The 144,179-nt window shown below is 44.3% G+C and overlaps 2 protein-coding genes and 1 pseudogene across 3 annotated transcripts; 1 reads left to right on the forward strand and 2 right to left on the reverse strand.

Moving 5' to 3' along the window:
* Positions 1-8,999: 8,999 nt before the first annotated feature.
* On the reverse strand, positions 9,000-50,109 carry zbtb21 (zinc finger and BTB domain containing 21). Of its 2 annotated transcripts, XM_078233017.1 has the most exons (3): positions 49,978-50,109; positions 22,784-22,886; positions 9,000-13,131 (listed from the first exon to the last, which is right to left on the reverse strand). In XM_078233017.1, exon 3 carries the CDS (start codon positions 13,117-13,119, stop codon positions 9,886-9,888), a length of 3,234 nt encoding a protein of 1,077 aa, XP_078089143.1. In that variant the 5' UTR covers positions 13,120-13,131; positions 22,784-22,886; positions 49,978-50,109; the 3' UTR covers positions 9,000-9,885. The 2 variants fall into 2 exon arrangements, with proteins under 2 accessions (XP_078089143.1, XP_078089142.1); XM_078233016.1 differs by lacking the exon at positions 22,784-22,886 and having other exon boundaries at positions 49,978-50,103.
* Positions 50,110-54,940: 4,831 nt separating this feature from the next.
* LOC144506204 (uncharacterized) lies at positions 54,941-111,455 on the forward strand. The gene is made up of 13 exons (XM_078232066.1): positions 54,941-55,234; positions 68,554-68,763; positions 74,298-74,410; positions 77,174-77,375; positions 89,169-89,438; positions 91,246-91,361; positions 94,237-94,465; positions 98,747-99,012; positions 102,641-102,762; positions 105,161-105,439; positions 106,986-107,136; positions 108,744-108,843; positions 110,190-111,455. The coding sequence occupies exons 1-13, from the start codon at positions 55,093-55,095 to the stop codon at positions 110,375-110,377; spliced, it is 2,388 nt and encodes a 795-aa protein (XP_078088192.1). The 5' UTR covers positions 54,941-55,092; the 3' UTR covers positions 110,378-111,455.
* On the reverse strand, positions 93,777-93,896 carry LOC144506676 (5S ribosomal RNA; annotated as a pseudogene).
* Positions 111,456-144,179: the final 32,724 nt, after the last annotated feature.

A 144,179-nucleotide genomic window follows, 5' to 3' on the forward strand; every position in this document is an offset into this window, starting at 1 on the left:
TCATATTAATTGGAGTTTAGAAGAGTGAGAGGGGATCTCACAGAAACTTTAAAAATTCTCACAAGATTAGACAGGATAGATTAAGAATGTTCCCGATAGTGGGGGAGTCCAGAATTATGCTTTGAGACATCCTGAGGTTGTGAAAGGCGCTACATCGATCCTGAGACATTGAAAATTTGGGTGTGTATAAGACATATAGATCTCTGGCATTTAAAATAAGCATTGGAAAATTTATGTGCAATGCATAACTAATGTTCTGCTATGGTGTAATGTTCTACAAGATCTTATTCAAATAAAACCTATTTTACACAAATTAATCCCAGTGTAAAAAGGTCAAGGTACAGGGTAAGGCCAGAGTTTTAACCCTACAGTCTAGAAAGTTATGGCTGCTTTATACAATGTATTATACTGTATAAATAGTATAAACCCAGACGATTATGGAATAATTTAAGCATAGTTAGAATTTCTTTATATGGAAATATTTGGAGCCATCAGCCACATGATCTTGTATAGTCAAAAACATCAGGGTTGATTGAAGGACCTAAACTTTAGTTTGGGAGTTGGACTATCACATGGATGAACTTTCTTGTCTTTGAATGTTATGTTCTCAATACATGATGTGCTTCTCTTGCCCCCAGAAAATGATTTCTGCCTCATTAAGACCACAGAAGGAAAAAATATCTTTCATTTCTGGAATAAAATGCGAGCATCAAGCACTCTCAAGTAACACAAACAAATGCATAGCAAAGCTTCAACTAAAAACTAAGTCTTAACACCACCATCAGAAATGCAGCAACATGAACTTCCGACACCAATTATTCATTTACTTCTCTGAGTGAAACATTTTTTGCTGATTTGTGAGCAATTTGTATCAATAACCTGCATTCGTTAAAATTTAGATAGCTCACCTTATGTGGAAACGTTTCTAGTAGACTAGCTCACCCAGTTTCTGTCCTTTTACTTTACACTAACAATATTGGTACTTCATTCCAAGAGTCCTTATCTTAAATCTTCTTTGCAAATAATTCTACATTCAATTGTGCATCTCTTCCCACTCATTTCCTTTTCCATGTTCCGGTTATTCACAAGAGACAGGCTACTAAAATAGTAGCTCTGATGAAGGGTCATCCTGGCTCTATTCTCTCTCCACAGAAGCTGTCAGGCCTGCTGAGATTTTCCAGCATTTTCTGTTTTTGTTTCAGATTCCAGCATCCGCAGTGTTTTGCCTTTGCACAAAACTAGTTGTTTAAACCAAATGCCATCAAACCTGTAGACCCATGTTTTCAGTTATTTTTCCATGACAAGATAAATACAAATGAGGCAATCCCATTTGAAGCAGTTTTTAATTCATCAATCCGGCAATCCTAACACTCTGCACTGTAACATCCCATTGTGTCTTAAAATGATTCCAGGGGTTACCTCCATTACTCTCTCTCTGGAAGCTCATTTCCTGCATTGATCAGTCTTTGATGTGGAAAGAAAAAAATCTAGTGACAGTCCTAAAGTCCCCACTAACTGGTTTCAACTTGCCTCTCCTAGTTCTACTTTCAGTTAACCTTTTAAATATATGCTTAGCTATTTTGCATGCCTCCATAAAATCATTGAAAAGCCTCCTTTCCAGGATGATCACTCTTTGCCCTCAATCCCAAGTATTTCTTCATAACTATGGCCCCGTCACTGGGGAGTAGACTTACGGCTCTTCTCTGCATTCTCTCCTGCACTTGAATGTCTCTCTATTACTTCTTGATAACCAGGTTCTATTCAGTATTCCAAGTGTGGTCTGATTGGAACACTACAGAGTTTGATCACTACCTCAAAAATAAGCAAAATATTACAGATACTGGAATGAGAGACAAGAACAGAGGATGCTGGAAAAAGTGAGGTTTGCCAGCGCTTATGGACTCAATATATTAACTCTGTTTCTCTCTTGATAGATGCTGGAAGACCTGTTAAATTTTTCCAGTATCCTTTGTTCTTGATCGTTCCCTCCTTTGACTTGTATTTTACTGCTATGTGGTTTTACATTCTATTTTCACTAGATGTTGCTCTAAACTAATTATTTATTTGATGGCAAATGGAGCAGGTGGCTAGCTAAGGATTATTGGGCACAAGGCACAAACACCGGAGGCTGCCAGGTTGCGATATCACTGCATAAGTGACATTTTATTTCACAAGTACATTGTCATCATTTGCATTCATTTAACTTACTCTTTCCGGTAAGTGATCACCTCTCTGAAATACTATTAACAATGCCATAAAATCAGATTTTGTCAAGCCCACATTTTCTGTTATTTGAAACTGTTCAGCTAAAATAAGCCTCAATTGCCTAGATCACAGCAGCCTCCTGATGATCAACAAAGTAATTAAGTTAGCAAAATTGGTTAATGTAACATACGCAGCAGAGGTTTCCGACATTGTCATGGCAAACTATTTTCAGACCATCTGTGAAAATAGTGGTCAACCTCATGATTTGGACTTAATAACTTCATTTTCCTTCCCTTCGCCTGTTGCATGTTTTCCCTCTCTCCTTCTTTCCTAAAGGTAGTCATTAATTCTGATTCACAGCCAACACAAATTCTTCAGTACCCTTAACCCGAGTGGCTACCTTTTCCACAAATCTAGAGTCAGCAACCTGTTCCATCACAGAAAAAAACCAGTCATCCATCATCGACACTAGCCAATTTCCAACACTGATCACTGGATTGTAACCAGGGGTAGCAGCTATGTCAGACTTACCCTGTCTTAGCCTGAGAATATTGAAGACAACCAGAACACTTCAACCAACTCTTCCAGATAAAACTCAGCTAAGTCAGAAGAAATCAGACCTGATCTCCTCGGCATCGTATCACATGGTGCATTTAAAACAGAGCCACAAGCAGAACCACAAGTCAATTTTTCTTTGGACTGATTGGCAATATTGCAAATAAAGTTTCAAATGTGTTTGTCATTCTGACCAAATAAAAGCTAGATGGCATCATGATCTTTGTTTGGAATCACGAGCTTTCGGAGCGCTTCTCCTTTCTCAGGTGAGAGGAAGGAGCAGCGGTCCGAAAGCTCGTGATTCTAAATAAACCTGTTGGACCTTAACCTGGTGTTGCGAGACTTCTTACTGTATCCACCCCAGTCCAACGTCGGCATCTCCACATCATGATCTTTACCAAACCTAATTGCATACACACTAACATCTGAAAAAATATATACATTTTCAACCGCGCTTTGTTGATACAATTTTCCTTTCTTTAAAAACCTCCTGGGTTGCAAATTGGCTAATGCAACATTGATCGTTGATATAGAAAGCCAACTTGGTATTTATCAGGCATAATGTTATACAGGCAGCAGTGTTAAGCTGAGTGACATAAAAGCATCCAATGAATTTTTAAAGTTATCATGTCATGAGGTATCATGATATTACTTAAATAAAGAAAAGTACAGCACAGGCTCTTTATCCCTCCAAGGCTGTGCCGATCATGATGGCCTAACTAAACTAAAAAAAAACCTTCTGCTCTTACTCGGTCTGTACCCCTCTATTCCCTCCCTATTCATTGTACCTATCCAGATGCCACTTAATTGTTGCTAACGTGCCTGCTTCCACCACCTCCTCTGGCAGCGTATTCCAGACACCCGCCACTCTGCGTGAAAAACTTCCCCTGCACATCTCTCTTAAACTTTTTCCCTCTCACCTTGAACCTTTGCCCCCTTGTAATTGACACTTCCATCCTTGGAAAAAGTCAGCATAAAGCACGAACAAAAGTTGGGATGGTAAAGAACGTCTGCCACTAGCATAACTAAACTCTTATTTCCTTTTTACACCACATGGCAAATATGTCTGAGATGGAACATCATTAACACACATTTTTTTCAACTTGAGTCTTGATTAGAGTAAGAAAACTATGCATTCTGGAACTAGAATATTAAAATAAAAAAAGCATGAAGTCTTGCAAAATCAGTCCTCCCCACAGTTCTGACAAAAGTTAAAGGGTGACCGCGAACATCATAACAAATACGATGACCAGCTACCCATGATATTCAAGGGTTGAGGGAAAGCAGGGACTTCAAAATAACTTGGCCAGAAAATTTATATGACATATGATAAGGTGAAGCTGGATGAATGTCAATACAACAAGTTATATTAGTGTTGAGGTTTACCTCTGTTTGTCAGTTATAGGAATATTACTTCTGAACTGTTTGGCAGTCCTAATCTTTACTCTTGCTCAATATCAAACACGTACTGCAACGAAAATAATAAATCATCTTCCACCAATTTTTTCTCATTAGCTGATTAGATAAGAAAGTTATCGGTCTGTGTCAAAGATTTGGATGATTTGAAAATGTAAACTGTAAAGCCAGAAATTTCAACACGACCACCGTATGCTGAATCACTTGTGATTGCAATCTCGGGCTGGGGAAGTTTGAACCTACAGGTCACACCAAATTTTCAGGAATTATTTCTGTCACTGTTCAAGATTGAGGTTTGTGTGTATTTTCTATTTGGTGAAAGTTCTGCTTTTCTATATTAGGTGAATACTGTGTGGTAATATTGAAGGTCAGCTGGCAGGAGACCTTCAGACAAACCAAACAAACCATCAGGTCAAGCTCTTAATGTTTCATCATTAGCATGGGTAAGGAAAAGCACTTGCGCAATCTTTTCATTGTACCATAAACTGTAAAGAGACATTTCAACGAATTGTGGTTCTCTTACCAGATCAAAAGAAAAGATGATTTGATCAGAAGATTATTAAAGTGGGAGAGAAACACAAAGTGCTGGAAAAACTCAGCAGGTCCGGCAGCATCTGTGAATAGAGCTAATATTTTGAATTGAATGACTCTTCTTTTTAAGTTCTGAATAAGCCATTCGACTCAAAACTGTTAACTGTTCCTCTCTCCGCAGACCTGCTGGGTTTTTCCAGCACTTTGTTTTCATTTCAGATTTTCAGCGTCCGCAGTATTTTGCTTTCATTTTAATGAATAAACTGGGCAACTCTTTAAAAATAATTAACAGCGTGCACGTCAAATGATAAAACAAGTCAGTAGTTCGGCTCTTGATTAAAAACATGGTAAAATAAGTACAGTGAAAGATGATCTGGTCTGGTTGGATTATAAGGGTTATATTGGGCATTTTACAGACAAAAAATAAACCTTTCCTTTCAAGTTTCCTTCCTTCTCTCCTGAAAACAGTCAATTTGTCAACCTTCATGCATGACCTTGGATAGGCTGTACGGGGTGGGTGGAAGGAGGGAGGAAAGAGAAGACAAGAGAAAATACAGCCAAGCCCAATGTTGTCCTCAAATATTCAGACAAGTGCAGATTTCAGCAAGGGGCACAGAATAGTGATAGACAGTGGAAAAGCAGAGGCCACTTGCTATCTGGTCTAAGATCAGCATAGTCGAGGGCGTCAAGCCTTGATTTCTTGGCCTGTATGATTCAGAACCACACAAATGTTTGAATATTGCTTGCTGGTTAGTTAAAAACTGGAGTAGAGATGTCAATAACTTTAAAAGGTCACAGCTGACAGCAGAACCCACTCCACCCTTAACCATCCCCTCTCAGTGTCACCATAAAAGGTGCAATTCACGGACCTTCTTCAATGGAAGATTCAAAATTATCTTCAGTTATGGGGATAGATTGTAGAAGTTGGGACTGTCCTCCTGGGAGGAAAGGAGGCTAAGAGGAGATTTGATAGAGATGTTCAAAACCATGAGGGGGATGGAGAGAGTAGATAGGGAGAAACTGTTCATAAAAGGATCAATAACAACAGGACACAGATTTACAATTATTTGCAAAAGAAGCAAATATGATGTTAGGAAAACATTTTCACACAATGAGTGGTTCGGGTTTGGTGTGAACTGCCTGGAAGTGTGGCGGAGACAGGTTCAATCGAGGCGTTCACAAGGGCATTAGATGATTACTTGAATAGAAACAATATACATGGGGAAGGGGAAAGGGCAGTGGAATGGCACTAAGCTATAATGCTTGTTTGGAGAGCCGGTGCATACACAATGGGTCAAATGCCCCCCTCCCGCGCTATAACAATTCTGTGACTAAAGTATGCAGATTTTACTTAAATAAACAAATATGGAAAATAAACAGATTAATCAATATTGGAGAGATTAAGATTTTGAGATGAAATCCCGCAGCAGGATAAAGAATAGTTCTGCTGAAAGGTCTCAGCTGAAATAAATCTTTTTTTTCTAAATGGTGATTAAACTGCATTATTTTCTGTTTTTACTTTCAGAATTCCAGCATTTATGTATTTTGCCTCTTTTTAATTTGAGTCTTCTAATCTGCTCCAGGAGTTCATATCTGGTTCATCAATTCCCTCTGTACACATAACAGATACAAAACAGTAGCAAGAGCAAGAACTTAATACATAAAAATGAAACAGTAATAAAGTTACACTGTTTACTACTGGCAAAATTTGGCAACGTTAATGATTTTAAGTGGAAGTGAAATCAACACTACAGTGCAAACATAGTGATCAGTTTCAGCCATAGCACTTATGTTAAACATGCCTTTCTGCAATTTATATCATGATCATGCTATTTCCTTCCCCTCTCAATTCAGGGAATTATCTGTGACTTGCCCAGATAAAACCCATGTACTGCTGCATCAATCTTCTCTGATGCTTTGAAAACAAACATTACATTATTCAATGAATGTACGGGACCAACTCTTTGGCAACATGGTTGCTTTTGAATATAGGTTGTCCTTACGCCTCAAGAGTACCAGTACTCTCCTACTATACCCAGGCCTAGTCATCAAGTAGTGAAAGATTAACCAATGGTAAAGGGAAGGTAGTGCTGAAGGTTAGCAAAAACATAGTAAACCAGTTAATCATTAAAGCACCCATGTTTATAACCAGTTAAAGGATCATAGCCAGGCTTCTTTTAGCAGGTTGATACAGATACTTTCTTCAGCTGAATCTCACAGAAAATCTCTTAATATATAGATTTGAACAATAGCATTAATTACGAAAAGAACCTTTTAAATTAAAGGACGATGGCTAGGTCTTTGTCAAGCTGATGGGGATTTTGTCCAGTAGTCAAAGAACCCGCGGGGAACATCCGTCGGTTCCGTGGGAGAGGCCCAACAGAATCGAAACAGAAACAGAAAATGCAGAGAATAGAGCCAATGGTTCAAGTCTGGATGACCCTTTGTCAGAACCCCAGCCCATCCTGACTTGAAACGTTGGCCCTATTCTCTCTCCACAGATGCCGTCAGACCTGCTGAGATTTTCCAGCATCTTCTGTTTTTGTTTTCAGATTCCAGCATCCGCAGTATTTTGCCTTTACCCAACGGAATCAAGCACCCTTCAGGCACTTAGGCAGCCACCGTCAGGCCTTCCAGTCACTTGAAGGCCCCGGGCGGTGGCTGTCCCAACTGCAGAAAGTTCCCAGCCAGAGACCGGTGGTTTCGTCACTGCAGCCAGCACCACCATTGGGAGTGGTGGCAGCTGGCGGTACTGCACCCACCAGAGGTCCAGGACCATTGTGGGACTCCAGGCCAAAGATGAGTAAGAGCGGAGGGTCACGTGACAGCATCTCCCACGATTAAGTGGGCCCAGCTTCCACGTTTCCCGCCATGGCAGACTACAGTAAATCCAGCCCAATATGTGCTTACAGGATTCTCTCCTATACTTAAACATATACTGTTAAAATTACAAGGAATAACATAGAGAGTTCCACTTGATAAGGTTTTGCTGCAATAAAAGTGACAAATCAAACTAGAAATACAATTTTTAAGACTGTTCTGCTGTAAACAATTGAATTTAATGTTCAGAGTACTATGCAGTATTAAAGTCAGGAAATCAAGAATTAAGTTGAGAAACTCCAATGTAGCAAACTGTATTATCTTTTTAAAATTATAACATTTTATAAAGGAAATGTCTAGTTATAACAAACTGAACTGCTTGAACTTCTCTCGTAACAAAATTAAATAGAATTATGCATTGATAATGGTAACATGATAGTTTATGATAGTCCTGTCAGTGTTGTTGGAAGTCTTATTTATCCTCAATTTGGGAGAGTAAGAAAGACTCACTCTGAAGCATTTTATGCCAATCACACTGGGTGCAGACTGGGGGGGGAAGAGAAGAAAAGAAATGGTATGATTTTACCTATCTGGACATACCAGTATAATGATGATACAGCACCATCCCTTCAGCGGAATACTGTCAAAATGATTCATATTTGAATGTGAAACACAGGCTTTCCAGATGTCTTTGTATTAGTTCCATTATAAACAAGTTAATTACATGTAGCATACTCTTCGAACTGGGGTGGAGGGTGTTGAGATGACAAATTTGAGCCACTGGCAGATTCGAAGGAAACTAAACTGCTAGAACCTGGCACAAATATAAAGGCCACTAAATGGCTCACCCTCCTGCACTGCACGTTCCTCCTTCCTGAGTGCAATCTACAGAAACCAAGTTAGTGTAACACTCCATTTTCTTCGTCACTACGTTTCATCATTACCTTAATTTATAATACAAAATACTTATTTACTACAAATTGGCCTCAACAGTAACGTTTGGCTCATGATTCTGAAGGACATATGCTCTTTTCCCTGACGTCACTTGTGTCATTCCTACCAAATCAGCTTTTCACTCATTTTCAATTCACTGTACTTTAGTTGTAAAAAATATCCACTATCAGCTATTAAGCAAAACATTCAAAGAGGAAACATTTCAACATTGTCTGTCACGTGAAGGTGAACTTGGAAGTGTGTGGGAATGGTTGTACTTTCCTGCGCCTGTTCTACTGTCCTCCAGTCTAGTTCAAGTTACCATCTTTCGACACAGCCCAGTGCTGGTGAAGCAGGACCAATGCGATTTTGTCTCTTTTCTCTTTAGTTTTAGCTCACCCCATTTAGAGATTCCCATTAGTCGTCTGCTACCTTTGGCTGCTCAAAGTGCAGGATTTCTAGAGTGTCATTGTGTGTATCCAACACAACAATGGAAGTACTTTTTTTTCTCCAATAGGTACTGTATATATATTTTTTTTAAATCACAGGGTGACTGTGCACAGGGGCAAACAGGTGAAAGAGGATAAGCTCTAACCCTCTGTTTGTAGGTTGAAAATCATCTTTTGGAGTCATCTTGGTTAAATTGCCTCTGCTTGCAGTAGATTGCCATCCATTGTGCTAACTGAGGAGGTGTGATTGACAATCAAGCTCCAGTTTTGTCTCCAATCTGTTGACTGGTTGAGAGCCACTTGCAGCAAATCCCAATAATCCCATGAGCTATTTACTGGTAATGCCCATGCTAACTGATGCTTGAGCTACTGGATACACTTTGGGCCTTAACTAGTGCAGAAATCACATTCAGAATCATAACTTTTCTGTGCTGAAACAAAACCCTAATCGAAATGGCCACACTCTTCATTCCCACTGAAACCAGTCAGTCTGCCAACACGGCTGAACCGGTGAATGTTAACCGAATTGCTGTTAACAGAACACAATTGCTTTGATGATATTACTGAAGCCCCACATATATTACTCAATGTTAAAAACACATGATAAAGGATCCATCTCAATGCACGAGTTGGTTCAACGGTATTAATCCAGTTCCACTTGAAACAATGATTGTGTAACACTGGCAAAGTCCTATTATATAAAAAATATGCTTCCACGTAGCACCCAAGTAATAAGTATGGTGATTTTTTTTTTAAATTCTAGGTTTTACTTTGATTCATCAGTAATACCAATTCCATATATTACTTTTCACCTTTCTTATCCAACTCTGTATTTTCCTAGACCTTCGGTGAATGGATTGTTCATTATATTGCCAAATACACAGTTCGTGCCCATGGTGCACCCTCTGTTTCCAAGTTATCTGTAGATTAATCTAGTGGAATCCCAAATGAATCACATGAAACTGAAATCTTAATTTCAGTTGTGGGTCTGTTCATGGCTCCACAGACTGAATGCAGTCTTGAAAGTCCTATGGCAAAATTTGCACATGAATGGCCTTTCGAAGGTGGCTGCTGCCAGAGGAGGGGCATGGGAAAAAAGTGTATCTGCTACCTGCGGGCTACCCAACTTGTCCGAATGATTTGTGGGCTGTTCAGGCTCAGGAGACTGCTCATTGGGTGACGCAGGGAGTGGTGGTGCAGGGGGAGCAGGTGGACAAGAGGAAGGGCTCCTCACAGGTTTAGAAAATTCAAGGCGGTCTGCGGACTGAGAGATATGGGACTGAAAGTGGCTCCAGAGACGGAAATTGGTACGGAAGGCTTTATGGCAAACGTGGCAAATGAATGGCTTAACAGCGCAGAGCAATTCCTGATGGCGCTCCAGCTGCTTGTGTATTGTGAAGATCTTGCCACATTTTTCACATGGCCAAAGACCACGTTCTCCTTTGCACGTAAGGTCCTCTGGTTCCCCACTGCAACTATTGGATTCGGATGCCACGTCTTCCAGATGGATGGGATTTGTAGAGACTACATCAGGTAGATGGTTATCATTAGTGCTTATATTTCTGCGACTAGAGACGCTGAGGTCTTCAGGAATGCAAGAGCTGTCTTCAGAGTCAACATACATTGGTTCTGAAGAATCACTATAGGCGTCTTCCTCTTTTGACGTACTCGGGCTGGCTATAGAGTCCTCTGCTATTTCAGTTTGAACCTCCTTGGGCAAGACACCATTGTGACATATTGGATCCAAATTGGGTGGTTCCACCGGGGCCATTGTGTTTTCATTGTGAACTTCAATCTGATGACGCCATATGCTGAAAGAAGACTTAAATGTGCGTTTACATTCTAGACAAGTTAGCTTCTTGTATTCACACTGACTTTCGTGCTCCTGCTTCAGTTCTCTGGAACAGAACCTCAGGCTGCAGTAGCAGCACACTGTAACATTCCGACAGATCCTCTCATGCTTTGCCTTCTCTGCCAATGAAGACAACTTGGTGTTACAATGTTCACATTGATGTTCAATACTATCTTCACTCACATTTTCAGTAACACCTTGTTCTTTCGGTTTGAAAGCCTTGTTATAGAGCTTGCAAACAAAGGGCTTCTCACCTGGGTGGGTTTTCATGTGCTGCCTGTAACGTGAGAGGAAACGAAACAGCTTCCCACATGTAGTGCAAATGTACACTCCTTTGGTTGCAGATTTCAAATTCTTTTTAAATCCTTGTTCTGAGCGCAGACCTGGGTAACTATGTGAGACTTGCCTGCGCCGCAACTTGTGAAATAGTGCCTTCTTGATCTCCCTTTCGCGCATCATATCGTTAAGTTTCTTTTGGAATTTTTCTTCTGGAACTGGACTGGAGCTGGTAGCTGCTGATGGGTTGATAACCACTCCATGTTGAGTCTGACAGTGTGTCCAAACTTTGAAATTGGTGAGAAATCTCTTATGACAGATATCACAGGCGTACGGCTTATCTGGATTATGATACATGTCGACATGCCGGAAAAGACCTGCCGTAGACCGAAATATCTTGAAGCAGGTCCTGCACTTGAACTGCTTGCCAGTTATTGTTGATTCAGACTCAGAATATTCATCCTTGTTCTCGTCAGTCTTCGACAGATCAAGGTTCGTATCATCTGCTGTAGGGCTTGAACTTTCCTCAAAGTTTTGTGGTATGTTGGGAGAATGCGGGAAGGTTTCGGACTTCTCATAGGAAAACTTTGCATTTTCAGTCTGGAACCTCCTCTTCACTGGCAGCATTGACGTTCTTCTGTTCCTCTCTGCATTTTTTACGGCGAACTCCTTACTAGTGGATGGTGACGTCTCTCCCACAGTAACTCTAATTATATCAGAAGTATCTGAGACAGGGCTGGAGGGTTCTGTTTTTATTTTAACAGCTGTTGGTAGTGAGATGGCATCAGCGTCAGCAGCCTGAGGTACATTAAGTTGTCTTGGTCGACAAGGTTGATCAACCTGTGGTTTTTCCTTTAGAAGCTGCTGCTTCATCGAGTCTGTGATGGAGGGTTTTTTGGATGATACATCATACGTCAACTCCAGTGGTTCTCGTTTACATATCTGTGAGCTGTAGTTTATTTTTAGATCAAGAGAGGAGGAGTAGGTAGGAACTTGGCTGTCCATGGACAATGACCTACGAAGGAGACTTTTCACCAATGGCCCACTGCTGACAACACTCTGGCTGTTGAGTGGCAATCTTGCAGACTGAACTGTGGGCCCTACTTTGGCATAATATAGCAAATTACTCTCTTCCATTTTGCCAACATTTACCGAGAGCCCAGATTTCTGTTGGGAATATGAAAGTCCTGTGGTTCCATGAAATGAAAACGCGGGTGAAAGTTGCGGCCGAGACAAAGACTTTCCATTCACCAAGAGGTCAGTCAGGCTTTGCCTCGTATCAGAAACATTGTCAGTAAAACTTGTGGTGCCATCTACACTCATGGAATTTCTTCGATCACACCAAAACCTCATTCTGTTTTGATTGTCCAGAGATTTGAAGGTTGCACGGAATTTAGTGTCACCTAAAGCCCCGTGTAGATCTTTTAACACAGGCTGTCCTTTATCATCCAAGAGATGAGTTGCATCAGCATCTCTGGATGGAGCATTAGAAGTTGCCCTTAGCACGTTCATCAAAGATGAGGACTTGAAACTGTGACTTGGATCTTCCTCTGATGGTGCCTTTTTCTGACTTGATTCCCCTCCCTTTGTTTCAGAATCAACGTTACTTTTATCGAGGTCATTGCGACTCTGACAAACAATCACGCTGCGTGGCTGGGAACTACTTACATCTTCACCAACTTTGGTGAGTTTTTTAATAGGGGCACAGGAAATCTGAGGTGTCTGTGATGGAATGCTGGTCAGGAAAGAGATACCAAGGTTGCCACCAAGATCATGGATGGCCGCGAGACACTTCTTCTCTGTGAAGAGGGATGCAGAGTAGATGTAATTCAGAATATTCTCAAAGATAGCTGCTTCACAGAGATCCAACTGGAAGACCGACTGGCCTTCATTCTCCTTCTTGGTAAACAAAGCCCGGAAGTAGTCACTGCTAGCAGCCAGAACGTTCTTATGAGCCCGAAATTTATGGTCACCAACAATTAGGAGTACGTCACACAGTTGGCCTTTCAGACGATCCTCATTGAGTGCGCTCAGGAGAGAGATGGCATGTGCTGGATTGATGTAGTGAAGTAATCCTTCCATGATCTGCTCTACCTGCAAGACAGCAGCAGAATAATGAATGTTAAACTTGGTAGAATTAACAGAAAACAAAGAGCATGAAAGCATCATGATAATGACATCTGAATTGAATAGACATTTGTAGATTCACATTCCAAGAGTGCTAGGAGGGTTCTCAACATTTTCTATCAGACTCTAGTGCAAGGCTCATAAGTAAGGATGTGAACATCTTAGTTACCCTCTTTTAAATGGTAATGGAATGACTGAACGAAACCAAGAAAATAATAATTTGAAAATGTTCTTAAAGTGACACAATTTATTGTTTAAATGTTTAAACCAGATATGTATACCAATCCACCTGCTCCAAAGCCAACACAAATTTATGTCAGTATTAAGTAAGAATTAGAATGTCAAGACATCGTAAGGAGCTCTCTCATTTTGTGCACCACCAACAGTGAATAATATTTGTTCATTCATTTAAGGGATGTGGGCACCACTGGCTATGCCAGCCAGCATTTACTGCCCATCTCCAATTTGTCTCGAGAAAGTGATAGCCTTCTTGAACCACTGTAGTCCACATAGTGTAGATACACCGACAGTGCTATTATTAGGGAAGCAGTTCCAGAACTGAGACCCAGTGACAATGAAGGAACGGCAATATATATCCAAGTCAGGAAGTGTGTGTCCTGGATGGTGTCAACCTTCTTGAGTTTTCTTGAAGCTGCACTCATCCAGGCAAGTGTAGGGTATTCCATCACATTCGTGACCTGGGAGTCAACTGGCGAGTTACTCGCTGCAAGATTCCTAGCCTTTGATCTGCTACTGTAGCCACAGTATTTATATGGCCGGTCCAGTTCAGTTTCTGGTCAATGGTAACCTCCAGGATGTTGATGATTAGGGATTCAGTGATAGTAATGCCATTGAATGTCAAGGGTAATGGTTAGATTCTTTTTTGTTAGAGATGGTCATTGCCTGGCACAAATGTTACCTGACATTTATCAGCCCAAACCTGGATAGTGCCCAGGTCTTGCTGCACATGGACATGGACTGCTTCAGTATCTGAGGCGTCGCAAGTAGCGCTGAACATGGTGCAGTCATCAAACACCTCCACTTATGACCTTACGGAAGTAAGGTCATTGATGAAGCAGCTGAAGATGGTTGAGCCTAAGACACTACTCTGAGGAACTCCTGCAGAGATGTCCTGGAGCTGAGATAATTGATCTCCAACTACCACAACCACCTTCCTTTGTGCCAGGTATGGCTCCCGACTAGCAGAGAGCTTCCAGCACCCACCCTCCCCCTCTTCCCATTGACTCCAGTTTTGCTATGGCTCCATGATGCCATTCTTGGTTAAATGTAGCCTTAATGTTAAGTGTGGTCACTCTCACCTCGGAGGTTCAGCTCTTTTGTCCATTTTTGAAATAAGGCTAAAATTCTGGTCACGAGCTGAGTGGCCCTAGCAGAACCCAAACGGAGCATCAGTGAGCAGGTTATTCTGAGTAAGTACCGCTTGATAGCGTTGTTGATGACCCCCTTCCATCACTTTACCGATGGTAAATGATGATTCCTTGTGTACAGGATATACCTGGGCAATTTTCCACATTGTCATGGAGATGCCAGTGTTGCAGCTGTACTGAAACAGCTTGGCAAGGGGCGTGGGAAGTTCTGGAGCACAAGTCTTCAGTACTATTGTCGGATTATTTGTTAGAGCCCAGAGCCTTTGTAGTTCCAGTGTCTTCAGCTGTTTCTTGATATTACGTGGAGTGAATTGAATTGGCTGAAGACTTGCATGTGTGATGCTGGAGACTGCTGGTGGAGGCAGAGACAGATCAGCCACTCGGCACTTCTTGCTGAAGATTGTTGCAAATGCTTCAGTTTTATCTTTTGCACTGATGTGCTGGGTGCCTCCATCATTGGGAATGGGGATATTTGTGGAGCCTCCTCCTTGAGTGTGTTGTTTAATTGTCCACCACCATTCATGACTGGATGTGGCAGAACTGCAGAGTTTTGATCCAACCCATTAGTTGTGGAATTGTTTGGTTCTGTCTACCGCTTGTTGCTTATGTGTTTGGCACACAAGTAGTCCTGTGTTGTAGCTTCACCAGGTTGACACCTCATTTTTAGGTATGCCTGATGCTGCTCCTGGCATGCCCTCCTGCATTCTTCCTTGAACCAGGGTTAATCCCCTCTGTTGTAAAGTTAGTGTTTGTAAATTTATTAAAAAATTGTAAAATGCTAAGAGTTGTAAAATTTTATGCTTGTGTTAAAAAAATTGTGTTTTTAAAAGAGATGCAGGTGCAAAATGCAAGTACACAGAGAACATAGAGTGAAACAATTTTTCAGAGGCAAAACAGCAGGGTTGCCTTGGTAACAGACTTCAGGCATTTGAATCAGAACATGTTTTTGAATTTTAACCAATCAATTTAAAATAGGCATTTGAATAGCAGCAGCCTATCAGATTTGAATTTGATATTTTGATAACTTGTAAATCAGTCCTATTGTGGGGACTTTTGGATGTCATTCGGGGTATAAAAGCCACAGTTCCCAGCTCCAGAGAACCAGACAGCCAGCCTCTGCCACAGTTCACAGCTTGAGAGAGAGACACACAGACAGTAACTGTCATCTGCCAGCCTAACAGCCACATTTATGTCTTAAAAGAAAGTCTCATCTCAATCGCAAAAGTACCAACAGAAGATAAAGAAGACAGAAGATAAAGGAAACAGAAGATTCTGGAAAATAACACCTGGTTGCATTTTGAGTGCGACTAAAAATTCTATTTTTTTTGTCAGTAAGTGGGAATTGTATTTATCTAAACAGCATTCCATTAGAATAGTGTTTTATTTAGTTTTTTAAAATAATTTAGTAAACCTGTTCACTGTTAGCTAGACGAATAAAGTGTTACTTATTGCCTTTACAGAGAGAGGGTCTCAGGTAGTTATTTTGATTTAACAACCAAAAGTTGCTGAAGTGCAGATATTATCCCTTCTCTCACACACTTTACCAGATTATGAAGGAAGGTCCTTCTCTTGGAGTGGTTGAGTGTTAGCCCTCAGAGAGGAGATCAACCTTCCCCTTTGTAACACCTGGCCAGGTGGTAATGGGAGAGTGGAGGATATGCCAGATTACAGATTGTGGTCGAGTATAATTCTGATGCTGCCAATGGCCCACAAATCCTCAGAGCTACCTGGTCTCGAGTTGTTTGAAATCTATCCACTGAGCACGGTAGAACCACACAATCCGATGGAGTATGAAGATGGGATTTTGTCTCCACAAGGAAGGGGAATGGTGATGATGGTGTCTGGGATATTAGCTGCAATGTATGATTCCACAAGTATGACTATGAGGTGTTGGGCCAAGTTCCAGATAAATGAGATTAGGTAGTTCTTACATGTTAGTGCAGACTCGATCGGCTGAAGGGCCTCTTCAGCACTGCACGATTCTGTAATGCCATACTGTTGTTTGACCAATCTTTTGGTCCATGCCCCCAGATGTTAGCAAAGACGACTTTGCAGGGTTGACAGAGCCTTTGTCATTTCTGGTGCCTAGGTTGACACCTTATTGACTTGCCTTTAGTGGTTTAATACAATGGAGTGGCTTACTAGGTCACTTTAGAGGGCACTCAGTCACATTTCTGTGCTGGAGTCACATGCAAGGACGGCAGATTTCCTTCTCTAAAAGTAAGGAATGAACCAGATGGGTTTTCACGACAATCAACAATTGGACTTTTAATTCCCCCTGGCACTGGACAGGCAATATATGCAGGATTCATGATCCGTCTTACAAAGGATGCTATCAATCTCTCTAATGAGGAAAAGGGCAGTAGGGAGATGAGCTAGCCGACCACTGCACCGTGGTACAAAAGCCATTCAAGAGTGGGGAGCAAAAAGACAAGCGACAGTTGTAGGGGATTCTATAATTAGGGGGATTGATAGCATCCTTTGTAAGCCAGATCATGAGTCCTGCTTATGTTGCCTGCCCGGTGCCAGGGTGAGGGGTGTCTCTGACCGGATTGAAAGGATATTGGAGTGGGAGGATCTAGTTGTTGTGGTCCACACTGGGACAAACAACATTGGTAAGACTAGGAACTTCTTCACCCAAAGGGTTGTGAATCTGTGGAATTCCTTGCCCAGTGAAACAGTTGAGGCTACCTTGTTGAATGTTTTTAAGTCAAAGTAGATAGATTTTTGAACAGTAAAGGAACTAAGCCTCATGGCTAGCCGGCAGGTAAGTGGAGCTGAGTCCACGAAAAGATCAGCCATGATCTTATTGAATGGGGGAGCAGGTTCGAGGGGCCAGATGGCCTACTCCTGCTCCTAGTTATTATGTTCTTATTTTCACTGAATTCAAATTTCACCATTATTTGAATTGAGGACCCCAGAGCATCATCCTGGGTCTCTGGATTACGAGTTCTGTGACAATACAACTACGTCACTCCTTCCCAAGATATAAATATCTTGGAATTATTATAAAACTACAATCTGAGCAAGGGGTTTGAAGGGCAGGCAGCATTATTTATAGCCCAAAAGCCGACACCATTAGCAAGAACTATTGCAAGTGTAAGGTAAATTTCACAAATCACAACAGGTACCAGTCACATATGGTTTAATAAATGTGACAGCTGACTGTAAGCTTAGAAACAAAAAGCAAGAACAAAAAAGGACCACACAGACTAGACTATCTGGCTTGTTTAACTATTTAGATTCACTTTCATGAATTGCTCACACTTTGTTTCCCTTTGTCTTGGAGCTAAGTCCGTATTAGGTCCAGTTGGTGAAACAAAAACTTTAATTTCAATCAATTCTGCATACTGTATAATGGGCTGATTCATTTATTGAATAGATTACCATCTAAGTGCAAAGCATCCACTCTGTGAATTACTTTGACTCACTGTTACCTTATCTTAAAAATCAAATTCCCTAGTCATCCTTCTGCATCCATTCTACGGATTCCATTCACGAGTAAAAACACATTACCCGTTCTTCTTTGGGCAATTCTTTACTTTTTTGCAGCCTGGGATTTGGATGATGAGCATAACCACTTGAGCTGCGGTTGTTTGGTTGTGGGATAATCTAAAACCCTAAATGGATTACGGTCATATAAATTATCCATTAATTAGCTGCACCAACATTGATATTCTTTGGTAAGCAGCCAAAGATAATTTCCTGGTAGACTTTTAACGCTAATTGTTCAGTCAACAATATTACACATCAACAATGTCGAGTGGACTGACAGATGGCATTGGCATGGGCTGCTGCTGAATCCACGCTGTAGATCTGCCTTGTCCTACCAACAATATATGGCATTTTTAGTGTAATGACACATCCAAGGACGCTTCACAGGAGCATTATAAACAAAGTATTACACCGAGCCACATAAGGAAATTTTAGGTCAGATGACCAAAAATTTGGTCGAAGAGGTAGGTTTAAGAAGTGTCTTAAAGGGGGGAAAGTAAAGTAGAGAAATGTCAGGAGGGAATTCCAGAGCTTGGGGCCTGGCCAACTGGATGTATGAGCATCACAAAGAGCAAAGTGATAATGATGAGCTAACATGTTTTTAGTGATGTTGGTTCAGCGATAAATATTGGCCAGGACACCAGGGATATCACCCATAGCTCCTTTTCAAAATAGTGCCATGAGATGTTTCACATCCACTTAGAGTAGAAAAGATATCAGTTTTAACATCTCTCCTGAAAGATTGCTGTTTTAAAATTCTAGTCTTTACTGTGACTTTACTAGGCAGTCTAATACTGATGGTTTGGTGGCAGTTTTCAGACCACCTGCGGGGAATAACTCAGAATGATAGGCACTGTTGGGCTTCGTTCCCCCTTTACTGGTGGCAATCTTGTCGACCTTACTTACCGTGGCTGTCTCTCTGCAAGACACTGGTTACTGCAAAGGTTACAGCTCAAAACAACATCCAATAGTAACTCTGAAGACTTGTGCTCCAGCATTTGCTGCACCCCTAGCCAAGCTGTTCCAGTACAGCTACAACATTGACATCGACCCAACAATGCGAAGAATTGCCCAAGTATGTCCTGTACACAAAAGGGCAGGGGAAATTTGATCCAGCCAATCGATCTACTCTCCATCATCAGTAAAGTAAGTGCTCCCTAGCAACATTTACACAGTAATAACCTTTTCAATGATGCTCAGTCTGGGTTCTGTTAGGGCCACTTGGTACCCACCCTTATTACAGCCTTGGCCCAATATGGACAAGAGCTCCATTTCAGAGGTGAGGTGAGGTGAGATGACGAGTTTAGTTTATTTATTAGTATCACAAGTAGGCTTACATTAACATTGCAATGAAGTTACTGTGAAAATCCCCTAGTCGCCACACTCCGGCGCCTGTTCGGGTACATGGAGGGAGAATTTTAGCACGGCCAATGCACTGAACCAGCACGTCTTTTGGACTGTGGGAGGAAACCGGAGCATCCGGAAGAAACCAGGTTTGACCAGGTGTGGCATCAAGGTGCCCTAGCAAAACTGGAGTCAGAGGGAATCAGACTGGAGTCAAATCTAGCACCAATGAAGAAAGTGGTGATTGCTGGAGGCCAGTCATCCCAGTTCCAGTCTCATGCTCCAGCAGAGTTCAATCTAATTTTTATATTTTAAAACTGACCACAAAAAGCAGCAAAATATGGCAGCCCAATGATCTCCTGACTTCTTTTGTGGCTTGAAACCACTCCTATGTCTCATGACAGAACAAAGGAAACGTCCCAGACTGATGCTGTCCAAATGCTCTTTCCTGAAACTACTTCAAAAGTAAATTATCAATCGGGTGGGTTATTCAAACACAAAGACACTGGCTGTCTCAGATTGCAAAGGTGTCAAATGACAACACATGACATGTTGTCAAAATGACAACCTTTGTTTTGAAAAAGAACTTTGAACTTGTGGAAGTCACACAATGAGGAAGCCATGTCGATGGCCTGCTATAAATCAGCAGAAGCTGCTTGCCTCCTGGCACAAACTGTTTCAGTTCAGCTGCAACTCTGGTATCTCCAACAAGACAGAGAAATTAAACATTCTCCCTTGATATCAATGGCATTACCTTCGCTGAATCCCTCCAAATCACCATCCTCAGGAGTTATCATTGATCAGTCATATAAATATTTCGTCCACAAGAGCAGGCCAGAGGCAGGGAATTATGCAGCGAGTAGCTCACTTCCTTGTCTCCCCAAATTCTGTCCGCCATCTACAAGGCTCAAGTTGGGTTCACGTCCATTTGCCTAGATGAATGCTGTTCCAACAACACTCAAAAAGCTTGACACCATCCAGGACAAAGTAACCGCTTGATTGGCATCCCATCCACCACAATCAACATTCATTCCCTCCACCACCAATAAATGCACAGCGGCAGCAGTGTGTACCTCTTATTCTTATAAACTCTAGTAGATACAAACCTAATCTCTCCAACCTTTCCTCATAAGACAACCTGTCCATTCCTGGTATATTAGTCCCACTTCACGAGCTTTTATTTTTCACAATAATCTTTGATGTGACACCTTATCAAAGGCCTTCCAGAAATCTAAGTACAGTACATCTACCGGTTCCCCTTTATCCACAGTACAAGTGATTCCTTCAAAGAACTCCAATAAATTGGTTAAACATGATTTCTCTTTCACAAAACCATGTTGACTCTGCCTGATCGCCTTGAATTTTTCCAAGTACACTGCTATAACATCTTTAATAATGGCTTCTAACATTCTCCCTATGACAGATTTGGAACTATATCACTGTTCCTGGATCAAAATTGTGGAACTTCCTCCCTAACAGCATTGTGGGTGCACCTACACCAAGTCCTACAGTAGATAAAGAAGGTGGCTCACCCCCACTACCTTCACAGGGGCAATTAGAGATGGGCAATAAATGCTGGCCTGGCTGGCAACACTCACTCTGAAAGAATTTTAAAAAAATACTCAAATGGTTTCTTCGTTGTAATCTATCCCCTTGATCATATAATCGTTTTGTGATCATTCCATGACATGGTGTCACTTTCAATATAACCATCAAAAGGCATCATTCAGAAACAAGAATTAGAAATAGTTTCCAACTCACTAAATGTAGACAGATCTCAAAATAGAATGAACTATATTATTCTGTGCTTTTAGTGCTATATTTACCATCGTTATTTTAGTTCCAAACTACTTCCTTTTAATCATTTCAGTTTCAATATTGCTGTTTCCTCTTTTTCAGTTTCATTATTTTTATTTCTGTAAAAATGTATTTTTACTTTTTCTTTGGCGTGCTTCAACAATTCACAAACTTTGTTTGATCAATATTGTACATGGAAGTTCAGACGTGGCCTCACTAATGCCCTGTACAACTGAGGCATAATCTCCCTACTTTTGGAACAAATTCCTCTCACAAGAAATGATAACAGCTTTCCTAATTAATTGTACTCTTCCTGATCCCTTCCTGTGTAGCTGAGGCACCTGTGATGCAACAAACCTGGCTTTTGCTACAGTCCTCCGAGGAACCATCTCAATCCAAAATGGAAAAGCAGTTTGTGAGTGAGATAGCCTCTGGGGATTCCTGCACTATCTGCCTGCTTCTCTTAGATAATGTGGCGGTCACCCATCCTCTCTGCTTGTGTACTTCTTAACTGCGTGCTTCAACAATTCACAAACTTTGTTTGATCATCATCCATCGATTATAGACGCGTAAATCACTTCTGGTTCTTGCTCCCTCTTTCACTGTTTCAAATCTTTGTCTTTTATGTTCCTTATGTAAGCCACAGGAACATTTAAAAAAAAGAGTTGGATTAAACCACATGTGACCACCTATCTAAACATGTTATCCACATAATCCTCAGCCATGCAGATGCACCACAGTGACTCTAGCCACAGCTCGGGTTCCGCAGCCCAGAGCTCAAGTTTCTGCAGCTGATGATACTTCCTGCACAGCTAGTCATCGAGGACAGCTTGTGCCTGCACAACTTCCTACATCCTCTCAAGAGAGTCCAGAAAGTCCTATATTACCAACCAATTAACTATGGAACTCCTTTGAAGTTGCTTTTGGATTTGTCTGTAAATGCCCAGATCTCTCTCTCCACTCTTTTTGAACTCCCTGCTCCTCATGTGCCCCTTTTGTATTCCAGGTCCCATTTGTGCATTATATTTGGTCAATTCTTTATCCGAAGATTATGAGCCCCTAGTTTTGTCTCTGTCTGGAGTAACAGCCTCAAAACATCTACCCCGTCAAGCCTTCTGAGAATTTTTTATGATTTAATGAGAGCGCCTTTCACTCTTCCAAACTATAGAGAACTTGGACCTATTCTACACAATCACTCCTCAGAATGCTAACCATCTCACCCTAGAAACTCTACCCCTATGACACTAACTCAAGCAGGGATCTCTATCCTACCATGGAGGAGGGGGACTGGACAAAATTGGAGAAGTTAAATATATAACTTAAAGGATTATAAACATAAAGGATTCTAAAACCAGACAGCACATTGGAGATGCCTGCGCTCTTCATGCCAAGTTGCCGAGTGGATTGTTGGTACAATTTAACATATAAAGACTTATATGAAGGTGTGACTTATGCAACAGGTTTAATGATAGCAGGCAATGACATTTTCCCAGAAAGAAACAAATCACACAAATTATTCAGTGTTTTTTTTTGAAAAAAAGAAAGACTTGCTGTCAGCTTAAATTGCTTACACTGCTTTGAAAAAGTATTCATACTTAGGATGTGGGCATTGCTGACCAGGCAAGCATCCATTGCCCATTTCTATTTGTCCTGATTGTCCTGCAGGGTTTTTTTCATTCAAACCTGTCCTGTGATATTCTAAATTCCACAAAAAGAAAAATAATGTATTGATCAGTGGCAAAGACATGTTGAATGTTTACAATGACTCAAATGCTCTGGCCCTCAGGAAGGAAGCCAAAACCTCCCGAGATAAACTGGAACTGATTTAAATGGATATGGGTTTGGACAGAGGAGGTAAATAAATTAGTAAATGAACAAAGAAGTCAAATTCATAACACAACTTACATCTGAATCTCTCTCCTTCCATACATTGTCACATATTTACTAACAGATTCCCTGTGATATTGTTCACAGCAAGTTAGAATTAGTTGGCGGTAATTTAGACAAATAGGGTTTTAATGGCAGAGGCAGCTGGAGATGAGTGGCAATCTTTTCTTTAAATTCTTACATAGGATGTGGGTATTGGGTGGTAAGACTACCATTTATTACCCATTCCTACTTGCCCTTGAGAAGGTAGTGGTGAGCCACTTTCTTGGACCTGCCGAAGTCCTTGTGGTGTTAGAAAGGGAATTGCAGGATTTTGACCCAACGGCAGTGAAGAAACGGCGATATAGTTCCAAGACAGGATAGTGTGTGGCTTGGAGGGGAACTTGCAGGTGGTGGGGGTTCCCATGCACCTGCTGCTCTTGTCCTTCTTTGTGGTAGGGGTTGTGGGTTTGGAAGGTACTGTCATAGGAATCTTGGAGAGTTGTTGCCATGCATCATATAGATGGTACACGTTGCTGCCACCATGTGATGGTGGTGGAGAGAGTGAGGTTTTAAAATGGTGGATAGAGTGCTGATCAACTGGGCTGTTTTGTCCTGGATGAAATTTACAAAAGACAATTCACAGGCAAATATTGCTATGAAGTGAGTAGGTGATTGATTTCATTTTAAATTTTATTTTGGACATTGGATTTCAGTTATTCTAATCTTCCTTTAGTATTATTACAATTTATACTGTAGGTTGTTGTTTTCCTCCTTGTGCTGGTAATGATTGTTTATTAACCTACAAAATAAACAGCATATATTTATATCGTTCATTTAACATAATAAAACATCTCAAGATGCTTCACAAGAGCATTATAAACCTAAATATAACACTGAGCACAAAAGGAGATATTCGTGCTGGTTAGGTACAATGGCCATGCTAAATTCTCCTTCAGTGCTGGAGTTTGGCGACTGGGGGATTTTCACAGTAACTTCATTGCAGTGTTAATGTAAGCCTACTTGTGACACTAATAAATAAACTTCAATTTAAAGTAGTGTAGATGGAAGAGTAAAATCTATCAATATATTTTTATAGTTAAATGCGTAAAACTAAGGGAGATGGATTTCTATACATGACAGCATTTGCCATTTATTGGCCCATCCTGCTAGCCTATTCATGTCCTACTTTAGTCATTCACGGTCTTTGCCAGAATTTGCCATATGCCAATTTTATTCCCTCAATTCTGAGAGCAGATAATTTACCGATAATTGTAAAATAAGAACAGCTCCTACCCCAATCACCAAAGCTTTTTAGTTCAATAAATTTATTTTCATCCTTAAACCTTTTCTGCTCTCCAAATATCCCTCAATCTACGTGACCACAGTTAACTTAGTTTCAAGAGCTCCTGGCCCAGAGGGTTAGGTTGATGGGCCATGCTCAATTGCCCCTTAGTGTCAGGGAGATTAGCTGGGTAAATATGTGGGGTCACGGGGGTAGGTCTGGGGATTGTTGTTGTGTGAGTTTGATGGGCCGAATGCCCTCTTTCTGCACTGTGGGGATTCTATGAAAACTTCCAATTAACACTGTTCAGACAGAAACTACTCACTTTCCTGCATACATTAAAAAGACTCCACACGGCAGCACAAGAATCCTCGGGAAGCAGTGTAGAGAATCAGCACAAAAGCCATACCCTTCCAAGGCGCTAGCTGCCACAATCTACTAAGTGGTTAAATACCTCTAAGCTTCTGACTGTCTTAGTGACTGAGTGTATGAGCAAATGGGTGAGTGTATAGGTGCACAAATCAATAGGTGGATGAGATTAAGTGGGTCAGGTGGCTTCTGGGAGGGTGATAGGTGGGTGAGGGATTGTCGGGGATGGGGGTAGAGGGGCAAGTCAGTCTGAAAGCTGGGGATGGGGGGTGGGGTGAGTTGTATAGTTATTCAAGAATTAGACTAGGATTTTTCTGTCTGACATTTTCTAAGTAACCATTCAGGTTCTCAACAGAGAATCGGTTTCAGAGGGTCCCTGGGATCAGGTGAATTGTTCATCGAAAGTTCAAACTTCCTGGGCAATTGCCACCATGATTCAGAGATCAGATGATCTGGGCCACTATCTTTTCCTTTATGACAGTAACTTATTAAACGCTTTTGGAAAATCTGCGTGAACCACTTCCACATTTCTTTTATATATTTCTACAAAGAGCTCTTTGAGGTTGGTCAAGCATGACTTTCCTTTTAAAAATCCACTTTGATTGGTCCCAATTGGTTCATGTTTTTTTCCATATGCTTAATACTGTAATTTCATTTTGAAATATAGCTTCGAGTAGTTTGCCAACTGAAGTATTAATAACTGGCCTATAATTTCCCGATTTAGCCCTGTCTTCCTTTTCGAAGAAAAGAATCATGTTTGCAATATATAGCCAAAGGTCACAAATCTACGTAATTGCATACTCAAGAATCTGAAAATTCAGCACAGAATCCGACCAGTGTTAATTCCACATTTAAGTAATCCGCTAACACTGCTTTTGTGCACTTTCCCAATATTTCTTTCTCTTTGAATATTTATATAATCCCTTTTTAAATTTCCTGAATTAATTTTCTTAATAATCCACATTTGATTTTGCATTTCTTGTGACATGGTTACCTTTTCGCTTTTACGATTAATTCTAAAGTCATGTCAATTCACCACTAATTGAAATAATTTCTCTGCAAAATGCCCACTGGATTTCTCCCTAACCTATTTAATGAAAATGTGTTTGTTCTCAGTCTAAGATATCAGCCTTGGTCTCTGTGCCAGCCTGAAGGTTGTAGGCTCAAGCCGCAGCCTGGAGACATGAGCCCATAATCTAGGCTGACATGTTAGCGCATTATTGAGGGAATGCTTAACTGTCTTTTGGTTGAGGCATTTACAGCAAGGCCCCATTTTCTCTTTCAGGTAGGCATACAACACGACAATCCTCAAACAACCCCTTACACGTTCAAGAGGGAGCTGGATGTGGCCCTTGCGGCTAAAGGGATAAAGGGGTATGGAAAGAAAGCGGGGGTGGGAAACTGAAAGTTCATGATCAGACATGATCATATTGAATGGTGGTGCAGGCTTGAAGGGCTGAATGGCCTACTCCTGCACCTATTTTCTATGCTTCTATGACAAGACAGGAATCGAAGGAAATCAGAGGGGGGGTGGGGTTTGCTACATGCCCAGCCTATTAGTCATCCCACAACCAAGATTTGAACAGAGTATCTGATCATTTATTTCATGGTTGTTTGTGGAACATTGCCGTATACAAATTGGCTCTCAGATTTTTACAAAAGTAGCTACCTTGCAAAAAAAGAACTTCATCACTGGTAATTCACTTTGCTAAGTCCTGAAGTTGTAAAAGGCACTACAGAAATGCAAATTTTGTCCTTCTTCTTTATGCGTACATAAGTTAGAAATCAGCATGTGTGCATCAACAACGTTAGGAGTTATGGCCAGAACTCCGTGTCTGCGTGGGTTTCCTCCGGGTGCTCCGGTTTCCTCCCACAGTGTGAAAGACGTGCTGGTTACGTGCATTGACCCGGACAGGCGCCGGACTGTGGCGACTAGGGGATTTTCACAGTAACTTCATTGCAGTGTCAATGTAAGCCTTACTTGTGACTAATAAATAAACTTTACTTTACTCCGGTCTCTTACACCCCAACACTGGCGACAGCGAGAATGGAGAAATTGGTGCTTAGTCAAAACTCCATTCACTGCAGCGAGATCGGAGAGTCCTAGCCACGGATGGGGTAGGAGAATTCCAGCCTATGACACAACCATTCCAGCTATGGCACTACAATATACCTTCCGATAACCCCTCTTCTTAGGCAGTCTCTCAGGATAGAGAATGACTTGTTTGCACTCCAAATTGGTGAGTTCTGAAATGCTTCTCAGCATTTCAGAACCCACCAAATTGGAGTGCAAACAAGCATCAGAATTCCAATGCACAATCTGTAGACTCTGCCACATGCGGGGCAGTTGGTGCTTCCAAATAACACTAGAGTTATAATCATTCTTATTATCTATTCTCCCAAATCACACCACCTTTACTGTAATCTGCGCACTTAGCTATTAACAATACAAATTGTAAATACAATGTTGGGCATCGAGCCCAAAGCAATAACTTAATTTCCGGATTCTGCTGACAGTCAGGACAATCCCAATTAATTTGGGTCTTATAAATCATTATCAATTTAGAATAGATTCTCCAACAAAGTTATTGCACACTGTTGCGATGAATGAAAAGCAACCTGTTAGAATAATACTGTGTTTGTTTAAATATTAAAACAAGCTAAAAATGCCTGAAATACCTAAAGTGAAATAAAAGACAAGTGTAATATGTTAATTTGGAGACTACAGTCACTTGCCGCAGAAAAAAACCCTTTTGAAATGAATTCAGGGCAATGATTGATAAGGCTGCCCATCACATATTGCAATAAAACAACTTGAACCGAGAAAGCAACTTTTGCACAGTTTTCCTAAAATAAATCTCACCCAGCCAACAGACAAAAACAAATGTTGCCAAGGAAACCAACAGAGATTAAAGGCTAGCCAGAGGCACTGGTGTTTTAGTTATGAAGACTTTTGAGTTATGAATTTGAGATAAGGTGTTCCTGTTCCACAAAATACAAACATCTCTTCCTGGTAAATTGACTGTAAGAGGACTCACATACAGGAGCTGGCTACTTCTGGTGTTAATAGCATAGTTGAGCTAGATCTTGGTGAGTTGTTTACTTGCTGAAAGTAACATAATTGAGCATTCTGATGTTAGATATCTGTGAAGTATTGATTTGCTAGCTGAGAAACAGAGCAACTGTATGTTTTATTATTTTCTTTTCTCGTAGCCTGTTAAATCCGTAACCAGAGGCATAATAAACTAACCCCGTTAAGCATAACAATATCTTGACTGAGTTGATTGCAGGTCAAAGAATTATAAATAGATCCTCAGTCAATAATTTCCCATCCTCTCCCCAATCATATGCTTCCTCCATCACATCAATCCCACTGTGTCCACACCAGTAACTTCCCAATACAGATTCCCTGTCCGAGTAAAAATATTAAGTCCAAGTCTAGGTTTTTGGAAGCCTTTGTGTTCAAGATTTAATGAAGGCGTTAAAATATTTAACTGATGTTACAAACAGGAGGGCATTTAACTTAAACTGCTCTGATTTCTCTCACACCTGTCTGCAAACAGTAAAGTTTTTAGATTTTGATTTACCCCTTTATAAGCGGTGGTGTATTTCTCAGTATGATTTAATTTCAATTAATAAACTCCAGCAAACTTGAGATCGGGTGAATTCAGAGGGCTAGTTTATTTGCACACACTCAAAACCAATGAGGGGGTGTCGCTGCAAACAGCCCTGTGCATTCATAAAATAAACAAGGCATGGAGAAAGAAAGATTTACAAGGCAAAGACCAAAGGGCAAATAATTATTGTTTCACCCAAACCCAGAATCAGAAGGTCAATGGTGAATTCCTTCAGAGGTCAGCAGACTGAACTAATGCTGAATAATTTGTTTTTCCAGTGGAGTTGACTTCCATGAGGAGATAGGCACACAGAAATGAATTAGGCTTTCAGGCGATGGTATAGAAGTTCAGAAGTCCTGGTAGAAACAGTAGGGGCAAGCATTCAAACCTAGGCAGAGCCCTTGTTCTGTGCTGCTGCTTGGTAGATGAAAGATGACAGACTGATTTGCAATACAGCAAGACAGTTCAACTGGTTCTCCCAGCTAGGGGGGTCATGTCACATGACTTTCACCACTCCATTTTGGCAGTGATAAAGGGTGCATATTCCTTTGTCTGGGTTCCGGAGATTGTTTATGTTCCAAACATCAAGCCTAAGAATTTGAAAGGAAGGCTGCAGGGTCCTTTGTCCCAGTAAATGACTCATCTCTGATTGGCCAGGCTTGGCTTATGAAATGAAGACAGTCTTTGGACAATTCCCTTCGAATTTGGTCTCTGCAAGGGTCATTAGCATCTCCTCAGAGATAATAAGGAGTATGATGCTGTGATACTGCTCTTATTGTTCTCGGGTTGCAGCCAGACATAGCTTCAGTCATTTTGAAAGGTCACTGTCCAGTTATAAAATTTTTGAAAGTAGCTACAAAGATAAACACACACACATTTTATAAAATTAGATAATATGAGGTCTTAAGCCCATTACACCAATTAATGTAATCATTAGGTTATTACTGTGTAAGTGTTGCTTGATACCGCTGTTTATGTCACCTTCCATCATTTTACTGATGATCAAGCGTAGACTGATGGGGTGGGTGGTAATTGGCTGGGTTGGATTTGTGTACAGGACGTGTACACAAGAAACATAATTGCTGGCATGATGGTATCAGCTGATCTCACATCACAGACTAAATTATTAACAATGTGGAATGTGAACATATCCCAGGCCAGCAAACATTTCCCTTTGCATAGTCCTCCTGGTCTCAAATTCTACATTTCTTTGATCCATTTCCAGCACCCACTTCATCCATCCACCTTTTCCCGCCAACATGGGCATCAATAGCTTTTTGAAATTTCTGTTTGGGAAGAGTTTTGCACTTGAATGTCATCATCAGGGTTAATTTTGCACCACCCACCATTCAAGATGGAACCACTGTGAATGGCACCTTCTCGTGGCCAGTTGTCTTTACAAGGATGATTTTTATCACCAATCTTGGAAATGGTCATTTGCTTGCAAGTTGAAGATCATTGGTGTTTCATCCATATTTCCATTGCAGGTCAGCTTTATCAGCAAATTCGGGCAGAAGGCGCTGTAAAAGTTTTGTTTTCTGGCGGAGTACTGAATCATGTCTTCTCATGTCTTCCGCAGTCCAAATATGTGGTTAGGTGGATTGGCCATGCTAAATTGCCCCTTAATGTCCCATTAGCCATGGGAAATGTGTGGGGTTACAGGGATAGGACAGGGGAGAGGGCTTAGGTAAGATACTCTGTTAGAAAGTCAGTGCAAACTCAATGGGCTGAATGGCCTCCTCTGCACTGTAGGGATTCTATTATCCCATGAATCCTGTGCATCACCACTTGGCACTGGCCTTGAATTCTGGAATACTGCTCCTCCTGTCCCCCAGTACCCATCCCTAGAGCCCTTGTTCACAGCGAAGGGGAGGTTTGGCAAAAGAGAAAGAGAGAGTCAGAGGCTGTGAGCTGGGGCAGCACGGTGGCACAGTGGTTAGCACTGCTGCCTCACAGCGCCAGGCATCTGGTTCGATTCCTGGCCTGGGTCACTGTCTGTGTGGAGTCTGCATGTTCTCCCTGTGTCTCCGTGGGTTTCCTCCCACAGTCCAAAAGACATGCTGGTTAGGCACATTGACCATGTTAAATTCTTCCTCAAGCCGAACAGGTGCCAAAATGTGGCAACCAGGGGATTTTCACAGTCACTTCACTGCAGTGTTAATGTAAGCCTACTTGTGACACTAATAAATAAACTTAAACGGGAGGGTCAACAGTAGGAGGGAAAGCCAGGGAGAAGGAGAGACAGCGAACCAGATAGTCACAATGAGGAGGGGGAGGGTGCAGGATGTGTGGTGAATGAGAGTTTAGAGAAGCAGGAAAGACACTGAGCAAGATTGGCAGTGAGCGTGAGGTGAGTAGGAACTTAGTGTATTTTTTTTAGACTGTAATATAAAAAAATTTGAGGTTGTATAATTTACCCATATCGGAATTTAACAATATAAAGTATTTCAACTTACAGGGTATAATATTTTAGTGTGAAATTCTGCTTTGTTTAAAGTTGGAGGAAAATGTAACTGGATTGATTCGTAAGTTTGCGGACGACACAAAGGTTGGTGGATTTGCGGATAGTGATGAGGACCATCAGAGGATACAGCAGGATATAGATCAGTTGGAGACTTGGGCGGAGAGATGGCAGATGGAGTTTAATCCGGACAAATGTGAGGTAATGCATTTTGGAAGGTCTAATACAGATAGGAAATATACAGTAAATGGCAGAACCCTTAGGAGTATTGATAGGCAGAGGGATCTGGGTCTACAGGTACACTGGTCACTGAAAGTGGCAATGCAGGTGGAGAAGGTAGTCAAGAAGGCATACGGCATGCTTGCCTTCATCGGCCGGGGTATTGAATTTAAAAATTGGCAAGTCATGTTGACGCTTTATAGAACCTTAGGTACAGAATGCACTTGGAATATAGTGTTCAATTCTGGTCACCACACTACCAGAAGGATGTGGAGGCTTTGGAGAGGGTACAGAAAAGATTTACCAGGATGTTGCCTGGTATGGAGGGCATTAGCTATGAGGAGAGGTTGGAGAAACTTGGTTTGTTCTCATTGGAGCGACGGAGGTTGAGGGGAGACCTGATAGACGTCTACAAGATTATGAAAGGCATGGACAGAGTGGATAGTCAGAAGCTTTTTCCCAGGGTGGAAGAGTCAATTACTAGGGGGCATAGGTTTAAGGTGCGCGGGGCAAGTTTTAAAAGAAATGTACGAGGCAGATTTTTTTTACACAAAGTGGTGAGTGCCTGGAACTCATTGCCAGGGGAGGTAGTGGAAGCGGATACGGTAGTGACTTTTAAGGGGTGTCTTGACAAGTACATTAATGAGATGGGAATAGAGGGATATGGTCCCCGGAAGCGTAGGGGGTTTTAGTTAAGTCAGGTAGCATGGTCGGTGCAGGCTTGGAGGGCCGAAGGGCCTGTTCCTGTGCTATAATTTTCTTTGTTTCACTTAAAGCTGCACTTTTCAGGAATGCAACTATAACTTTAAATGAAGGCATACTGTACCTGCACGCCAACTGTGTGATTCATCTACAAGGGCATCCAGATCCCACTGCACCACAACATTCTGCAGTCTCTCGCCATTTAAATAATATTCTGCTTTTCTATTCTTTCCACCAAATTGAACAACATCAAATTTTTCCACATTATGCTCCAGCTGCTGAGTATTTGCCCACCCATTCATTCCTTCTGTATCCTTTTACAGACTCTGTGTATTCCTCCCAACTTGCTTTTCTACCTATCTTTATAACATCAGCAAATTTGGCGACAGTACACTCAGTTGCTTCAGTCAAGGCATTAGTACAGAGTAAATAGTTGAGGATCCAGCACTAATTTTAGTGGCACTGCCACTAGTTAGTGTTGCCAACCTGAAAGTGACCCATTTATGTTGACTCTCTGTTTGCTGTTAGTCAATCCTCCATCCATACTAATATATCACCCTCCAATCCTCTAGCCAAACTAATTTATCTCCCCCCAACATCATAAGCTCTTGTCTTTTATGTGGCAACTTGTTAAATGCTTTTTGGAAATCCAAATGCATACATCAAATGATTCCCCTTCATCTACCCTGCTTGGTACATTCTCTTTACAGATCAAAGTATTTCAAAAACTATAATATTTCCAAGCTTCCCCAATGGACGACAGATAATTCATAGAACAGAAACACTCAAATTTGTTTTCCCCAATTTGTGATAAATTAATTGATCTGATACAGAATGCAATCATTCTGAAGTGCCTGAGAATGAAGAATAGCCAGCCAGTGTCTCAGCAACTGATCAGTGGTTGACTATCCTGCTGGCGATCCCCATCTGGACTGCATATGAATAATGGCATATGAGTAAGATTTTGGAGTGCTACTAGCCTGCAGGACCAAACCTCATCACTAGTCAGCACCTTCGGGAGAGAGCGGAAGAGAAAAAAATATTTGTCTAACACCTCATTGTACCTTATGGAAACGTCTCAAAACGCTTGCAATGAAATCCATTGCCTATATAACAATTCACACATAATTTACTGCTTACAAAAAGCCTTGGAATATCCAATTGGGAAGTGAAATGGTGCCATGCAAATGCTTTATGTAGGCAAATGTGAAAACCACAGCAAAGTCTCACAAACAATGAGATGAATGACCAGTCAATCAGGTTATGTTTTTAGCCCTGTTAAGAGAGGAAGAATGCTGGCCCAAGAAAGAAAAATAAATTGTTGCAATGCTCTGATATCAAAACTATCTCCCAGTCTATAAACAAGGTAACTGAGCAACCAGGTGTGCTGATTCAACATGGACTGTCCTCATAATGTTGGATTAAAACAAAAGAACACCTCTTGTAGATCACAGGTAAATTTATGTAGACCACCTAGTTTCAGAACTTAAAATTCAACCAATCGATATCAACAGCGACAGAAGTGAACAGCTTTTTAAAAAAAGAATAGCTGCTTATCTCTTCCACACCACGTAAAAACAATTACAAGAAAATCTCACTGAATTAGGTCAGATAGAATACTGCACTTTTTTTCAGCTATACAAGTTTTTAAGACGAACCTTGGATGTGGGGCACTCAGAACACCCAGGAAAAGGGATATTGTTTCTTCAGACATGCAGCTGCACCGTGACAAAGCGTACATTCATCAGCTGAGCCACACTGTAACATCAACTCCTCAGTAACTATTTCCGTTGATGAGTCACATAAGTGTGATTTATTACAAATGGCAGCAATCCAAAAGACTTTTTACTTTTTCCAGCAGTCTTAAAATGCCACCGAAGGCTGTAAGTTTCTAAAGCAACAACTTTAAACAGCGATGACAAATCTACATAAAAGTACCTGTTTGTCCTGACATAAAAGAATCATAAGATGTTTTTAACTGAAGGAGAACAGTGGAATGCTTTTCTCAACCCTCATAACCCATGAGTCACCGTTGGCTACATGGAATAAACTTAGCATTTCACCACTTCCCTACTGAAGGCGGGACAGCTCAGGATAAGAAAAATAGCTGCTGTTTAAAAAAATATACATTATATGGAACAAAAAAATTGCTAAAGGAAGCAAACCATGCATGTGACAGCATTGTCGGAGGTGGAGTCTGACAGAGGATGCAAAATAAATCTTAACAGAACCTGGACAGAAGCCCTTAATGTTGCTTTGAAAGAAAAGACGGAAACTGAACTCAGCCCTAAGGAATATTCTCTTTTCTCTACCCTCCATCCACATCAAATATGGTGACACATAATGGAACCAAAATGCTCAAGTCATTGGGATGAACCAAAAACTGGATCTAGAACAGGCAGTCTGTTTCTGACTAATATGTCTGCGACATTACTAATTGAAAAATACTTCAAAGTTTACAGTGCTCAGCACGCAAAAGAAATTAGTCGGAAAGAACATTAGATACATGGGCTAGATAGATACCTACTCTGCCAATTGTGGCTGTTAGGATTCACTCCATTTGCACAGAGGTTCAGGGGTGTCCTGGCACCCCAGTAAATGTCCAATGCCTTTTGCCAACAAAGGGGATGGAAATAATTTTATAAAACATACAGGTCAATCAGAATAACAGCACAAGAAACAGGACCATCAGTAAGTTGCTCAGACCTTCATGCCACAACACCATTCAAGAAGATGATGGATGAAGGTGTACCTTCCAGCCCAATCACTATAACTCTTGATTCCTTTAGTATTCAAAAATCTATCAACTACTGTCGTGAATATACTCAATCACTGAGCATTCACAACTCTCCCTTCGGCTAGAGGATTCCAAAGATTCACAACCCTTTGAGTGAGGAACTTTTACCTCATCGCAGTCCCAAGCGGCCAACCCATTATGTGAAACAATGACCTCTAGTTTTAGACTCATCAATGAGGTGAAACATTCTCCAAGCATCTATCCTAAAAAGCCCCTTAAAGACCATAGAATCCCTACAGTGCAGAAAGAGGCCAACCAGCCCTTCGAGTCAAAGCCCTCCCCTCCATCCTACCCCCGTAACCCCACACATTTACCATGGCTAATTCCCCCAACTTTAACATTTTTAGACACTAAGGGGCAACTTAGCATGGCCAATCCAACTAATCTGCAAATTTTTGGACTGAGAGAGGAAACTGGAATACCTGGAGGAAACCCACACAGACACAAGGAGAACATGCTAATTCCACACAATTCCAAGGCCAGAATTGAACCAGTGTCCCTGGTGCTGAGGCAGCAGTGTTAATCACTCAAATGTATATGTTTCAATGAAATCGCCTTTAATTCTAAATGACAAGTAATATTTGTGCCGCACATGTGCCAGGCAATGACCATCTCCAACAAGAGAGAATCGATCGCCCCTTGACGGTCAATGGCATTACCATCATTGACTCCCCTACAATCAACATCCTGGGGTTTACCATTGACCAAAAATGGAACTGGACCAGCCATATAAATACTGTGACTACAAGTGTAGGTCAGAAGCTAGGAATCATGTGGCGTGTAACTCACCTCTTGACTCCCCAAATCTGTCCTCCGCAAGTCAGGTGTGTGATGGAATACTCTCTCCTTACCTGGATTAGTGGAGCTCCAACAACACTCAAGAAACTTGACACCATCCAGGACAAAGCATCCCACTTGTTTGGCACCCCATCCACAAACATTCACTCCCTCCACCATTGAAGCACAGTGGCAGCAGTGTGTACCATCTACGAGATGCAGTGCAGCAATTCTCCTTAGACAGCAGTTTCCAAACCTATGACTACTACCATCTAGAAGGACAAGGGCAGCAGATAACTGGGAATAGCACCAATTGGACATTCCCCTCTAAGCCATTTACCATCCTGACTTGGAAATATATGCCGTTCCTTCACTGTTGCTGGGTCAAAACCCTGGAGTTCCATCCCTAACAGCACTGTGAGTGTACCTACATCACATGGATTGCATCAGTTCGAAAAGACAGCTTGCCACTACCTTCTCAAGAACAATTAGGGATGGGCAATAAATGCTTGCCTAGTCAGCGATGCCCATATCCCATGAATGAATTACACAATCTTGAGCGATTAGAGAGTTATGATGTAATGTTCATTGTCTTGAAAAGTTAACACTGTTTTTCTCTCTCCAAAGATGCTGCTTGGTCTACTAAGTATTCCAGCAATTTCTGTTTTTATGTTAGGGAAATAGGCCTAGTTCTATTATCTCTCCTTACAGGACAACCCTCTCATCCCAGGAATCAGTCCAGTGAAATATCATTGCAGTACCCCTACCTAAGGCAAGTAAATCCCTCTTCAGGTAAGGGGACCAAAAACTGTATAAAAGTACTCCACGTGTGGTCTCACCCAGACTCTATATAATTGCAGTAAGACATCTTTACTCTTGTACTCCAATTGCTTTGTAATAAAGGCTAACATACCATTTTCTATCCAAATTGATTACTGTACTTACAAGTTAACTTTGTGATTCAAATACAAGGAAACCCAGGTTCCTCTGAATCCCACATTTTCCCTGTCTCTCACCATTTTTGAAGATGTTCTGCCTTTCTATTTGGCCTTACTAAAGTGGCTAACTTCACAGTTCTTCGCATTATATTTCATCTGCCACTTTAGTACCTACTCCCCTTTGCAGCCTCTTTGTATCCTCCTCATAATTTACCCTCCTACCTAATGTTATATCATCAGCTAACTTAGATACATTACACTCAGTGCCCTAATCTAAATCATTGATTTAACTTGTAAATAGCTGAGGCCCAAGCACTGATAATTGTGATACCCCACAAGTTACTCCTATCAACTGGAAATGGCTGGTTTATTCCTACCTACTGTGTTTTCTGTCTGTTAACTAATCCTCAATTAATGCCAATATAATAACCTCAATATCTTTGTGAGATCGCCTTGATTTGCACCTTATTCAACGCTTACTGAAAATCCAAGTACACTCTGGTTCACCTTTATCGACCCTGTGAGCTACAACCTCAAAACCTAACATATGTCAAATACAACTTCCTTTTCAAAATTCAGTATTTCTATGGCTAGTCCAGTTCAGTTTCCGACCAATGGTAAGCCCCAGGATGTTGATAGTGAAGGATACAGCAGCGGTAATTCCACTGATTATCAAGGGGCGATGATTAGATTATCTCTTGTTGGAGATGGTCATTGCCTGGCATTTGTGTAGTGCGAATATTACTTGCCACTTGTCAGCCCCCACCTGGATGTTGTCCAGGTCTTTCTGCATTTGGACACGGACTGCTTCAGTATTTGAGGAGTCATGAATGGAGCTGAACGTGGTGTGCATCAGTGAACATCCCCACTTCTGACCTTATGATAGAAGGAAGGTCATTGATGAAGCAGCTGACGATGGTTGGCCCTAGGACACTACCCTGAGGAGCTCCTGCAGTGATGCCCTGAGATGACTGGCGTCCAATTAACTAAGGGGTACAGCTGCTCCCTATCATCCCTGTCCATGCCCCTCATAATCTTGTACACCTCGATCAGGTCACCCCTCATTCTTCTCTGCTCCAACAAAAACAACCCAAGTCAATCCATCCTCTCTTTATAGTGTTCCATCCCAGGCAACATCTTGGTGAACCTCCTCTGCAACCCCTCCAATGCAATCACATCTTTCCTATAATATGGCGACCAGAACTGCACACAGTACTCCAGTCATGGCCTCTCCAAAGTTTTATACAATTCCAACATGACCTCCCTGTTTTTGTAATGTGTGCCTCGATTGATAAAGGATGATCTATGGACAAACATGGCACGGTCCCTTTGTTCCTCAGAACTTCCTAGTATCATGCCATTGATTGAATACTTCCTTGTCAAATTACTTGTTCCAAACTATCACCTCACATCTTTCAGAGTTAAATTCCATCCGCCACTTATCTGCCCATTTGACCATCCCGTCTATATCCTCCTGCAGCCCAAGACACTCAACCTCACCGTTAACGACCTGACCAATCTTTGTGCCATCTGCAAACTTACAAACCCTACTCCCACATAGTCATCAAAATTGTTTGTATAAATGATGGATAATAGGGGACCCAGCACAGATCCCTGTGGTACACCACCGGACACTGGCTTCCAGTCACTAAGTAAGAAGTTTAACAACACCAGGTTAAAGTCCAACAGGTTTATTTGGTAGCAAATGCCACTCGGAGCGCTGCCCCTTCGTCAGGTGGAGTGGAGATCTGCTCACAAACAGGGCATATAGAGACACAAACTCAATTTACAGAATAATGATTGGAATGCAGTCTTTACAGATAATCAAGTCTTAAAGGTACAAACAATGTGAGTGGAGAGCGTTCAGCACAGGTTAAAGAGGTGTGTATTGTCTCCAGACAGGACAGCCAGTGAGATTCTGCAAGTCCAGGCAAACTGTGGGGGTTACAGATAGTGTGACATGAACCCAAGATCCCGGTTGAGACCGTCCTCATGTGTGCGGAACTTGGCTATCAGTTTCTGCTCAGCGACTCTGCGCTGTCGTGTGTCGTGAAGGCCGCCTTGGAGAACGCTTACGCGAATGCCCGTGACCGCTGAAGTGTTCTCCAACAGGAAGAGAACACTCTTGCCTGGTGATTGTTGAGCAGTGTTCATTCATCCATTGTCGTAGTGTCTGCATGGTTTCCCCAATGTACCATGCCTCGGGACACCCTTTCCTGCCCCAATATACCATGCCTCATTATTCTGTAAATTGAGTTTGTGTCTCTATATGCCCTGTTTGTGAGCAGATCTCCACTCCACCTGACGAAGGGGCAGCGCTCCGAAAGCTAGTGGCATTTGCTACCAAATAAACCTGTTGGACTTTAACCTGGTGTTGTTAAACTTGTTACTGTGTTTACCCCAGTCCAATGCCGGCATCTCCACATCATTCCAGTCACTAAAGCAGCCTTCTGTCATCACCCTGTCTCCTACAACTAAGCCAATCTTGAATGCATCTCCACAAATTACCTTGTATTCCATATGTATTTGCCTTCTTTATAAGTCTCCCATGTGGGACCTTGTCAAAAGCTTTGCTGAAATCCATAAAGACTACATCATCTGCACTACGCTCATCTACAATGATCATCTCCTCTCTTTATGTATTTACACCAAAATCCAATGCATAAATTTGCACCTGCACTTGCTTTTTAATAACCTCCTGAAGAATTTAATTTATGAACCGATGGGAATGGTCCTTTGCAAAGCTATAAAAATAGCACAACTGCAGTTTACACAAAAGGCAAGTTTGGAGAGTGTCTGACACTTTAATGTGTCAAAAACATTTTAAAAATAAAGGCATGCAGTTTTTGTTCCTGACTTAGAACAGAAGTTTACAAGAACCGAGCAATCTGTTAACTTCTCTCACTAAACAGCAATGAGAGTGGAGTGACAGCTTTGGCTTTTGTACTCAAGCCCTGGAGTGAGACTTGAACCCGGAATCTTGAGATGCAGAGGCAAGAGTGCTATCAAATGAGCCCTGGCTGAGGTTAGTGATGGTTTTGGAGAGAAGGGGGCAACAAATATCCCACGCATCCATCAACTAAATGGACCTTACAATGTTGTGAGGAACAGGAGGCCTGAGGATTGCGAGCATTATTGAAACCAACTGATTTCCTGCTATGCCTTGTGTTTTTAGACAATGACAGATGCTGAATGACCTGCTGTCTTTCCACCATTCTGTCTTTATTTCGGAATTCCAGCAATTTCAGTTTTTAACTAGACAGTCAACTACATTGGTAGACAATACGGGTTGACCGATTGGTAATCGTCAACCTCGCTCAAATGGGGAAATCGAAGGAAGTGCCATTCTGGTAGAGGTTGCCCTTCTGAGGGTCGGGCTGAGGCGTATTGTTGAGGCAGAGTAGAGGGAGCTTTACAGTTGCACTGCTTCATGTCGATATCAAAATGTTAAATTGTAAAATTGGGTGTTGAGGCCTGAAGCGAAACATAATGCCTCCTCCAAGGAGTTCACCCCTTGTATTTTTAGTTTTGATTGGGCCCTGATATTTGCTGCAGCATTTTGTGAACTTAATCCACTTTGTACCATGATGCTTATATTTGTGTATTCATCAAAGAATGAGATGTTAGCAAAGTGTTTCAAAGCAGTCTAGATAATAACATGCTTGTAAATATTTAAATGGTGCTAATATGGAATGGTCCAAACTTTAATGAAATCTTCCACTAGTGTAGTACAGTGACTGTTTGAACCTATTAATCTTCACTCAATTTCATTGTTTCCTTATGGATATTTGTTTGAGTTTGATTCTAATGTGCTGCACTGTCCATTTCTATAACTGGTTTCCTACAATATGACATACAAGCTTTTCAAAGTCATCAACACGACTTTTGTTTTGTTTGGGGTACACAAATCAACTCAAACGTAAGAAGACAATAAATAAGACCGGGAGTAGGCCACATGCTCTCTCATGCTTGATCTACCATTCTATACAATCATCTGCATCAACTCCACTTTGCCATCCAACTCCCCTTATCCTTTGATTCCTGGTTTGTAGTTCCCAGTTTGCTCGTTCCCTTCTTTCTTAAATAGAAATGTTACATTTTCTAACTTCCAATCTGCTGGAGCCTTTCTAGAATCTAGGAAATTTTGAAAAATCATGACTGGTGGATCCACTAACTTTAACCTACCTCTTTGAGAGCCCTAAGCCATCGGATCATGCCAATGCCAATATGAGTGTCCAGGGGATTTGTTGGAATTTAGTTTCTTAAATTTTTCTAATAAAGTAACTAATATCAGCAGAGAAAAATTAAGTTATTCTCTCTTATTAGCCTCTTGATTACCCTCTATTTTTGATGTGTCATTGTATTCTACCATGAAGAGAGACACATTATTTGTTGAACACTTGCCATTTTCTCATTCCCCACGATAGATGGTGTTTCTGCCTCAAGGGCCCATTTCTTTAGCACTCTCCTTTTTATATACTTGTAAATGTTTGTACAACCCAATTCTATATTCTTGGCTATTTTACTCTCAATCTCTTTTTTATCCTTTTTATTAACTTTTTGGACATCCTTTGCTGCCAACAGTTGGTGACAGTGATGATGGCGAGCCAGGGGAATGGGGGGGGGGGGGGGGGGTGGCATGGAGAAAAACAGCCAAAGGCAAGGGCAGGCCAACAGGTTTGCTTGCAAGATTGTTTTCATGAGGGATGAAATGGGATTGAAGAGGCTGTTTTTAAAAATATATATTTTTTAACTAGCAGAGAACCACAAAACATGTAGTCAAACTAGTATATTGATTGCAACAATACTTCTTTAAATCTGGGTTTTAGAATCGTAGAATCCTACAGCGCAGAAGGAGGCCATTCGGCCCATCAAGTCTGCATCAACACAATCCCACCTAGGCCCCACCCCAATAACCCCATGCATTCACCCTAGCTAGTCCCCCTGACACTAAAGGGGCAATTTAGCATAGCCAATTCACCTAACCCACACATCTTTGGACTGTGGGAGGAAACCGGAACACTTGGAGGAAACCCACGCAGACATGGGGAGAACGTGGAGAAATGTTTTCTCTTTCAGCGGTCAGCAGTGATTCTTATAGACCAAGATTGTGATAACAGTCTGTGTCCTCCAGAGTTTCTGCACAGTCTAACTCCAATGGGCATACCGCTGCACAAACTTAGACTTAAGGAAATAGCAATTAGAATATTGCTGTAAAATATTGCTACAGCAACTGAATCAAAATTATTCTGAAAAAATCAACAATATTCGGAGGAGGCAATGACCTGGTGGTATTGTCATTGGACTAGTAATCTAGAGACCCTGGTCCCCAGAGGTTCAAATCCTGCCAATGGCATATTGTGGAATCTGAATTTGAATCCAATAAAAAAATTTAGAATTAAAAATCTAATGATAATCAACAATTGTTTCATGGCTGTCATAAAACAAAACATTTGGTTGACTGATGCCCTTTAGGGAAGGAATCTGTCCTTACCGGGCCGACATGTAACCCCAGACCCACAGCAATGTGGTTGACTCTTAACAACCTTCTGAAATGGCCCCTCAGTTCAAGGGCAATTAGGGATAAATACTGGCCCAGCCAGTGATGCCCACATCTCATGAATAATAATAAAATCAAGCAACCCACATTCTAAGAGAAAGTCAATTTGCCCTCTCTCAATGTTAACGGAGCCTTTAAAAAAATTCTAGGATCCGGATCCACATAGTCACCAAGAACTAATCAGTTCTTCCTTCTATCTGTGTACCAAGTTTCATTTGAAAGCCGTCCGTTAGTTTTTGAGATATATTGTTTACAAACAGACTAACAAGGACAAAAACATTATCTCCATCTTGGCAGAGGTAATTAGACTTTTATATTCTATGATAAAACAAGTACAAGGCCTGAATCAGCTTTCTGTAGCTTTTCCCCAGAGTGATAAGTTTTGACGCTGCTAAAGTCTTCGATGAAAGAATAACTTTACTGTCTGTGCACAGTTTGCACGTTTTCCCCGTGTCTGCGTGGGTTTCCTCCCACAGTCCAAAGATGTGCGGGTTAGGTAAATTGGCCATGCTAAATTGCTCCTTAGTGTCAGGGGGACTAGCTAGGGTGAATGCATGGGGTTATGGGGGTGGGGCCTAGGTGGAATTGTGTTGATGCAGACTTGATGGGCCAAATGGCCTCCTTCTGCACTGTAGGATTCTACGATTCTAAAACCCAGATTTAAAGAAGTATTGTTGCAATCAATATACTAGTTTGACTACATGTTTTGTGGTTCTCTGCTAGTTAAAAAATATATATATTTAAAAACAAACTGGTTACAAGATTATTAATGTTTTCTCTTTCAGTGGAATCCATAGCTGGATTATGACTCCTCCACCCACCCCGCCATGAGCTGTGTTACTTTGTGTGTTGTCCCTTACCACTCAATAATTACTGCAATTGCAGTTAACTGAACATTTTTTTTTAAACACACAGGTCTGGTCTTTTACAGGCAAAAACTTAACCACATATTTTTCCCCCACAATCAAAATACAATGAAACAGGATTAATATAAGAACATAAGAAATAGGAGCAGGAGTAGGCCATTTAGCCCCTCAAGTCTGCTCCGCCATTTAATAAGATCATGGCTGATCTGATAGTGGGTTCAGTTCCACTTACCCGCCCGCTCCCCATAACCCTTAATTCCCTTAATGGTTAAAAATCTATCTATCTGTGACTTAAACACATTTAACGAGGTAGCTCTACTGCTTCATTGGGCAGAGAATTCCAAAGATTCACTACCCTCTGGGAGAAGAAGTTCCTCCTCAAATCTGTTCTAAATTGACTCCCCTGTATTTTGAGGCTATGCCCCCTAGTTCTTGTTTCCATTGTAAGTGGAAATAACCTCGCTGCTTCTATCCTGTCTAGCCCCTTCATTATCTTATATGTCTCTATAAGATCTCCCCTCAACCTTCTAAACTCCAATGAGTACAGGCCCAGTCTACTCAATCTCTCCTCATAAGCTAACCCCCTCATCTCCGGAATCAATCTGGTGAACCTTCTCTGTACCCCCTCCAAAGCTAATATATCCTTTCTTAAATAAGGGGACCAAAATTGTACACAGTACTCTAGGTGCGGCCTCACCAGTACCCTGTACAGTTGCAGCATGACCTCCCTGCTTTTATACTCCATCCCTCTCGCGATAAAGGCCAACATTCCATTTGCCTTCTTGATTACCTGCTGCACCTGCAAACTGAGTTTTTGTGATTCATGCACAAGGACCCCCAGGTCCCTCTGCACAGTGGCATGTTGTAATTTTTCACCGTTTAATATTTGGTGAGATTGTTAAATGGTCCTTTGCAAAACTCAGTGACTCATTTCACTCATTACTCCTCCTACAAAATAAAGGAAACAGTTCTTTGTCAGTTTAAATCAAGAACAGCCCATTAAGCCATTTTCTGGGACTGTCATTTGGGTTTTTGGCATCTTCTTCCTTCCCGATTCCAGCAGCAAAGCTCAAACCTGGTTGCCTCATGTTGCTCTTTACAAATAATGCTCTCATGATCCAACAGCTAAGGTCATATCATGTAACAAGCACGTATTCTCTTTTGATCGAGGCATCTGCAATGCTATCGCATTAACAGCTTATAGGATATTTACCAATGAAGTTCTTTTAAGTACGTCCAGACAATTAAAAAATGCCTCATTAGACTATACTTCAAACATGGATAAACATTTCTTACTGGCATGCAGTATCATTGAAATGAGTTTGTAATATAAACTCCCCTCCCCTTCAATAAGGCCTTTGACAAGGTCCCTCATGGCAGACTGGTGCAGAAGGTGAAGTCGCATGAGATCAGAGGTGAGCTGGCAAGATGGATACAGAACTGGCTCGGTCATAGAACGTAAGCGTTCTCCATTCACATTGTTTGTACTTTTAAGACTTGATTATCTGTAAAGACTGCATTCCAATCATTATTCTGTAAATTGAGTTTGTGTCTCTATATGCCCTGTTTGTGAGCATTTCTCCACTCCACCTGACGAAGGGGCAGCGCTCCGAAAGCTAGTGGCATTTGCTACCAAATAAACCTGTTGGACTTTAACCTGGTGTTGTTAAACTTCTTACTCGGTCATAGAAGACAGAGGATAGCAGTGGAAGGGTGCGTTTCTGAATGGAGGGCTGTGACAAGTGGCGTTCCTCAGGGATCAGTGCTGGGACCTTATAATATTATATATATATATATATAAATGATTTGGAGGAAAATGTAACTGGATTGATAGTAAGTTTGCGGACGACACAAAAGTTGGTGGAATTGCAGATAACGATGAGGACCATCAGAGGATACAGCAGGATATAGATCGGTTGAAGACTTGGATGGAGAGATGGCAGATGGGAGTTGAATCCGGACAAATGCGAGGTAATACATTTTGGAGGGTCTAATACAGATAGGAAATATACAGTAAATGGCAGAGCCCTTAAGAGCATTGATAGGCAGAGGGATCTGGGTGTACAGGTACACAGGTCACTGAAAGTGGCAACGCAGGTGGAGAAGGTAGTCAAGAAGGTATAATGCATGCTTGCCTTCATCGGCCAGGGCATTGAGTTTAAAAGTTGGCAAGTCATGTTAGAGCTTTATAGAATATTAGTTAGGCCGCACTTGGAATATAGTGTTCAATTCTGGTTGCCACATTACCAGCTTTGGACAAGGTAAAAAGATTTACCAGAATGTTGACTGGTATGGAGGGCATTAGCTATAAGGAGAGGTTGGAGAAACTTGGTTTGTTCTCACTGGAACGACGGAGGTTGAGGGACAACCTGATTGAAGTCTACAAGATTGAGGGGCATGGACAGAGTGGATAGTCAGAAGCTTTTTCCCAAGGTGGGAGAGTCGATTACTAGGGGGCATAGGTTTAAGGTGCAAGGGGCAAGATTTAAAGGGGATGTACGAGGCAAGGTTTCTTTACACAGAGGGTGGTGGGTGCCTGGAACTCGCTGCCGGGGGAGGTAGTGGAAGGAGATACGATAGTGACTTTTAAGGGGCATCTTGGCAAATACTTGAATAGGATGGGGATGGAGGGATATGGTCCCCAGAAGGTAGTTCAGTCAGGCAGCATGGTCGGTGCAGGCTTGGAGGGCCGAAGGGCCTGTTCCTGTGCTGTAATTTTCTTTGTTCAATGTCAAGGACCCTTTGTCACCATAACACCTTCATGTCTGTATTCATACAAGCAGCAACCAATACCATCACTCAAGAAGTGAAATAGCTGACAACTTGTTGTATAAGCCATTTTTAATAAAAGAACAAAACAAGAGGGACAGGATTTATGAACATTTAAAGAGGTTTAATATGCTCAAAAGTAGTCAGCACGGCTTTGTCAAAGGCAAATCTTGCCTCACGAGCCTGGTGGAGTTCTTTGAAAATGTGACCCTTGTCAGACCCCACCTGGAGCACTGTGCCCAGTTCTGGTCGCCTCATTACAGAAAGGATGTGGAAGCCATAGAAAAGGTGCAGAGGAGATTTACAAGGATGTTGCCCGGATTGGGTGGCATGCCTTATAAGGATAGGTTGAGGGAGCTCGGTCTTTTCTCCTTGGAGAGACGAAGGATGAGAGATGACCTGATAGAGGTTTACAAGATGTTGAGAGGTATAGATCGGGTGGATTCTCAGAGGCTTTTTCCCAGGGCTGAAATGGTTGCTACGAGAGGACACAGGTTTAAGGTGCTGGGGAGTAGGTACAGAGGAGATGTCAGGGGTAAGTTTTTCACTCAGAGGTGGTGGGTGTGGAATCGGCTGCCGTCAGTGGTGGTGGAGGCAAACTCGATAGGGTCTTTTAAGAGACTTCTGGATGAGTACATGGGACTTAATAGGATTGAGGGCTATAGGTAAGTCTATTTATAAGCCTAGGGAGGTAGGGACACGACCGGCGCAACCTGTGGGCCGAAGGGCCTGTTTGTGCTGTAGTTTTTCTATGTTCTATAAGATAATAAATAGGAGTAGGTCATTTGGTCCCTTGAGTCTTCATGACCATTCAATATCATGGGTGATCTGATTGTGGCTTTAACTTCACTTTCCTGCCTATCCCCCATAACCTCTGACTTCCTTGTTGATCTAAAATCTAACACAGTTTTGAATATATTTAATGACCTAGCTTCAACTGTTTTCTGGGGAAAGAGAATTCCAACACTTAATGCCCCTATGAGAGAATAAATTCCTCCCTTCTCACTTAAACAGGAGATCCTTTTTTTTCCTGAAATTGTGCCCCCCCGTTCTAAACTGTCCCTCAATTATCCTCTCAGCATCTACCCTATCAAGCCCCTCTCAAAATCCTACATTTTTTAAGAAGGTCATCTCTCATATTTCTAAGCTCCAATGAGAATAGGCCCATCCTGCTCAACCTTTTCTTACAAGATAAACTCCTCATCCCAGGAATCAGCCTAGTGAACCATCTCTGTACTGCTTCTAATGCACACTACTCCAGTTGTGGTCCCGCCAGTGCCCCATATGGGTGTAGCAAGGCGTCCCTACTTTTATACTCTATCCACTTGCAATCATAGAATCCCTGTAATGCAGAAGGCCCTTCAGCCCATCGAATCTACACTGACTCTCCAAAAGAGCATTACCCAGGTCCATCCCCTTGCCCAATCCCCATAACCCTGCATATTTACCATGGCCAATCCACATAACCTACACACCTTTGGATACTAAAGGGTAATTTAGCATGGCCAATCCACCCAACTTATAAATCTTTGGACTGTGGGAGGAAACAGGGAGAACATGCTAACTCCACCCAGACAGTCACCTAAGGTCAGAATCGAACCTGGGCAACACAGTGGCTAGCACTGCTGCCTCACAGCACCAGGGACACAGGTTCAATTCCCGCTTGGGTCACTATCTGTGCGGAGTCTGCATGTTCTCCCCGTGTCTGCATGGGTTTCCTCCGGGTGCTCCGCTTTCCTCCCACAGTCCGAAAGATGTGCAGGTTAGGTGGATTGGCCATACTAAATTGCCCCTTACTGTCAGGGGGATTAGCAGGATAAATCCATGGGGTTGCGGGGATAAGGCCTGGTGGGATTGTTGTCAGTGCAGGCTTGATGGGCCAAACGGCCTCCTTCTGCACTGTAGAAAAACTAAAAAACTTAATTTGCCTTCCTAATTACTTGCTGTACCTACATGCTTGTGATTCATGTAGGACACCCAGAGCCCTCCGCAATGCAACATTCTGAACTCTTTCCATTTAAACAATATTCTGCTTTTATATTTTTTCTGCCAAAACAGACCTCACATTTTCCCATTTTATGCTCCACTTGCCAAATTTTTATACTGTAAGTCATGTGGCAATAACAAAATAAACTTCCTAAATTTACAGATTCTTGAGGCTGGAAAGACACTTTTTAAAAAGTGGATCTTCTCAGCTCTGTCTGTTTTCTTACATGCATAGAATCATACAATCCCTACAGTGCAGGAGGCGGCCATTTGGCCCATCAAGTCTGTACCAACCACAATCCCACCCAGGCCCAATTCCCGTAGCCCTCATTTACCCTGCTAATCCCCCTTATACCACGGTCAATTTAGCATGGCCAATCAACCTAGCCCGCACATCTATGGTCTGTGGGAGGAAACCCACGCAGACCATAGGGAGAATGTGACCCGAGGCCGGAATTGAATCAGGGTCCCTGGCGCTGTGAGGCAGCAGTGCTAACCACCGTGCCGCCCTTACAGTGTAGTGTGAGGCCAGTTTTTAACATCCCAAATAGAACTGGTTAACCAGGCTCAAGGTCAATGAATTAGAATACTTGCTTGAATAAAACAGGGGAGCTGACTGACCATTTGGATATAATCAATACAGAACATATGCTAATTTTAATTCAATTTGCTTTAAAAACATGGATAATCGCAACAGGCGCCATTTCAGTTTCCCTTATGAACTAACAAAAACTGGTGATGTCAAATCTGGTAACATGCTTTTCAAATGCCAGATTTCTTTGCTTGCTCAGCTAGAGACTGAACTTGCAATACGATATAAAGGGGGAACCCAAGGTGCATTTCCAAATAGCTTTAAAAAAAACTGCCAACTCTTCTCAGTCATCCCACTGGAATTGAACTTGATACCAATACCGTGGGTTTTTGCACAAAGCTTCCATTCCCAGGTTGCCTCGACTAACCGTTGGCCTACTTTCAGATTTTTTCACTAACAAGTTGTTGTCAACTATGGTCAATTACCAAAAACCCAGATGATAACATCTCCGTGTGGGTGACAGGAGGGAGTTGGAAAGTCTGTATTGGCCTGCTTTGTGCAATAAAATGCTATTATAGCCGTGGTGCATAAACTACACAATAAATTTCCCACAATCACTGCTACACTTTGCTTTGTAATGCAAGGCAGCAATCATTTGTGACAATTCTAATTAGGTGATGGGATAGGCTTGGGACAGTATCCCTGTAAATGTATAAATAATAGTGGTCAACGCATACAAGAGTTATTTATTAATTCTTCCACAATCCAGAAAAAGAGTACAAATTATTAGAACCATAGAATCCCTACTAATCAGGTGGAGGCAATTCAGCCTATCAAATCTACATACTCTCTGAAAAAGCATCTTACCCAAGCCTACAGTAATCAAATACAGAATGATTAAATGAAATATTATGATATCCAAACAATGTACATGAAGTTTCCAGTTACATTTTACGTAGGAATTTGATGCTTCTGTTTTAAATACATCTAAAACACATTAAAAGAAAAAAAATAAGAAAAGCATTAGGATCTCACTGCAGAGTTTTAAGTTTCATATCCAAGGCTAACTCCCAATTTGATTATTGTCACATGTATTGGGATAGTGAAAAATATTGTTCCTTGCACGCTAATGCAGTCAAACATACCATTCAGAGTACATCGGGGAGAAGGACAGGGTTCAGAATGTAGTATTGTAGTTACAGATATGGTGAAGAGAAATATGACAGCAGGGAAGTAGACGCCCTTCAAAGCTGCAAAAGAGCTTATATCTAAGGCAATTGGAAACTGGATTTAATTTGCAAAAGTTCAAACTCACGAACACGTTCTGAAAATCTCAAATGCAATTTGGCGGGGGGGGGGCAGATTCCAAAAGGGAATGCGGTTTGGTGGGCACATCCTTGCCAATGATACATTTTAAACCAAAATGTTACAGAAGGATTTGTCCGAGTTATGTAACTGACGAGATTGTTGAGACGCAATTCGGAATTTAGTCAATATAATACAGGGAATCATAAGAAAAAAAAAGCAGCGTTTATAACAACTAAATGAACAGAAACAATAAAAAGCAACTCCAGCTCAGCTGCGCGCACACACACACTTCCCAGCCCACGTGGTGCAAATGAATGACGCGTGCGCAGTGTCGACAGGGCACCACACGGCCAACGCGCATGCGCCTGGACGTCAGGGGCCGGCCCGCAACGCGTGCGCAGTGCCGACAATCCGAGTGACGGCCAGCGCGCATATCCTTGCTGGACGTCAGGGCCGCCCAGTAACGCATGCGCATTGTCGACAATCCGAGCGACAGCCGGCCGGCCGGCCCGCCGCGCATGCGTGCGGACGTCAGGGCCGCCTGGTGACGCATGCGCCGAGCCGCGAGCTATAACCGCCGTCGCTGAGGGGAGGAGGGGAGAAAACCGCCTCGGAGTTACGTCAGGACAGGCCGCTTTTTTTTGTATAAATCTATCTCGCTATCCCCTCACACACATACACACAGCAGTCTGAGAACTTCCGGTCCCTCGCATTGCACTGGCGGTTAATTCACACACCTTGTTGACGGGCGCCTCCACTTTGGCCGTCGAATGCCCGCTTCCGGTGATTATATTTTTGGCTTTAGAATTTGGTGCCGCGCGCCGCCGCAGTGATTCCATCCATCTTGAATTTGACGTCATCCCACACTCGGGATGAGGTCATTCCATGCAGCGCTCGTCACGCACGCTGTCTCTTGATTGGCCCAGGCTGCGCACTGGGAGGGCGGGACCAAGGCGTCACTGCTGCTCCTGTCTGTCAATCAGAGCCTGGGCGCCGCCCCCGCCGTTCCGCCACCCTTAAAGGCAAACACCCATGATATATTTTCCATCCATGGACACAAATACAATTCCTCTCCTTTTTTTGATTGATTTCTAGCGCTCGCCTTTGCGGTGAGCAGAGAGCAACATCTCGGCTGAACTTAGACCATCTCAACCGGGCCGGCAGTGGAGTGCTGCAATTCACTCCCCCCGCCCCCCAGTTCCCTGAGCTAGTGAGGGGAGAAATACCACCCAAGGTTTCATCTTGTTGATTTCTGTCCTGTGATCACTCCCTCTCTCTATAACCCAGCCCACACTCATTTACAGGGATGAGGAAACGCTGGGGCTTGGCTATGATGTACGAATAGCTCAATCGCCAAGAAACATCAGTGCCTCAATTTGCAGTTCTGAACATTACTGCTTGAGCGAGGTTCTCTTGGTGGAGTGGCTGAAAGTTGTGGGGTTGTAGTTTGCTCAAAGTCAGCACAGGAAGAGGCAAAACGTTACCTGAGTTCAGGGGTAGGAAAGAAGGCGCGAGGGGAAAGTGACATAAGGAACAGAAGCAGGTGTAGGTTGGCCACCTGAGTCTGCTGCATAATTCATGAAGGTCACATCTGAACTGATTGTGGCTTTAATTCTACTTTCCAGTCTACAACCATCTCCCCATGCCCCCCCTTACTCCCTTGTTGATGGAAAAATTCTGTCCAACTCAGCCTTGAATACATTCAGTGACACTGCCTTCTGTGGAACAAAATTGTAAAGACAAACAGCCCTCTCCAAGAAGAAATTCCTCCTTATCTCTGCCTGAAATGGGAGACCCCTTATTTTGAAACCGTGCCCCTCGTTCTGGATTCCTCCACAAAGGGAAAATCCTCTCCGCACCCGCTGTGTCAAGTCTCCTCAGCATCTTTTATGTTTCAATAAGATCACCACTCGCTCTTCTAAACTCAATAAATACCACCCAACCTGCTCAACGATTCCTCTTAAGACACCTCCTTAATCTGAGGGATCAACTCAGAACCTTCTCTGAAATGCTTTCAATCCAAATATTTCTGTCCTTAAATAAGGAGACCAAAACTGTTGACCAGTACTACAAGTGTAATCTCACCAGTGTCCTGTACAGTTGTGTGGATATATATATATACTTGAATATATTAAATAGGTTAGGATAGGAAGATTAATAATGGCAAAAACTTTAGTTCTTAACATTCTAACTTTTGTCAATACATAGCTAATTTATAACACCAGTGTTATGTATAAAATGTTATCACATTTGCAAATGTATGACCCATTAACAAATCAACAAATATGCACAATAAATATAATCCTATAACTTACCTGAAGAGACAACTGTGCAATACCAGTAGTCTATCTCCTGATGTCAAAAGATATTTGATGAGCAACGTATGCCTGCTGACATCACACTAAGCAAACTGACTTAATTACTTAAAATGGCCACCTGTTAATTTAATGAGAAGTTAAGGTCAGGTCAACAGTTATCTTCGATAGTGAAAGCAGAACTGGGGAGGGAGAAGAACATTTGCAAGCCTTGAGCAAGATTAGAGGTGAGAAGAATTTCCTCAGTCCACAAAAACAAATGTAGTGGATTGTGGCTAAAACGTCATTAACTTTGGGTTAGTTGACATTGTTAAAAAACAGAATTGGAGTAATACCTGTTGAGAATGATGTTCTAGGTTTATAGAGACATTAACAGACCCGTTTGATTAAAATGGAGGTTAGGAAGAGAGAAGAGATAGCCTCATAACATTGTGTAGGGATGTGTAGGTTAGAGGGATTAGCGGGTAAATATGTGGGGGTAGGGCCTGGGTGGGATTGTGGTCGGTGCAGACTCGATGGGCTGAATGGCCTCCTTCTGCACTGTAGGGTTTCTATGATTTCTATGAACATTCAAGGCTATGGGTCAAGTGCTGGTAAATGGGATTAGATGGAAGGTTAGGTGTTTCCCGCATGCAGACTTGATGGGCCAAAGGGCCTCTTCTGCATTGTATGATCCTAAGATTCTAAGAGAAGCTGTGGGAAAAAACCATGACTGAGATAGAATTAAATAGATTGTGGATCAAATAGCTGAATGGCCACAATGCTACCTTTTCCTTCCAGTTTTTATCTTTTAAGCTGAGGTGGCAGTGGGATCATGGCTTGAAGAAGTTCTGATTGTTGGTTTGATCATATTGATAATTTTAGTAACCAGTTATTAATGCCACTGCCATTAGAGTATCAAAAGTAAGTCTTCCACCAGAGACACATGCTAATTGTCACCTGCACTACTTGTCTGTGATGAGTTCACACAATAAAAACCAAAGATCAACTCTTGTACTCCTTGCTATGTATGTCTCTGCTTGATGAATCTTTTAAATGTAATGATACTTCTTCTGTTTATGAAGGTGAGGGTTAAGATTCCTGCTCCTCTAATAAAAACATCTGTTTGATTTTGATTTGATTTGATTTATTATTGTCACGTATTAACATAGTGAAAAGTATTGTTTTTTGCGTGCTATACAGACAAAATATATCGTTCATAGAGAAGGAAACGAGAGAGTGCAGAATGTAGTGTTACAGTCATAGCTAGAGTATAGAGAAAGGTCAACTTAATGCAAGGTAAGTCCATTCAAAGACAGCAGCAGGGAAGAAGCTGTTCTTGAGTCGGTTGGTACGTGACCTCAGACTTTTGTATCTTTTTCCCGATGGCAGAAGATGGAAGAGAGAATGTCCGGGGTGCATGGAGTCCTTAATTATGCGGCTGCTTTGCCAAGGTGGCGGAAAGTGTAGACAGAGTCAATGGATGGGAGGCTGGTTTGCGTGATGGATTGGGCTACATTCACGACCTTTTGTAGTTCCTTGCGGTCTTGGGCAGAGCAGGAGCCATACCAAGCTGTAATACAACCAGAAAGAATGCTTTCTATGGTGCATCTGTAAAATTTGGTGAGAGTCGTAGCTGACATGCCAAATTTCCTTAGTCTTCTGAGAAAGTAGCGGCGTTGGTGGGCTTTCTTATCTATAGTGTCGGCTACTATAGTGGGGGGACCAGGACAGGTGATCTGGACACCATACAGTGAAAAGTATTGTTTCTTGTGCGCCATACAGACAAAGCATACCATTCATAGAGAAGGAAACGAGAGAGTTTCAATTGCATCAGTAGAATACCTGCTAAAATGCAGTGCATCAAATTCCTGAGGGTTTTAGACCGAGGGTAGAAACTGTGCCTTCTGCCAGAAACATTGAGAACCAAAGGACACCTATTTAAAGTAATTGGCAAAAGAACTAATGCCGACTTGAGTGGTTAGGATCTGAAATGAACTGCCTGAGACTGTGGTGAAGGCAGATTTAGCCATGGCAGTTGAAGAGAAAAACATTGCGAAGCTCCAGGGTAAAGATGGGGAAGTGGGACTCCCACTCCTGCTGAGAACTGAGTTCCTCTTGCTGAGTGTTGACATGGGCATGATGGGCCGAATGGCATCCTCTATATTAAAATGAGGATAATAGAGCAGGGAAAATGGTCCCGTCAGCCATCTAGATTCCACTCTAGAATTCCCTCTCTAAATTACAAGGTTGTGGTCACCCCCCTCCGGTGCCTTATTTTGGCTCAGTTTCTGCTCTCCTTGCACCTCTGTGAAGATCTTTACTTGAAAAAGATGCTCATTAATGCAAGTTGTTGTTACGGAATAAATTAGAGTCTTTGTTTTTCATCTCTCTTAAACCATATAAGAATGGAATAAGGACTTGAAGTTCATAGTGCCCAGTCACAAGTTCAGGATGTCTCAAAGCACTCCACAGCCAATGAAGTACTTTAGAAGAGTTGCCATTGATGTCATTTAGGGAATGTGACAGGTAAAGTGTGGACAGCCACCTCCCACATATAGCTATGTGACAAGCAAAAGATCTGTTCTTTAGTGATTTTGTTTGAGCATAAATATTGGCCAGGACACCAGAGATGATTCCCTCAGTAAGTGCCATGGCATCCTTCACACCCATCTGAGAGAGAGCAAAAGGGACATCAGTTTATAGCTCGTCAGGATGACACCATCTCTGACAGTGCAGCACTTCCCTCAGTACTGCCTGGAGTCTCAGCCTCGAGTTTTGTGCTCAAGTTCTGAAGTGGGGCTGAGGCAAGGGGGCTTGCTACCCACCATAAGTAAGAAAGAGAGACTCCCAGTTATATAGTACCTTTTGTGACCTCAGAACATCCAAAAATGTTTCATAGCCAATTGGGTCCAAAGATGTGCAGGTTAGGTGGATTGGCCATGCTAGATTGCCCCTTTGTGTGTAGGTTAAGTAAATTAGCCGCGGTAAATGCATGATATTACAGGGATCGTCAGTCATAGGGTGAAAGTTTGGGACAGGACCATGCAAAGGTCCATTGACCACGGGCAGGACTTTCCAGTCTTGGGCAAGCGCGGCTGGAAAATCCCAGCCATAGAATTCTGCAGCACAGAAAAGTCCCTTTGGCCCATTGAGTCTATACCAACAACAACTACCGTTAAAATCATGCTAACCCGCACAATTAGGCATCCATGGGATAGAGCGGTGTGTGGGCCTGGTTAAGATGCCCTTTTGGAGAAGAGTAGGTGCAGACTCGATGGGCTGAATGGCCTGCACTGTAGGGATTACATGGATTTTAAGGTACTCTTTTTTTTAAGTCTTGCCAGTATTATAACGTAGCATACTGTAGCTGTGCTCATTACTTTTGGCTGAAGGAACAATGGTCACAAACAGGAAGTGCTGTGCAACAAATGCAAAATCCTCTGCTGTAAACAACAGTGACAAAAGAAAGCAGTGGATAGATAGATAAGCTTATGTCGCGCACACACACACGCACAACTCCTCACAGACAGACACATTTCACCAAATGCCTGGAGCATGAGAGAAATTATCCTGTACATCTTGATGACATTTTGCGGCACAGTGTGGAATGTGCAACCTTGGTTAACGCAAACTGCCAAGATTCCCACTGAGGAGGAGAACTGTACTGAGACAAATGGGCAGCAGCCAGCTCGAGAAGGTAAACCCTGTTCCTCAGATATCAGAGATTGTAATATTTGGTAAACCCCTCTGAACAAATTTAAATAAGCATTATTTTTAGTCTTGTAAGCATCACCTAAAGTCGAGCAACTGCTTGATCAGGTTTAAGTCCGTGTGCTGAATTCCCTTAATGTAGTATGTTAATGATTTTGATCTAAGCGCTAGAGATCAAAAAATTGATTTCTAAAGAGGAAAAGAATTGGAATGACAATTCACAAGCCATACTGCTAATAATAAGATGATTAGGCAACTTGAACCAGCTTTAGTTACAGTGCCTATAAACCTTTGAAGTATTATAAACATTTTACGATCATAGAGATAATCCTTACTACTTCCAGTAACACTCATCTCAATCCAACTCCGCATTTTCATGACGAACAGTCATCCAGACTCAAAACGTTGGCGCTATCCTCTCCGCACGGATGTGGTCAGATCTGCTGAGACTTTCCAGCGTTTTTGTGTTTCAGATTGCAGCATCCACAGTACCAAAGAACCATAGAATCCCTACAGTGCAGAAAGAGGCTATTCGGCCCATCGAGTCTGCATTCCACATTTCCCTACAATTTCTCACTGTGCCTTTTTAAAAAAAATTTTCACCCATCAATGTTCAAATTGTCAAAAGCGCCCTGGGTTTTCACAACTGCCTCACTCCATTTTGTGCCCTCTTGTTCTGTCACCAGATGCTGGCTGTGGGGCGACATGGTGGCACAGTGGTTAGCACTGCTGCCTCACAGCACCAGCGACCTGGGTTCGATTCCCAACTTGGGTCACCGTCTGTGTGGAGTCTGCACGTTCTCCCCATGTCTGTGTGGGTTTCCTCCGGGTGCTCTGGTTTCCTCCCACAGCCCGAAAGACGTGCTGGTTAGGTGCATTGGCCACGCTAAATTCTCCCTCAGTGTACCCGAACAGGCACCGAAGTGTGGTGACTCGGGGATTTTCACAGTAACTTCATTGCAGTGTTAATGTAAGCCTACTTGTGACTAATAAATAGAAACTTTAAACTTAAAAAATATTGATAAACTACCAAATTTTATCTGCTCTAGCCATTATATTGATGCTCCTTGAATAAAGGCAAAATACTGCGGATACTGGAATCTGAAACTAAAGACAAAAATTGCTGGAGAAACCCAGCAAATCTGACAGCATCTGTGGAGCGAAGATAGAGACCTGGGTCATCCTGACTCAAAACTTTGTCTTTATTTTCTCTGCACAGATGCTCTTTGAATGTCTGGTTTCAAGGAAACCATATTTTCATTTAAATAAAGAGCACTATCTGAACTTGGAAATGACTTGCAGCGTACAAATCTTTGAAAAATATCAGGAATAGCAAATATCTGGCACAGTGGTCATCCCTGATGCCTCACAGCGTCAGGGATCTAGGTTCGATTCCAGCCTTGGGTGATTGTGTGGAGTTTGCACGTTCTCTCTCTGTCAGCGTGGGTTTCCTCCGGGTACTCCAGTTTCCTCCCACAGTCCAAAGATCTGCAGGTTAGGTAGATTGGCCATGCTAAATTGCCCCTTAGTGTACAAAGAGGTGCAGGTTAGGGGAATTACCCATGGTAAATGCACAAGGTTACGGGGATATGGAGAGTCAGTGCAACTCGATGGGTCGAATGGTCTCCTTGTGCACTTATGGTTAAAGTATTTTGGCACATTCTGTGGTTTTGAAAGGCATTATATAAATGGCGGCACGGTAGCACAGTGGTTAGCACTGCTGCTTCACAGCTCCAGGGTCCCAGGTTCGATTCCCGGCTCGGGTCACTGTCTGTGTGGAGTTTGCACATTCTCCTCATGTCTGCGTGGGTTTTCTCTGGGTGCTCCGGTTTCCTCCCACAGTCCAAAGATGTGCGGGTTAGGTTGATTGGCCAGGTTAAAAATTGCCCCTTAAGAGTCCTGGGATGCGTAGGTTAGAGGGATTAGCGGGTAAATATGTGGGGGTAGGGCCTGGGTGGGATTGTGGTCGGTGCAGATTCGATGGGCCGAATGGCCTCCTTCTGCACTGTAGGGTTTCTATGATTCTATGAAATGCTAGCCTTGTTTTGATCTCCTGGGGTACCCAGATAAAGATCCAGGTGAATTAGGGAAAGCACATTTGGAGAATTGAAACAAGGAATTTCCAAGATTTATCAACCTGTTCCTCGTAGTCAATTTTCTGAACTACTGTCTTTATTGTAACAGATTACTTGAGAAAGACCTTGAGGTATTTGCTTTTCCCGTTAATCTTTTGCTGCCTGACATTCAGTTCTTTAACCTGGGCTGTAGTGTTAGCAAGGTAAGCATTCAACAATAAGGAAACAGACATCAAGGTGTATCAGCTGTGGGTGATGTTTGACCTGCAGAACAACAGCATCACATGACAGGTAAACCAACGTGTTTATCAATGGGTTCCTGGGGAATAAGGTAGGGATTGGATATAAGAGAATTCCAAACACATGTTTTGTTGCTGTCTCACTGCAGGGCAGGGCAGAGTGACTCCAATTCTGACATTGGCTTCATTGGTGATTTAAATGATTAAATTAAATCTTTTGTCTTTTCGGTAATAAATGCATCCACATTATCAGACACTGATACAGGAAACTAATGGCCTCCCAAAACATCCCCCTTTTATATCTGTTTTGCAGCTAAGCAATTCCCAAGTAACCAATTCAAAGCTGGACAGTTTGTTACTGTGACTGGTCTCTGTCTTGGACAGAGAATTGCTATTGTGTACAGTTTTGGTCTCCTTATTTAAGAAAGGATGCAATGGAGGCGGTTCAGAGGAGGTTTACTAGTTTGATACCTGGATTGAGTGGGTTGTCTTATGAGGAAAGGTTAGACAGGCTGGGCTTGTTTCTACTGGAGTTTAGAAGATTAAGGCATGACTTGATTGAAGTATTTAAGGTCCTGAATGGTCTTGGCAAGGTGGAAAGGGTGTATCCGCCCATTAATGAGTCCAGATCAGGGGAGCATTGTTTTAAAATTAGCAGTCACCCTTTTTTAAGTTTATTTATTAGTGTCACATGTAGGCTTACATTAACACTGCAATGAAGTTACTGTGAAAATCTCCTAGCCACAACACTCCGGCGTGGGTACGCTGAGGGGGAGTTTTCGCACAGCCAATGCCCCTAGCTAGCACGTCTTTTGGACTGTGGGAGGAAACCGGAGCACCCGGAGGAAACCTATGCAGACACGGGGAGAACGTGCAGACTCCGCACAGAGAGTGACCCAAGCCGGGAATTGAACCCGGGTCCCTGGCGCTCAGAGGCAGCAGTGCTAACCACTGTGACACCGTTTTAGGGTAGAGATGAGAAATCCTTTCTCTCAGAAGGATGTGTGACTTTGGAACTCTGCCTCAGAAGGCCTTGGAAGCGGGATCATTGAATATTTTTAAGGCTGAGGTAAATAGAAGCTTGTTAGGCAAAGGAATCAATGGTTATTAGGAGTAGATGGGAATATGGAATTCGCAACAAACACCAGCCATGTTATCAAATGGCAGAGCAGGCTCGAGGGGCTGAATGGCCTACTTCTCCTATTTTGTATATTCATAGGCTACAATGATCATACAGTTAGTTATATTCTCACATCACAACATCTTAAACTTTGTCACATGGTGAATTGATTTAATGAGTGGTGATAGTTCTAATGTGGTCAACTGTGCCAGCTTTAATCTGCATTCATGATAAGAAATAATTTGTGTTCGTATAATGCCTTGTGATATGTCTCTGAAATGTCCCATATAGAATAAATTTCCTTGAAGACTGGTCGCTATTCTTACAGTGAGCTAAAATGACCAGTTACTGTATTTTCCTTCCCTCGATTTTTAGAAATTCATTCATGGGATGTGGGTATCACTGGTAAGACTAGCATTCACTGCCCAACCATGAGAAGGTGGTGCCGAGCATTCTCCTTGAACTGCGGCAGTCCATATGGTGTAGGTACATCCATAGTGCTGCTGAAGAGGGAGTTACAGGATTTTGCTCTGGTGACAGTGAAGGAACAGTGATAATTTTCAAGCCAGAGCCATGCCCGACTTAGAGGGGCACTTGCAGGTGATGGTGTTCCAATGCATTGCTGCCTTTCTCCTTCTAGGTGGTAGATGTCACAGGTTTGGTACATGCTATTAAAGAAGCAGGCACACACTGCTGCCACTGTATGTTGGTAGTGGAAGGCGTAAATCATAGAACCCCTACAGTACAGGAGGAGGCTATGTGGCCCATTGAACCTGTACCAACAATAATCCTAACCCTAACCCTAGCCCAGGCCCTATTGCTGTAACCCTACGTATTTACCCTGCTAATCCACCTGACACTAAGTGGAAATTTAACATGGCAAATTTAACATGGCAAATCCACCCAACCCGCACATCTTTGGACTGTGGGAGGAAACCGGAGCATCTGGAGGAAACCCACGCAGACATGGGGAGAACGTGCAGACTCCACACAGCGAGTCACCCAAGGCCAGAATCGAACCGGGGATGGCGGGACTGATGTATGAGGAAAGATTGACTGGGTTAGGATTGTTTTCGCTGGAGTTCAAACGAATGAGGAGGGGTACTCAGAGAGACTTATAGAATTCTAACAGGACTAGACAGGGTAGATGCAGGAAGGATGTTCCCGATGGTGGGGGAGTCCAGAATCAGGGGTCACAGTCTGAGGATTCGGGGTAGACCATTTAGGACAGAGGTGAAGAAACATTTCTTCAACCAAAGAGTGGTGAGCCTGTGAAATTTATTACCACAGGAAGTAGTTGATGCCAAAACATTGAATGCATTCAAGAGGCGGCTGGATATAGCATTAGGGGCGAATGGGATCAAATGTTATGGGGAGAAAGCAGGATTAGGCTATTGAGTTGGACGATTGGCCATGATCGTAATGAATGGTGGAGCAGGCTCGAAGGGCCAAATGGCCTCCTCCTGCCCCTATCTTCTATGTTTCTAACCCGGGTCTCTGGTGCTGTGTGGCAGCAGTGACAACCACTGTACCACAGTGCCACCCTAATGTTTTACCTTGTGGATGGGGTACCAATCAAGTGGGCTACTGTGTCCTGAATGGTCTCAACAGGTCTGATGGCATCTGTGGAGAGAAAATGTAGCCAACGTTTTGAGTCTGGATGACAAAGCTCTGATGAAGGATCATCCAGTATTGAAACATTGGCTCTATTCTCTCTCCTTACAGATGCTGTCTGACCTGCTGAGATTTTCCAACATTTTCTGTTTTTGTTTCAGCTTCCCACAGTAGTTTGCCATTGTCCTGAAGGGTGTTGTTGGAGCTGTTCTCATTGTAGATCGTGGAAAGGTTTTAGAGAATCGGTTTGCTGCAGAATTGCCAGCTTTTGACCCACTTTTGTAGCCACAATATTTATATGGCTGGTCCAATTAAGGTTTTGGTCAATCCTCCAGAAGGTTGCTAAATGGGGGAATTCAAAATGGTAATGTTGTTGAAGGTCAAGGGGAAGTGCTTATATCTTCTATTCTTGGTGATGGCCATTACCTGATATTTGTGTGTTGCGAGTGCTAATTGCCACGTAGTCTCCAATCTGACAAAGTCATGTGCTCACTCTACTTGCTTTTCTGTCTGGCAATTGAGCATGAACTGTAGATAACTCTCTACGCATACAGAGCTTCAGGGACCTCCCTTACCCACCAGGGGATGGAAAACTGTGAGATGTGGCAAATATCTCCTGCTTCCAACCTGGACCCTACAAGTTCGTTGTCATTGTCACCCATCACTGACAAAGCAGAACGAAAATTGAATTGAATATTGAATGTATTCAAGAGGCAGCTGGATATAGCACTCGGGGCAAATCAAAGGTTATGGGGAAAAAGTAGGATTAGGCTATTGAGTTGGATGATCAGCCATGATTGTGATGAATGGCAGAGCAGGCTCGAAGGGCCAAATGGCTTCCTGCCGCTCCTATCTTCTCTGTTTCAATGTTTTTAAAATGGAAAACGTGAGAAATATTCAGAAGGTCTAGCAGTATCTGTGGACGGAGTAACAGAAGTAACCACTGAGGTCCTTAATCAGAACTGACAAAAGTTAGAAATGGAATAGGTTTGGTACAAGTGGAAGAGCACAAGGAAAAGTCCAGTATAGATGGAGGACAAGAGAGATTACTCCATTCTGAGGTTGTTCTTGTAGCTTCTGCAGGTGGTAATTGAAGAAGTCCTTACTGAAGTGCAGGCACCTCATACACCTTATACATTGTTTCTCACTGAGGTTCAAGTGATAGAATTGCTCCCTGAACACTCCAGATGGATACCCTAAGAGCCCTTCACCCTTTCTTCCCCTTCCCTCTTCCACTCACTCGTCTTCTATATATCATTCTCCAAGTCATGCTGCAATCCCAGAGGAATCCTTGAAGGTGGCGTCACAGGTGGAGAAGGTGGTGAAGAAGGCATATGCCATGCTTGCCTTCATAGGACGGGGCATAGAGTATAAAAGTTGGGGTCTGATGTTGCAGTTGTATAGAACGTTGGTTCGGCCGCATTTGGAACACTGCGCCCAGTTCTGGTCACCACACTACCAGAAGGACGTGGAGGCTTTAGAGAGAGTGCAGAGGAGGTTTACCAGGATGTTGCCTGGTATGGAAGGGCTTAGTTATGAGGAGAGATTGGGTAAACTGGGGTTGTTCTCACTGGAAAGACGGAGGATGAGGGGTGACCTAATAGAGGTGTATAAAATTATGAAAGGCATAGATAGGGTGAACGGTGGGAAGCTTTTTCCCAGGTCGGTGGTGACGTTCATGAGGAGTCATAGGTTCAAGGTGAGGGGGGGGAGGTTTAACACGGATATCAGAAGGACGTATTTTACACAGAGGGTGGTGGGGGCCTGGAATGCGCTGCCGGGAAAGGTGGTGGAGGCGGACACACTGGGAACGTTTAAGACTTATCTAGATAGCCACATGAACGGAGTGGGAATGGAGGGATACAACAGAATGGTCTAGTTTGGACCAGGGAGCGGCGTGGGCTTGGAGGGCCGAAGGGCCTGTTCCTGTGCTGTATTGTTCTTTGTTCTTTGTTGTTCTTTGAATGCTAACTAGACACCCATGTCTGAAAGTGTTTGGTTTGTGCAGGGGTCTTGAAGTCAGCAAAAAGTCCTTCAGCCGCTCCTTCAGACCAGTCCTGTCAATTTTGTAACCTTAACCATAGCAAACACCAAAACACATGGAGAATCGAAGCTACAGGTTAGGTGGATTGGCCATGCCAAATTTCCCCTTAATGACCAAAGACGTGTAGGATGGAGGGATTAGCCATGGTAAATGTGTGGGGTTACGGAGATAGGACAGGGGAGAGGGTCTGGGTAAGATACTCTGTCAGCGAGTTGATACACACTCGATGGGTCAATTGGCCTCCTTCTGCACTTAGGGATTTAAAAAAATTCAATTCATGGGACATGGGCGTCGCTGGCTGGCCAGCATTTATTGCCCATCCCTAGTTTCCCTTGAGAAGGTGGTGGTGAGCTGCCTTCTTGAATCGCTGCAGTCCATGTTCTGTCAGTTGACCCACAATGCCGTTAGGGAGGGAATTCCAGGATTTTGATCCAGCGACTGCGAAAGATTCTATGGATTCTATGCACTGTAGGGATTCTATGAAACAGACAGGAGAAATAAACTAGCAACTAACCCATACCTGAATGATGATCCTCTTAAAATGGTGCTGGTGGGCACCCGACCCACTGCTGAACATGTGTGCAAGCTGTGCTAGATTACGAGAGGACATTGGCTCGTGTGTTCAGCTCAAAATGACCCCATTTGTGCTGCTTGCTGATCAGCCAGCTCAACATGTTTCTGGCAGATATTGGAGAATACCAATGTCCTCAACAATAGGGCGCCGATCATGGCTCACCTCACGTGTGCGTGTGTGTGTGTAGATGTGAGTGCGCGTGTGAGTGCACGTGTGAATGCGCGTGTGAGTGTGTGGACGAGTGTGTGGGCGAGTGTGTGTGCATGTGTGTATATGTATGAGTGAGTGGAGTGTGTGTGAGTGAGTGTATGTGTATATGTGCGAGTGTGTGTGGCGTGTGTGTGTGTGTGTGTGTGTGTGTCGCGTGTGTGCATATACACACAGCTCACAGATCATCTCAGAGCCCCAAGGGCACTTGTAGTGCCCTACAAACTGACTCAAGTTATCCCAATTTTTCACCCTTTAGGTTTTAAACTGCTGTCAATAATTCAATTAAAATAGAAGAATTAATGTCTCCATTAAAATAACAGATAGAAGAATGCCAAAGACATGTGCTAAGTGCTCATCTGCTGTAAATTTCTCAACTTTCAATCCTGTCAAAGATTTTTTAATCATCAAAATAGATCCATTAAACATTGATCATTTATAAATCAAGTTAAAGTGCAACAATAACAACTTGTAGTTAGATAGCGCCTTTAACTATGTAAATTGCCCCAAGGTGCTTCACAAATATGTTATTAGACAAAACCTGACACTGAGCCACATCAGGAGATATTAGGACAGGTGGTCAAAAGTCTGGTCAAAGGGATCGTTTATGAGAAGCATCTTAAAGGCGGAAAGAGACAGGTTTGCAGAAACACAGGGCTAAATCTTACCAAAAAGTGACAGTGTTGGTTCTGGCAAGAAAACCAACGTCTTTCTCTCCAGATCTTATGACACTCTGCCAAAATAAATAGGGGCGTCGTGTTTTGCCCCCGCAGTCATCAGCCCCTTCTCTCCCCCAATCCACAATCTGAGCCAGCAACCACCCTCCACCATCCTCCCCATCCCCCAATGGCCATCCCTGGCACGCCCAGCTTCCCTGTCTGCTCCCAAACACCACCACATATAAATAAATCTCGCCCCTCCCAATGAGGCTCCCATTGGGGCCTGCCCCTTGGCACAGATCGGCACTGCCAGGTTGGTGCCAACCTGGCAGTCCCAACCTGTGCTGGGGCATTGCCTGAACACTGTCTGGCCACGCCCTCTCCCCTGGAGGCTATATTGTGCCCATTATGAGCGTGAACCGGGTGACATTGTTGGCAAGGGGTGGGGAAGATCCACAATCGCATTCTCATTGGTGAGAACTGTGACTTCTAGATCTTGAGCCCCCGCCGGCATTTACATGGGCAGTGGTTGCGGACTCAGTGGCACAGTGGTTAGCGCTTCTGCCTCACAGCACCAGCCTCGGGTCACGGTCTGTGTGGAGTTTGCACATTCTCCCCGTGTCTGCGTGGGTTTCCTCCCACACTACAAAGATGTGTGCGGATTAGGTGGATTGGCCGCGCTAAATTGCCCTAGTGTCAGGGGATTAGTGGGGTAAATACGTGGGGTTACGGGGATAGGGCCTGGGTGGGATTGTTGTCAGTGCAGATTCGATGGGCCGAATGGCCTCCTTCTGCACTGCAGGGATTCTATGAAGAAGATCGCCCCCATTGACGTGAAGCTGAACATTCTGGAGAGGGATTTTACAGCTTCATCGAATGAGACCGGAAATCCCCGCCTGAGGTCAATGGACATTTCCTTTGTCTGCCCCTCATAGAATCCTACAGTACAGTAGGAGGCCATTCGGCCTATCAACTCTGCACCGACCACAATTCCACCCAAGCCCTATCCTCGCCCCTATCCCGCTCCGATTCCATGGCGAGCGAGGCAATAGAATTCCCGCGTCTGTTCTCAAGTAGAATGGACGACTGTTCCTGTCGGGACTTCACAATAGATTAAAATCTTACTGATTATTAATGTCACTCCTCACAGTTTCCTGTTGAAGTCAACTGGCTCTAATACTGATGATATAGGGTGGGTACAGGGAAGGTTTAACAGAATGGTACCAAGGATGAGGGCTTCAATTCTGTGGAGAGATTGGGTTTGTTCTGAGAGCAGAGAAGTGTGAATAGAGTTTCTGAAACTTATGAAGGACTTTGAGACAGAACGTTAGGGCAAGCAGTTTTTACTGACAAGAGATGGGGTTGTAAGCAGTGGACCAAGAGTTAAGATAAATGACAAAACAGCTGGAGAGGAGATGAAACCTTTATTTACACAGCAGGTTGTTGTGATGTAGAATGCACTGTCTGAAACGGTGGTGGAAGTCGATTAAAGTAAATATTTTCAAAATGGGAATTCGGTACACTTGAAGAGCAAAGTGTTTACAAGGTTCCAGGTCAAGAGCAGGGAGCAGGTAAAGAGCAGTCCAAAGATGTACAGGTTAGATGAATTAGCTATGGTAAATGCGTGGGGTTTTGGGGATAGGGTGGAGGGGAGGCATTGATAAAACGCTCCTTTCGAGAGTTGATGCAGACTCAATGGGCTGAATGGCCTCCTTCTGCACTGTAGGGATGCCATGGTTCTATGGATTTGAGCTAATTGAATAACTCTTGCGATGAACTGACACACACACAATGGACATCCTCCCCTCTGTAAAATTCTGTGAAAAGTAATCAACTCTTGGCTGATGTATTTTGGTGAACTCAGCCCTTTAGTAATAACATTTACAGTATTTCAAGGTAATGTACTGCAAGTGTTGTTCTGATGCAGTCATTGTTTATTTATTAGTGTCACAAGTAGGCTTACATTAACACTGCAATGAAGTTACTGTGAAAATCCCCTAGTCGCTACACTCCGGCGCCTGTTCAGGTACACCAAAGGAGAATTTAGCATGGCCAATGCACCTAGCCAGCACACCTTTGGACTGTGGGAGGAAACTGGAGCACCCAGAGGAAACCTATGCAGACACGGGGAGAACGTGCAGACTCCGCGAAGTCAGTGACCCAAGGCGGGAATCAAAGCTGGGTCCCTGGCACTGTGAGGCAGCAGTACTAACCACTGTGTCACGTGCCGCATTGGAATCACAACGTGCGTCAGTGCGTTGGGTGAGTGTGGCTGGAATATCCCGCCCATGTAACTTGAAATTACGACTTGGGTACAGCCCATTTCACCCAAACACTCCCTCTTAATATTTCCCCTCAGTGAATTCTGATTCCAATCTGATGTGCTTCCTCCGTTACCATATCCCCTTATTTCCATTTGCTCCAACTACCGAATGAATCTATTCTTAACTGTTGACTTAGAATCATTACGGTACAGGAGGAGGCCATGCAACTCATTGAGCTTGTGCTGGAATGCTCTCTGCTTCAATCACTGATTCTGGTAGCTTCATAACACAGTAAGAAGTCTCACAACACCAGGTTAAAGTCCAACAGGTTTATTTGGCAACACAAGCTTTCGGAGTCTCAGGCTCCTTCTTCAGGTGAGTAGGAGTTGTGTTCACAAACAGGGCATATACAGACACAAACTCAATTTACAAGATAATGGTTGGAATGCGAGTCTTTACAGGTAATCAAGTCTTAAAGGTACAGACAATGTGAGTGGAGAGAGGGTCAAGCACAGGTTAAAGAGGTGTGTATTGTCTCCAGCCAGGCCAGTTAGTGAGATTTTGCAAGCCCAGGCAAGTCGTGGAGGTTACAGATAGTGTGATATGAACCCAAGATCCCGGTTGAGGCCATCCTCATGTGTGCGGAACTTGGCTATCAGTTTCTGCTCAGCGATTCTGCGTTGTCATGTGTCGTGAAGGCCACCTTGGAGAATGCTTACCCGAAGATCAGAGGCTGAATGCCCATGACTGCTGAAGTGTTCCCCGACTGAAAGGGAACACTCCTGCCTGGTGATTGTTGAGCGGTGTTCATTCATCCGTTGTCGTAGCGTCTGCATGGTTTCCCCAATGTACCATGCCTCGGGACATCCTTTCTTGCAGCGTATCAGGTAGACAACGTTGGCCGAGTCACAAGAGTATGTACCATGTACCTGGTGGATGGTGTTCTCACGTGAGATGATGACATCCGTGTCGATGATCCGGCACGTCTTGCAGAGGTTGCTGTGGCAGGGTTGTGTGGTGTCGTGGTCAATGTTCTACTGAAGGCTGGGTAGTTTGCTGTGGACAATGTTCTGTTTGAGATTGTGCGGTTGTTTGAAGGCAAGAAGTGGGGGGGTGGGGATGGCATGTAAAGGCTCGCATTCCAACCATTATCTTGTAAATTGAGTTTGTGTCTGTATATGCCCTGTTTGTGAACACAACTCCCCACTCACCTGAAGAAGGAGCCTGAGGCTCCGAAAGCTTGTGCTGCCAAATAAACCTGTTGGACTTTAACCTGGTGTTGTGAGACTTCTTACTGTGCCCACCCCAGTCCAACGCCAGCATCTCCACATCATAGCTTCGTAACACTCAGTCAAAAATGTTGGGGGCGATTCTCCCATCCCGCTGCGCTAATTTCGTCCGGGAGAATTGCGTGTCGGTCAATTCGTGGGATCCCTACAGGCGATTGCGCCGTGCTTGATTCTCCCAGGCCCAGATTTCCGGCGGCATCAACACGGTGCTGAAAATCGGCTGGGAGGCGAGGTTAGTAGTTAAATAGTATTTCACATACTATTTATATGTTATTAGTGGGCCCGGGACTGAATACAGTACGAGTAGCATCTCCAACCCTGTCAGGAGTATTTCACTCCAGCAGGGTTCAGACTGGCACCCTACATTCATGGAATTAGCGGAATGACCCTGCTGGAATGAAGGGGGGAAATCGGGGCCCCCCAGAGGGTCGGGTGGCGGGGGTGGTGCCCCCTAGGATGGGCACCCAGGCAGTGCCAGCCTGTGCCCCCTGGAACTGCCCAAGGAGCAAAGTGCCCATGCCCAGGGTGCACCTTGGCACTGCCCATCAGCGATTGGGGCGGGCTGTGGGAAGGTGGTCAGCCGGGGGTCTCTGCCTGGGGGGTGGGGGTATGCGGGGGCGGGGTGGGGGGGGGGTGAGGTCTGGCAGGCATGGGTCTGCCAGGAGTGGGGGGTGGTGGTTTACCTGCGTGGACATCATCACTGCTAGGGGGCGGGGGGGTGGGTGCCTGGAGTTCAGGGCCGTCCGGGATGGAGAGGGGAGGTCAAGACTGACCTGGGAATGATTGGGTGCCACGATCGAGCTGAGGGATTTGGGGGGGCAGCACTGGGGGGATCCCGGGCTAGCCAGCGATTGAGCTGGCCAGAAAACAAGAAGGCTGACAGTTCGGGGCCACTGCGCGTGCGTAGAGTTCCGCTGGTTCCAACTTCTCCAGTGTGAATAGGCCCCGCTCCCTGAAATTTAATGATATTCACACTGGTGACCCCTGCATTGCCCAGGGTGTGGGAGATTCTAGTCTGAACACCCACTGAAAAAAACAGCGTGAATTACTCCAGTTTTCCTGCAAATTCGACACTTAGAACTTTTTTGGGAGAATTCCGGCCATTACCTTCAGCTCCTCGTCCTAAATTATGCAAGCACCACGAGAAAACAAATATTCCAGGAAAGTATTTGTTCTCTATCAGGTACCTAACATGCTTTCTTTCCCCATTTGTTTTGCAGCCCTTCAGAATGTCAGCATTTTCTCAATGGACTCAGGGAATTGTGTTAATCACTTCCCCATCAGCGTGTTCCAGATTGGCAGTGAAGAAACAGAACAAGAATTATCCTCGGAGTACCAAGTGGAGTGCAAAGTGGAAAGTCACTGCCAGGGATTGAAACTATGCTGTACAAATGGTACATTCCTCCAAAGTGCCCCATTTCAGGATGAAGGTGTGTGAGCTCTCAAGTACTCAAGCCACGTGCAAAAAAAACCTGAAGCATTCCACTATATATAACTTTTTTCTCTTCTTGGGAATTTACTTCGTACGTGACGGGGCAGCATGGTGGCATAGAGGTTCGCACTGCTGCCTCACACCCCCAGGGACCCGGGTCCGATTCCAGCCTTGGGTGACTGACTGTGTGGAGTCTGCACGTTCTCCCCGTGTGTGTGTGTGTGTGCGGGTTTCCTCTGGGTGCTCCAATTTCTTCCCAAAGTCCCAAGGTGTAGGTTAGATGGAGTAGCCTTAGGAAAATGTGTGGGATTACAGGGATAGGGTGAGGGAGAGGGCCCAGGTAAGATACTCTGTCAGAGAGTCGGTGCAGACTCGATGGGCCAAATGGCCTCCTTCTGCACTGCAGGGATTCTATGATGACAGCATGACTTGAGAGTGCAGATTTTTAAAAAAAAGTACAAATACCAGAACTTATTTGGGGTTGAATGGTGCAGCAGGATCCCTTCACTTCTTGGACCTGGGTGTGAATCCTGCCTAGGTTAAGGGCTGCACAGTGGCACAGTAACTGGCACTGTTACCTCACAGCGCCAGGGACACGGGTTCCATTCCCGGCTTGGGTCACTGTCTTTGTGGAGTCTGCACGCTCTCCCTGTGTCTGCGTGAGTTTCCTCCAGGTGGTTCGGTTTCCTCCCACAGTCCAAAGATTCCCGGCTTGGGTCACTGTCTTTGTGGAGTCTGCACGCTCTCCCTGTGTCTGCGTGAGTTTCCTCCAGGTGGTTCGGTTTCCTCCCACAGTCCAAAGATGCGTGGGCTCGGTGGATTGGCCATGCTAAATTGCCCCTTAGTGTCAGGGGGACTAGCTAAGGTAAATATGTGGGGTTATGGGGATAGGGCCTGGGTGTTCGGTGCAGACCCGATGGGCCGAATGGCCTCCTTCTGCATTATAGGGTTCTATGATGGGAATATCATGATCCTCTGTGAGGTGAACTTGGGCTGTCTCAACCTAGCTCCCAGTAGGCTCAGGCTTGCTGCCTCCAGTTTGGCATTTAATTGACAATCCACACATACTGGCGAGTGTGGAAAGTTCTGAATGGAGTGGGTGGGGGGATTTGTCACTCGAAGGCAGCCTGCATCATCAGTATTACAGCCAGTTGCAGCTGAGGTACATTGTTCGAATCGATTAGAGGGAGTTTCAGAATACACGGAATAGACACATTCTGACAAGAAAGAAACATTCTGAGGGGAGGCCCCACCATCTCTGGTTAACTAAAAGAAAATACAAGTTAGCATCAAACGTAAAGCAAAGACATTTTTACATTTCATTTATGGGATGTGAACATCACTGGCTAGGTCGGCATTTAATGCCCATCTCTAACTGGCCCTTGAGAAAATGGTGGTGAGCTGCCTTCTTGAACTGCTATAGTCCATACGGTGTAGGTACACCCACTGTGCTGCTCGGTAGGGAGTTTCAGGATTTCAATCCAGCGACGGTGAAGCAACGTTGATATATTTCCAAGTCAGGATGGTGAGTGGCTTGGAGGGGAACTTCCAGGTGGTGGTGTTCCCATCTGTCTGCTGCCCTTGTCCTTCTAGATGGTAGCGGTTGTGGGTTTGGAAGGTGCGCAAAGATAGCTGGCAGGTCAGGAGATTGGGCAGAATAAAAACACCTGCAAAGGTGGGAAATATTAGAGTACGAGAGAAAGATAGCTAGAAATATAAAGACAGACAGTAAGGGTGTCAGTAAGAAATGAGTTCACAAAGTGAGTGTTGGTTCTATAGAAAGTGATTCTGGGGAATTAATAATGGAAAATAAGGAGATGGCAGATGACTTAAACAGGTATTTTGGCCCGGTCTTCACTATAGAGGACACTACTAACATCCCAGAAACAGCTGTAATTCAGGAACTGGAAGGGAGGGAGGAACTCAGGAGAATTACAATAACCCGGCAAGAGGTACTTAACAGACTGTTAAAGCTATGGGCTAACAGATATCGGGGCCTGATGGACTTCATCCCTGGTATTAGAAAAAGTGGCTGGTGAGATAGTTGATGCATTGGTTTTAATTTTCCAAAATTCCCTGGATTCGGGAAAGTTCCATTAGATTGGAAAATAACAAATGTAACTCCTTTATTCAAAAAGGGAGGCAGACAGAACGCAGGAAACTACAGGCCAGTTAGCTTAACATCTGTTATAGGAAAACGTAAGATTCCATTTTTAAAGTTGTTATAGCACGGCACTTGGAAGAATTCAAGGCAATCAGGCAGAATCAACATGGTTTTGTGAAAGAGAAATCATGTTTAACCAATTGGGGATTATAATAAGTCTACAGAGGCGGGAGTCCTTTCACCAAAATCCCTTTATTTACAAACTCTAACAGCAGTACACAGAGAGTTAGCAGTCTATCTCCAGGGGTGTCAGAGGAACTGGCACTCCCGGTTAAATACAAGGCAAAGACTCCCTGATTGGCCCATCAATTGGATCCTTAATCAGGGAGTTCATACTACAATAGGCCAACCTCAATGGCCTGATTGAAGTCATTACAGGGATAAAGGGGAACTGGTGGATGTACTGTACTTCGATTTCCAGAAGGCCTTTGATAAGGTGCCATGGCAAAGGTTGTTGCAGAAAGTGAAAGCTTATGGTGTAGAGGGTAACATATTGACATGGATGAAGAATGGTTGATTCACAAGAAGCAGAGAGTTAAAAAGTTAAAGTTTATTTATTAGTCATAAATAGGCTTACATTAACACTTCAATACTGCAATGAAGTCACTGTGAAAATCCCCAGCGCCTGTTCGGGTACACTGAGGGAGAATTTAGCATAGCCAATGCACCTAATCAGCACATCTTTAGACTGTGGGAGGAAACCCACGCAGACCCAGGGAGAATGTGCAAACACCACTCAGAAAGTGTTCCAAGCCTGGAATTGAACACGGGTCCCTGGTGCTGTGAAGCAGCAGTGCTAACCACTGTGCCACCCCTCCCATAATGGATCTTTTTCTGGTTGACATGATGTGACTAGTAGTGTGGCACACGGATCAGTGCTGGGCCCTCAACTTTTTACAATTTATATAAATTACTTGGATGAAGTGATCCAAGGTATGATTGCTAACTTTGCTGATGATACGAAGGTAGGTAGGAAATTAAATTGTGAAGAGGACATAAGGAGGCTGTAAGCAGACATCGATCAGTACGTGAGTGGACAAAGATCTGACAAATGGAGTATAATGTGGGAAAATGTGAAATTGTCCATTTGGCAGGAAGAATCAAAAAGAAACCTCTTATTTAAATGGCGAGAGATTGCAGAGTTCTGAGGTTCAGAGGGATCTGGATGTCTTTGTGTGTGAATTGCAAAAAGCTAGCGTACAGGTATAGCAAGTAATTAGGGAAGCTAATAGAATGTTATTATTTATTGTGAGGGGAATTGAATACTAAAGTATGGAGGTTATGCTTCAGTTGTACAGGACATCTGAGTATTGTGTATAGAACTGGTCTCCTTATTTAAGGAAGGATGTAAATGCATTAGAAACAATTCAGCGAAGGTTTACCAGACTAATATCGGGAATGGACGGGCCTGTCTTATGAGGAAAGATTGGATAGACTGTACTTGTATTTGCTGAAGTTTAGAAGGGTAACAGGTGACTTGATTGAAATGTATAAGATCCTGAGGCGCCAATGCGGAGAGCGTGTAGGAGAATCTAGAGCAAAGGTCACTGTTTAAAAACAAGGGGTTGCCCATTTAAGACACAGTAAGAAGTCTCACAACACCAGGTTAAAATCCAACAGGTTTATTTGGTAGCACGAGCTTTTGGAGCACTTGGTGAGTCACTCACTTGACGAAGGAGCAGCGCTCCGAAAGCTCATGCTTACAAATAAACCTGTTGGACTTTAACCTGGCATTGTGAGACTTCTTACTGTGCCTACCCCCAGTCCAACGCCGGCATCTCCACATCATTTAAGACAGATGAGAGGAATTTTTTTCTTTGAAGGTAGCGAGACTTCGTAACTCCCATCCTCGAGAGGCAGTGGGAGCAGTCTTTGAATATTTTCAAGGCAGAGGTAGATAGAATCTTGATAAACAAGGGGGTGAAAGGTTACCCCGGGGGGTAAGTAAGAGATTACATTCAGTTAGCTCGAAGGGCCGAGTGGCCTACTCCTGTTCCTAGTTTGCATTTACTCTGCATCAGCCCACACTATACCTGAACTGCAGATGTTTGATAATAAGTATTTTACAAGGGAAAGTGTTCTATTTCACAGCAGTGATGTTTCTCATCTTGATAAGTTAAGACAAAAAATTAACAGTACCTGGAAAGGTTAACAGTGCAATATGGAAACTCCAGTGCACGGTGGAATTTACAACATGGTTTTGTGGTTCTACATGAATTTCGTTTCCTCTCTGGACGTGGGTGGTGGTAGAAAATATGTCATCCCTGTTCTCTCGAGAAGTTGACGGCTGGCCTTCTCCTCAAAAGCTGAAGTCCTTGTTTTAATGCTGTTGCATCAGACAGAGAATGCTTGAAGCTCAGCCCAACATTGATGAAAGAACAACATCTGGGCAGTGTGTGAATTGGAAGGAAACTCAGAACTGATTACATTTCCACAGTCTTGCTGCTCTTCTCACTCTTGTGGGCACACGTTGTGAGACAGAAAGGTTGGGAGGCTGTAGTGAAGTAGTACTGTCACTGGACTGGTAACCCAGAAACCCAGAGCAAGAGCTGGGGACCCAGGTTCAAATCCTGCCACAGCAGATGGTGCAATTTTAATTCAATAAAAATCTGGAATTAAAAATCTAATGATGACCACAAAACCATTGTCAATTGTTGTCAACACCCACCTGGTTCACTAATGTTCTTTAGGGAAGGAAATCTGCTGTCCTTACCCGTCTGGCCTAGATGTGACTCCAGATCCACAGCACTGTGGCTGACTCTCAAATATCCTCTGAAATGGGCGGCACGGTGGCAAAGTGGTTAGCACTGCTGCCTCACAGTACCAGGGACCTGGGTTCGATTCCCGGCTTGGGTCACTGTTTGTGTGGAGTTTGCACGTTCTCCCTGTGTCTACGTGGGTTTCCTCTGGGTGCTCCGGTTTCCTCCCACAGCCCAGAGACCGTTAGGTGCATTGGCCGTGCTAAATTGCCCCTTCGTGTACCGGGATGCGTAAATTAGAGGGATTAGTGGGGTAAATATGTGGGGTTATGGGGATGGGGCCTAGGTGGGATTGTTGTCGGTGCAGACTCGATGGGCTGAATGGCCTCCTTCTGCACTGTAGGATTCCATGATTCTATGGAGGGCAGTTAGGGACAGGCAATAAATGCTGGACCCAACAAATGATACTCACATTCCGAGTCTTCCACCCAATCAGAGACCTTGCATTTTGTTTTCCACTAATTACATTTCTAACATTTTCCAGTTCTGATGAAAGCTCATTGACCTGAAATGTTGACTCTGTTTCTCTCTCCACAGATGCTGCCTGACTTCCTGAGTATTTCCAGCACTTTCTGTTTTTATTTTATGATGAAACTTTGTGTTTTACAGTTGGAATTGACTACTATTTGGGAAGGGCAAAGTTGAAGGTGAATGTATCTGAGATGGCTACCAACCACAGTGGCTGGGATTATTTGGACCTCTTGAGGAACGCCAGTACTTGGGTATGTAAAGCCACTGAATATGTGTTCTTGGATACTCAGCAGGAACGACTATTGGTCAATTTTCTCCAATAAACGTAGAGTGGAGATTATAATAAATTTGAAAAATGCTTTTCCTCCAGTTTGTCCTTTTTCTCTCTTGCTCTGGTGGAGGATTCATCTCAAGTTGGGCACAATCGCACGCACACCAGCAGATCTCTGGTACCACACCCAGGCAGCTACTCTCCATGCATCAGCTGAGTAATTCAACACAGAACAACAGGGAAGGGAGTTCTTTGTAACAGACTCTGATACTCTCCTTTGTCTCACATTTGTCCACATACCTTTACCTCTTCATTAATTCTACTATGGGATGTGAGCATCGTTGGCCAGGCCAGCATTCTTATTACCCATATATGTCCTTGAGAAACTTGTGGTGAGCCACCTCTGCCTGGACTGCTGCAATCCGGGTGGTGTAGGTACACCCACGGCGCTGTTAGGGAGGGCGTTTCGGGATTTTGTCGCAGAGACAGTGAAGGAACAGCTAGATATTTCCAGTGGGGATGGTGTGTGGTTTTTTTTACAACGGTCCAGATTATTATTTCCTTTGAACTTTCCCCAGCTGTGATCGGAAACGAGAAGATTTTGAGGTGAGCCAATTGGATGGTGACTGCCTACTGTCACACAAGATGATGGTTTGTGTCGGGGTGGTCATCTCTGTGTTCACCATGACCTGGAGTCCTGCTCTGGCATGGCAGTCTCTGCTGCATTTGGTACAGAGGAAGACAGGGGCTGTGAAGGTTCAAAATTCACTAGTCAATATTTTCCCTGGGCCCTCTTCATGACCAGCTGAACTTTTTGTTCCTACTCTCTTCTTCCTATGTCTTTCCAAACAGTTAGCCTGCAGAGGTCATGATCTCCAACATTGTCTCTCACAACATCAAACCAACGTCCTGTCCGCCCTCTCAGATGGGAGTGTAATGGATGAATGGTTCAAAGACAAGAACCATGGGGAGGCGATGGCCTAGTTGTATTATCGTTAGACTATTAATTCAGAAACTCAGCTAATATTCTGGGGACCCCGAGTTCAAATCTCACCACGGCAGATGGTGGAATTTGAATTCATTAAAAAAAAATCTGGAATTAAGAATCTATTGATGACCATGAAACCTATTGTCGATTGTTGGAAAACGCCATCTAGTTTACGAATGTCCTTTAGCGAAGGAAATCTGCCGTCCTTACCTGGTCTGGCCTACATGTGACTCCAGAGCCACTGCAATGTGGTTGACTCTCAACTACCCTCTGAACAAGGACAACTAGAGATGGGCAATAAATGCTGGCCCAGCCAGTGATGCCCACATCCCATAAAAATGAATTAAATTAAGCAGGTATGAGGGGCTTGATCGACGTGAGCTTCCTATTGATCTGTGATGCTGTCCAGCAGTTGAATAACCACATAGGTTTGGTTGGGCTGGGGCACATGAGTACAAACATGCACACGGCAGTTGGGGGTGTTATATGAAATGATGAGTATTTTCAAATATTGATTGGACAACACTGTACAGTGCATTTTAAAGGGTCCTGAATACCCAACTCCAAGTTGATTGTGATCATATGGACTTTAATTCAAAACCTGCAACTTTGGAAACCTTCAATGGAATGGTTCCCAGACCAAATAAAAACAGCTCTGTATTTTAAAGGTTTTTTTATTCATTTGTGGGACATGGGCAGTGCTGGCTGGCCGGCATTTATTGCCCATCCCAAGTTGCCCTTGGAGGGCAGTTGAGAGTCAACCACATTGTTGTGACTCTGGAGTCACATGTAGGCCAGACCAGATAAGGACGGCAGATTTCCTTCCCTAAAGGACATTAGTGAACCTAATGGGTTTTTCTGACAATCGACAACAGTTTCATGGTCATCAGTAGATTCTTAATTCCTGATTCTTTTTTATTGAATTCAAATTCCACCATCTGCCGTGGCAGGGATTCGAACCCGGGTCCCCAGAACATTAGCTGAGTTTCTGGATTAATAGTCTAACGATAGGCCAAAAGAGATTGTTAACTGATCCTCAGGTGATTGTTGCTGTTCTTTTATGCATGCAGGTGATTTGTGCTACAGGAGAATTTTATAGAACTTGAGGAGCGGAATGTAAGTCATTGTTTAATGAATTAAAGTGCACTGTGTTCTCATTTTAAACTGTGGTACAGGTGGCCAGAAAATTTGCACCATATATCAGTTATGCGATGATGCACTCTTTAGATTCCATGGTGCGTGGCTTTCTTTGCGTGGGGGCATTGTTTTTAACACCAAATTACAAACATTAAATCTTACAAATGACAGATGGACTGTTACATAATGTGAGCCTGGGAACAGGAGAAGCACCAGGCTCATGATTTCCCTCCTGGTACCTGGTCCCTGGACCCTAACTTAAAAAAGACTTCCCAAAAGGACAGTCTCAGCTGCCTGTTACTGCAAGTATTTTACATCTGTAACAACAGAGATAAAGTGTCGGTAAACCAACAAGATAAAGACACAGGGGCGTGACGGGTGCTTCTGGCAACGGAGATTGATGACATCCTCTTTGCAGTTCCTCCAGGGTCATTGGATCCCAGTTTGGAAATGCATGCTATAATTCCAACTGGAGTCGTCAGGGCAAGATTGTGATTCATCTTAAGGGATCTGGGTTGGCGTGGCAACATTCTGCAGTTATAACCACAACAGTAGTAATTAACTGATAGCTGGCATTTCTATCTATAAATTTTCATATGCTGTAATTGTATGTTACAGCTGACATCTGCACTCCGAACACACAACATATCCGATGCAAATGTCCACGTCCTCTGCCCAGAGCCACCCCCTGGAGATCAGCAGTACCCAGTCCTTGACTTCATGTTGGTTGTGAATCAGAATTACAGTCCCGAATGGCTTGGCCAAGGATTCCACAACTTAACATCTACCAGTGAATACCTTAACGATGTTGAACTTGGAGGTAAAATGGCATGATGTGGAGTGAATGTTTGTTGTATGTGCATAGCATCTGAGTCATTATCATGTGATTTTAGGGTTTTTTTTCTTTTTCTCGTGTGTGTGTGTGTGTGTCCTAGAATTCCTACAAACTCCTCTTCAGCTCCCTTGTGCTACATGCTCAAGAAACATTGATATTATTTTAAAGAATTTTTTTTTGTTCATGGGATGTGTCACTGGCGAGGCCAGAACTGGTTTCCCACCCCTAATTGCTCCTGAGAAGGTGGTGGTGAGCTGCTTTCTTGAGCCGCTGCAATCCCTGGTGTCGGTACACCCACAGTGCTGTTAAGAAGGGGGTTTCACATTTCTGACCCAGTGACACTGGCAAGATAGGGCGACTGTGCGGAGTCTGCATGTTCTCCCCGCGTCTGCGTGGGTTTCCTCAGGATGCTCCAGTTTCCTCCCACACTCCAAAGATGTCTGGGTTAGGTTGATTGGCCATGCTAAATTGCCCCTTAGTGTCAGGGGGATTAGCAGCGTAAATACGTGGGGTTACAGGGATATGGCCTGGGTGGGATTGTTGTCGGTGCAGGCTCGATGGGCTGAATGGCATCCGCCTGCACTGTAGGGATTCTATGATGATATGGTTGCAACTATATTGAGTGGGCAATCTGAAACAGATGCCTTCAAAATCCAGACCGAGATCAAACAAGGCTGTGTGAAAATCCACATACAATTTACGATGTACCTGACAATGGCTATTCATCTCATCAAAGATCAACTGCCTTCTGGTGTGAGCATTAAATATTGCCCAAATGGAAAACTCTTTAACCTGAGTCGACTCTGTACCAAAACTAAACGGACCACCATAGTTATACATGATCTACAGTTTGCAGATCGCTGCAGTGCCAATGCCCACTCTTCCCCCAGATATTTGAGCTACTTTCAAACTCCTCAATTCTGCATGCAAGAAACTTTGCTTCTCCTCGGATGTTGCCTAAAATAAACTCACATGTCAACCTCCACCCAGACAGTCAAATATTACATCTCCCACATATGATGAAGGAGAGACTCTGTAATATGTTCAGCACTTACTATACCTTGGTAGCCACAATTCTCTGGATAGCACTATTGACGGGGAGATCCAGCATTGGATCAGCATTCTGCAAATTATGATAGCAAGTGTTTGACAATGAAGACTTTTTTTTGTTCCTTTGTGGGACATGGGCGTTGCTGGCTAACCAGCATTTATTGCCCATCCCTAGTTGCTCTGTTCAGAGGGCAGTTGAGAGTCTGTTGCTGTGGCTCTGGAGTCACATGTAGGCCAGACCAGGTAAGGACAGCAGATTTCCTTCCCTAAAGGACATTAGTGAACCAGATGGGTTTTTCCGACAATCAACAATGGTTTCATGGTCACCAGTAGATTCTTAATTCCAGATATTTTTTATTGAATTCAATTCCAACACCTGCCATAATGCGATTCTAACCCGGGTTCCCAGAACTTTAGCTGAGTTTCTGGATGAATAGTCTAGCAATAATACCACTGGGCCATCACCTCCCCTCCACCTCCACATGTCAACAAAAGTTCTAATGCACAGAACAGCTGTAGACACTACACTCCTATACTATGGCAGGGTGGCACAGTGGTTAGCACTGCTGCCTCACAGTGCCTGGGATCTGGGTTCGATTCCAGCCTTGGGTCACTGTCAGCATGGAGTTTGCACTTTCTCCCCGTGTCTGCGTGGGTTTCCTCTAGGTGTTCCGGTTTCCTCCCACATTCCAAAGATGTGCAGGTTAGGTGGATTTACCATGCTAAATTGCTCCTTAGTGTCCTAAGATGTGTAAATTAGGGGGATTAGTGGGGTAATTTTCACAGTAACTTCATTGCAGTGTTAATGTAAGCCTACTTGTGGCACTAATAAATAAACTTTAAACTTAAATAGGTGGGGTAACGGGGATTGGGCCTGGGTAGGGTGCTCTGTTGGAGAGTCGGTGCAGACCCAGGTCAAATGGCCTCCTTCTGCACTGTAGGAATTCTATGATTCTATAAGTCAGAATGGTGTCTGACTTGGAGGGGAACCTCCAGGTGGTGGAGTACCCTTGTATCTGCTGCCCTTGTCTTCTAGGTGGTAGATGTCGTGGATTTGGAAGGTGCTGTTGAAGGAAACTTGTCAGGTTGTGTTTTCAGCTCATCCCTGCCTACAGGATGTATTACCATCGACCATGGTGGGATTCGAGCCTGGGACCCCAGAGGAGTGCCCTAGGTTTGTGGATTACCACTTCAGTCACTTTTACTACCAGGCCACAGGAGGAACCTTCTTGTTGAGTTGTGTTAATGTTGCAAATGCTGGGACAATTGACTCCCATTGTGATTAAGAGCAGCTGATGTTAATAGGGTGAAGGTTAGGGCACGTGTATAAGAACCAGTTTCCACATATGTTGGATGACTATGTGGAAGGGCAAAGTGGTCTGCACTTATTTGTGAATAAATCATAGAATCCTACAGTGTAGAAGGAGGCCATTTGGCCAATCGAGTCTGCACTGACCACAATCCCACCCAGGCCCTATTCCCATAACCCCATACGTTCACCCTAGCTAGTCCCCCTGGCACTAAGGGGCAAATCCACCTAACCCACACATCTTTGGACTGTGGGAGGAAACCGGAGCACCCGGAAGAAACCCACCCAGACACGGGGAGAATGTGCAAACTCCACACAGAGTGTGACCCAAGCTGGGAATCGAACACGGCTCCCTGGCGCTGTGAGGCAGCAGTGCTAACCACCGTGCCACCGTGCCGCCCATTATGTCTATGTTGAAGATTGACTGGCTCCAGCTTCTTCCTTTGCCAGTTGGATGGTCACTGGTCTAACAAGTAGTTGCAGTTCCTACGAATGGTCAAAGCCACAGTGCACCGATAGTGGAAGGAGTGAATACTTAAGGTGATGTCCAGTGTCAACCAAATGGGCTGCTTGGTCTTTAAATGGTGTCAAGCTCTTTGAATATTGTTGGAACTGCACTCATCCAGGCAAGTGAAGAATATTCCCCCCAACACTCCTAACTTATACTTTGAATGGGCTTTGGAGAGTCAGGAGTTAGTCACTACACATTTTACAGCCTCTGACCAGAGATTTTATATGGCTGGTCCAGTTACCTTTCTGCCCAGTGGTAACCTCTGTTAACAGTGGGGGATTCAGCGATAGTGATGCCATTGAACTGAGATGGGGAGCTAGTGAGATGCTGTATTTTTGGAAATGTTTGCTGCTTGGCACTTGTCTGGTGGAATGTTACTTGCCAGATGCCGTGTGGATGTGGACTGCTTCGGTATCTGAGTTTCTGTGAATGATACTGAACACTGTGATCATCAGCAAATGTCCCCACTTCTAACCTTATGATGGAAGAAAGGTCACTGATGAAACAGCTGAAGATGGTTGGGTGCAGGACGCTACCCTTAGGAATTCCTGCAGAAATGCCCTGGGGCTGCGATGATTGGTCTACAACCATTTTCCTTTGTGCCAAGTATGACTTCAAACAGTGGAAAATTTATCCTGTGATTCCAATTGACTTGAATTTTGCTTGGGCTCCTTGATGCCACACTCAGTCAGATGCTGCCTCGATGTCAAAGGCAGTCACTCTCAGCTCACTCCTTGAATTCAGCTCTGTGGCCCATGTTTGTACTAAGGTGATAATGAGGTCAAGAACTGAGTGGCCATGGTGGAACCTGACTATTTTAAGAGACATGGTGAGGGTTTAAAGCAACTTTTATTTTTGTTTGGTTGGATACATCAGTAGCCGACATGTCTTTATAAATTAAATGAAAAATAAAGCATGTAACATTGATATTGAGAAACGCTCTACTGCCATTCCTGGTTTGCATGACATGTGTGCTGTGGACAAATGGAACTTCACGCAAGCCTGGGGAAACGTCACTTTTGTGACAGAGTTTTACTAGGAGCTGGAACAAGTTTCAGTAGCACACTTCTCACAGTGATTGTAGAAGAGGTAGCTGATGGTTACACCATGGGGCTGAACTGGGTTGTGGTTGGCATCAGGAACCAGATAGAGGTGGTGCTGATGTCAGCTGTACTGTCAACCTCGCATGAATGTTCAATAGTAGAATGCCAGAAACTGGTGAAACATGTGACTGGAACTGTAGAGCACTGCAAAAACACCAAAGGGTGTGAATTCCAAGCCACAATACCACTTTGAGACTAATTTATGTATGGAGTTGTGGAGTCAAGGGTGTGAGAGAGACTGCTTCACCATAGTGATTCACAACCATTGTTGGGGAGGTGATGGCCTATGGTATTATTGCTAGATTACTAATCCAGAAACTCAGTTAATATTCTGGGGACCTGAGTTCGAATCCCGCCACGGCAGATGGGAGAATTTGATTTCAATAAAAAAAAATCTCGAATTAAGAATCTACTGTTGATCATCAACGATTGTCGGAAAAACCCAACTACTTCACCAATGTTCTTTAGGGAACGAAATCTGCTGTCTTTTCCTGGTCTGGCCTACATGTGACTCTAGACCCACAGCAATGTGGTTGACTCTCAACTGCCCTCCGGCAAGTAGGGATGGGCAATAAATGCTGGCCAGCCAGCGACGCCCATGTCCCACGAATGAATAAAAAATAAATTATGAACACCTGAAAACTTTCCTACATTAATGCAATGATCTTGGGATGGTGAACATGTATAAAATGAAACTTCATTGCTAAGGGAAGGAATCTTTAGTGAATCCAACCAAAGTTAATGTGGTTTTGGTGATCATAGAATCTCTACAGTTCAGGAGGAGGCCATTCGTTCCATCGAGCCTGCACCAACAACAATCCCACCCAGGCCCTATCCCCATAACCCGACATATTACCGTACTAATCCCCTGACACTAAGGGGCAATTTAGCATAGCCAATCAACCTAACCCGCACATCTTGGGACTGCAGGAGGAAACCAGAGCACCCGGAGGAAACCCACGCAGACATGGGGAGAACGTGCAAACTCCACACAGACAACGACCCAAGGCTGGAATTGAACCTGGGTCCTGGCACTGTGAGGCAGCAGTGCTAACCACTGTGCCACCATGCTGCCACGGTAATGCCAACATCAATTGAGATCCATAGCTTGTTTTTCCTGCATCTATCAGACATAAAGGCGCTGCTCAGGATTTGATGCCGAGGGACACACGTTCTGGGGGAGAAGCACAAGAATTGCCCTGCCACAACTCAAAGTGGAGCTCATTAGCACACCAATCTTGGGTACAGTAATCTTATGGAAGAAGTCACACTTAGGCCATGCATCTCAATCTGGACTTGAAGCAGCAATGAGGTAGGCAACTAGTTACATATGCATCGAGCATTAACATTAGCAGAGATGAGATATGCACAGATCGAGGAAGAACTAGTGATTGTGTTCCCCTATGATAGATTTGAGGCTTACATCTATAGCTAGACAGTGGTGAATATTGAAATGGGTCACTGTCTGCTGGGATCAATAATTCTCAAGACACTACACAGACTCCCAAAAAATGCTCCAAGGGGACGACATTTATAGCAGTGGTGTTCCACAGATTTATGTTGATTCCTTCAGGGTAAGCAACTCTGCGGGCTGCTACCTGCATGGCCTGTCTGGCATCCTTCAATGAGGAAACAAACAACATTTTACTCAAAAGTTTTGTCTCAACATGTCTTATAAGGAAGTGGAGAAGATGGTCCTTGGGAAGGTGATGGTCCAGTGGTATTATTGCTAGACTACTAATCCAGAAACTCAGCTAATGTTCTGGGGACCCGGGTTCGAATCCTGCCATGGCAGATGGTGGGATTTGAATTCAATAAAAAAATCTGGAATTGAGAATCTACTGATTGTCAATTGTCAATTGTCAGAAAAACCCATCTGATTCACGGATGTCCTTTAGGGAAGGAAATCTGCCGTCCTTACCTGCTCTGGCCTACATGTGACTCCAGACCCACAGCAGTGTGGTTGACTCTCAACTGCCCTGTGAAATGGCCAAGCAAGCCACTCAGTTTCAAGGGCAACTAGGGATGGGCATTAAATGCTGGTCCAGCCAATGACAACCATGTCCCATGAATGAATGGCTGATACATTGAACAGAGCACACCTACTGGAAGTTAACCCCAGTCACTGGATGAAATTAATCATCGCAAATCACTTCCACTTAGAGAACCAGACTGGCAACAACTTAATCATGTTGCTTCTGATGACTCGGTTCAGAAGTAACTGGGCTATCAATGTGACAAGACTGCTCTGGTCAGAGGTACATTAATACCTCAATTCCAAGGGCAATTGATATTTAAAGGAGAATTACACATGGAACCAGCTGTATTGTGTAAGAAATCAATGTCAGTAGCCCGTTCAACACAGCATCTGCATAGAAGGTTGCATCCGTGACAGCCTCTATTGATCCAGGCTGTCAACCGATAATACATAGCAAAATGTGACATCTGCTTGTCTCATTGCAGTTATCTAAGTAAGGAACCATCATTACAGATTGTGATACAGCCTTGGTCAAAGGCTGGGGCTGATCGTTCTGAGTCACATGTGCTTACACTACTCCCTGAATGTGACTATTGCAATAACTTTCTGGAAGAAGCCAATCAACTCTGTTACTCCATGGGCATTCGGCCTCTGATATTCGGGTAAGCGTTCTCCAAGGCGGCCTTCGCGACACACAACGGCGCAGAGTCGCTGAGCAGAAACTGATGGCCAAGTTCCGCACACACGAGGACGGCCTCAACCGGGATATTGGGTTCATGTCACACTATTTGTAACCCCCACAGTTGCCTAGACCTGCAGAGTTTCACTGGCTGTCTTGTCTGGAGACAATACACATCTTTTTAGCCTGTCTTGATGCTCTCTCCACTCACATTGTTTTGTTTCTTAAAGACTTGATTAGTTGTAAGTATTCGCATTCCAACCATTATTCATGTAAATTGAGTCTGTGTCTTTATATGCTCTGTTTGTGAACAGAATTCCCACTCACCTGAAGAAGGGGCTTAGAGCTCCGAAAGCTTGTGTGGCTTTTGCTACCAAATAAACCTGTTGGACTTTAATTTGGTGTTGTTAAACCTCTTACTGTGTTTACTCCATGAAATAGTCAGAGAACTCTCAAGAGACGTTTCTGAGATTTGGGACACATCCTGGTAAAGGGTGGTAGTCTAGAACTTGAAGTGCTTGTCAAGAGATAGAGCTGTGAAGCATGATGTCATCATCCCCCTGCCCACAGTCGAATGGCATGGCCAAGATTCCCGAGATAAGAGAACAAATGACTCCTCCAAAATGCAAGAATCTGGTCAATTCGAGTTTCTGGCTCCATTAGGTTGATGCAACATGGTGGGTGAAGGCGTCAGATTGAGGAAGAATCTTGTGCCCTTGTTGGCCTGAAGTAATGTTGGCAGTATTGCTATAACAGGAATGCTTCAACCACTTAGACAATGACATAGTGCAATACAATGTAGATGAAAACTCCTGACGGGAGAATTTGGAATGCTGGGACACACACTAACGTGGTGGGTTTTAGAAGTTTCACAATATACACTAACGATTTGGAAGAAGGAACTGAAGGCTTTATTGCTAAGTTTGCAGTTGATACAAAGATATGTAGAAGGACAGGTAGTATTGAGGAAGCAGGGGGGCTGCAGAAGGACTTGGACAGGCTAGCAGAGTGGGCAAAGAAGTGGCAGTGGAATACAATGTGGAAAAGTGTGAGGTTATGCACTTTGGAAGGAGGAATAGAGGCATAGACTATTTTCTAAATGGGGAAATGCTTAGGAAATCAGAAGCACAAAGGGACTTGGGAGTCCTTGTTCAAGATTCCCTTAAGGTTAACGTGCAGATTCAGTCGGCAGTTAGGAAGGCAAATGCATTGTTAGCATTCGTGTTGAGAGGGCTGGAATACAAGCGCAAGGATGTATTTCTGAGGTTGTATAAGGGTCTAGTCAGACCCCATTTGGAGTGAGCAGTTTTGGACTCCTAAGGATATCTAAGGAAGGATGTGCTGACCGTGGAAAGGGTCCAGAGGAGGTTCTCAAGAATGATCCCTGGAATGAAGAGCTTGTCATATGAGGAACAGTTGAGGACTCTGGGTCTGAACTCGTCGGAGTTTAGAAGGATGAGGGGAGATCTTATTGAAACTTACAGGATATTGCGAGGCCTGGATAGAGTGGACGTGGAGAGGGTGTTTTCACTAGTAGGAAAAACTAGAACCAGAGGGCACAACTGTGGTGGACTTCAGTTGTGCCTTTGTCCTGCCTGGACACATCCCCTGCCGGCTCGGCTCCTCCCCTTGTCACCTAGTATAAAGGTGGCTGTCTCCTCCCCCTTGTTCAGTTCGGGTCAGTTACCTGTTGGGATGTGCTCCTGATTCTGTTATGAATAAAAGCCTACAATTGTATTGGCACACAAGTAGTCTTTTGCCTAATTGATAGCGCATCAATTTTATTCATAACATTTGACCGACATGGAGCAGCTTTTAAAACCTGACAAGTTAACATTAGACCCTCAAGAGGTCGGAGTCTCTGATAAATTTGACCTTTGGCTGGACTGCTTCGAAGCATTCATCGCGCCGCTGCGGTCGTCGACTCTGACGGCGATAAGCTCCATGTGCTCCGCGCCTGGGTAAGCGATGCAGTCTACGGTATCTTCCGGGACGCTACTACATATGTGGACACTATAGAACTCTTAAAAGGGCAGTTTCGAAAGAGCCCTAATGTAGTCTACGCCAGACATCTCCTGGCTACCCGCAAGCAGCAGCCAGGAGAATCGTGCGCCCAATTTCAGCGTGCCCTGCGGGTCCTAGCTCGAGCTTGCAACTGTAAGGCTGTTTCAGCAGCTCAGATCATGGAGGATCTGATCCGGGACGCCTACGTTGTGGGTGTTGAGTCTACTTACATCCGGCAGCGCCTGCTTGAACAGGATGGCCTGGATCTCCAGAAAACGGCCACGATGGCTGAATCGGTAGAAGCAGCCTCCCGCAATCTCAGGACCTACCCCGCATCCCGTTCAAGCAACGGTTCCACCGCGACGGCTGTTCCAGCGGGGCCCAAATGCTACTTTTGCGGCCTATCCAAGAATCCTCGGCGTTGCTGCCTGGCGAAGAATACGATGCGGTAAGCTCGGCCACTTCGTCAAAGTCTGCCGGGCGAAGCCGATCGCGAAGCCTCGGGGCGCCACGTGTGTTCCGTGGGCGCAGCCATCTTTAATACAGTCGTCGGATGCGTGGGAGTCGCCATCTTTGATGCAGTCAGTGGATGTGCGGGAATCGCCATCTTGGATGTCGTCATCAAGGCGCGCCGAGCGGGAGACTTTATCCGTGACATCATCAGACGGGGACAAAGATGGATTCTTACTGGATTCGACGGTGGCATCGATTTGCCTGGACCAGTCGCAGCCTCACCAACTTTCCAAGTCAATAATGGAGATCAAGGTAAATGACCATGCAGAAAACTGCCTGTTCGACTGCGGGAGCACAGAGAGTTTTATACACCCTCGCACAGTGCGTCAATATGCCCTTCCCGTGCGGCCCTGGAGACAGACTATCTCCATGGCTTCAGATTCCCACTCAGTGGAGGTCCTTGGGTGCTGCTTGCTGACGCTGACGGTACAGGGCACAGTCTACGAGTGTTTTCGGCTCCTCGTGCTGCCGCGACTCTGTGCAGCTGTACTGCTGGGGTTAGATTTCCTCACCCATCATAGGAGCGTCACCCTGCAGTATGATGGCCCTTATCCCCCGCTCTCTGTCTGCAAGGCGCCGTCACTGCGCACCACCTGCAGTCTCTCGACCCTCAAGATTACCCCCCTCCCTTCCTCTAACCGCAATATTTATTTTCTGAATGTCATCGATGAATACTCGCATTTCCCTTTTGCCTTCCCCTGCCCGGACATGACCACGGCTACGGTGATTCGGACCCAGAACACGCTCTTCACCCTGTTCGGCTTTCCATCCTATATTCATAGCGACTGTGGGTCCTCATTCATGAGTGACGGGCTGCGGCAGTACCTGCTCGCCAAAGGCATTGCCTCCAGCCGCACCATTACCCCAGGGGTAATGGTCAAGTAGAGCAGGAGAACGCAATGGTCTGGAAGGCTGTTCTATTAGCGCTACAGTCTAGGGGCCTTCCAGTCAGCCGTTGGCAAGACGTCCTCCTGGACGCATTACATTCAATTAGGTCACTCTTGTGTACAGCGACCAATACGATCCCTCACGAGCGGATGTTCACTTTTCCCAGAATGTCCTCCTCGGGTACTTCGCTCCCAGCTTGGCTGATGTCCCCGGGACCCGTTCTGCTTCGGAAGCATGTCCGGACCCATAAGGCAGACCCCTTGGTCGAGGAGGTCCAATTGCTCCACGCTAATCCTCAATACGCTTATGTAGCGTACCCTGACGGGCGGGAGGACACGGTCTCTGTCCGCGACTTGGCACCCGCAGGTGCCTCTGAGGCCACCACGTCCCTCCGCCCCTCTGTCCCTTGTGTTGTGCGCCCAGAGACCGTTATGCCCCTCCCCCCTTCAGTCCCAGTCTCCCATATTGTGCGCCCAGAGCCCGCTACGGCCCTCCACCCCCCAGCTCCAGTTCCCACTGTTCTCCATACACCACCAGGGCCACAGCCCACTCCTCTCACCCCTATGTACAGCTCGCTTGAGTCGCCGGGGCCGTCGCCACGCAGTACCCGACTACTGGACGGGACGATGGATGGGTCCGCCTCACACCACCTGGCGCCTCCTCTCGACGCTCAGTGCATGGAGCCTGGGCCGACATCGCTCCCTGCTCGGACGACTCTGCAACCTGCCCTACGACGATCGCGACAGCGGATCAAGCCACCGGATCGTCTGGACTTGTGATATTGTTTCCGCTTCACCCCGTGTTGTTTTTTTAAAGTAGGGGTGAATGTGGTGGACTTCAGTTGTGCCTTTGTCCTGCCTGGACCACCGTTGTGTGTTTGTTATGCCTGGACACATCCCCTGCCGGCTCGGCTCCTCCCCTTGTCACCTAGTATAAAGGTGGCTGTCTCCTCCCCCTTGTTCAGTCCGGGTCGGTTACCTGTTGGGATGTGCTCCCGATTCTGTTATGAATAAAAGCCTACAGTTGTATTGGCACACAAGTAGTCTTTTGCCTAATTGATAGTGCATCAATAGCCTTAGGCTAAAGGGACGATCCTTTAAAACAGAGATGAGGAAGAATTTCTTCAGCCAGAGAGTGGTGAATCTGTGGAACTCTTTGGGGCCAAGGTCATTGAGTGTCTTTAAGACAGAGATAGATAGGTTCTTGATTAATAAGGGGATCAGGGGTTATGGGGAAAAGGCAGGAGAATGGGGATGAGAAAAATATCATCCATGATTGAATGGCGGAGCAGACTCGATGGGCCGAGTGGCCTAATTCTGCTCCGATGTCTTATGGTCTTATGATGTGCACTCAAAGGCTCGTCATGCCACAGGAACTGGCATCAGTTGATTTTTGCTGACAAGGCACATGTAAGCAAAGCTGCTGAAATTGAGGACTTCCTCTGACATGCATGTCCTCTGAACTGTCCAATGCAAGTAACAATAGCCGTATGTGTGTTTGTTTGTGTGTGTGTTTGTATGTGTGTGTTTGTGTGTGTGTTTGTATGTGTGTGTGTGTTTGTGTGTGTGTGTGTGTTTGTGTGTGTGTTTGTATATGTGTTTGTGTGTGTGTTTGTATGTGTGTGTTTGTGTTTGTGTGTGTTTGTATATGTGTTTGTGTGTGTGTGTGTGCGCATAGGCACTGTATACTATGGAAAGACACTTTTCTTCCCATTAATTGAACTTATTCCTTGTTCTTCTGCAGATCACTTTCTACAAACCGGGTACACACTGACAGCGCAAGGACAGAGTGTAGAGTGGTGCGAGAACTCGACAGCTCCAGCTCGGAAACCCAATGAAACTGATTCAACAGATTCAATGTGGGTAAAGAGTAGCACAACCAATAGTCCCAGTGTCGCATGGCCAGTAAACCAATCAGGGCAGACGAGCCCAACCACTACAATTGTTCCAAATCAGCCGACAGTATGGGCAGCGACGGTGACAGGCAAAGCAGCCGCCGTTACCATGGAAACAGGTACTCTTGCACATAGAACTGGCTGAAGTATCGACTAGCAAAAAGGTTGTGGTGTGGTACAAACTGAGACTGCAGCTGGGTGTTATCATAGAATCATAGAAGCGTACAATGCCATTCGGCCCATCGAGTCTGCACCGACCACAATCCCACCCAGGCCCTATCCCCATAACCCCATGCATTCACCCGAGTTAGTCCCCCTGACATGAAGGGGCAATTTAACATGGCCAATCCATCTAACCGGCACATCAAAAATCAACTGGGTGATGGGTAAGGGACAGCTGTCCATGTGATTCTAATTGTTCCCAAAGTCATGCACAATAATAAACAGCAGGGACCTAAACACAATAAATTGGCAAAATCATGCATGTTTTTTGCAATGCATTATGCAGTGGGGAGGAACTCTGGGGTAGGATTGCCCATGGTGCCATTAGGTTGAAAAGAAGGAAAGGAATACTTGCACTTCTGTAGTGCCTTTCATAAACTCAGGATTCCCAAAGCACTTTGCAACTAATTAAGTACTTTTGAGGTGTAGTCATTGTTGCAATGTAAGAAACATGGACGCCAATTTGTGCACAGCAAGCTCCCACTAATGATGATTGGGAGATAAATCTTGGCCAAGATACCAGAGATAACTTCCCTGCTCCTCTCTGTAAAACAGTGCAATGGGTTCCTCTACATCCATCTGTGCAAACAGATGGCGGCAAGCTGTGATATGGCAAATGTTTCGAATAGAACATGTTTAAGATTGTCCTTTACGCACCAAGAAACTTTTCAATTTAATTAACGCCACTAATCATTGCTCACTGGTTCATCTCTATTCTAACAAAGATCCAATTACAATTGGCCATGTTACAGCCCTGACAATTAATGCACTCATAGCAAAATTCTCCCCTCTGTTGTAACAGAGATGGCCGCCTGTCTGTAGATCAATTAAAATTGCGGAACAAGGAATTAGATCCAAATGGAAGACTGCTAAAGCTGGAATATGCAGCATCTGTGAATAGGAAGGACCACCTAGGAGACTTTGGTCGTGTATACTGAAGACTGGAAAGAGGGATTTGAAATGAAAGGAAGGCTTGCATTTTCATAAAAGTCAAATTACTGCGGATGCTGGAATCTGAAACCAAAAGACAAAATGCTGGAAAATCTCAGCAGGTCTGGCAGCATCTGTAAGGAGAGAAAGGTGCTGACATCTCGAGTCTGGATGACCCTTTGTCAAAGCTCCTTTCTCTCCTTATAGATGCTGCCAGACCTGCTGAGATTTTCCAGCATTTTCTCTTTTGGTTGCATTTCTATAGTGCCTTCCACAACCACAGGACATGCTTTAAGCACGCTTGGCACAGCAGACTTTCTAAATTATTCCATTTTAAAATTCATAAGGCAATTCTGAATATTCATTTTTTAAATTCATTCTGCAAACTTTAAGTTCACCTGATCCTATTTCCTCACTGCTCACTCTCATTTTAGCCTGAAGGCCTTCTGGGACCTCATCAATTTCATTTCAGCTTAGATAGCCAGTGAACCTGGGCAATAGTAGAATGGGCTGTGGGGTTGGGGGGGGGGGGGGGGGGGGGGGGGTGGGGGGGGGGGGGGAGGGGGCTCAGCTAAAGTCCATACATGATTACTTTCAATCAGGAGGGGGTGAGGGGGTCACTGAAGAGAGATCAGAATTGAGGAGCCCATCTGAATTTATCCCTTCCCGAACCTAGAATGGGAAAGGTCCATGTATCGCACCTCTGCTTCCAATCTAAGGAGTCACATGAAAGTTTTAAAACAACTTGTTGTCTCAATTTGTACATTTCTGCAGCCTTCACTGCTTTCAGAGCTTCCGTTTTGGTCACCAACTGGAACTCCACCACCGTAGGTCTCAACGATAAAAGCTGCATCGCCTATGGAAAACTGGAGGAGCTCTTTAGAAGCCAGGTAAGGTGTCAAGCTGGATGCAGACGCAATGGGGAACAGAAAGAACTTGTAGTTTTATGGAACCTTTCACACCCTCAAGGCACCTCACTACACTTCACAGCCAATGCGTTTATTGAATTATAATCTTTAGTGTAGGGAATGTGGTAATAGGCCCATAGCAAACTCCCACAGACAGCATGAGTTAACGCAGGGCTTCCCAAACTTTTCCAGCCACAGAACCCCTTTGCCCTCGCAGGAATACCGAAGGAACCCCTGAGAAACATTATTAATGTGTTGAAAAGACAAACCACGAAAAAAGATTCCTATTGCACAATGCATACAAACACAAAAAACAAATCTATGGAAGTTTTATCTATTTCTTATATGTATATATTTATTATCATTAAAAAGTTTTCTTATTACAAACCTACTTGGGTCTTACTTTTTTGTCATTTTTAACGGGAGGAGAGTTGCTGCTTATTTGGTTCAATAGAGAGTGCTGCTGAAATGCTGGGTTTACACACACACACACACACTCACACTCACTCACTGACACACACACAGACACACAACACACACTCACACACACACTCACACAGGCACACACACACACAGGCACACTCACAGACACACAACACACACTCACATTCACTCACTCAGACACAGACACACAACACACACTCACACACACACACTCACAGACACACAACACACACTCACACACACACTCACTCACTCGCACACACACAGACACACACACACACAGGCACACTCACAGACACACACACACACAGACACACACAGGCACACTCACACACACATGCACCCTCACACATACACACACACACATGCACACACACACTCACACACACTCACTCACACACAACACGCACCCACACTCACTCACACACGCACACACAGACACACACACACAGGCACCCTCACACACATACACACAGGCACATTCACACACACACACACACAGGCACACACACACTCACACACACAGGCACACTCACTCGCACACTCACTCACTCAAAGATACTCACACACACACACACACATTCACGGGCACACTCACTCGCACACACACAGGCACACTCAAAGATACTCACACACACACACATTCACACACACTTGCACAAACACACACACTCACAAACACACTCGCAAACACACTCACACACTCACACACAGACACACACACATATACTCACACTCATACACACTCACACACACACACTCACACACACATACTCATACACACACTCACACACACACATTCACACACACACACACATTCACACACACACACTCGCACACACACACACACACTTGCACACACACACTCAGACTGACTCACTCACTCACACTCGCTCATACACACACACACGCACACACATACAGTCATACACACACAGTCGCACATACTCTCACACACATTCACTCACACACACACAAACACACGTACACACAGTCACACATACTCACACACACACACATACACTCACACACTCACATTCACACTCACACACACACTTCTCTCTCACCCACACACACATCCTCCTCACTCTCATTTGAAACATGGGCACATCCGTCAGAGGTTCGTACGATCTCGCCCGAGACCAATGGAGAATGCCGTTCTCCGAGCCTCGCCCAACCAACCCTGGAATCGGGGCAGGCGTGCTGGTAAAGTTCCAGCCGGCATCTCTGACAGTGCTGCGCTGCCTCAGAATGGAGACATAGAAAATTGGAGCAGGAGGAGGCCATTCGACCCTTCGAACTCACTCTGCCTTTCATTATAATCATGGCTGGTGATCCAATTCCATAGCCTGATCCCGCTTTCCCTCCATATCCTTTGATCCCCTTTGCCTCAAGTGCTATATCTGGTTGCCTCTTGAAAACATTCAATGTTTTGATCTTAACTACTTTCTGTGGTAGAAATCCCACAGGCTGGCCACCCTCTGGGTGAAGAAATTTCTCCTCATTTCTGTCCTTAACGGTCTACCCTGAATCCTCAGACTGTGGCCACTCATCTGATGAAGGAACAACGCTCTGAAAGCTCATGATTCCAAATAAACCTGTTGGACTTTAACCTGGTGTTCATAGAATCATACAGAGCAGAAGGAGGCCATTCGGCCCATCAAGTCGGCACTGACCACAATACAACCCAGGCCCTATCCCCATAACCCCATGCATTTACCCTAGCTCGCCACCCTGATACAAAGGGGCAATTTAGCATGGTCAATCCACCTAACCCGCACATTTTTGGACTGTGGGAGGAAATCGGAGCACCCGGAGGAAACCTACGGAGACACGGGGAGAATGTGAAAACTCCACACAGACAGTGACCCAAACTGGGAATCGAACACGGGTCCCTGGTGCTATGAGGCAACAGCGCCAACCTCTATGCCACCCAATAAGTTATCTTCCAAAAGCCTACTGCACCTGGTTTTCCCAGGCGGTCTTCCATCCAAGTACTAACCAGGCCTGAGTCTACTTAGCTTCTGGAGATCAGATGAGATCAGATGTTTTCAGACGAGTATGGCCATAGGCAAAACGTGTTGTGAGACTTCTTACTGTGCCCCCGCCAAGTTCAACGCCGGCATCTCTACATCGCTGTGATCCTTGGCTCTCGACTCTCCCACCATTGGGAATATCCTTTTTGCATCTACTCTGTCTAGTGCTGTTAGAATTTTATAGGTTTCTATGACATTGGCCTGGGACTTGAGCTTCTGACTCAGACGTGAGAGTGCTCCCAGTGTGCAGGGAGCTGCAGCCACTCCTCTGTTAGGCAAACTCCCTCCACTGCACGATAGGTGACCCAGGCCTATTGAGGCAGGCGTTGCTGAAAGATATTGTGTTGCTCAACCCCATGTCCTCTTCTGTTTGCCAGTTTCCTCAGCTGCTGACTGAAGCGGCAGAAGTAGCCTTCAACCGCACTCTGGATGTGACTATGTTGGTGGAAGGATTTGGGAAAGGCAGCGTGATCGTTAACATCATCCTCCTGACTCCCAGCGGGGAGAATATGACCCTTGCTGCCATGAATTCTCTGCTCACCTCTGCCATCAACCAGTCACTGGGATCAGAGAGTGGAATCCGTATGTCTTACGGAAATATCAAAGGTAAGAAGGTAGCATGTCCACATGGGCAACATCGTCCGAGATAGCACAAAAGATTGGGGAATTTTAAATGTAAGTGAGTTGCATAGAAACATAGAAAATAGGAGCAGAAGGAGGCCATTCAGCCCCTCAATTCTGCTCGCCATTCATTATCATCATGGCCGATCATCCAACTCAGTAGCCTGATCCCGCCTTCCCTCCATATCCTTTGATCCCCTTCGCCTCAAGTGCAATATCTAACTCCTTCTTGAAACAGTAAGAAGTCTTGCAACACCAGGTTAAAGTCCAACAGGTTTATTTGGAATCACGAGCTTTCGGAGCGCTGGTGAGTCACTCACCTGATGAAGGAGTAGCGCTCCGAAAGCTCGTGATTCCAAATAAACCTGTTGGACTTTACCCTGGTGTTGTGAGACTTCTTACTGTGCCTACCCCCGTCCAACGCCGGCATCTCCACATCATGGCTTCTTGAAACATACAGTGTTATGGCCAAGGTTTGCCGAATCTTTTCACCTAGTTTAACCATCAAATTGCCGGAATCAGACCCTGCCCACAACATTGGCCTTGTCCCCTGCTTAAAGTTGCAAGATTCCACCGATTGTGCTGGTTTGTGAAGACTTTTCAAATCACGTCAATTTCCTTTGGCACATTTTAAAAGTATTTTCACATGAAAAATAATTTGCTATTAAACTATTAAATGGCTCAGTCCAGTTCTTTAAAGTTATTTTCTGTGGTTTTATATCGGTTTACTGGAAGACTGAACACCCTCAGTAAAAATGCTTCTTTTTTTGTAATAACCCCATTTTTGGGTGTTTTAATAAAATTCCCCATGTTTACCATTCTGAAATACATCAAGGAATAATAAATGACAAAAAAGAAACAATTACGTTCGATTATGTTGCCCTGGTTCACTGAAGATTTTGGCTGTAAAATTGGGCTGTGTAAAGCCATTGGTGTCAGTGCTACAGGAGCCCAGAGGTGCTGAAAATGGAGGCTGAACTGCTTCACCAGCTCTGGCGAGGGACGTGCAGCCTGCCTCTCTGGGGATGACTGTGGTGCGGGTGTATTGCGCAGCTCAACAAAAGCATGCAGAGTAGGTAAACTACCTTTAAAAGGTACCTGGATGGGTACTTGGCACATCATAACATTCAAGGCTATGGGCAAGTGGGACTAGGTGGGCAGGCCAGAACATTTCATGTGTCGGCGCAGACTCGATGGGCCAAAGGGTCTCTTCTGCACTGTAGTATTCTGTGATTCTGTGAATAGAATAGAACCCCTACAGTGCAGAAGGAGGCCATTTGGCCCATCGAGCTTGCACCGACAACAATCCCACCCAGGCCCTATCCCCGTAACCCCACATATTTATCCTGCTATTCTTCCTACACTTAGGGACAATTTACCCTGGCCAATCCACCTAACCCACACATCTTTGCACTGTGGGAGGAAACTGGAGCACCCGGAGGAAACCCACGCAGACATGGGGAGAACGTGCAAACTCCACACCGACAGTGACCCAAGTCGGGAATCGAACCCGGGTCCCTGGCGCTGTGAGGCAGCAGTGCTAACCACTGAGCCACTCATTCCTGGGAGGATAGGATTATTCCACAACGAAAGATAAATTGGGTCTTTGGTTTTGGATTTTAGGGGAATGAGAGGTGATCTCATTGAAATTCTTAGAAGGCTTGATGGAATAGATTCTGAGAAGCTGTTTCCCATGGCGGCAATCCAGCGCTAGGGGGCATAATCTCAGGATATGGAGACGACCATTTTGGAGTAAGATAAGGAGAAATTCCTTCACTCAGGGGCGACTGAATCTTTGAAATTCTTCTAGAAAGTTGTGGTTGCTCATTGATTGAGTGTTTTTCAAGACAGAAATTGTTAGATTTTTGGACACTAATGGAAGCAGTGGCTATGGGGATAGAGAGGAAAGGTGGAGTTGAGGTAAATCAGCCATGTTCTCATTCACTAGTGAAACAGTCTCGAAGGACCAATTCCAGCTCCTATTTCTCATCTCTTTAATTTGACTTTTTTCCAGTTCTTCCTTTCTGGGTCCAGAAAGGACAGGAGTGCTCCTCTAGTCTCCAAAAGGAAATTGTAAGCCCCGCCAGCCCTAGATTCTGCTACTCATAGAATTATAGAATTTGATTTGATTTGTTATTATCACATGTATTAACATATAGTGAAGAGTACTGTTTCTTGCGCGCTATACAGACAAAGCATACCGTTCATAGAGAAGGAAACGAGAGAGTGCAGAATGTAGTGTTACAGTCATAGCTAGGGTGTAAGTTTCAGAAGCATAGAACGAGAGTAAAAGATAGAATTAGAAGGTATGCTGGACACAGCTTGCAAGAAGTTGCCTCGCTCTGGCTCCATCTTGGATATCTATCCCTACAGTGCAGGAGGCCATTCGGCCCATCAGGTCTGGACCGACCACCCTAGCTAGTCCCCCTGACACTAAGGGGCAATTTACCATAGCCAATCAACCTAACCCGCACATCTTTGGACTGTGGGAGGAAACTGGAACACCCGGAGGAAACCCACGCAGACACATGGAGAACGTGCAGACTCCGCACAGACAGTGACCCAAGCCAGGAATCGAACCCGAGTCCCTGGCGTGTGAGGCAGCAGTGCTTAACCACTGTGCCACCGTGCCGCCCTACTGTTCTCCAGTAAACGCTTCTCACCAGGTTCAGACAAGAGGCCGATGGAGTTAAAGTCCGCTGAGCCTTATGCTGCGGAGGACTGGGTGTTTAATCATCTACCGTGGGTCCCAACCATGCAACACCCACCAAAACCTAAAGCTGACCTTTCAGTGCGACTGGAGTCCATTTGGGTAGAGATGAAGCCAAGAACTATTTGGGCTTTAACAAGATATTGTAGTTTTCGTGCTCACATATCTGGTACCAACCGTAAATTTCCAGGTTAAAAAAACACAAGCATATGCTCACAAGCAGTAACCGGAATCCTGATTGATCTCCTCATCCTACTCTCTACAGTTGCTGAGGCCAAATGTATTCATAGAATCTCTACAGTGCAGAAAGAGGCCATTTGACCCATCGAGTCTGCACCGACCACAATCCCACCCAAGCTCTATCCCCCGTAACCCAACGTATTTACCCTACTAATTCCCCTAACACTGGGGTCAATTTAGCATAGCCAATCCACCTAACCCGCACATCTTTGGACTGTGGGAGGAAACCGGAGCACCCGGAGAAAACCCGCGCAGACACGGGGAGAATGTGCAAACTTCACACAGACAGTGAGCCGGAGCTGGAATTGAACCCGGGTCCCTGGCACTGTGAGGCAGCAATGCTAACCACTGTACTACTGTGCTGCCTGTATTGCCACTGCGGCTGTTGTGTTTGAGACAATTTCTGTTTCTCATGTTTTAACTCCTTTACCTTTGGAGAATTTCCTCTGAGCCGCACCAGTCGCTAGAAATCTGATCTGTTTTTCAGTGACAAAGGTGGTACAGACCTAAACCAGGACAGACTTGGAGCTCTGGTACTCTGTTTTCCATTTTTCTTTATTTAGGGGGAATGAAATATTAAGGCCGGAATTTTCCATCTGTTCCTGCAAACAGGATCTGCTGGTCCGACCAACAGTCCATTTCCACTGTGAGTTTCCCGGTGGCGTGGGGTGGATTCAATGGGAAATTCCATTGACAGTGGCGGGGACAGAAGATCTTGCTGCCGGCAAATGGCGCGGCGCCTCCCATGCCGTAGGGAGGCCATAAACCACTCCACCCCCAAAAAGTCTCCACGATAAAAGCAAAATGCTGAAAATCTGAGAAATAAAAACAGAAAATGCTAGAACAACACAGCAGGTCTGGCAGCATGTGTGGAGAGAGAAAGAGAGTTACCGTTTTGAGTCGAATGACTCTTCTTCAGAACCCAAATACTAAGGGCGAGATTCTCTGGCCTCCCGCCGCAGTATTTCCCGCCGGCAGGAGGGCTGTTTGATAATAGTGGGATTCTCCAGTCCCGCCGCAGTCAGTGGGAATTCCCATTGATGTCACCGCACACTGGCGGGAAACCTGCGGGCGGGAGTGCACTGCCGATGGGACTGGAGAATCCCGCCGGCGCGAAAGGCCGGAGAATTCCGGTCTAAATTTCCATAACTGGATTTAACTTTGGCCTACCAAATATATCCAGCATACAAAAATAGATCAATTGGACCCGTTTTAGTTAAGACGCAATAATATTAACCTTGCAGCGGTTATTTCTGTACCACTTGTATAAAATATCAATTCCAAGCTGCTTATTTTACCTTTTATTTCCACTCCAGACTTTGATTCATGTGAGAACAAAACATGTACCTACACCTGTAAAGCCCTCAGTGAGATGTTACAGTGTACGTGTTTGAATGGACTGAATGGCATCTGGCTTGCATGCGCACCCAATAAGACAATTTCTTCTGGTGGAGTCCAGGCTCACATAGAGAGCCCTCTTGTGAGGGAACTTGAAAAGATGACCCAATTTCTAGACTTTGCAAATGGCACAGGATGTTCTTTCAGCAAAGACGGAATCCTGGGTGTGAGGGATTTGTGTCAGGTAAGTGAAAAAAAATTACATGCACACACTAAACAAATGGATTGAACAAATCTTGGCACTCCTTGTGACAGTCTGTCTAATCTTAACATGAAGGCTCCTTCAATAGCCATAACAAGCCTCATACCAGCCAATAGCATGGTCAACCCTAGACGGTGGGAGGATTTTATAGATTCCCATAACTCATACGATAGAAGGGGTGGCGATGGCCTAGTGGTATTATTGCTAGACTATTAACCCAGAAACTCAGCTAATGTTCTGGGACCTGAGTTCGAATCCTGCTACAGCAGATGGTGGAATTTGAATTCAATAAAAAAAATCTGGAATTAAGAACTAAGGAAGACCATGAAACCATTGTTGATTGTTGGAAAAACCCATCTGGTTCACTAATGTCCTTTAGGGAAGGAAATCTGCCATCCTTACCCTGCCTGGCCTGCATGTGACTCCAGAGCCACAGCAATGTGGTTGACTCTCAACTGCTCTTGGGCAACTAGGGATGGGCAATAAATGCTGGCCAGCCAGTGACGCCCATGTTCCAAAATAAATTAAAAAAAACACCCAGTGGATATGGGTATCCTACTGGACATTAGTTGAGAATTCATAGACAAAGCTTTGGTCTCCATCCTTCTAATGCCTAGACATTTAGCGACACCTACTCTTGGAGCTACCTTGCACTGTTTAGGAATTCGTTCACCAACTGCATATTTTAAGTGGAGTGGACTTTGGGATTAACACAGAAGAACTCAACTTTGAGTCTGGTGGTAATTCTTGGTCAATCGATGAGCGATGTTAATGGGAACTGGACATCAGTTTGAGTGTAGTGTTCTGGCATCTTTTCCATCCAAAGAAGTAATCATTGAACCAAAGCTGCCGCATTACTGGTGGTACCTGCCTTTGGATGAGATGATGAATGATGGTTGGGGCCAACTGTTGAGATAAACTTCAAATATCCTGTAAACTCCTGGCCAATGCCTTTTCATCCAAACAAATCAACCAGTCATTGACTTCATTGCTCCTGGGCCTTACTGTACGCAAAGTGGTTGCTGTCCTTAACGACAGATACACTTAAACTATCTCATAGGTCAAATATATTGTTTCTAAGAGAGGTGATGAGGTGCAATATTGGTGCTACAATGTAATAGACATTATTTAAAAAATACATCAAAACTCCTTCCTCCATGTTCTCATGGTGAAAATTCCATCTATGTTTATTTTGTAGAGGCTTTATTAACTCTGGTTACCTGCCTGCAATATATTCCACACGGAATTGTTACAATGCAGAAGGAGGCCATTTGGCCCATCGTGTCTGTCCTGGTCATCCGAATGGGCAATTCATCTAATGTCATTCACCCATTTTAACCTTACACACTCTTCCTCAGATAACAGTCTAATTCCCTTGTGAATGCTTCAATGAACCTGTCTCCACCACACTCTCAGAAAGTGCATTTTGGATCTCAGTGTGAAAAAATATTTCCTCACGTTCCCTCAGCTTCTTTTGCCATTTACTTTACATCTATACTGTCTCTCGTTATTCCAGAGGTGATATTTTTCTGCATTATTCAGCAGTGAGAAGACTCACTCACTTAACAGTGAATCGTGCACTATAATGCGACCACAGTTTGGGTATCTCAATTCTGCAGTTGCAGTTTGAGTCATTTTCCTTGCAGTGGTGCTTTCCAAAGTGTTGCATCTGTCAGTTATTTCCACATCTGAGAATTTACTGCTCAATTCTAATATCCCTAAGCAGTAACTTGAGGCCACACTAAAAGCAGTCAAATGTATTGTTTAAAAGAAGGATCTTCTTCATATAATAAAACAACAAAGTTTAACAATATCAGTAACTCAATAGAACAGTAATAACAGGAACAACTATGAAAACAGGTAAAACAGGTCTTGCTTGCAGAACACTCTCTTGAAGACTGAAAAGCCCTCCAAAACTCACACCTGCTCAGAACCCTCAACTGACACCAGTAGAGCAATTAAGCTTACGTTTATTTATAGTGTCACAAGTAGGCTGACATTAGACTGCAATGAGGTTACTGTGAAAATGCCCTAGTTGCCACACTCTGGCGCCTGTTCGGGTACACTGAGGGAGAATGTAGCATGGCCAATGCACCTAACCAGCACATCTTTCAGACTGTGGGAGGAAACTGGTGCACCTAGAGGAAACCCACACAGACATGAGGAGATTGCACAGACTCTGCACAGACAGTGACCCAAGCCGGGAATCGATCCCGGGTCCCTGGCGCTGTGAGGTAGTAGTGCTAACCACCGTGCCACCATGCGGAGGAAAGGCTTATAAGTACACTCTGTACTCAGAATGACATTTCATAACACCCCAACTGATGATAAATGGTCTATTTTTAACCCAAAGAGAGAGCAAAAGAGAAAATGCTGGAAAATCTCAGCAGGTCTGGCAGCATCTGTAAGGAGAGAAAAGAGCTGACGTTTTGAGTCCAGATGACCCTTTGTCAAAACTAAAAGGCATAGAAAGGACTTTTAGCTTTGACAAAGGGTCATCTGGACTCGAAACGTCAGCTCTTTTCTCTCCTTACAGACCCTGCCGGACCTGCTGAGATTTTCTAGCATTTTTTCTTTTGATTTCAGATTCCAGCATCCGCAGTAATTTGCTTTTATGGTCTATTTTTATATTGCTGTTAATAATGATAAACAATCATAGGTATGATTTTGAAAGCTGTCAATCTTAGCGGTTGGGTGGAATTAAATAAAAGCTTGGGTTTATTCTCTTTGGGGAGGTTTCTTTTTCCATTCCTGTGGGTTTCCTCCCACAGTCCAAAGATGTACAGGTTAGGTTGATTGGCCATGCCAAATTGCCCCCTAGTGTCCAAAAGATGTTTAGGTTGGGTGGATTGGCCATGATCAAGGTGTGACGTTACGGGGTGGGGAGGGAGGAAGCGGGGTGGAGCACACTTTCGGAGGGTCAGCGCAGAAATGATGGGCCAGATGGCCTCCTTCCGCACTGCAGGTCAAAGGCTAGGAATCCTGTGGTGACTAACTTACCTCCTGACTCCCCAGAGTCTGTCCACAATCTACAAAGCACAAGTCAGGAGCATGATGGAATACTGCCTGCTCGTCTGGATGGCTGCAACTCCAAGAGAATTCAAGAAGCTCGACACCATCCAGCACAAAGCAGCCTGCTTGATTGGCACCCCATCCGCAAACATCCACTCCCTCCCCCACATATGCACAGTCGCAGCCGTGTATACCATCTACAAATAAACTGCAGGAACTCACCAAGGTTCCTTCGGCAACACCTTCCAAACCCACTATCATCTAGGACAAGAGCAGCAGATACCTGGGAATGCCACCACCTGGAAGTTTTCCTCCAAGTCACTCACTGTCCTGACTTGGAACTATATCGCTGTTCCTTCACTGTCACTGGGTAAAAATCCTGAAACATCCTTCCTAACAGCACGGTGGATGTACCTACACAAATGGGTTGAGGCATTTCAAGAAGGCAGCATCCCACCACTTTCTCAATAGCAATTCCACATGGGAAATGAATGCTGGCCTAGCCAACGAAGCCCACATCCCTTAAATGAATAAAAAAATAGGTTGCTAAGAACAATAAGAAAAGTCACTATTTTTCCTTCAAATCACTGTGTTGCAGAACATCACCGATAACATCACAGATCTGTGGTTAGAATGGAAAAATGAAGTTTTAAGCCTGTATTTGGAAGGCCCCGACATCACAGTCTGTCAATTCTCAATGACCCCTGAACAAGAGATGATGTAAGTGCAGTCTCTGAAGCAATAGCAGGAGCAAAAATAAAGTTACCTCGGTTCACTGTGAAGGGGGTGGGGGTGGGAGAAGGGTATTGTCCAGTCTGCTTGTATCTTCATGTTGGCCAGTTACATAACAACAACTTGCAGTAAAACATCTACATTTTCCTCTTGACCGAACCACTTGAAAGTTAAAACTTTTAAAGTAAATTTTAGCTTCAGAACTAAGCAAATGCTCAAATTGCCAGAAATAAATAGATGTCCAAGACTTACAGCAACATTATGGCGGAGACCCTCAATGCAAATATTAAACTACATTATTGAAAGGATCCGGACATTTTAGTGACCATAAATATGAAAACGAAATGACAAATGTTACACTTGGGGTAAAAAGTAGGAATAAGCGGGTCACTTTATGAATGACAGGCAGTAACTACTAGTGAGGTACCGCAGGGATCAGTGCTGGGACCCCAGCTATTCACTATATATATTAATGATTTAGATGGGGAACTAAATGTATTATCACCAAATCTGCAGATGGCACAAAGCTGGGTAGGTGGGTGAGCTGTGAGAAAGATGCAAAGATCCTTCAATCCGATTTGGACAAGTTGACAAATGCATGGCAGATGCAGTATAATGTGGATAAATGTGAGGTTATCCACTTTAGTAGAAAAAAACAAGAAGACAGATTCTGGCAATGAGATCTGGGAGCCCTCGTACACTAGTCGCTGAAGAAAGCATGCAGGTGCAGCAGGCGGTAAAGAAGGCAAATGGCATGTTGTCCTTCATAGTGAGAGGATTCGAGTACAGGAGCAGGTGAGGCCACACCTGGAATATTGTGTGCAGTTCTGGTTTCCTTAACTGAGGAAGGATGTTGTTACTATGGCAGGAGTGCAGAGAAGGTTTACCGGACTGATTCCTGGGATGGCAAGACTGGCGTATGAAGCCAAATTGAGTCTGTTAGGATTATATTTGCTGGAGTATCGAAGAATGAGGAGGATCTCACATAAACCTATAAACTTCGAACAGGACTAGACAGGGCAGATCCAGGAAGGATGTTCCCATTGATGGTGGTGTCCAGAACCAGGGGTCATAGTCTAAGGATATGGGGTAAACCTTTTAGGACTGAGATGAGGAGAAATTTCTTCACGCAGAGAGTGCTAAACTTGTGGAATTCACTACCACAGAAAGCAGTTGAGGCCAAAACATTGTATATTTTCAAGAAGGAGTTAGATATAGCACTTGGGGCGAAGGGGATCAAAAGATACGGGGGGAGAGCGGGATTAAGCTATTGAGTTGGATGATCAGTCATGATCGTAATGAATGGCTGACCAGGCTTGAAGGGCCGAATGGCCTCCTGCTGCTCCAATTTTCTATGATTCTAATTGCTATTCATGTGGAAAACTTTCAAGCTAAATTGGGGGAGAGAGTGGGTAAAGGGGGAGAGAGAGAGTGGGTAAAGGGGGAGAGAGAGAGTGGGTAAAGGGGGAGAGAGAGAGAGTGGGTAAAGGGGGAGAGAGAGAGTGGGTAAAGGGGGAGAGAGAGAGTGGGTAAAGGGGGAGAGAGAGAGTGGGTAAAGGGGGAGAGAGAGAGAGTGGGTAAAGGGAGAGAGAGAGAGTGGGTAAAACAGGTACAAATACCTCACACCAGTAGCAGCTGACCTGTAATTGATCTCAGGGTGATTGAAGTAAGGAGGCTTAGTGGTTGGAAAAGGACGATGGTTTGTGAATACCTTCACAGCAGAATAATGCATGGTGCACGACATGGTGTAATGCCCCAGTCATTATCAAAAAGCCTACTCTCCACGTTCTTGAGTGTAACGTCAGAAGAGATCTCGAGCTCTGTTGCCCATTTCTGAACTTGCCTCGTGTCCTGTTTGCTTATCACCCCTGTGCTTGATTACACATGATGGCTCCCAGTTCAGCCATGCTTCCATTTTAAAATCTCAGCCTTGTTGCCAAATTCCTCTATGGCTTTTCCCCGCTCTATCTCCTCCTACCAGACAAACTCCCTGAGATCCCTGCGCTCTTCCAGTTCTGGATTATTGCTCATCCCTGATTTCAATCATTCAACTTTTGGTGAACATGCCTTCAGGATCCTAGGTTCTAAGTTCTGGAATTCTCTCCCTAAACCTCTCCCGCTTCTCCACTTCTCCTTCCTCCTTTACGAAATTCCTCAAAATATCTTAGACAAAACTTCTGGTCAATAGTCCCAATAGCATGATTCAAATTTTGTTCCCGAGAAGCGGCCTGAGGCATTTTACTGCATTAATTGGTGCTATATAAATGCATGTTGCTGTAATATTAGCAGGATGAATTGATGAATGATCCATGCTTGACGCAGTCTTGTTGACAGTTCAGGTGTTTGCATGTACTGTACACTTTGGTAAATCCTCAACATCTTGCAGGTACAAAATAATTTACAGCACAGGTGGAGTCAAAGGATCCTTCCTGGTTGACTATGCACGTATGGAAGATGACCAATCTGTTGCCTTTGCAAAAAATGAAACTTTAAACGTGACCATGATTCAGCAACGGAGAACGTTTACTCTTCACGAAAATGAAAATCTAAATGTGACCGTGAGCATCCAGTCGGGGCTGGCTAGAAACCCGCAACTCTTCATAAAGAGTTGCCGTGCTGAGTCATCGTCACATGAACCTGTAGGGAACCTGCTAATCGAGAACGGGTAAGGATAAAGGCTCGAACTGGAGACTTAATTACTCCCCTTTGGTTTATTATTGAGGAGCCTAGTGAAGGACCAAGGTTATCGATGTAGGTTTACGGAAAAGTGAACAAATAGCATTTCTAACATGGTACTAACATGCAATAGGTTAATATATTTGGACAGGCGGCATGGTGGCACAGTGGTTAGCACTACTGCCTCACAGCATCAGGGGTCCGGGTTCAATTCTGGCCTTGGGTCACTGTCTGTGTGAAGTTTGCACCTTTGCCCCATGTTTGCGTGGGTTTCCTCCGGGTGCTCCGGTTTCCTCCCACAGTTCAAAGATGCATACATTGGGTGGACTAGCCATGCTAAATTGCCCCTTGGTATCCAAAGATGTGTAGGTTATGTGGATTAGCCATGGTAAATTGCCCCTTAGTGTCCAAAGATGTGTAGGTTAGGTGGATTAGCCATGCCAAGTTGCCCCTTAGTGTCCAAAGGTAAGTAGTTTAAGGGGATTAGTGAGGTAAATAGATGGGGTTATCGGAATAGGACCTGGGCTCTGTCGGAGAGTCGCTGCAGACTCGATGGGCTGAATGGTCTCCTTCTGCACTGTAGGGATTCTATGATTCGATGACTTTCATTTGCTTATAACAAGATTCTTCTACTACTTTTTGAGATGTAGTTACTCTTGTAATTGTAATCTTGTACTCTTGTGAGGAAAGGCAGCAGCCAGTTAGTGTATCGAAAGGAACCACAAGCAGTAATATGATGATAAACGCAAACATTTCTGAAAATACTCAGCAGGTTTGACAGCATCTATGGAGAGAAAAACAGAGTTAATGTTTCACCAAAATGGGATAATGACTAAATAGTCTATTTTTATTTGTTGACATCTGTTTTATTGACTGAGGTTAAGGGATCACTCATAAGACAGCAGACAAAGTGGGCTTGAACTCATGCCCTTCCAACTCAGACGCAAAAATCCAACCACTGAACCAATGATGGCACCTTTAAGAATAAGACGAGGCTGGTTGTGGTACCTTCAATGTTGAACAGCCCACTGACTTTATCCAGGCATGTAGATGAAGACTTAGGCAAGGCTTTTGGGTGGCACGGTGGCACAATGGTTAACGCTGCTGCCTCACAGCGCCAGGAACCCGGGTTCGATTCCCGGCTTGGGTCACTGAGTGTGCGAGTTTGCACATTCTCCCTGTGTCTGCGTGGGTTTCCTCCGGGTTGTCCAGTTTCCTCCCACATTCCAAAGATGTGCGGATTGGGTTGATTGGCCATGCTAAATTGACCCTAAGTGACAGGGGGACTAGCTAGGGTAAGTGCATGAGGTTATGGGAATAGAGCCTGGGTGGGATTGTGGTCGGTACAGACGTGATGGGCCGAATGGCCTCCTTCTACACTGTAGGATTCTATGACTCTATGACTTGCATGGTTCCCACTGCCATTGGACCCGAGTCAGGTCCTTCAGAAGAGGAGGAGAAAAAATGTTATAAGATAAAGAATGGAAAATGTTTTAATCCAGTAGGTATTCACTCTGTCTCATCTCCTCCATTAGCTGTCCGAAATCAGATGGGGTCTCTATTTTTCATAATGGAAATTCCTCGTTAGTGGTTTTGTCCATCAAGGCATCTGTCGCAAAGAACGCCACCTATCTGAAGTGTGAATTGCAAATCTGTGCTGAAGACCAATGTGCCTGCACCATTAATGTGAGTGAAAAGCATGTTATTTGTCAATTATGAGCAAGATGGAGCATTGCTCTGGTTTCAATATGTAGTGAAATCGTGAATGGGTTTAAGCTGATTACATTGGACCTTTCTTTTTAGAATTTTTAAAAATTCATTCGTGGGACATGGCCGTCGCTGGCTAGGCCAGCGTTTATTGCCCATCCCTAGTTGCCCTTGAGAAGGTGCTGGTGAGCTGCCTCCTTGAACAGCTGCAGTCCACGACTTGGAAATATATCACCGTTCCGTCGCAGTCGCTTGGTCAAAATCCTGGAATTCCCTCCCTAACGGCATTGTGGGTCAACCCACAGCACATGGACTGCAGCGATTCAAGAAGGCAGCTCACCACCACCTTCTCAAGGGCAACTAGGGATGGGCAATAAATGCTGGCCAGCCAGCGACACCCATGTCCCACGAATGAATAAAAAATAATTATAAAAACAAAGGGCCAAATGGCCTCCTTCTGTGTTGATCATTCTGTCATTTTCTCTGCTCAGTATTTTAGTTTCAGAGATTAAACCACTGTTAGAACATTGAACTGGAGAAAAAAAGCCACCAAGTTCAACTTTCATCCATTCCATCTTCATATTCCACTCTGTCTTTCTGCTCTTGCCCAAATGAGAGCAACTGTACAAGGGTCTAATTCCATGGTGGCTGACAGCTCCCGCACAACGGCGTTGTGTCAACCTGCAAGGGGACTAGATTTTGATCTGGACTTCAATAGAGATTAAATTCGGGGTGTAATTTGGGCTGCCAGTTTGATTTTATCCATTTTACATTATTGCACAGCCCCGGTGAGCCTATTCGACTCATATTACACTGATCTTTCTCTACACCCTAGCTATGATTGTAACACTACTTTCTGCACCCTCTCCTTTCCTTCTCTATGAATGGTATGCTTTGTCTGTATGACGCGCAAGAAACAATACTTTTCACTGTATGCTAATACATGTGACAATAATAAATCAAATCAAATCAAATTCGAAGGATAGAGGGCTATGTGGAAATGGCACAGAAAAGGAGTTGAGGCCAGCATAGATTAGCCATGATCATATTGAATGACGGGGCAGGCCTGAAGGGCCTAGTGGCCAACTCCTGCTGCTATTTCTTGTGTTCTTATATACAGTAACAGTAAGCAAAAGGCAATCATGTATTTACATGACCAGATCTACTTCTTGTCTTCTTGGTTACAGGGGCCAGGTAGAGCAGGAAGTGGAGTGAATAATAGGAGCTTAAAAGCTTCAAAAATTCAGATAAATATAAAATACTGCAGATGCCGGAATTCTGAAATAAAATCTGGAAAGATTGGAAGTACTCAGCAGGTCAGGCAACATCTGTTGGGAGAGAAACGGAGTTAACGCTTCAGGTCCAACGACCTTTAAGTAGAACTGACAATAATCACAATAGTGATAATCTATTTCCCTTTCCATTGTCTGGCTTGCTGAGTATTTCCAGCATTTTCTGTTCAGAATGTTAATATGGAGGTCGGTAATTCACAAAAAGGAAAGTAGCCTACGTAAGTTATCCATCTAAAATGGAAGCCTTTTATTTTATCTGGCGCTGGATCACGGAGTGTTCTTTCATTCTAACAGCTGGGTAAAATCTATATGGGAAATTCAGACACTTCCAAGGAAACCTCTATTGAGATTGGGCCAATCTATGTCCTGAAAATAACCAAGACCAAAGACAAAGGTAAGGCCTCCTCTGTACCCGTGGTGATCACTGGTTTATGACATTAAATAGTTGGATCACTGGTCCCAGGCCTGGTGCATAAATATTCCATCCAATGTTGCCTTAAGCTCCAGACCAGTAAGTGCCAGTCTTTACTGAGTTAGCTAGCCTTACCCATCCAGTTTATGGGGTGATTGATCATAGATTCATAGAATCCTACAGTGCAGAAGAAGGACATTCGACCCATCGAGTCTGCACCGGCCACAATCCCACCCAGGCCCTATCCCCATAACCGCATGCATTTACCCTAGTTAGTTCCGCTGACAATAAGGGGCAATTTAGCATGGCCAATCCACCTAACCCGCACATCTTTGGAGTATGGGAGGAAACCAGAGCACCCGGAGGAAACCCACGCAGACACGGGGAGAACGTGCAAACTCCACACAGACAGCGACCCAAGCCGGAATTGAACCCGGATCCCTGGCGCTGTGAGGCAGCACTGCTAACCACTGTGCCACTGTGTCGCCTTGATGCATTTGCCCTCTGAATCGCTGGCTTAGGAGAAGAAACACTTAGTTACTGCTGCACATCGCTGATAGGCACTGTAGCTAGCTGAACATCAGGGGCGGCACAGTGGCACAGTGGTTGGCACTGCTGCCTCGCTGCACCAAGGACCCGGGTTCAATTCTGGCCTTGGGTGACTGTGTGGAGTTTGCACATTCTCCCTGCGTCTGCGTGGGTTTCCTGCGGGTGCTCCGGTTTCCTCCTACATGTGTGCAGGTTAGGTGGGTTTGCCATGCTAAATTGCTTATTAGTGTCCCAAGACATGTATAGTAAATGTGTGGGGTTCTGGGGATAGGGCTGGGGAAAGAACCAGGGTAAGTTGCCCCCTCAGAGAATCGGTGCAGACCAGATGGGCCGAATGACCTCCTTCTGCACTGTAGGGATTCTATAATTCTAGGATTAGCAACCAACCCATTATTAAGTCTCATATGTGAAGAACACATCCCTGCTCCCATTTGGCTGGAATGTTACCGCCACGCCCACCCCCTCAATCGGGGAGGGCGCAGCTCGCAGGACGAGGGCGCAGCTCGCAGGACGGAATTCTCCGTTGGCCTCGGGCAGGATTTTACGAGCCTTGCCCGGGTGAGGTCGTAAAATACCCACCCATTTACTATGGCGAATCCCCTTAACCTTGTCCCCTCTCCCTGATCACCAACACCTCTCCAACTCCAGCACTGGGAGTGACGGGACGAGCTGCCTCCTTCTGCAGTGTAAAATGTTACGAGTTTAGGGCAGGGTGTGAGGTTATCCCTACGGTGCGCCCACATGTGTGATGTAAAATGTTTTCTGTGTTTTCATCTCAGAGCCAAGCATACTGATGGTGATTCTCATATCAGTGGGGACAATACTGCTGGTGATTCTTCTGATCGGCTTCCTGCGGTACATGTACCGGTGCTTCTCTGGCTCCAGTTTCTCGACCAAGCCGCAGAATTTTTTCAGGAGGCGGTCAGCGGTGATCCCCGTTACCTTAAAGTCTTGGAAGCAGGTGTAGCGAGTGCCGTGCAACCTGGGAACGAGACTGTCGCACCGGCCGCTCCAAAAATGGCAACGAGAGAGAAATAACGAACTTGCATTAATATCATACTGCGGATGCTGGAAATCTGAAATAAAAACAGAAAATGCTGGAAACACTCAGCTGGCCTGGCGACATCTGTGGGGAGAGAGAGAGAAAGAGAAAAGAGGTCATTTAAGTGGCACCTGGATGGGTACATGAATCGGGAGGGAATAGAGGGATACCGACCAAGTAACGTTTTCTTTTAATTTAGTTAGGGCATCATGACTGGCACAGGCTTGGAGGGCCAAAGGGCCTGTTCCTCTGCTGTACTTTTCTTCGCTCTTTGTCTCCATATCCGGGCACTAACCTTTGGTTAGAACTGGGAAACAAAGAAGAAATATAATCAAGGATCCCTACAGTGCAGAAAGGGGCCATTCGGCCCTTCGAGCCTGCACCGACCACAATCCCACCCAGGCCCTATCCCCGAAACCCCACACATTTACCCTGCTAATCCCTCTGACACTAAGCAGCAATTTAGCTTGGCCAATCCACCTAACCAGCACATCTTTGGAGTGTGGGGAAAAACTGGATCACTCAGAGGAAATCCACGCAGTCATGGGGAGAACGTGCAAATGTCACACAGGCAGTCACCTGAGTCCGGAATTGAACCTGGGTCCTTGGCGCTGCGCAGCAGCAGTGCTAACCACTGTGCCACCCTGCCTCCCCAAACGCAGAAGCAAGTGAAAGGGGGAAGAGTGGAAAAAGAACGAAAGGGAAGGTCTATGATAGGGTGGGATACAGGAGAGATTAAATGACAATGGCCAAATTCAGAGAGTGGTAATAGGACAAGTAAAGGCACAAAAGCTGTGTGGTGGACCTCAGTTGTGCCTTTGTCCTATATGGACCACCGTTGTGTGTGTTTGTCATACCTGGACACATCCCCTTCCAGTTTGGTGCCTCCCCTCAGCACCTAGTATAAAGGTGGCTGTCTCCTCCCCCTTGTTCAGTCCAGGTCGGTTAATTGTTGGGATCTGCTCCTGATTCTGTTGTGAATAAAAGCCTACACTTATATTGGCATATTGGTAGTCTTTCGCCTTATTGATAGTGCATCAAGCTGTGTCTAGAGGAGGTGTGAATGGCAGACTGAGGAACAGCTGCAGTCTGAAAGCCAAAAAAAGAGAAATGAATATGAATAAAACTGAAACCTGCAGAGAAAAGTATTGCGTCCAATTCTGCTCATCGCATTTTAGGGGGGATGTGAAGGTCTTTGAGAGGAGATTTATCAGAACGATTTCCGGGATGGGAGGGAGGGGGTTCAGGGTTGAGGGGGTGGTTTTGTTGGGTTTAGTTACAAGTTTAGGTAGGAAAGGCTGGGGTTTACCTCCCTGGGCTAAAGGAGATTGAGGGGAGATTTGATAGAGATGTACAGGGTTATAGATAAGATAGACAATGGAAGTTCCTTCCCATTAGCTGACTTTAAAAGGACTAGGAGTCACAGGTTTAAGCTTTTGGACAAAAGATTCAGGGGAAAAGTGAAGAAAAGCTTTTTTTTAACGCAGTGAGTGGTAATGACCTGGGACTTGCTGTCCATTAGGGCGGTGGATAAGGAAACATTCAATGATTTCCAAAGAAAATTGCACTTGAAGTAAATAAAATTGGGAAGCTACTGAAACTGAGTGGGGCCGTGAGGTTGATCGGACTGATGTGCAGGGAGCCAGTATGGCCTCGATGGGCTGAATAGACACTGATTCTGTAAATGACTCCAAAAAGTACACAAAATGAGCAAGGAGATTATAGTCTCAAAGGGTTGGACTGAATGTTGAGTCCAAATGGCTGTAAAGTGATTAATTGAATGTTAGGTTGCTGTTCTTTGCGCTTCTGTTCAACTTCGCTGGAACATCACCAGAGCGTGGTGGGGATGTGGAACTCACTGCCTGAAAGGGTGGTAGAGGCAGAAGCCCTCATAATGCTTGAAGTCCCGTAACCTACAAGGGCCAAAGACCAAGAGATGGAAAAGGCTGGATGACTACGTGTTGGCCAGCGTGGACACGAAGGGCCGTCTTTCTGTGACCACCACAAGAGTCTGAGGACGGAGAGGTCCGTGCAGGAGCAAGATGAAGAGTTAAAATGGCAGGTGACCCGGACGCTTGGGGATCATGCTTGCGGACTGAATGGAGGAGTTCCGCAAAGCGGTCACCCAGCCTGCTGTCGCCCTTTGGTTTTTCTGATGATGCTGCCTGACCTGCTGAGTATTTCCCAGTATCTTCTGTGTTCATTGCCATTAAGTGCCTTTTGTGTACTCAGGATGTCCCAGTGAGGTACGCTTTGAAGTCAAGTCACTTTTTTTTCAGGTAACATAGTAGCTAATATTTACACAGCAAGATCCCACACATAGCAATGAAAATAAAAACCCACGTTATCTGTTTGAGCTGTTGGTTGAAGGATTATATTGTCCAGGACTTGATGGAGAGCTTGCCTATATTCCGCAGGCAAGTCAAATATCAGAACCATTTCTTTAATATTGAATCTATGAATTACAAATTCAAGAATAAACTTTTAATTTTCATGTGGTACTTTCTTGACCAAGTTTATTTCAAGACGGTATCAGCTCTGATGAAGCAAAAAGGCTTATCGATCGTCACTGTAATCTGGAGAAGGAATGGGTTGGTGTGGCGGACATCAGAATATGTCAGTCATACTGCAGAATAAATTGATTTTATCCAGGTTGACGTTCAGAAGACCATCCTTGGAATTGGAAGTATGGGTCACAAAATGTACAGAACTCTTTGGCCTCAATGTTTTTGTTTCTTTAGCCATAAAACTTCAACACTTCGCCTATACCTTTATAACACCAAGGCCAGAATCTTCCGTTGCTTCAGTGGCCGCGCACCTGACCCAGAAGCCGGAGAAATTGTGTGAGAAGATGTCAGGTGTGCGCCCTGACGCTTGTGCGATATTTCGGTTGGAAGAGTCAGAAGCATGTTGACCGGCACTTAAAGTTGGCAATTTAGCCCTAAGGGGCCAACTGAACACAATTTTACGCGGCATATCTGCTTTTACGGTTGGCGGGTGAGCTGATTGGCCAGGCGGCCGTTACACTTTAACGTCAACCTCGATCCAGCGTGGGATGAAATGTCAGGGCTGAAATAAAATTACAAAAGATGTCTGGAGTTTAAGGTTTACGTTTGAATGTGCTGCCTGGACATTGCTGTGGTTATTCATTGGGACTTAATTTGTACAGGTCAGCAGCTCCCTGAGTGAGGCTCTGTAACCGCTGTCACCGTGAGGGAATCCATTCGAAATGTCAGTCCACACCCTTTTCTTACTGCCTACCCTCTTCCCGCTCTCCCTGGCTGTGCTGAATCTTTCCCAACCTGCCTTTCACCCTGACCGCCCATTAATTGGCCAGTTGGTGTGAAATCACATCCTGGGGTCGATCGCGGCAGGAAGCGTGTTTCATGCCAATTGTGCGCACTCAACGGGTGAAAGTTCCAGCCTCCTGTTACCATGAGGGTTGTCACATAGAAAACTTTGCATTTAGATTGTGTTTTTCACAACTTTAGGGCATCCCAAGGTGCTTTACAGCCAATTAAATACTTTTAAAGTGTAGCCACTGCTGCAATTTAGGAAACATGGCAGCCAAAATGCAGTAAGAAGTCTTACAACACCAGGTTAAAGTCCAACAGGTTTATTTGGTAGCAAAAGCCACGAGGCTTTTGCTACCAAATAAACCTGTTGGACTTTAACCTGGTGTTGTAAGACTTCTTACTGTGTTTACCCCAGTCCAACACCAGCATCTCCACACCATAGCCAAAATGCACACAGCAAGATCCCACAAGCAATGATGTGGTTTTTACTTTTAGACGTTGGCTGGAGACAAATGCAAGCCAGGACACTGTGGAGGGACCTCTTGCTGTGCAACAAATAGTTAGGTGTGTTCTTTTATGTCCACTTCAGAGGGAAAATGAGGCCTCGGTTTAGCATCACATCATAGCTGGGCTTCTAATTCCAGTTTGGCTGGTACAGCTCTTGGCTAAACTTTCAACATACTGGTTTCCTTTTTTGTGGATCCTCTCTTGTTATGGCTATTTTCATTGTCAGTTTTCCACCCTGTTTGTCAGGCTGCGTAAATACATACTGTCATAGCTACAAAGGGAAACAAGACACTTGACAATAAGGGACGGTCTTGAGGCAAAAGATCAGCTGTAACCTTATTTAATAACAGTAAGAGTTTTAACAACACCAGGTTAAAGTCCAACAGGTTTATTTGGTAGCAAATGCCATTAGCTTTTGGAGCCCTGCTCCTTCGTCAGATTAATTTCACTTAATTTCACTCCATCTGACGAAGGAGCAGGGCTCCGAAAGCTAAGATGACTCACTAAGGTGAGTGAACCTGAAGAAGGGGCTTAAGGCTCCGAAAGCTTGTGTGGCTTTTGCTACCAAATAAACCTGTTGTACTTTAACCTGGTGTTGTTAACCTTCTTACTTAATATATTTTGATAGCAGACTTCTTTAGACGAAGTTAGTTGGGCATTGCAACTCCTCATGCAATATTTTTATCCAACACTCATGTCCCTGAAGACCTACTCCTTCTTAAATATTGACAACCTTCATCAAGACCCAGAATACACTGAGCCAGCTGAACATGGTCTGAGTTAGGACACTGTCTTATTCTACATACATGAAACTAGTTAATGTTGGGTTACATTCCAGGCTGCTGTAATACACATAGGTCTACATATTTCCTTTGGAAATGGCGAGTCTGAGTCAGATCAACTTCCATTTGTATCCAGCGTATGTCGTTCCGGTGGAATTCACTTAATTTCACTGGCTTTTAGCATTTTCATCCAAACTTCTGTCAAAAAGTTCACAAAACAAATCAAGTTTTCTTCAGAGATTCACTTCGACTCTGCAATCGCACCATTATTATGTAATAAATAACACTGACAGTTTCAATGATGATCTTCTCTTTCCCTTTTAAAGTGATTTAATTGTCTCTGGTTTCATCAAATAAAAACTTCCTGCATCTTGTATGCTTCTCATCATCAGAGGGACATGTATCTTTCGTTAATGTTAGTTCCTCTGCTTCCACCGAGTCATGTTAAACTTCCATCACAAAGCTTTTAACTGGAGGTAACTGTGTCAACATTTTGCAGCAATTTGCTGACGGCATTAATTCTTTGAAGTAGACAGTTCCACAAAAGAGTAAGAACGGCAATATCGTACCTTTCAAACTTCTTTTCTAAAGATGTCGCTTCAGCTTTCACAGGTGGTCTTTTCTGAATTTGATGCGGCTGTGTCTATTAAAGTTTCCTTTATAACAGCAAAGTTCATTTTCAAAGGCAAAATAGCATCTGCACGAGTGGACCACCTGATGTCACAAATCTGTTTGACTGTCAAATGTTTTCCATTTGCCTGCTCCAACCATGATTGCAACATGTTCCACTGATGCGTGGGAACCGAAAATAATGTACAGCTGTCTCACAGGATGCAGCTGCAGCATTGCAGATTAAATTCAAGGAGTGACTGGAACATGGGATAAATAACTCACAGGGGCTTGCATTGTTCAGTCTTGCTTGTAGACTGAATATTTTCCCGTCATATTCGCGGCATTATCGAAGTTCTGGCCACAACAATTTTTGACGTCCAAACCTAAATTTGCAGTGGTTTCCAAAGCAGGTGTCTCCAGGCACTCAGAAGTGTGGGATTGTAAGTGGACAAAACAGAGAAATCGCTGTACAACTTCATCATCGCTGGTCATACATCGTTTAAGTTAATGTTATTGGTCCGCATGACACACACCTGGTGTTGAATCAACAATAATGGAATAGCATTTGGCATCTTTTACTTCATTGGTGGTTTGGGTTTTGAGGCGCCATGCCATTATTATGATGAAGTCATCGTAAATTTGGTGCGTCAAAAAGTTGGTCTTCCCTGAGCCACAATATTGATAGCTTTTCAAATACACTTTGAGAAGTTTATCAAATTCACTGAGATATTCAAGGCAGGCTAAAAATTACTTCTCTGATTTGACTCATGTCCTCTTAAAGGTAAGCCCTAAGACAACAGCAGTTTGGACCGCGCAATGATATATCTTGGCACTTTCCTCTAATAAGAACGTTCCTTATCAAGCTGAGCCAATAACAGAATCAATTCTCCCAGATAGTTTACATCTTTGAATGAACACACACAGGGCAGCATGGTAGCACAGTGGTTAGCACTGCTGCCTCACAGCACCACTGTCACTGGGTCACTGTCATATTCTCCTCATGTCTGTATGGGTTTCCTCCGGGTGCTCCAGTTTCCTCTGAAAGACGTGCTGGTTAGGTGCATTGGCCGTGCTAAATTCTCCCAAAGTGTACCTGAACAGGCGCCATAGTGTGGCGACTTGGGGATCTTAAAAATAACTTCATTGCAGTGTTAATGTAAGCCTACTTGTGACACTAATAAATAGACTTTACTTTTACATAGTTTTAATGTTAGCTTTGGAAGTTTCATGATCAGCAACAACTCTTCCAACATTTCTACAGTTAGAGAACCTTTTAACAAATGCTTGTTTCCTTTTACGAGGGTCAGGGAATAATTTGAAAACACATCAGTAGACTGCCTGAGAGGTTACTGAATATATCAATCAATTTTGAATTTCTTCACCCTCAGAAAATGGGACTTGTGAAGACTTCTAACCTGCTCCCGGCCTCCGACCTCAAACTCTTTTATCAAATTTCCCATATTACATATTTCCTGGTTCACTTAGTATAAAATATTCTATCATTCACAATGGAACAGATTTTGGTTATAAAGGCAATGTCTTCGGGGTAGGTTTCTTTTCAACAGAAGAATCAACAATATCTTATAGTTCCATTGTCATTTTAGCGTCTATTTCTTGTTCAATTTTGTCAGGTGATGTGGCATTTCCAGAAATCGGCAAGTCTAAGCCACCAGAGAATTCACCCATACCTTTGGATGAGGGTGAATGTGCAGTTTGTGCACTGTTCAATACTTCAAACTTTTTAAAGTAAATTGACAAACGGTCTTTTTGACCAGCTTCATCCTACAACCTCACCTTCAGTTTTCTGTGTTTTTGACTGCCAGATTGATAGTGGCGGTTCATATTGCGAAAGAAACAGACCCTGACTTTAAGCAGTGAATAAAGTGTCTGAAAGAGCAGGCGTTTGCACAGCCAATTCCACGTTTTTATCAGATTCCAGCTCTGCAAAAATTGGATTCATCTTTTAACGATGAAACTGTGATTCTGATCATGAATTTCAAATAACATTCACTCTACTCTCCTCCTGCCCATCCCGCCCCCCCCCCCCGCCCCCCCCTCACAAACTCTCCCTCCCCGTGGGCACTCAACCCCATCACAAACTCTCCTTCCCTCCATAATGCAACCCGAACCTCACACATTCTCCCTCCCTACAAGTCTGCACCCCAACCCCCTCATACACTCTCCTCCTCCCACACCCTCACACACTCTTCCCCTCCATCCCATCCCCTCACAATCTCCCCCCACCCTCTCACACTCTCCCATTCTCACTCACCTCACTCGTCTGGGGGTCTTCAAGGCAGCCTGCCTCACTTGTTATGGCCGCCAGGCCTCTTCCTCATCTTGGGGCATTGTCGCACGCCTATTGCTGATTGCTGGCCTCGGTCCGCTCTGCCGCCGGCACAGCTTAGGGCTTGGCTCCTCGTGGCTTGACTTGGGGTATCGCGCACCTATTGCTGGCTTGGATCTGTTAGTACCAGCGCCTGGTGCAACCCTGCACCCCTGTTCGGCTCCTCGTGGTTTGATTTGCAAACCCCAGCATCTTAATCCCTCATCGCCGCATCTCTCCCTCGTCCCTTGTTCTGGTCTTGTGCACAGGCGTCTCAACAAATTAACCATTCATTACCCAGTTTCCCTACTTTTCCAGACCCACCAGTCATGGTGTGCTTTTGCTCTACCTTTGTTGCTGATAGGCTCATTTGTACTTGTTTGAACTTATCAGCAAATGCAGAGCAATCAGCCTCTGATTGGATATCCAGTGCACCAGCCCCTCCCCCAAACCCTCCTGCACCCCACCCCCATTTGTTGGATCCCTGTGCCGAGGCATGAATCTGCCTCTGTGCATGGGAGGTCATTGGGAGCAGGGATGCAAGGAAGAGATTGACTATGGGGGGGAGCCATGGCGAGTGGGAGGGTGGGGGCAGAGGGCTACGTCAGGTGCTGGGAATGTGTGAGGTGGCTGGGCGAGAGATCACCGTGGATGTGTGAAGGGTGTGCGAAGGGGTGCAGTGGGAGACATGAGGAGGCCGACTTACCCTGGCCTCACTGAGACGGTCATTTATCTTCTTGTGGCACTGTTGCCCCTTCCTCTTCTGCAGTGAGCTGGCACTCACTATGGCGACCATTGCCTCCCAGGTGGGGGCGGTGACCTCGATGGATGGGTGTCTGCGGGAAGGTGGGTAGAGGATGTCACGCCTCTGCCCCACCCCATCCAGGAGTTTGGTCAGGGCTCCCTCGGAGAACCTTGGTACTGTCTTCCTGGCAGCCATCTCCTTGTCTGGGTCTGGAACAAGAGCTGAGGAGGCTTTTGAAAGGAACGCTCCATTAATTGCAGAGATTTTCTCAGGGAGGGCGAATCAGCGGCTAGCCACCACAAGAGCAGTACGATTCACGGTGTGATATTCCAGGATATTTCCACCAGTTCTGTCCGGAGCTGACAATGTGACAATGTGAAAACATATGGGAAAATTCCACCCCTCTTTTTTGATTGCTGTGATGTCACTGGGTGTGCTGGTATTCTCCAGTTTTCAAGTACCAAGATGGCCACAGGAAGTCAACCCGGAAGTTACATGACAGACTGATAAAAAATCCCTATCAGGAATCGGTGCTGTGTAACCTTGCCAGACTGTATAAGCAGAGCACTGAGTCCCACTAAAGGCAGAAGCCATCTTGGCGAACGCAAGGAGGGTGCTTTGGAGATTTGGGAATTTGATGTGGGGATCACTGTGTTTTCTTTGCTGACCTCAGAATATGCAAAAACCCTGATGTGGATTGAACTTTGGCCTGCTCTGGTAATCTGACCTTTGCTTCTGTGTGTTTTGACCTTGCGTCTGCCTTGCCCCTCTGAAAGCCTGTGCGCTGAGTTTTCCCTGGGGAATGGATTAGCCGTCCGGGGGTATACTGGGGGCAATCCTCCCAAAAGTTCTGAATTGGTGAGAAAACTTGTCTAGATCACGACTGTTTTGTCAGTTCAACTTCTCACCCTCATCCGAAGGTCCCAATCGTGAATATCATTAAAAACCCGGGCCTATTCACGCCGGAGTCTGACAGCTCTGGAGCTTTGCGCATGTGTAGTGGCCCAAACTGTCAATCTCCCCATTTGCTGGCCAGCCCGGGACCCTGGCAGTGCTGCCCCTCCAGCCACCAGCCACCCCCCCCCCCACCCCCACAACAACCCGATCGCGGCCCCCCACAACAATTCCTGGGTTAGCCCCGACCTCCTCCCCCTCCCGTCCCGGAACACCCCGATGTCCAGCCCACCCTACCCCCCCCCCCACCCCCGCCAGCAGTGGCAATCCCCCCACCCCCCCACCATGGCAGACACCCTGGCAGACCTATTCCCCTCCCCCACAGACACAGACCCCCCCTGATGGGAGGCAGACCCGCCCCCCCCAGCAGACCAACCCCCCAGCCCGCCCTAATCGCTGGCCTCCCTCCAGCCCAGACTAATCACCATGCAGAGTGGTGCGGGACCCCCACCCCCACCAATCGCCCCCTAGACCCGGCCCACAATAGGCCCCACCCCCTTGGCACTGCCCCATGCCCGGTGGGCAGTGCCAAGGTGCCCCCTCGGCATGGGCACTTTGCCCCTTGGGCAGTGCCAAGGGGGCACGGGCTGGCACTGCCAGGGTGACCATGCCCAGGGGGCACAACTCCCCCTGCCGCCCAGCCCCCTTGGAGGGCCCTGATTGCCCTCCCTTCACTCCAGCAAGGTCTCCCGCTAGTTCCCTGAACGTGGGGAGCTACTCTAAACCCCGCCGGAATGAAGTACTCATGGCGGGTTGGGAGATGTTATCGGGCCTGGCACGGAACTTGCCAGGCCCGATAATGACATTTAAAATAGATTAAAAATACATTTAAAACAGATTAAAATCACTTACCTCTCTTCCCGCCGGTTTCCAGCCAGGTCCCGCCTGCGCCTGTTCCTTGGCTCTGGGAGAAGCGCATGCATCGGGAACACATGCAAGAATCCTGCAAAATGGCCGACGCGCGATTCTCCCGATACGACCCGCCAAAAAATTTGCTGGTTGCAATGGGAGAATCACCACCATTGTGTGTAAAGTTATGCTCAAAGCAGAGCTAGGTGTTCATTCCCTATCTTTTCTGTTTTTCTGAGTATCTGAAAACCTTTGAATAAACGTTCATTTATGGACATTGAGTTATTGAGCTGAGTGAACTATACCTGGTCTGTCACAATCCCCAGCCCCTGGCGATATCACAATGCAATGAGGGTTTCTGCCTTTACCACCCTGGCAGTCAGTGAGAACAATCCCCATTGCCCTTTCAACCAAAACATTTCTTAAAGTTTATTTATTAGTGTCACAAGTAGGCTTACATTAACACTGCAATGAAGTTACTGTGAAAATCCCCTAGTCGCCACACTGCTAAAATTCTCCCTCAGTGTACCCGAACAGGTGACTAGGGGATTTTCACTGTAACTTCATTGCAGTGTTAATGTAAGCCTATGTGGCACACTCCGGCGCCTGTTCGGGTACACTGAGGGAGAATTTAGCATGGCCAATGCATCTAAGCGGCACGTCTTTCGGACTGTGGGAGGAAAATGGAGGAAACCCACACAGACACGGGGAAAATGTGCCAACTCCACACAGGCAGTGACCCAAGCCAGGAATCGAACCCAGGTCCCTGGCGCTGTGAGGCAGCAATGCTAACCACAGTGCTGCCCCTCCTCAGCTCCTCTTATCCTGCATTTTAAATCTATATCCCCCTCTGCTAATGCACCTCATTTAAATTCCCTCTCAGTCTCTTCTATTCCAGAAGAAACCCAACCTATGCAATCTTTCCTCAGAGCAAAATTTCTCCAGTCCTGGCAAACCTCTTTGTAAATCTCCTCTGTACCGCCTTTATCATGATCATATCCTTCCTCTAATGTAATGATTCAAACTGTGCAGATAAGCAGAGCTGGGTGTTCATTCCCTTTCTTTTCTGTTTTTCTGAGTATCTGAAGAGCTTTGAATAAACATTCATTTATGGACAACTTGATCTTCATTGCAGTGTTAATATAAGCCTACTTGTGACTAATAATGGTCTGATTTGGTGCAGTTTTAACATAACCACCCTCCTCCTGTGGGCTTTAGCCAATGAAGGAAAATATCACCCAAATTTCTGCCTTAACCTGCGACTTAAGGATTTTGTGCGACCAAGGTTGTTGCCCGTATACCAGGGAAAAATGATAAGGTAACATGCAGTATAAAAACACAAGTACACAAAAATAGGAGCAGGGATAGACAATTAGACCCATCAAGCTTGCTCTGCCATTTAATAAGATCATGGCTGATCTTGGGCTTCAACTCAATTTTCCCATCCACTTCCCATATCATAAGACCATAAGACACAGGAGCAGAATTAGGTCACTCAGCCCATCGAGTCTGCTCTGCCATTCAATCATGGCTGATATTTTTCTCATTTCCATTCTCTTGCCTTTTCCCCATAACCCCTGATCCCCTTTTAATCAAGAACCTATCTATCTCTGTCTTAAAGACACTCAATGACCTGGCTTCCACAGCCTTCTGCGGCAAAGATTTCCACAGATTCACCACTCTCTGGCTGAAGAAATTCCTCCTCATCTCTGTTTTAAAGGATCGTCCCTTTAGCCTGAGGTTGTGCTTTCTGGTTCTAGCTTATCCTACTAGTGGAAACATCCTCTCCATGTCCATTCTATCCAGGCCTCGCAGTATCCTGTAAGTTTCAATAAGATCCCCCCTCATCCTTCTAAACTCCAACGAGTACGGACCCAGAGTCCTCAACCATTCCTCATACGACAAGCTCTTCATTCTAGGGATCATTCTTGTGAACCTCCTCTGGACCCTTTCCAAGGCCAGCACATCCTTCCTTAGATATGGAGCCCAAAACTTCTCACAATACTCCAAATGAGGTCTGACCAGAGCCTTATGCAGCCCCTGCTCTTGTGTTCTAGCCCTCTTGACATGAATGCTAACATTGCATTTGCCTTCCTAACTGTCGAATTGAATTCCTAACTGTTAATTCCCAAAGAGACCAAAAATCTGTCCCAGACTTGAATAGGTTCAGCAATGCAGCATCCACAACCACACTGATAGATAATACAGGACACATTCACTTAATATATTCAATGTTTCATCATTTGTTGATGCATTACAATCAATGTTACAAAATAACAGACATCTTGATGGATGCCTGGTAAAATACAAGGTACATTCATTTAAAATATTTCATGTTTGGACCACTTGTTGATGTATTACTGTCGTGAGCAGTACTTTTGATGATGGCTTAACTTTTTGAAAAACTTAAAATTACTTAAAAATAAACTTACAAAGGCAAGGATTCTGCTCACAGATGTAACTAAAATTAATTTTAAAACAAACAAATCATACAAGACAAACAAAACATTAACCTACGGTTGTCGGGAGGCCTTCGGATGGTCGAATAGCTCTGGATCAATGCTACAAGACCCCTCCAAAGATCTGAGGCAAAGAGCCAAAATACAGTCCCTTATTATACCTTTACTTATCTATATTATTATATATATTATGCCAGACCTATATATACCTATTATACCTTATGTTATCTAAGATACTCCTTCTAATCAGTTTAGATTCAATTTCATTCCGTGTTCACATGTCAGTCCAAAGCTTGACAGATTACCTCAGCCAATTGCGATATGCTACTTGACACAATGATATTCTATTTGTCTGTCTAATTCCAGACTTTGGCAAGACTCACTTCCTTGTTGTGTTGCTGAAGATGCCTTTATCTAATTTCATTCCCATAGGCGTATTGTCAAAACAATCCGATAGTGTCTTCCTTGGGCCCAAAGAGAAATACTCTTTCATGTTCAGACAATAGATGCCTTTCATTTAATACCATATGTTTCAATAACCGTCCCTGGACTTGAAACTTATTAAGTATATCCTGCTGATTATTTCTGCAGCATTCGCATTTTTAACTGAGGCGAACATATACATTTATATATTAAAAATACATTTAATATGTTAAAATCACTTAATATTTCAATATATAGATTTCAATATATATATATACTTTAAAATCATATCTCATATATTTTAATACCGTTATTGCATGAACAAACTGTTAATATTATCTTGTTAGGTGGAATGATCTTAAACCTTTCCTACTACCCTGTCATTAAAACTCAAGGTCTGCCTGTGGATCTGCTAGCTGATCTAAAATCCCCCCTTCCACAATTACCATCCATGTTGAAAAATAACAGACATCTCAATGGATGTCTAGTAAATTTGAACAGAGCATTTAATGCAATTGTATAGTTAGCCTGGGGCGATAACATTGGCTCACTGTCTATTCCATGTCATTGAGTATATCAATCTTATTGGCTTGTAAGTTCTTCACCAAAGATGACAGAATCAATGCTTTTCCAATATAGTTCTGTTCACTTCCAGGCTTTGTATAGGGACAATCTGAGACATGCATTGCGAATACCTGCCATTCCATGTTGGCCACTGGAAGAAACATATTATTCATGGAATTGGACATCATGTAAGTGCTTATATCAGTATCATTGGGGCTTGTAAATCTCTCCTTTGTGAATTTGTGAATGCATTTCCAATCTGAATCAACATCCCCACACTTCATGTAATCACACTGTGGGTTACTATTCGCACGCTGCAGGATACTATCAGATATAAGACCACGCCAATGATGCGGGATTATGAAACAGGGATCAGCCTCACTTACCTCATTCACAATATAAATTCCCCCCTCCTGCGGTACTTTAGCAGATTGATTATACAAACCAGGGGGAATTGCGCTCTTCAACCCATTCAGCTTTAAAATAGAACATTCAGGAGGGGAAGGTATTATTTGGAAATAATTGCCATATATTTTCCAATAATTGGGTGGAAGTTTGGCTGCAGAAGAATTATCTATAATTGGGATTTTACCCAGTTGCCAGGAATTAAATTTAACAGATAATTCACCGGTATTTATTAAATCCGAAGTAATGTTACCGGTGACAACATAGCGGTCATACAGCACAAAACAGCTCTCCGCATAAGAGTCATTTAAGTAAACCCCTCCCACTGATTCTTGTATATTGCGCAAGGTGGGGTGCTGAGCAATCAGTGGACGGTAGATTTTTTCGATTATCCTCTGACAACACAGCAACACATCCAAGAAAATCTCATCCTTAACATTTAGGATTCTAACAAAAGCACAATATTCATTTATAAAATTAACAGAAATTTGAATGTAAGTTTCTGAAATTTTCTGCATTCTGATGTCTGCTGTCCTTGAAAGCCATTCTTCAATTTCTTGCAGAACAGCATTAAATAATTTCAGGTTGTTATCTGGTAAAGTAAACACCTAGAGAGAGAGAAAGGAATAGAGCTGGTATAATAATCGCAAAGTGGCTTCAAATCAAATTTACTGATCCACCCTTCAGTCCCCTCCTCCAAGTCATTTATAAAAATTACAAATAGCAGAGGACCCAGCACTGATCCCTGTGGCACTCTGCAGGTAACCGGTTTCCAGTCCGAAAATTTTCCATCCACCACCACCCTCTGTCTTCTGTTAGATATGATGTGGAGATGCCGGCGTTGGACTGGGGTAAACACAGTAAGAAGTTTAACAACACCAGGTTAAAGTCCAACAGGTTTATTTGGTAGCAAAAGCCACACAAGCTTTCGAGGCTCTAAGCCCCTTCTTCAGGTGAGTGGGAATTCTGTTATAAGTTCTGTTTGTGAACAGAATTCCCACTCACCTGAAGAAGGGGCTTAGAGCCTCGAAAGCTTGTGTGGCTTTTGCTACCAAATAAACCTGTTGGACTTTAACCTGGTGTTGTTAAACTTCTTATTCTGTTAGATAGCCAGTTACCTATCCAATCGGCCAAACTTCCCTCTATCCCACACATCCTTACTTTCTTCATAAACCAACCGTGGGGGACTTTATCAAACGCCTTACTAAAATCCATGTATATGACATCAGCTGCACTACCGTCATCTACATTTTAAAAGAACATTCACTTACAAATGTAGCAACAATTACAAAATAGCCTTTATCAATTAGCAACTTCCTCCTATTTAACATCCACCTTGTTAATGATATTAAGTGAGGATATAATTTGAATAAATGATAATCCCACAAGACTTTCAAAGAACAAAGAAAAAAGAACAATACAGCACAGGAACAGGCTCAATGACCCACCCAGTCTGTGCCGCCACAAACGCCCCTCTAATCTAATATTTTCTTGCCTCTATGTGGTCCATGTCCTGCTATTCCCTGCCTATTCACGTATCTATCCAGATGCCTCTTGAACGTTGTTATGGAATCTGCTTCCACCACCTCCTCCGGCAGCGCATTCCAGGCATTCACCACCCTCTGTGTGAAAAACTTGCCCCTTAAACCTCTTTTTAAACTTTCCCCCTCTCACTTTCAACCTAAGACCCCGAGTAATTGACCCGTTGACCCTGGGAAAAAGACTGGGTGGGATTTTACAGCCTCGTTCGGAGGAGACCAGAAATTCCCGCTTGAGGTCAATGGAGATTTCTGTTGTCGGATCCTTGCTCGCGCCGATTCCGATTGATGAGGGTAGGGCAGTGGACGTTGTCTACATGGACTTCAGTAAGGCTTTTGACAAGGTCCCTGATGGCAGACTGGTGCAGAAGGTGAAGTCACATGGGATCAGAGGTGAGCGGGCAAGGTGGATACAAAACTGGCTCGGTCAAAGAAGACAGAGGGTAGCAGTGGAAGGGTGCGTTTCTGAATGGAGGGCTGTGACAAGTGGCGTTCCTCAGGGATCAGTGCTGGGACCTTTGCTGTTTGTAATATATATATAAATGATTTGGAGGAAAATGTAACTGGTTCGATTAGTAAGTTTGCGGACAACACAAAGGTTGGTTGATTTGTGGATAGCGATGAGGACCATCAGAGGATACAGCAGGATATAGATCAGTTAGAGACTTGGGCGGAGGGATGGCAGCTGGGGTTTAATCCAGACAAATGTGAGGTAATGCATTTTGGAAGGTCAAATACAGATAAGAAATTTACAGTAAATGGCAGAACCCTTAAGAGTATTGATAGGCAAGGGGATCTGGGTGTACAGGTACACAGGTCACTGAAAGTGGCAATACATGTAGAGAAGGTAGTCAAGAAGGCATACGGCATGCTTGCCTTCATCGGCCGGGGCATTGAGTTTAAAAATTGGCAAGTCATGTTGCAGCTTTATAGAACGTTAGTTAGGCCGCACTTGGAATATAGTGTTCAATTCTGGTTGCCACATTACCCTTGGAGAGGGTACAGAAAAGATTTACTTTCATACTCTATTTTCCCCTTCTTAATCAATCCCTCGGTCTTCTTTTGCTGAATTTTAAACTGCTCCCAGTCCTCAGGCCTATTGCTTTTTCTTGCCAAATTGTATGCTTCTTCCTTGAATCAAATACTATATTTAATTCTCCCTGTAAGTCACGATTTGGCTCCTTTCCTTGACCATTCTTCTGCCAACCAGGAACAAACAAATTCTGGAGTTGTTTGGAGAGACATCCTCCCCTCTTTCTGTTCACACAACAAATCCCCTCCCAGCTTTCAACCCCCTCCTCTCTGATTTGATTTGATTTGGTTCATTATTGTCACGTGTATTAACATACAGTGAAAAGTATTGTTTCTTGCACGCTATACAGACAAAGCATACTGTTCATAGAGAAGGAAAGGAGAGAGTGCAGAATGTGGTGTTACAGTCATAGCTAGGGTGTAGAGAAAGATCAACTTGATGCAAGGTAAGTCCATTCAAAGGTCAGGGAAGAAGCTGTTCTTGAGTCGGTTGGTACGTGACCTCAGACTTTTTCCCAAAGGAAGAAGATGGATGAGAGAATGTCCGGGGTGCGTGGGGTCTTTAATTATGCTGGCTGCTTTGCTGAGGCAGTGGGAAGTGTAGACAGAGTCAATGGATGGGAGGCAGGTTTGCGTGATGGATTGGGCTACATTCACGACCTTTTGTAGTTCCTTGTGGTCTTGGGCAGAGCAGGAGACATACCAAGCTGTGATAAAACCAGAAAGAATGCTTTCTATGGTGCATTGGTAAAAGTTGGTGAGAGTCGTAGCTGACATGCCAAATTTCCTTAGTCTTTGGAGAAAGTAGAGGTATTGATGGGCTTTCTTAACTATAGTGTTGGCATGGGGGGAACCAGGACAGGTTGTTGGTGATCTGGATACCTAAAAACTTGAAGCTCTTGACCCTTTCTACTTTGTCCCCATAGATGTAGACAGGGGCAATGATGAGACGGAGTACAGGAAAGAGACAGAGAATCTGGTGAACTGGTGCGATGACAATAATCTCTCCCTCAATGTCAACAAAATGAAGAAGATAGCCATTGACATCAGGAAGAATAGTGGAGAACATACCCCTGTCTATATCAACAGGACAAAGTGGAAATGGTCAAGAGCTTCAAGTTTTTAAGCTGTCCAGATCACCAACAATGTGTCCTGGTCCCTCCATGCTGACACAATAGTTAAGAAAGCTCATCAATGTCTCTACTTTCTCAGGAGGCTAAGGAAATTTAACATGTTCGCTACGACTCTCAACAATGTTTACAGATGCACCATAGAAAGTATTCTTTCTTCTTGTATCACAGATTGGTATGGCTCCTGTTCTGCCCAAGACCACAAGAAACTATAAAGCCCAGTCCATCACGCAAACTAACGTCCCATCCATTGATTCTGTCTACACTTCCCGCTGCCTCAGGAAAAGGAGCCAGCATAATTAAGGACCCCAAGGTCCAACAGGTTTGAACCGAGGCCTTCGCTCAAAATACCTCACTTTCAAAATACCTCAATCTCAAACTAATGTGGTCTTTGTTATGTCTCAGCCATTAGCACCAAACTAAATCACCCATCATATCTAACCACAATATTTAATTTGAAATTCAACTTCCTTCACCAATCTTACCTGTCCGCTGCGCATCGTGGCAAAGGGAAGAGTTTTATGCAATGCAAGAATCTATAACTTCACATACCGAACATTTAATTTGATTAGTTCTTGGAGTATGGGCTGATTGGGAAGGATATCTTGGGATCTATAACTACGCAACGTACATTCATGCTTTACTCTGATTTGTTTTTAGAATGTGGTGTCATTTGCAAATCCATCCAGTTCCGAGATGGACCGAGAGGGGGTGTGTTTCTCTCGTAATGAAGTGATTAGGATTAATGTTAGAGGGGTATCTGAGAACTAGGATTAAACACATTAAAATTTGCATTTTCTACAGCACTTTACACAACAACAGGATGAGTCCTAGATTGTTGTAACTCAGGCAAGATAGATTAAGGGTGAAGTATTTGAAGGGTGTGGGTAATTTGAGGGCAGGCCTAACTGCTCTGTTGTTCTAATTTTGATGTTCATTGACTGTTGTTGTGTAGGAAGTTTAGCAGCCAGTTTTCACACAGTAAGATCCCACAAACATCAATGTCATAATGAGCAGATATGGGTTGAGAGTTAAATATTGGCCAGGACATAACTCCCTACCCTTCTGCCAATAGTGCCATGGGTTCTGTCTTGTCTACCTGAGAGCGCTGACAGGACTTCAGTTTAATGCCTCATCTAAACTGCAGCATCGCTGGCAATGCAGCATTCCTGTGACGAAGCCTCTCTGACAACAAAATATGTTAAATGATGCCTTTAATGTAAGAAAAGATCTCAAGGTATTTCACACGGATAAGATGAGGCAAAACATGGCATCAAGTCACATAAGGAGACATTTGGGGCAGTGTTGGTGCGGCTTTGGACATGGACAGTAGAGGTTTGGATAACCTCAGGTCAGGCAGGAGAGTGTTTGGATAGTTAATTGATAATTAGGGAGGGATGGGTTCTGGAGGGGGTGGTTGATGCGCTATCAATTAGGCAAAAGACTACTTGTGTGCCAATACAACTGTAGGCTTTTATTCATAACAGAATCAGGAGCACATCCCAACAGGTAACCGACCCGGACTGAACAAGGGGGAGGAGACAGCCACCTTTATACTAGGTGACAAGGGGAGGAGCCGAGCCGGCAGGGGGATGTGTCCAGGCATTACAAACACACAACGGTGGTCCAGGCAGGACAAAGGCACAACTGAAGTCCACCACAGTGGTGATGGAATAATTATGGGGGAATGAATGGGAGGGGGTTGAAGGAGAAAGGGAAGAAGGTGGGGGGAAGGGGAGAGTGAGAAAGAGGAGGAAGGAGGAGAAATGGAGAGGCCAGAGGAGGGGTTTGGGAAGCTGGGAGAGGAGCAGATCGGGAAGGGGTGAGTGAGTGGAAAGGGGAGAGGGAGCCTGTAAGGGGAGGGGTCAGGATGGAGTGATGGGGTAGGAATGGAAGAGGGTCAAGGTGGAGAGGGGTGAAGAGGGAGGGGGATTAAGGGGGTGACTGAGGCCCATTTGAAAAGTGTGAGGTTGGCGGGCAGTAGGTAGGAGGTGCGTGGAGGAGATACTGGGCCCATCATAGAATGGCCATGGCATTAAAGGCCATCGTGTCTGTGCAATCTTCCTTACTGCAAGTCCCCCCATCTAGGTGGCCAACTGTTCCTGATTTTATGGGCCTGAGCCCTTTATGACATGGTCACACTCTGTCCTGGGTTGTTTGCTGCAACTCCACCTTTGTCTTGTATTTATGATCCTTGATTTTGTGTCTGCTCTGTACGATTCTGTGCACTCGCACTGTGCTCTCCCCCCAGTGGCCCTGCTCTCTGTATGCTCCCGCAGTGCTGTAATTGTATCCCAGGTCAGCATAATTAAGGACCCCACGCACCCTAGACATACTCTCTTCCACCTTCTTCCTTCGGGAAAAAGATACAAAAGTCTGAGGACACGTACCAACCGACTCGAGAACAGCTTCTTCCCTGCTGCCATCAGACTTTTGAATGGACCTACTTCGCACTAAGTTGATCTTTCCCTACACCCTAGTATTGCAAAGTTGAGCAGAGTAATTGTAGATTGAGAAGTAAGAAGTTAGAATTTAGTGTTTGTAAAATTGTAAAGTACTAAGAACAGAAAGCATTGTGTGGATAAATGTGAAGTTATCCACATCAGTAGAAGTAATAGGAAGACATTATTATTTGAATGGGTGTAAATTGAGAGAGGTGAATACTCAGCAAGACCTTGATGTCCTCGTGCATCAGTCACTGAAAGTAAGTGCGCAGGTACAGCAGGCTGTAAAGAAGACAAATGCTATGTAGGCCTTCATAGCAAGAATATTTGAGTATAGGAATAGGAAAATTTTACTGCAATTGTTTAGGGCATTAGTATTGTGTGCAGTTTTGGTGTCCTTATTTGAGGAAGGATGTCTTTGCTGCAGAGAGAGTGCTGCAAAGGTTTACCAGGCTGATTCCTGGGATGATAGGTCTGTCAGATGACAAGAGACAAAGTCAGTTAGAATTATATTCACTGGAATTTAGGAGAGTGTGATGGAGAGTCATAGATAGAGTCATAGACGTTTACAGCATGGAAACAGGCCCTTCGGCCCAACTTGTCCATGCCGCCCTTTTTTTTATAATGACTAAGCTGGTCCCAATTGCCCGCATTTGGCCCATATCCCTCTAAAGTCATCTTACCCATGTAACTGTCTAAATGCTTTTTAAATGTCAAAATTGTACCCGCCTCTACTACTACTTCTGGCAGCTTGTTCCAGACACTCACCACCCTCTGTGTGAAAAAATTGCCCCTCTGGATACTTTTGTACCTCTCCCCTCTCACTTTAAACCTATGCCCTCTGGTTTTGGACTCCCCTACCTTTGGGAAAAGATATTGACTATCTCGCTGATCTGTGCCCCTCATTATTTTATAGGCCTCTATAAGATCACCCCTAAGCTTCTTACGCTCCAGGGAAAAACATCCCACTCTATCCAGCCTCTCCTTATAAATTAAACCATCAAGTCCCTATAGCATCGTAGTAAATCTTTTCTGCACTCTTTCTAGTTTAATAATATCCTTTCTATAATAGGGTGACCAGAACTGTACACAGTATTCCAAGTGTACTCTTACTAATGTCTTGTACAACTTCAACAAGGCATCCCAACTCCTGTATTCAATGTTCTGACCAATGAAACCAAGCATGCCGAATGCCCCTCCACTCTATACACCTGAGACTCCAATTTCAAGGAGTTATGAACCTGTACTTCTAAACCCCTTTGTTCTGTAACTCTCCCCAACGCCCTACCATTAACTGAGTAAGTCCTGCCCTGGTTCAATCTACCAAAATGCATCACCTCGCATTTGTCTAAATTAAACTCCATCTGCCATTCGTCAGCCCACTGGCCCAATTGATCAAGATCCCGTTGCAATTGGAGATAACTTTCTTCACTGTCCACTATGCCACCAATCTTGGTGTCACCTGCAAACTTACTAACAATGCCCCCTATATTCTCATCCAAGTCATTAATATAAATGACAAATAACAGTGGACCCAGCACTGATCCCTGAGACACACCACTGATCACAGGCCTCCAGTTTAAAAAACAACTCTCTACAACCACCCTCTGGCTTCTGTCAAGAAGCCAATTTTGTATCCATTTCGATACCTCACCCTGGATCCCGTGAGATTTAACTTTATGCAACAACCTACCATGCGGTACCTTCTCAAAGGTCTTGCTAAAGTCCATGTCAACAACATCAACTGAACTGCCCTCATCTACCTTCTTGGTTACCCCTTCAAAAAACTCAATTAAATTTGTGAGACATGATTTTCCACTCACAAAGCCATGCTGACTGTCCCTAATCAGTCTGTGCATCTCTAAATGTCTGTAGATCCTGTCTCTCAGAATACCTTCTAACAACTTATCCACTACAGATGTTAGGCCTACCGGACATTAGTTCCCAGTCTTTTCCCTACAGCCCTTCTTAAGCAAAGGCACAACACTCGTCACACTCCAATCTTCAGGCACCTCACCTGCGGCTGTTGATGATTCAAATATCCCTGTTAGAGGATCTGCAATTTCCTCTCTAGCCTCCCACAATGTCCTGGGATATATTTAATCAGGTCCCGGGGATTTATCTGCCTTGAGACGCTCTAATATTTCCAGCACCTCCTTCCCTGTAATATGTACACATCTCAAGACATCACTATTTATTTGCCCAAGTTCCCTAACATCCATGCTTTTCTCAACAGTAAATACTGATGAGAAACATTCATTGAGGACCTCATCCATCTCTTATGGATCCGCACATAGATGACTTTTTGATCCTTAAGAGGCCCTACTCTCTCCCTAGTTACTCTTTGCCCTTTATGAATTTGTAGAAGCTCTTTGGATTCTCCTTTGCCTCATCTGCCAAAGCAATTTTGTGTCCCCTTTTTGCCCTGCTGATTTCTCTCTTAACTCTACTCCTACACCCTCTATACTCTTCAAGGGATCCACTTGATCCCAGCTGCCTATGCATGTCATGTGCCTCCTTTTTCTTCTTCTTGACCAGGGCCTCAATATCCCAAGTCGTCCAGGGTTCCCTACTTCTACCAGCCAGAGTGGTGAATGTGTGGAATTCACTACCACAGAAAGGAATTGAGGCCAGAACATTGTGTGATTTCAAGAAGAAATTAGATATAGCTCTTGGGGCTCAAAGGATCAAGGGATATGTGGAGGGGAAGGCGGAATTATGATGCTGAATTTGATGATTCCCCTCCCCTCATCGGCCTTTTATATATGGTGATGAAGAAAGGCCCCACCTACCATCTCATGTGGACGTGAAGGATCCAACGGAACTACGTGATGAAGACTACAGGGGTATACACCCTGGTCTTGATCAATGTATCTCCCGAGCCAGCATGTCGATCCCATACAAGGTGTTATATTTATTAGTCTCGCAATCTAAAATGAGAATATCACAAAGTAATTCACACAGATATAATTCCACAGAAAAGACAACGTGAAACTGACCATGTAGCCCACCCCTTTCCATCAATCCCTATCTTCCTTCCCGCAATCCACAATCTGTCCAATCCTGTACATGTGATGGAGACTCGATTATATAAACATACAGACTTTCTTTTAAAAGAACATTCGCTTACAAATAGAGCAACAATTACAAAATAGCCTTTATCAGTTAATAACTTCCTCCTATTTAATCTCCATCCTGTTAATGTTATTAAATGAGGGTATAATTTGAATAAAGGACATGTCTTTCTCTCTGTTACGCCATTTTGTTCTTTGAGGGAGCAGTTGCTGAGTCACTCTGAGCCGCCATTTTGAGACTGTTACTGGCACCGGGATTGTATCTGCCTCTGGCTGTTCCTTCAGCTTTTCTTTCAGGTTGCTGATGAGTGGTTTGAGAATTTACCAGAAAAACCTGCCAAGCAAACCTCCATTTCACTCTTTCTGTTATTGTAACTGAATTGGTCCAACAGGTTTGAACCGAGGCCTTCGCTCAAAATACCTCACTTTCAAAATACAGGTTTGAATGGAGGCCTACTCTCAAAATACCTCAATCTGAAATTAATAAGGGGCATGATCTTACCATCCGTTCACACCACACTCCCACTGCAACAAAGACGGAGATTTTGGTGACAAGCCAAATCTCCGTTCACTGCAGCAAGTTTGGAAAATTCCAGCAGTGGTCTTTGTTACCTTGCGGGAATTTGCACGGTGCTATATCATACCTCACGATCTAACCACAGTGTTTGAAATTTGAAATTCAATATCCTTCACCGATCTTACCTGTCTGTTACCCATCGTGGAAAAGGGAAGAGTTCTACGCAGCGCAAGAATATAAGCTTAACCAAAACCAGATTTGATTGGTTCTTGGATGTCTCGCGATCTGTAACTATGTGCGTCATACTTTATTCTGGTTCTTTCTTAGCCTGTGGGTGTCATTGGCAAATCCATCCAATTCTGAGATGGACCGAGAGGGGGTGCCTTTCTCTTGAACTGTCCCACACCATGTGGTGAAGTGATTAGGATTAGCATCAGAGGGGTGTTTGAGAATTAGGATGAGGAACATTAAAATTCGTATTTTCCGCAGCATCCTACACGACAACAGGATGTGTCCCAGATTGTTGTAACTCAGCCAAGATAGATTAAGGGTAAAGTATTTGAAGGGTGTGGGTAATTTGAGGCTCTTGTTGTTCGAATCTTGATGTGCATTGACTGTTGTCGTGTATAAGGTTTGGCAGCCAATTTTCACACAGTAATATCCCACAAATATCAATGTCATAATGAGCAGATATGGGTTAAGAGTTAAATATTGGCCAGGACGTAACTCCCTGACCTGCTGCCAATAGTGCCATGGGTTCTGTCATGTCTACCTGAGAGCGCTGACAGGACTTCAGTTCAATGCCTCATCGAAACTGCAGCATCGCTGGCAATGCAGCATTCCTGTGGTGAAGCCCCTCTGACAACAAAATGTTTTAAATGATACCTTAATTGTAAGAACAGATCTCAAGATAGATCATCGGGACAAAACAAGGCACTCAGCCACATAAGGAAACGTTTGGGGCAGTGTTGGCGCGGGCTTTGGACATGGACAGTCGAATTTTTGGATAACCGCAGGTCAGCCAGGAGACATAATTGTGAGGATAGTTAATTGTGAGGAAGGATAATTAGGAAGGGATGGGGTCTGGCTCGGGGGTCGGCGGGGTGGGGTGGGGGGGGGGGGTGGTTGGAATAATTATGGGGGAATGAATGAGGGGCTTGGAAGAGGAAGGCGAGAGTGAGAAAAGGGAGGGAGGAGGGGTAATGGCAATCTTTCCACCAATAAAGAACAAAGAACAATGAAAATTACAACACAGGAACAGGCCCTTCGGCCCTCCAAGCCTGCACCAACCATGCTGCCCGACTGAACTAAAACCCCTTATCATTCTGGGGAGCATATCCCTCCATTCCCATCCTATTCGTGTATTTGTCAAGATGCCCCTTAAAAGTCACTATCATATCTGCTTCCACTACCTCCCCCGGCAGCGTGTTCCAGGCACCCACCACCCTCTGTGTAATAAACTTGTCTCGTACATCTCCTTTAAACCTTGCCCCTCGCACCTTAAAACTATGCCCCCTAGTAAATGACTCTTTCACCCTGGGAAAAAAGCTTCTGACTATCCACTCTGTCCATGCTCCTTATAAACTTGTAGACTTCTATCAGGTCGTCCCTCAACCTCTGTCGTTCCAGTGAGAACAAACCAAGTTTCTCCAACCTTTCCTTATAGCTAATGCCCTCCATGCCAGGCAACATCCTGGTAAACCTTTTCTGCACCCTCTCCAAAGCCTCCTCATCCTTCTGGTAGTGTGGTGACCAGAATTGAACACTATATTCCAAGTGCGGCCTAACTAACGTTCTATAAAGCTGCAACATGACTTGCCAATTTTTCAACTCAATGCCCCGGCCAATGAAGGCAAGCATGCTGTATGCCTTCTTGACTACCTTCTTCACCTGCATTGCCACTTTCAGTGACCTGTGTACCTGTACACCCAGAACCCTCTGCCTATCAATACTCTTAAGGGTTCTGCCATTTACTGTATATTTCCTATCTGTATTAGATCTTCCAAAATGCATTACCTCACATTTGACCAGATTAAACTCCATCTGCCATCTCTCCATCCAAATCTCCAACCGATCTATATCCTGTTGTATCCTCTGATGGTCCTCATCACTCTCCGCAAATCCGCCAACCTTTGTGTCATCCGTAAACTTACGAATCAAACCAGTTACATTTTCTTCCAAATCATTTATATATAATACAAACAGCAAAGATCCCAGCAATGATCCCTGAGGAATGCCACTTGTCACAGCCCTCCATTCAGAAATGGACCCTTCCACTGCTACCCTCTGTCTTCTATGACTGAGCCAGTTCTGTATCCACCTTGCCAGCTCACCTCTGATCCCATGCGACTTCATCTTCTGCACCAGTCTGTCATGAGGGACCTTGTCAAAGGCCTTACTGAAGTCCATGTCGACAACATCCACTGCCCTACCCTCATCAATCATCTTCGTCACTTCCTCAAAAAACTCAATCAAGTTAGTGAGATACGACCTCTCCTTCACAAAACCATGTTGCCTCTCGCTAATACGTCCACTTATTTCCAACTGGGAGTAAATCCTGTCTCAAAGAATCCTCTCCAGTAATTTCCCTACCACTGATGTAAGGCTCACCGGCCTGTAATTACCTGGATTATTCTTGCTACCCTTCTTAAATAAAGGAACAACATCGGCTGTCCTCCAATCCTTTCTTGCAACAAGGGACCTTGCAAGAAAGAAAGAAACAGTTCCCATTGGATGACGAGAGATATTCAGAGCCTAGTCAAAGAGAAAAAGGAAGCATTTGTCAAAGCTAGGAGGCTGGGAACGGACCTGGAGTATTGCGCACAGTTTTGTCCTCCTCTGTCCTGGATTGTTTGCTGTGACTCCACCTGTTGTCTTGTATTTATGATCCTTGATTTTGTGTCTGCTCTGTACGATTCTGTGCACTCGCACTGTGCTCTCCCCCCGGTGGCCCTGCTCCCTGTATGCTCCCCCACAGGCCTCCAGGAGAGAGTTTAGAAAATAACCTCTTCACACATTGGACGAAGGAAGTATGGAGCTCACTCCACAGAAAGCTTTAGATATTACCTCAATAAATCTGAGATTGATAGATTTTATCTGCACAGGAATATAAAAGGAATTTGGGGCTATGGTGTGGGAATGGCGTTCAGATACAGATCAGAACTCACTGACTGGCAGAACAGAGTTGGCGGGTGAGGGTAAAATTGACAGAGAAAATTCCCCCTCTGCCAGTTTCCAAGAATACTCAATTTCCATGAGATACTCTCCTCCCCCATCAGCCTTTTCTATATGATGACAAAGCAAAATTGTCCACTGCTGTTCCTAATTCTTAGGATTCTTATGTTCTTTCTATCTACTCTGCCCAGATCTGTCATCAATTTCAATGCATCGATCAGATCTCCTCTTAGCCTTCTCTTCTTTAAGCAAAATAGTCCCAACTTTTCCAATCCATCTATGTAACTAAAGTTCCTCATCCCAGGAACCATTCCTGTGAACCTTTCCTGAACCTTCTCGAACATCTTCAAATCCTTCCAAACATGCGACACCCTGAACTGGATGCAATGATCCTGTTGAGGTTGAACCAGTGTTTTGTACAAATTCAGTATAACCTCCTTGCTTTTATACTTTGGATACAAAATTGGCTTCTTGACAGAAGCCAGAGAGTGGGCTGACGAATGGCAGATGGAGTTTAATTTAGACAAATGCGAGGTGATACATTTTGGTACATTGAACCAGGGCAGGACTTACTCAGTTAATGGTAGGGCGCTGGGGAGAGTTTCAGAACAAAAGAATCTCGGGGTACATGTTCATAGCTTCTTGAAAGTGGAGTCACAGGTGGACAGAATGGTGAAGAAGGCAATTGGCATGCTTTGTTTCATCGGTCAGAACATTGAATACAGGAGTTGGGACGCCTTGTTGAAGTTGTACAAGACATTGGTAAGGCCACACTTGGAATACTGTGTGCAATCCTGGTAACCCTATTATAGAAAGGATATTATTAAACTGGAAAGAGTGCAGAAATGATTTACTAGGATGCTACCGGGACTTGATGGATTGAGTTATAAGGAGAGGCTGGATAGACTGGGACTTTTTTCTCTGGAGCGTAGGAGGCTGAGGGGTGATCTTGTAGAGGTCTATAAAATAATGAGGGGCACAGATCAGCTAGATAGTCAATATCTTTTCCCAAAGGTAGGGGAGCCTAAAACTAGAGGGCATAGGTTTAAGGTGAGAGGGGAGAGATACAAAAGTGTCCAGAGGGGCAATTCTTTCACACAGAGGATGGTAAGTGTCTGGAACAAGCTGCCAGAGGTAATAGTAGAGGCGGGTACACTTTTGTCCTTTAAAAAGCATTTAGATAGTTACATGGGTACGATGGGTATAGAGGGATATGGGCCAAATGAGGGCAATTGGGATTAGCTTAGGGGTTTTAAAAAAAAAGGGCGGCATGGACAAGTTGGGCCGAAGGACCTGTTTCCATGCTATAAACCTCTATGACTCTATGACTCTACTCCATGCCCCTATTACTAACACCAAGGGTACTGTTTCCTTTATGAACACCGCTCTCAGATAGTCCTGCTTCCTTCATTCCTGAAGGGGCAGCACGGTAGCACAGTGGTTAGCACTGCTGCTTCACAGCTCCAGGGACCTGGGTTTGAATCCCGGCTCAGGTCACTGTCTGTGTGGAGTTTTGCACGTTCTCCCCGTGTCTGCGTGGGTTCCCTCCGGGTGCTCCGGTATCCTCCCACAGTCCAAAGATGTGCGGGCTAGGTTGATTGGCCATGCTAACTTGCCCCTTAGTGTCCCGGGATGCATAGGTGAGAGGGATTAGTGGGTAAATATGTAGGGATATGGGGATAGGGCCTGGGTGGAATTGTGGTTGGTGTAGACTTGATGGGCCAAATGGCCTCTTTCTGCGCTGTAGGATTCTATGATTCACTTATGCATATATACAGCCAGGACCCTCTGCTCCTGCACCCCTTTAGAGCACTATTTTTAAAAAATTCTTTCTTGGGACATGGGCATCACTGGCTGGCCAGCATTTATTGCCCATCCCTAGTTACCCTTGAACTGAGTGGCTTGCTAGGCCATTTCAGAAGGTAGTTGAGAGTCAACCACATTGCTGTGGCTCTGGAGTTACATGTAGGCCAGGTCGGGTAAGGACGGCGGATTTCCTTCCATCAGGGACATTAGGGAACCAGATGGGTTTTTCCAACAATCGACAAGGTTTCACGGCCATCATTAGATTCTTACTTCCAGATATTTTTCTTTTATTGAATTCAAATTCCACCATCTACCGTGGTGGGATTCCAATAACCCAGGTCCCCAGAACATTAACTGAGTTTATGGATTAATAGTCTAGCGATAATACCGCTAGGCCTTTGCCTCCCTTTTATTATTTATTCTTTATATTGTTTCTCCATGTTATTCTGACCAAATTGAACCACTTCACATTTCTTTGGATTAAATTCAGTCGGGCACGTATCTGCCCATTCCATCAGCCTGTCTGTGCCAGGCAGCATGGTGGCACGGTGGTTAGCACCGCTGTCTCACAGCACCACGGACCTGGTTCGATTCCCAGCTTGGGTCACTGTCTGTGTGGAGTCTGCACGTTCTCCTCGTGTCTGCGTGTGCTTCCTCCCACAGTCTGAAAGGTGTGCTGGTTAGGTACATTGGTAATGTTAAATTCTCCCTCAGTGTACCCGAACAGGCGCTGGAGTGTGGCGACTGGGGGAGTTTCACAATAACTTCATTGCAGTGTTAATGTAAGCCTACTTGTGACACTAATAAATAAACGTCCTTTTGAAAATTATCACCATTCGCCTCACAGTTCACAATGCTGACAAGTTATGTGCCACATGCAAATTTTGAAGCCATGCGTTGTACACCCAAACTTGTTTCATGGTAATTGATCAAGAAAAGCAATAGTGTTATTATTTAACCTAGGGAACCCCGCTATTGTCCTCCATTCTGAACACAACCATTCACCAGTACTATCTGTTTCTGTCACTCTGCACAATTCACATCTGTGCTGCCACTGTTCCTTTTACTCCATGGACTTCACAAGTCTGTTGTGTGGCACGTTATCAAGTGCCTTTTGGAAGTTCATACACACCATGTTAACAACACTGCCATCATCAACTCTCTCTGTTAGTTCATCAAAAACTCGTTCGTCTGCTGCCCCATTCAATAAGATCATGGCTGATCTGATTGAACATAAGAACGTAAGAACATAAGAACTAGGAGCAGGAGGAGGCCATTTGGCCCCTCGAGCCTGCTCCCCCATTCAATAAGACCATGGCTGATCTTTTCGTGGACTCAGCTCCACTTACCCGCCCGCTCACCATAACCCGTAATTCCTTTACTGTTCAAAAATGTATCTGTCCCTGCCTTAAAAACATTCAATGAGGTAGCCTCAACTGCTTCACTGGGCAGGGAATTCCACAGATTCACAACCCTTTGTGTGAAGAAGTTCCTCCTCAACTCAGTCCTAAAGTTGCTTCCCCTTATTTTGAGGCCATGCCCTCTAGTTCTAGTTTCACCTGCCAGTGGAAACAACTTCCCTGCTTCTATCTTATTTATTCCCTTCATAATCTTATATGTTTCCATAAGATCTCCCCTCATTCTTCTGCATTCCAATGAGTAGCCCCAGTCTACTCAGTCTCTCCGCATAAGCCAACCCTCTCAACTCCAGAATTAACCTAGTGAATCTCCTCTGCAACCCCTCCAGTGCCAGTATATCCTTTCTCAAGTGAGGAGACCAAAACTGTACACAGTACTCCAGGTGTGGTCTCACCAGCACCTTACACAGCTGCAACATAACCACGCTGTTTTTAAACTCCATCCCTCTAGCAATGAAGGACAAAATTCCATTTGTCTTCTTAATCACCTGCTGCACCTGCAAACCAACTCCTTGAGATTCCTGCACAAGGACACCCAGGTCCCTCTGCACAGCAGCATGCTGCAATTTTTTACCATTTAAATAATAGTCCATTTTGCTGTTCTTCCTACCAAAATGGATGACTTCACATTTACCAACATTGTACTCCATCTGCCAGACCCTAGCCAACTCACTTACACTATCTATATCCCTTTGCAGACTTTCAGCATCCTCTGCACACTTTGCTCTGCCACTCACCTTAGTGTCATCTACGAATTTTGACACACTACACTTGGTCCCCAACTCCAAATCATCTATGTAAATCGTAAACAATTGCGGTACCAGCACTGATCTCTGAGGCACACCACTAGTCACTGATCGCCAACCAGAAAAACATCCATTTACCCCCACTCTTTGCTTTCTGTTAGTTAACCAATCCTCTATCCATGCTAATACATTACCCATAACACTGTGCACCTTTATCTTATGCAGTAGCCTTTGGTGCGGCACCTTGTCAAATGCCCTCTGGAAATCCAGAAACACCACATCCACAGGTTCCCCATTGTCCACTGCACATTTAATGTTCTCAAAGAATTCCACCAAATTAGTCAAACATGACCTTCCCTTCATGAACCCATGCTGCGTCTTCCCAATGGGACAATGGGGCGGCACGGTAGCACAGTGGTTAGCACTGCTGCTTCATAGCTCCAGGGACCTGGGTTCGATTCCTGGCTCGGGTCACTGTCTGTGTGGAGTTTGCACATTCTCCTCGTGTTTGCGTGGGTTTCCTCCCACAGTCCAAAGATGTGCGGGTTAGGTTGATTGGCCATGCTAAAATTGCCCCTTAGTGTCCTGAGATGCGTAGATTAGAGGAATTAGTGGGTAACATATGTAGGGGTATGGGGGTAGGGCCTGGGTGGGATTGTGGTCGGTGTAGACTTGATGGACCGAATGGCCTCTTTCTGTACTGTAGGGTTTCTATGATTTCTATCATTCTATGATATCCAGATGTCTCTCTATTTCTTCCTTGATGATAGATTCAAGAATTTTCCCTGCTACAGAAGTTAAGCTAACCGGCCTATAGTTACCCATCTTTTGTCTACCTCTTTTTTAAACAGTGGCGTCACATTTGCTGTTTTCCAATCTGCAGGAACCACCCTAGAGTCCAGCGAGTTTTGGTAAATTACCACTAGTGCATTTGCTATTTCCCCCGCCATCTCTTTTAGTACCCTGGGATGCATTCCATCAGGACCAGGAGACTTGTTTACCTTTAACCCCATTAACTTGCCCAACACCCCCTCTTTCATGATAATGATAGTTTCTCGGTTCTCACCTGCCATAGCCTTCCTGTCATCAATTTTTGGTATGTTATTTGTGTCTTCCACTGTGAAGACCGACACAAAATACCTGTTCAATGCCTCAGCCATTTTCTCATTTCCAGTTATTACATCCCCCTTCTCATCCTCTAAAGGACCAATGTTTACTTTCGCCATTCTTTTTCGTTTTATATATTGTAACCTGAAGCCCACATTCCTTCCCAATCCTGATAACCTTTCACTCCCTTGTTAATCAAGAATCTATCTAGCGCTGCCTTAAAAGTATTCAAAGGCCGGAATTCAAAGAACAAAGAACAGTACAGCACAGGAACAGGCCCTTCGGCCCTCCAAGCCTGCGCCAATCATGTTTATCTATCTAAACCAACCGCTTATATCCCTCTGTACCCCGTTTGTTCATGTGCCTAACAAGATAAGTCTTAAATGTGGCTAACATATCTGCCTCAACCACCTCATAGTGCATTCCAGGCCCCCACCACCCTCTGAGTAAAAAACTTCCCCCACACATCTCCACTGAACCTTTCCCCCCTTACCTTGAACTTGTGCCCCCTTGTAATTGTCATTTCTGCCTTGGGAAAAAGCTTCCAACTCTTCACCCTATCTCTACCCCTCGTAGCATAATTTGCCAACTTTTATTATTGATGCCCCGTCCGATGAAGGCAAGCATGCCATATGCTTTCTTCACCTTCTTTTCCACTTGTGCTGCCACTTTTAAGGATCTGTGGACCTGAATGCCCAGATCTCTCTGTGTGTCTATGCTCCTGAGGGCTCTGCCATTTAGTTTATGGCTCCCACCTGAATTGGATCTACCAAAATGCATCACCTCGCATTTGTCCGGATTAAATTCCATCTGCTATTTCTCTGCCCAATTTTCCAGCCTATCTATATCCTGCTGTATTCTCTGACAATCTTCATCACTATCCGCAACTCTGCCAATCTTAGTATTATCCACAAACTTGCTAATCAGACTAGATACGTTTTCTTCCAAGTCATATTACAAACAGCAGAGGTCCCAGCACTGATCCCTGCGGAACACCACTAGTTACAGATCTCCATTCAGAAAAACACCCTTCCACCGCTACCCTCTGTCTTCTCTGGCCAAGCCAGTTCTGAATCCATCCAGCTCGTTCACCACTGATCCCGTGTGATTTAATCTTTTGCACCAGTGGGGCTGTTCATGCCAGAGAATTCCGGCCAAAGATTCTACTTCCATTGCCTTTTGATGATGAGAGTTCCAATGACTTACGACCCTCTCAGAGAAAAAAATCTCCTCATCGCCATCTTAACTGAACGACCCTTTATTCTTAAACAGTGACTCCTCATTCTAGATTCTCTGACAAGAGGAAACATCCTCTCCACATCTACCCTGTCAATATCTCTCAGGATCTTAAAGGTGTCGATCAAGTTCCCTCTTACTCTTCTGAACTTGAGTGAATACAATCCTAACCTCTCCAACCTTTCCTCAGTAGGCAGTGCCTCTGCAATTTCAACTCTCACTGCCCTCAGTATTCTTGGATACACCTGATCCGGTCCTGGTAACTTATCAACCTTATGTACAGCCAGTCTACCTTTATCAATTTTTAGCCCATCAGTGTCTCAACTATCCCCTCTTTCACTGTGACTTTGGCAGTATTTTCCTCCTTGTTAAAGACAGATGCAAAGTGTTCATTTATCACTCCAGTCATGCCCTCAGAGTGTGCCACTCGAAGACGGTGATATTGCTTAGAGGCACAGGGGAAGGCAATGAGTGATTTGTATCAGTGTTCACCAAGGAAGAGGAATCTGAGAAAATATCGGTAGAAATGGAAATGGTGGAGGCAATGGATGGGTGAAAATTGATAGGCTGGAGGTACTGGAAA

Source organism: Mustelus asterias, chromosome 17, assembly GCF_964213995.1.
Source record: "Mustelus asterias chromosome 17, sMusAst1.hap1.1, whole genome shotgun sequence".
NCBI lineage: Eukaryota > Metazoa > Chordata > Chondrichthyes > Carcharhiniformes > Triakidae > Mustelus > Mustelus asterias.

Excerpts from the sequence above, each read along its gene's own strand:
- zbtb21 (XM_078233016.1), bottom strand. The coding sequence starts at position 50,100 with ATGACGTCAAATTCAAGATGGATGGAATCACTGCGGCGGCGCGCGGCA. Across the intron at positions 13,132-49,977 it reads TGGAGGCGCCCGTCAACAAG|GTAGAGCAGATCATGGAAGG; the intron begins GTGTGTGAATTA and ends GCTGTCTTGCAG.
- LOC144506204 (XM_078232066.1), top strand. The coding sequence starts at position 55,093 with ATGAGAGAAATTATCCTGTACATCTTGATGACATTTTGCGGCACAGTG. Across the intron at positions 94,466-98,746 it reads GTCTTACGGAAATATCAAAG|ACTTTGATTCATGTGAGAAC; the intron begins GTAAGAAGGTAG and ends TTTCCACTCCAG. Across the intron at positions 105,440-106,985 it reads AACCTGCTAATCGAGAACGG|CTGTCCGAAATCAGATGGGG; the intron begins GTAAGGATAAAG and ends CTCCTCCATTAG.